Here is a 122,949-nt window from a genome sequence, read left to right on the forward strand (position 1 = left end):
ATTTAAGGCTATTTTTGAATGGTAAGACCAGCCTATAGAAGCCAGATTTGGAGCATGAATAAAAAAGTAAATATGAATAACTCACTCAAATTATATCTATTATATGATATCAGTGTTGTGTTTTGGGCGGTCCTGGAACACAACAGCTCAATCACCATTAACTAACATGGTATTTATTAGGCTAATATATAATATACGCTCATGACTTTTACCAATTTTATGACACATTTTCACACTGTCTGTAGTAGGATGATTTGATCTATGTTTTAGAAGTCTACTAGCAATGATCACAAATGAACTGTACCTTAATCCAAATGAACCCAAACATAAGTAACTTAACTATTTAGCATAACCTTTGTAGTCTATGTGAATGTGCATCTGTTGTTACGTTTAAAAACAATCTTTTTTGCTCGTTTAAGGTGAAAGCCCAGTTACCCTTTGAGGCACAGGGTTAGCCTACTCTACTGGGTGGATCAGATGAAAATTAGAATAATATTATTCATTGTTGATTCAATTGTAGTAGGCCTAGTAGCCGGCAGGTTTGTTGGACCCCAAACCACAAGGAAAGTTGATATTACCACACAAAGGTTAAAAAAAATGAAAATGTTGTCCAATGACGTATTCTTAATCATTTAATACAGTAGCGTGATGGAGAAGTTTAGTGCTTTGCTCCAGAGCAGTCAGTCTCTGCCTCTGTTCTTCTCAAACACAGGACCCAACCAGAGGCTTGAATTAGTTGATATTTTTGTATTAGGCTACCCCAGCGACATGCAAATCTGAAGGAGTTCTCCTATTACTTCAAAGGACTGATTCGGAGGACTGGTTATTTGGTTGTAGCCTATATTGTGTCTTCAACTCAGGTCAAATTAAGTGATGAAAACAAATGAGAACATAGAATAATAATATAATCCCATTCCCTTACCAAAGAGATCCTGCCATTAGTGTAGATCAGTCATTGATACTCAGTAGAGTATAGCCTATATCCAGCCTGGACCTACAGCACACACAGTTCCTCTTTTCTTCTCTGAGTGATTAACTATACTCAACCAGGATCAAACATAAGAAAACGGTTCATGAATCAAAACATTATAAAGGTAGAGTTTATGAGTAAAGGTGATGCACATTGTTTGGTTGGTCTGCACCCACAAACAGTTCAAATAGCCTACAATTGAGCTAGTAACATTTCTCATTAATGCACAAAGCAGCCTAAAATATGTGTAAAAAAAATAAATTGGTGATATATGTATGTTTCATTTTTCAGCTTTATGACCGGCATTGATTTGAATATTAGAAAATACAGAAGAGGTTTTAAAACAGTAGGAAATGCAAGTCAGATAATGTGATGGTAAAATGCATGTTGTCATTCCTAAGAAAAATAAAGTATGGTACTTCTTGACCATGGGTCAACAATATTTCAGCTGTCTTTCTTCATATCTATTTTGGAGAACAGTGACCATCAATGGTATAGTTCACTGTTTGAATTTGCATTCGCTATTAAAATACTGGTAATAAAGTAGCATAGAAAAATAGCATTAGGGGAAAGTTGAGATATTAGGGTTTACCAATAAAAGGAAACCGAAGCTTGAAGAAAACAAGTAGCCACAGGGGGCAGTGTCCTCTATGTTTTGTGACTCACTGCTGTCCAGCAGTATATTTCTATGGTGCAGAGCTGTGAAAAAAGATGACTTGAAAACAGGTATTTAAAAAAAAAAAAAACAGCTCCCCCTTTAAAAAAAAATTATATTCAAGAAATGAATAAATAAATGAGCAAATACAATTTTAAAAATAAAATAGCAGAACAGAAAGGGTATTGTAGTTTATTGATTGAGAAAGTCTAATGCAGATCAATATATATATATATATATATATATATATATATATATATATAATTATATATAATAATATAAAATTATATAATAATATAAACTATATATACACCCTAACACACATATAGGCTACTGTTTATATATATAGATTATATTTCTGGCAAAGTAACTTAGTTTAAACTACAATCTTCACACTTTTTTTAACACGTTGTAGGTACTAAACAATGTTCCCGGCTTAAAAAGTGCATATCAGAATGTATGCACTATTTAATGGTCTGTTCATGAACTCTATAGAATTGTGTGTATGAAGAAACACATATTATTAATTAAGCAACCTCACGAAACAAGAGATATACAATTATGCTATATATTTTTCTGTTGTTATTGTACAACTATTCCTGTAGGAGTGGGCTGGCAGGTATACATTGCAGAACATATTGTACCTACGGTACCTACTGAGAAAGGGAGAGAGTTGATGCCTTAAAGTGCCCCCTAATAAAGTCGGATGTTAATCGTTAAAAGGACAAACTTGATGATTAGTCAGAGAAACAACAGAATAGCTCGATTAAATGCATGTTTAAGAGTGATAAATCTTTACATGGTGGTGTGTAATAACAGTATCAAAGCGTGTTAACAATTTTATCCCGATACCATGTGTTTGCTTGGTAAGTATAATTTTTCCGAAGGTCCCCTGAAGGCAGCACAGGGGAGGGATTCACAAAGGTCTCGTACGTACCTACTTACACCATGGACAGTGCGCAAGTTGTACCTACCCACGATGCAGCGCGGTTACATACAACATAGCCATCTTGTCAAGAGTGAGGGAGGGAGGTAACTGTATGCGCTGTTTAGCTTCTCATTTGTTTTAAAGCGTGAAATTTAACAGCGTTTAATTTTTTTCTCGACCGTAAAGTAAGTGGCGCTACCGACGGACTGCATGCTGGCGTAAAGAGTGGATATAAAGGACTGTTTTTATCGGGAAGATGTCTCACATACTTGTTCCGACGTAGGGGGAGTGTGCAGCAGCCAGTTGGCTTGACTTGCTAGCTAGCTCAGTGAGTGGAGGGCTGCGGGCCCTCCTCAGCCTAAAGTAGCTCCTGCAGCTGGGCAACACACTCTGCGACAACCGCCGTTTGACAACTGCAGAAGCGAGACACTAGCAGGCCGGTCCGGACTGACCTGAAGCTGTGGATCAATCCTCGCAAGGGCTACTAGTGTCAAGCTGAAGCATTGCTGGACTGGACTAGACGAAGAAGAATAAGTGTGGCGTTGCGTTATGAACTCATGAAACGCAACAGGAGACCGAGAGAGGAAGAGGGATGGCGTAGATTCATCTTGATCACAGTTAGCTAAGCTAAGTCAAATAGCTTCAATTTGTGCTGTTTTGATATGATCTAAGCTTTTAGGCTACTAGCTGCGACCTGCTCGTCCCCTCTCTGACGGAGGATACACATTAGACACACAGGACTTGGGAATCAGGCTGTCAATATGTCGAAAATGCCGGCGAAGAAAAAGAGCTGTTTTCAGATTACAAGTGTGACTCAGGCCCAGGTGGCGGGTTTGGGTGCCGCGGACGACACGGAGAGTCTGGACGACCCGGACGAGTCACGGACTGAAGATGTGTCGTCAGAGATATATGACATGTCACGGGCCGAATACGATCCCGCGTGCGACATAAGTTCATCCGAAGAAGCCTTGAATAATGTCGGAGAGCCAGAAGCAATCAGCAGTGTTATGGCACCGTCACACATACCTCTAGCCGTTCAGTCGTCAAATAATCCCGTCGGGGAGTTTCGGAAAGTGGGAGTGTCTGGCTCAACTCATGGTGGTCAGCAGCAGCCGCCGCCAGGGATAGGCCTCGGCAGCAGCCAGCCTGGGGCAGCGCACCAACAGGCTGCACCGGCAACCGGTTTGTCAGTGAACGCATCCCAACCTGCTGCAGTGGTCAGTCCAGCTCCTCCTCCCGCCACCTCCACGGTGAGTTGCACTTCACGCTTCAGGGTCATCAAGCTCGATCACGGTACTGGAGAACCCTTTCGAAGAGGCCGATGGACTTGTACAGAGTTTTATGAGAAAGACTCCGACGGCAATAGGACTGTAGATAGCATTAGGCATGCCGGTGGTGCAACAACACTGGACCCTGCTGCAGACAGAGACAGTGGCCTCGGGCACACAGGAGGAGGAGCTGCCCCAGCCACACACTCAGGTCAGGGTCTGGGCTCAACGGCAGCGGATGCTTCTCTCGCAGCAGCGTCCCGCGTGCATTCAGCAGAGACACAGCAGCCGCAACAGATCCTCCATCAGAACTACATGGCCCGGCCCCACAGCGGCTCGACCACACAGAGCTCCACAGCTGTCCCAGTTCAGCCCACGGTGGCAGGAAGTCTCCAGCCTCCACAGAGCGGGCTGCTGCCTGTGGGACTAAACGGCCTGCCTCAGTCCGGTGTCCATCTACAGAAGTCCCCCGTCATGCCTCCTTCGGCCCAGCTCATCGCCTACCCTCCTCAGCAGCTTGCTGTGGGCCAACACCTGAGCGGACAGACACACAACCAGACGGAGTACTATCAGCAGCCTCTGCCCTCTTCCATGCAGCCAGGCTTTCCCACTGGCCAGGTCCTCCCCGTGGGACAAGGACCAGGACCGGCCGTGCCTCTGACTTCTGGAGTGTCTTCTGTGCCCAGTCAGATTGGGGATGTTGCCGTGGCAGCACTTACAGGACCGCAGCCTGCAGGCCTGGTGCAGCAGCAGACTGGGGGAATGGGAGGTGTTGGAGGCTCCATGCTGCTCGCTGGATCCACTTTGCAGCAACAAGCCTTGGGTCCTTACGCCACAGCTCCCACCGGACCACCTCAACCCCAGGGCCTCCACCTGACATCCTCCGGGGTTCAAAACGTGCCTGTCATGGCAGCTGGCTCCACTGTGCCCGCTGCTGTGCCCAGTGCCTCCTCCAGTGGAGCCATGCCAAATGTGAGCACCTCCAGTTTGCCTAACCTGGGTCAGATAGCCCACCACAGCATGACTCCAGTAGTGGCTTTGGGGGTGCAGGGCCTCCCAGCAGCTGGATTTGGACATGTGGAAGGCGGTTTTGGTGGTGTAGGGAGGCTGGAGGGTCTCTTCAACGTACAGTCTCCTCCTGTGGGCTCCGGGAGGGAACCGCTGAAGCCCCTCATGCCAGAGAGCCTGCAGCTGGCCACTCCCACCGTCAACAGCCTGTTTGGAATCCACATACCTGTCGACGGGGATGTGGACAGGTAACCATTTCAAGACCTTAATGTTAAAGGTGCACTTTGTAGTTTCAGTGGAGAGGGATTTGTTTTCATTTGCAGTTCCTGTATTTAGTTTACAAAACGTATTTTCTCTACATTCTTAGCATTGAATCATTTTCTCATCAAAATAACATAAATAACATTCAAAAAATTATCTTGAGGCACCTGGAACCAAACGTACAACTAGAATACGTTTGTCAACAAAACTGTGGGCCCTGCTGCCTTAAACAGCAACTGGGAAATAGTAACTTTTAAAGATGCTTTCTAACTTTAAACAGTTCCAGGGATCTAATTTCTCCCTGAGGGAAGTTTCTATTTTCAGTTATTAGAATATACCTTTAGAAAATGTCCACTTCTCTGATACACCCAAAGTTACATAGTGCACCTTTTTAATTGATCATGTTAAGCATTTTCTCTGCCTGTTGAACAGTATTTATGATACACTCAATTAGAATAATCACATACAAATACTTCTAAGGCTGTGGCTATTTCCTTGTACAGCCGGGGGGAAGCTTGTTACAGCAGCTATATTTGGCCTTTTGCAGGGATCTCAACGTCCATGGCAAAGGCAATGAGTAGAAGGAAGAGAGTAGGAGCACACAGGAAGGAAATGTAATGTTTGTTGTGTCTCATTAGGGCCTAAAGAGAGGAGTAATTGGACTGTACCAGCAGTAGCATACTTGAAAACACCCATGGCTTCCACTGTACACAGGCAACAACTTGTTAAACCTACACATGACTCCTGTAATACTGTCAATCCTTGTGTGTGGAAGCGTTTTGTTGCAGGGCTAATGCCCCACAACCTCCCCCTTTAGCTTTCCCCCACCATGACAGTGTCTGAGGTGATGGCCTTGGCTGCAAACATCAAAGATGTGTTGCTAGCTGCTGCTGCTGTGCATAGAGTTAGCTCGGCTTACTGTTAGCCTCAGGGTACTCCACTTGGTGAACGAGCTACTTGTCTGACCTCTCCATAAGTGGGTTCCTGATCCAGGGGGGGGGGGGAAACTTTATAATACAAACACAAGTGAAAAGTGTTTGATTTTATGTTGCCAACATTATGATATCATGTTTTCCACTCACAGCCCCATCAGGCTCCCCTCAGGAATGTGTTTACAGAGGATTTTTAGACTGTTAGCGGAAATAAAGGCTTTAGCTTTGTACTGAAAATATTATCTTTTCTGAATGAGCCTTTATGTTGCACAGACTGCGTGCTATCCTCAAAGTGTATGCCCACTGGAGTCTACAGATATAGTCAACCTACAGCAGACATCAAGGTAGAGGTCTAATCATTGAAATGTGGGCCTTTTTTTCTTTAAAGATAATTAAGTGACTATTTCCAAACAGCCACATATGACTACATTTGTGTATCTGTGACTCATGAGACATGGCGTTATGAGTTTCAATGGGTCATGGCATTTGCTTCCTTTCCTAAACTTATCTTTCTGTGCAATCCTGACTCGTAGTTTGTTTGACTTGTAGTAGATTGCACGCACGAGCGGAAATGATACAGTGCCTGAAATCTCTCAGTGGTTTCATTTACAGTGTCGCAGGCTGCAGAACACCGCCACTTCTTTTTCTGTTCACGTGGGCGGACAAGCTCTTAAATAAGGTCATGAAGTGTTTGAGTAAATCCTTCACTTTAGTAAAGGTCATCAATCTCTCATCATACTTTTAATGTGTTTTTTTTCTTCTTCTTTTGTTGTGCCATGGACCCTGCAGACCTATTATTTGTTTGCAGGTGAGGCATTTAAAAAGCATTGTCAGTGTGGGAAGCAACTTTGACAACGGGATGGGGACTTTCTCTTTCAGACCTGGGGGCTTTTCATAGCCTGACAAGTAAATTGCTTCCACAAACGTTTTGTCACACAAAATGCGCAGCAGATTACTGTGCCATTTTTGTACTCTAAAGTCATATTGTTATTTTTAGAACACAGACATACACCTGTACCTTCCACCTTGCGTAGTATCTTTGCCTCACATCTCTCCCTCTACGCCCACTCCGCTCTCCTGTGCCTCACGCAGTTTACAAGACAAACTATGTAATATGTTAATTTAGTCCTCAAAAACTTTCAAAGTTCTTCTTTTGTCAGTATTTATAATAATGCACCACTATTGTAGCACATGTTTCTCCTGCTTTTGGCTCAGACAATTCAAACTTTTAAAAATTTGGTACGATTCCTCACATTATTTGTAACAACAACAGACCAATTTGGATTAGATTCACTTTTTGTACCTGTGGTACCATTTTAGAAACATGATGAATGTGTGTGACAGTGCAACTGAGTTGAGGTGGTGGTGTGTTAAGTTGCAGCACCTATGCTCTGCGAGTGGGCCCAGCTCCCAGGCTGATAAGAGCAGGGTTCTCTTACGAAAGCCCCAGCACTATCAGACAGTGAGCAGTAGTCTTTCCACTGTGCCCCTGTTCTGCCGATAAGAGAGCTGACAGTGGGGTGTGTCCACCAACTGTGCTTGTTGTCACGTCCAGGCCCCTCTTTTCTTTTTGCAATGCAACAATACATTACTGTATATTCTCTATAGGGCCTATGGACTTGGTTAAACACACACACACACACACACACACACACACACACACACACACACACACACACACACACACAGGTGTGTAGTAGGCATTGTGTACTCTCCCCCCTGTAAGAGCTGAACATGTTGAACTCTGAACACTGGTGTTTTCTGCTGCTGCCTTATAGTTTTTTCCCCCAGTGCAGCATCAGTGCGGCTGGTGCTTTGTACCTATCGTCATACATACTATCATATATAGTCACTGACAGACTTACTGACAGATGAGGCTTGACAGTTGTTCATGTACGGGTGAAGTGTTGAATGACATTCCTTTGCTGCAGCCACTGTGGTATGTTTTCAAAGAGGTGGAGGAAGCTGCAGAGCAAAACTTGTTGTGCCTCACTTCGGCAGCAGGCATTCTAGCTATGCTCCATCCACCCCCACCTCTCCCCCAAGCCTTTCCTTGCCTCTTGCTTAATTGCTACATTTCCACCGCACTGTTTATTTAGCCTCCCACTGCCCCACACAAACAAAAAACACTTCCATTTCCAACACATCAAAACGGATGATTCCAGGAGCTAATATCTAAGTTAAGTTGCTTTATTTGTCAATTAACTCAAGGCTTCATTGAAATTTTTCTTTTTTGCATATCCCCTCTCTAGACACCACACTCCAGAGGGGGTCAGAGCGCAGGGTCAGCCATAGTACAATGCCCCTGGAGCAGTTTTTGGGTAAAGTGCCTTGCTCAAGGTCACAGTAATAGAGTTAGTGAGCAATGTAGATTTAATACCAGCGACCACTAGTTTTACTAATTAAAAGTCTGTACAACAGCAAAATATATCAAGTGCACATGCATGCACCCACACATGCACACAATCTGGACTGTATGTTACAGAAGGTTGTAGACTAGTGTCGACTGCTTGCACAACCTGGAAAAACCCTCTCTTGGCCGTTTGGTAATGTTTTGTCCATATCTTCCTCCACCCAGTAGTTTTTTTCCCCCCCCCCCCACACACGTAGTTAAAGCAAAACAGTGAGAGATGGAAGATGTTGCTCTCATTCTTTAGAATATGATTCGCTCAGCCTAATGTTTCCCACATGGCTTCATCAACCATAGTCATAAAAATGAACAACATTGGCCGATTGTCATAATGTCTCTGTTGCGCTCACAGAGGATTTGATTCTAAGTTGCGGCGTGAACTTTCGCAGAAATGTTTTGCGCCTGTAGTCTGTTGATAATTAGGGTTACGCCGGGGAGGGGAGGCGGGGGGGGGGGGGGGGGGTATTGTCCTCATGTACAGAGAGCTTATGTAAAATTGGACTCCTTAGGGGGTGGTAGGGGGGAGTAGTTGTGGAGCGGTTAGCGCCACTGTGAATCGAGAGACTGTGTCCGTGTGGGCCCGACAAGGGGTGTGTTTTTAAAAAGGGGATGGGTCGACTGTGTGCACACAAGTATCCATGTTGGGGGTTGGGGCCGAGTAGTCGAGGCTCCATTCCTTTTGGAGCAATTCACCGTCGACATTATCACTAATCAGCTCCTTTTTTTCTTGCTTTTTTAAAAAAAAGTCATAGTGGAAGTGGTGGCTGGTGCCAGGGAGTGACACAGCGACACAGCACAGGGTCTTTCCCTGTGTGACCTCTGGTACACTTCTGTATCCTGTTTTCAGCCAGAGGGCCCCTCGCACCACCCTCCCCACCTTCTATTCATTTAATATTCCTCTGCCCCGCTTCCGCACTGGGGCTCTCTGCTCCTATCATATGACATTTGGTGCATGGGCACATTTTTACTCCGTGAGTTCCTCACAGTAAACACATTTTTTCCTCAACCTGGCTATACCACTTTTCATGCTGTTACACTATTGTAACACTCAAACTACTTGTGCATCTGTTCAGCTCCTCCATCATGTAGTATCTGTAAGTGCTAGTGAGCAGTTTATTAAGTGCAGAGCTAATACTAATGCAGTCCAATAAAGCAGCCCTGTAATAAATCCCTGCCTTCGTGAAAGGATGTAATGTTTGTTTTCAATTAAAACTGAACATTAAAATCTTTGTAAAGGTAGGATTTATTGCTCTGCTGTTCCGTTACACTGCATCAGTTTGAGGTGTGTATGTCATAAAGTGGAGAGTGTTGTTTAGCAATAGCGTAATAAGTCATCTGCTCCTGTTATGAACTCTTTAACCACTGACTTTAGTGTGTTTTGTGTTTCTGTGTACACTTTAGTCAAGTTGTTCATCCTCCGTGACCCTTGCGTGATCTCAGCCTTAAAGCTATTTAAAAAAAAAAGAAAGAAAAGAAAGAAAGATATATTGTTTTGGTTGGACTGGTCTGTATGTCTGCAGGCTTTACTTCAACCATCGCCTCAAGCCCAGGTAAGAAGGCCCTCCATTGACGAGCAGGAGAGGTTTTAACAGCCTTGTATGAATGTGGATGTGCTGCACTGTGCTGCAGATAAGCTGAGCTGAGAATATGCCCGTTATCTTGTTTTTGGGAAGTGGTGCTCGAGTGACTCGAAGCATTACCAAGACTCAATGTATTAGCTCTTTTGTACTGCGGGCTGTGAAGGAACTAGTAACAATTATTTTAGATTGTTTTTTAAATCATTTTTATTTCAAGCTATTTTGTTGAAAATAATTAGTATTATACCACAAATGGCTTTTTCCACATATGCCATAGTACATCCTAAATCCTGTAGGCTAAACAGACTGATATGTCAAATTGGTGGAGATCCCCTTTAACACTTTATGGAAATGAAAGAAGTTTCACTTTACTTTCAATTAATTTCTTTCTCAGTTTATTTTTCTTTTTTTAGGAAGTTGGCTGCACAACTGATGTATGTTCTTTGATTTCACTTGCCTTAATGCGCTCTGTACATAATAGCAGCTTGTGTGTGACCAGTTTGTAACTCAATAGTTCTTGGAATTACCCTGGAAGAAGGGACTTTTGGGGGGGAACTATAGCCCAGACACGAAAAGTTAAATGAGGATTCTGGTGCTAACCAATGCTAGCGGTAATGTTAGCAGTCTCCTCGGGTGGCCTGGCCATGCTTTAATGGTACTTGGGGCTCCTAGTCCTCCCTGCACTCCATCAACTCCCTCGTCTACAACCCATAACCCGCTGAAAGAGAGTCCCGTAGGGTGGCTGAAATCTAAATAGTTTTGACCTACTTTCTGCTCAGTGGCAGACGGATGGATGGATGGTGTCAAGAAACCTGGAGCCACACGAGCTCAAACAGCGAAAGAGCTTTCAGCGGCCTTCTTTATTAACCTCTCCCTGGACTACCAATTACTCTACCTGGGCAATGTGCTGCCACTTTGTCAGATATCCCTCAGTCCTTTTTTCCTGCCTGGGCCCCAACACAACAAAGCCATCACTTGTCATACATAGAGTAGAATGGGAAGTTATGCACTGGAAATGGCTTTGCTATCTCACTATGAACTAAGTCCTCTGGCAAACATGCAGCCCAAGCTTGCATAGGCTCAACCTGTAGTTAACGTGCCAGGATTGGTGGGACGTCCGGTGGAGCCAACGCACGGCGATCTCCTCAACACCTTTAGCGCAGAAGTAGAAACATCTATTTTGACACTTGTGAGTCCTGTGTACTTTCCGCTCACTCTCTCCCGTTGTCTCCTCTTGCACTTTCACTCACACTTCCTTCCTCATCATGTTAGGCTACTGTGGGGGTTTTTCTTGTGCTCAGCAAGTTAGCAGAGTTATTGAAAAAAGCTTCAACATGGTGAAAGGGAACTCTTGGAAAACCCACGTTTGGTGTGGTGCAGTATCGGGCAATGCTGTTTGTTTCTGTGCTCTGAGAAGGAGGTATAGAAACACAAAAAAGGGGCTTTTGACTTGCTTGCTTGTCCCCCTTTTTTTTTTGTCCTCTTAACACATTACGTTCTGGGTTTTTACGGGTTGGACAGCACTCTCACCACCACCACTGCTGAAAACATTGACTATTAGGGTCTACAAAGACGGGCTTTCATAGATTGACATGTTTCATTTTAGAGTTACAAAGAGAGCCATTTAGAGTCGGGGTGTTTGCTACTTGAGACCAGGGGCATGATGACTCCTCCAGTTCTTACCTCATTCATGATGAGGCTGCCGGACAGTCATCTGACCTCGACGACTTCAGCCGATAGGTCGATTTGGTCACAGCTCTGAATTTCAGCTGTATGAAAAAGAAGAGGGTTTTATTTATTTTTTTGCTGTGGTGGTGGTGGTGTGTGCTTGCCACGAGTGTGTGCAGGTTTTCTCTTGCACCATTGCCCGCAAAGTAAAATTAAGCAGAGGCATAGGAGGAGGTTTGTGAGAGTGTTTAGTCATGAGGTAATGTGACAAAGGGAGGCTCTGCCAGAGATTTCTAGGAAAAGAGCCTTGGCTGCTGCTCTAATATTCACACACATGCTGTAAATCAACTCCTCATTCCTAAGTTGTGTGTGACTGACTGCGTTGGCTTGCTTCTTTGTGTGCATATATGCTCATGTCAGTGTGCGTTTACATTTGTGTAAATGTGGGAGAGAAGCAAGCAGTTGCTTTTAAAAGGCACACGCCTGGATTACATTAACTGAGTGGGTGTGTGTGTGTCAGTGTGCGTAATTAGGGGTCATTGTGGGGATTTCCTCTCCCCTTCCCAGATATACATCCCTTGGCATAGAACACAGTGTTCTTGTAGTCAATCACCAGGAACATAGGTTGGTAAAGCTATAACCCTAAAATCTACAACATGACCGCATTTGAACCAAAAACCTTTCAGAGGTTTCTTTCCTTTCTACTTTCAACCAAAGCAAGAGTAATGGCCAACAAAACTGTAGGTGAATTGCCTGAGGGAGGCCCTTATAGTTTATGATCATACCCCACCTTTGAACATACCATTCCAGTGGTCAGGTCACAACCCCCCCCCCCCCCCCCCAGTTCTTTTTTACTTTACTGTGTGTGAATGTCCCACATGTCTCACTGAAAGCCAATAGCCTTCTCTTCAGCCAAGTTAACTACACGATACGAGCCAGGGCAGATGTCTTAAGGGAGTAAAGAAGTTGCTCAAGGAACCATCTCTAGGAATCAAACTTTTGCTTTCACTTGTTTCAAACTCTTCCATATCTCTGTCTACTCCCTTTCGCTCTCTCACTCTCTCTCTCTCTCTGTCTCTCTCTCTCTCTATCGCTCTCTCTCTCCCTCCCCCTCCCTCCCTCCCTCCCTCTCCCTCTCGATGTGTTTGACCCCAGGAACCCCTCCAAGGCTTTCTACCAGGCCTTCCAGTCTGGCTGCAGATTAAGGGACTCAAAGGCCCACAGTGATAGGTACAGTACACAGTACACTGGATTGGACTGGACAGGCTTGCAAAGAGGGTAACAACATGTGTGCTGTGTTTAGTAGCAGTGAGCTTTGCTTTTTTTCTCCACGTGCATGGATTTTGATGTTGGAAACAAAGCCTGGCAGCAAGCGCAGGATTGGCCAATAGACGTCTACAACAACAGCATCAGTCTCTCGCTGTAAGCTTTCTCTGGACTCCTGCGTCTGTTGGTTCCTTTGAAACGCTCTCTTCCTCTAACTGTATACATCATCTGTAACGCTTCAAAATCCTGCTTTTTTTTCTACTGCCTAGTTGTTACTGCCACAAGTTGTGCCAGCCTCTTAATGGTCTTATGACGACACGAACAGTCAGACGGTTAAAATGCTGGTAACATGTTAGACTGAATTATGGCTGCTGCCAATGATTAATCTGAGATTTTTTTTTTTTTTTCAATTAATCAAATCGCCATTATGAAAATATTGAACTATGTTCCATCCATTTCCATGGTGAAGTTTTTTAATGTCTTATTTTTTCTGACCAAAGGTATTCAGTGTTCAATAATATAAAAAGGAGCAGGACCCATAAATAGCAAATGCATTAAATGTATAAGAGAAAACAAAAAAACATTCCCACAACGAATTTACTGTTGCATTTAAAAACAGCAGAGATGGTCAAAGCTGAAGCAGGAAGTCGAGCAGCAGTCGTAAGAGAAATGTTTCAAGTGGCTGGTTTGGTAATGACTTTGATCATTCACAAGAATGTTCACTTCCCAGTAGGGCTGGCCAGAATTATTCGAATATTCGAATACTCGTTCGGAAAATTAGTATTCGGAGCTTAAATTAGTATTCGGAGCTTCGTCTTTTTTTTTTTTTTTTTTTTTTTCCCAACATTTTTTTTTGCAAGAAGCTAGTACTGCAATATAATGTCATCAAATAATTTTATATTTGGATATAAAAGTTAGTAATATTGTAGTAGTAGTAGTAGTATTGCTCATTTAGGAGGATATTACATCACTAAGTGTCATAGCGCATCCATTACTTCACCTCCGAGCGCGTAAATCTTCAACAAAATATGCAGATACTGTCAAAATCGGTTCCAGGGAGTATATAGGGATTATTAACGTTTATTTTTTTTTTATTTTTTATTTTTTTATGTTGTTTTTGATGGTGTGTTTTTCTGGAACGAATATTCGAATATTCGCTCGGAAAAACCAACGAATATTCGAAGCCTGAAAAATGGCATTCGGGCCAGCCCTACTTCCCAGTAAGTAATCTAGTGAAACTTTTTGTTTTACAAGCCGTCAGATCATCTGACTGTGCAATGTTGCCGTCAGTATTTGACTCCCGTCTTAGTCTCGACGTCACAGAGAACTCATAGGTGATTTTCTTCAGTCACATGTTTTCCTGCTTTTAGAGAAAATGGCCAACTCTTGGAAAATATTTACTGTTGTTAGAAATGGATGAAGTAGCGTGAAAAGTGTGTGCATGCTATCAGCCTAACAACCCTGATAGTAGGCTTCTAGCGAAACGTGACCCTGGTTCACTCTTTCTGTCAAATGACTTGCATTTTCAATTCATCAGTGAGCTATTACATTGATGAACAATAAGCTAGTATACGCACTCTTGCAGTCATACAAAAACTGCAAAGAGTTAGAGGGTGCCTGCAGCATTTTTATGATGCCTTGATACTAAGAAAGATGAAAAGGGAAGCACATGAAACCATATGTGAGTGACAGGAAATGAAACTGTTTATATAGATATACCGATGATGACACACCATCACCAGTCACTGAGGGACTGCACCAACACACACTATCATTTCAGTCCATTTGCTACCTTGCCTTTATAGATGCAAATCAACATTGTAATGTCATGTGTAATGTTAATACACAAAGGCCTGAATATCAGTTTTCCTTGTACCCTCAATGTTTTGCTGGCTACGATTGCCAAATTTAAAGTAGTAAAATGCCAAAAATAGTAGTGTTACGAGCCACTTGCTTCACTTTTTTTTTCTTTTTTTTTGGCTGAGCTGTTGATACAGTGTTCTGCCAAGGGCTGCTTTTGTTTCCATGGGAGCAAAGATAACGGGGGCTTTGTTTGAGGCCCTGTGTTTGGCCTTTGGCATTGACCCTTAATTGCCCTCTTTTAATCAGGTTCATTTGGTATCTTGTCCCAATGATGTCATAAAACAGGAGCATAGAAGAGGGATTGTTTATAAGTCCGTATATGGATTTTTTTGTTGAGCCCAACGGACAGCTGTATAATTGCACCTCCCCTGCAGTGTAGAGAAAAGTATGTATGTGAAGAAAGAAACATCTCATAATTCAACTACATTCCCCTAAGCTATATTACTGTAACTTTACTGTAACCTGTTTTTAGAGCCTGAGCAGCTGCACAGTAGAACTGTCAGATGCTCTGCAGAAGACTGCCTTGTCAAAATAAAGGTTCCCCATATGGGCATTCTCGTGGCTCACTTGGCACATATTCCTGGCAGAGGAAATATTTGAGTACATCTCTTTGTTTTGTTACTATGATTATTCACTTCTTACCAATATATGATTTATATTTAAAACGAAAAGCAGTTTATAAAAGCTTGAGCATCAAAACAACAGTTTTTTTGACTTTCTTCAAAATGTCCATATTGCTGATATTAAAGTGGCCGAGGCGAGTACTGAACTCAATATAACCTCCAATCAAGTTGCTTGAGTTTTTCTGTTCATTAATAATAATTGTCATCTACCCTACAATCATCTTGGTCTCGCAGTTAACCCTAAGGATTTTTTTGGGGGGTGTTTCTACGTTGGTGACTGTTTATCCAATGCACCATCAGGTCAAAGTTACATCCTGCAAATACCTTCAAAACGTTTGTGTTTAGTTTAAACAAAACCCGCTCTGTAAATATTGGTGTAGATTGTATTGTCAGCCGGTATGTCTGCATTACAAAGCCACATAACTTGAGATAAGAAAAATGAGGATGAGACGAACAAAGACCAAAATCTACACTTTAAAATGAGAGGAATCTGTCCGTCACATGTTTCTAGGTAAGACAGACTTGTGCTGCACCTGTTGTCCTTGGGCATATGATCAGGCCTCGCCTCTTAAGCTCTGAACAGGTCTTATCATGTCTCTGGCCGAGATAAATAGACTTAGCTTTGTTGTTACTGTGTTGCTCAAGTAACCTACTCTTCCTGAACGCCTCTGGCAGTTCTACCAGAGGTTCAGATTCAGAATGACAGCTATTCGACAATCCGATGATTTATTCACCGTAGCTGCCCCGCTCCGTGTGAGTCTACATTGTTTGGTTGCTAATGGTCTTTTTATGAGATTCCTGTTTTACGACCAACACTGTATGGGGAACCTCAAACTCTAACCACAGCTCAGTCTTGTTAATGTAGAAGGTGACGTTTACAGACGTGATGGTAACACAATGCGGGGCGCGACCTTACTTAGTTGATTAGTTATACGGTTTGCTTTGTAACGCTGGAAAAACAGAGGAGGAGGCTTCATCGCGCATTTAACATGTTTTGTATTGAAGTCAGGCGCTCAAACAAGTTATTTGGCTTTGACAAAGAGATCTAGAGGCTTAAACAAGATCATGTGTGTGTCGGGAGCGGTGCTTTAACCAGCCACACTGGCTCTGTAGCCCCATAACACAACTCATGTTGTGGTATCCAAAATCCCCACCACCCCCCTCAGTGCCTGTTGTTGTTCTTGGAAGTTCTACTAGGGCCACCAGATGGTGTCCTAATATGGGTTTGACTTGACTGTTTTTCCCTCCTCGCTTCAATGCAACTAGCGCATTTGCAGCTGAAGTAATGTGTAGCTGTCCCAAAGCCATCATGACATAACCAAATCATCGTGATCTTACCCACTTGGACGCCAGCTAGCAAAACTACAGTTCATCATCCAAGCCTTGGCTCTGGGCACTGTGCAAATCTATCTCAGACCTTTGAGAAGTGTTATTGCCATTGTTGATGTTTTCCTGTCTCCATAGCTACAAACCGCGGATCACTAGTCAGTCACATGTCCCAGAACACATGGCTGTTTTTAAAGTTTTCCTCTCTGTTTATTCCCTGGTTTGATCTCAGCAGCCAGTCAGCCCGATCTCATTGTTGCCTCCCCTGAAGCAAGCTGGAGGAAAAGCTTAGGAGAGAAAATGCTTCATATCCACTCACTGCCGTAATGGTTCTGAGGTCATCCGCTCAGTCACTAGGACAAGAAACTATAACGCAGTATCTATGTCAAGCTTATGAGACAAAAGAGCTGAAATGATTAGTTGATTAGTCAACGAGCACAATACAACAACTTTTTGTTGTAGGAAGTAGAATATCTCAGGTCACACAAAAAAAGTGACATATTTTGGGAGTCCACATTACCCTCCCCTGGATGTACTTCTATCAACAAAATTGCAACTTTGGCCCCTTTCTCCTATAATCCTTGGAGTGTCTGCCCTTGGTTGTCAACATCCAGAAATGTGTGAGTCTCCATAGACTTTTCTGCCTTGAGAACAGCTGCCTTTTCAACGTCTTAACTACTGCGCTCATTCTTAATTTCTCCCACGTCTCACCTCTGGTCCTGGTTTGCTTTTGTTTGTCTTTCCAGCCGTCAACCTTTAAATCAGTTGAACCACACACTGTCATCGCTTAATGTCCCTGACGTCCGAATGCAGTGTTAAGAAATGTTGCTAGTTTTGCCACACTGTACTTCGTTCTCTCACAGTGTGCACTCTTGCAAACAATAGACCGCGACAACATTTTCAAATGACTTGAAAGAAAATATGTCTCCCAGCTAATAAACACATTCTGTGTCTGTATGCCCTCATTTTACCTTAAGGGAAAACAAATAAAATATTTAGGAGAGAACTGTGCATTGACATTAAAGATTTTAGCAATTTCAGGAGGTTAAAATACAGTGCAATGACCATCTGTAGCGATAGGTTTGACTGCTAAACATTGTTATTCTGTTGAAAGTCGAGCGCGTTTTTGTCTGTACTGTCTGAGGCCACTGGTGAAGCAACAAGGGTGTAGCCCGGAGAAGTCCATTCAGGACTCTGTATTTTATAGAGTGAGAGATTCCTCTGGGCACAGGCCTATTGAAAACTCTCCTACAAGTGAGGAAAACTAGGGAGAGCCTGTGTGTGTGACGCCTCCCCTTGATTAAACACACACTTGATGGAGGGTGAAGCTGGGGTTTATGGGGGTTTCTTGGAAATAAGAGTTATGCAACCACTTGTGGGGGGTCACATAATGTGGTCTACAAGGGCAAGAAATAAATACTAATGAGTGAGCACTGAAAGGTTTGCATCTTTTTTATTTAATGAGGTTTGTGTCTGTATATATAGGCCGAGGGACACCATATGTATCTTAGTCGACACATGGCAGCTTTGTTTTTCTTATGGTGATTTATTTGCGTGAAAGACGTTGTCAAATCTGGCAGAAATCAAAGGCAGTAGTGTAGAGGATGTGAGTGACAGGGATTTGCGGTATGGGGAACATTCCATCCCTTGGTGTATCCCGCTGATAACCTACTGTGCTTCCTCTGGCCTCACACAAAAGAGGCATGGATGGTGAGGAACAGAACATTTTGTCCTCTGTGGCAGACCTGACATCAACCTGATGTCAACATCTAGGCATTTTGAGCACACCTATTGATCAATTTTTCACTGTTGGAAAAATAGGCTTGACAATGCCCTCTGGTGGAGAAGCTGTGTAATGGTGACACTGTTTCTAAATGACCTAAAACATTTCTTCGGTATTTTTCGACCGTAATTTCTTGTTAATTTCACTTAATAATGCCACTGTCAATATATGCTTTTAAAAGTTCTACTGATCTACTGCTACTTTTTAGCCTTGGTAGAAGTTTGACTTGGGACGGTGGGGATTCAGTCCAAATATGTGTTCCAGTTTAGAGGTGGGGGATATGACCTTAAAATTGATTTGGACAGTGATGGTATTTATATCAAGTGCTGTGCACACACCATATGTTCATGAGCATTCATTACACACATGTAAACTTTACATGATTGTGATATTGAGTATACATTCCAGGTACTCCAATAATCCCTGACTTCTACTTTAATTCATTATCAATAAAAAAAAAGATTTTTTAATCTTCAACTACCAGCTAAAGAGGAACGTGGGACAATTAGTTACTATAAGGTTGCTGGTTTGATCCCCTGCACCAGACAGTGGGTGTTATTTGTAACACTAGGCGTGGCTGGTTTTACATGTACGGTGCCCACCATCTCTACTATTGTGTCCTTGAGCAAGGCACTTGCCCCAAACTGCTCCAGGGGCGCAGCCCCGCTGCAGACCCTGAGCGAGGACCCCTTCTGTTCAACTGCGTGTGTGTGTGTGTGTGTGTGTGTGTGTGTGTGTGTGTGTGTGTGTGTGTGTGTGTGTGTGCGTTAGAGGTTTAGGAGGGGTAAGCGAAAATGGAATTTTGATTTCTGTCTGTGACTCACCATGCATCCTCTGTGCTTACCCAGCAGCCTCTGCTGTGCTAAGCATATGTTGGAAAGCCAATGTGCTGAGCTAAGATGGATATCACTCTAATGGCTGCTAAACATTAGCACCATTAAATTGTTGGCATTAAGCTGTTAGCCTTGTTATTGCTGCTTTTAAGCCTGACCGCAAGCATGTTTGAACTGTTTTAAACCATCACCTCTGTAATGAGGAGTTTAGTAGACTAATCTTTAAAAACAGCCTCTGTAACATGGCTGTTGCCTCCTAGCAGTTTGGATCCCACTGTCAAAGGAACAAATTCAAACAAATAAATGTAATCGATTTATGTCTTGTTGGTATTTTAAGTATTTTTCCACAAATGGCTTCATTTAAATCTACATGATTTTGTTCATGTATTTGATACCTTCTGCTGTACGTCCATTTTTTTCTTGTAGAATCAACAACTGAAACATTTCTTTGTCTCTTCTTGGGATTCTTCTGAGCTCTTGCACCTGTGTCAGGGGATGACACCAGTGTGTAAACGCTGCCGTACTGAGAAATACAGAGAGAGTTTTGTGAAGCCAATAGGCTTAATCGACTTTGTGTCAACTCGTTTGGCGTTGGCTTGAATCATGTAACCGACACTCAATTGTATGAAAAAGTTACGCAGTAGACTTTAATCTTTTACTTGAGTTGCCTAATAGGCCTACTTGGCACGTGTTGGCCTCCATATGTTAATACCCTACCCTTCCAGTCACATACAGCGGGTGGAGCAGAGATGTCACAGATGCCTCTCCGCCTCCTGTCAGCCCCTTTGACGGTTCATGTTTCATTATTCTAAATGTGGTCACAGTAAGCGCTCTAAACTGCCTCGGGTGCTATACAGTGCTCTCCTTTTTCCCAATGGTAGCAGCAGCAGCAGTCATGCCGTGCACATTCTCCTACAAACCTCCGTGCTGCTCCGGAGAGCCGCGCCGGCATGCTGCTGCTGCTGCCTGTCCGCCCCTGCTCTACTACCGCAAACCCTGCTACAGGTAACGCAGCAGCCAAACTTACCAGACAGACATAGTAGGGCTGAGCTAATCATTTCAAGGGAAAGTATTCTACTGTTTAAAAAAATGATATGAACTTCTTTGTCGGGCTCGTGACCTTCACTCCATTGTTTATGGAGGTGTAGAGTCCTAATTGTTTTATCAGACTCAGGAGAAGAAGCATGTCCTCGATATGATTGGTCTGAATGTAGGCCTGCATGCTTTTTTCTCTTTGAATATTTCTAAAGGCAAACTTTTTGGAGTTCTTTGGAAATATGTGTTTAAAAAATAGCATTTCATACGGTTGTACTAAAGTTCATTAAATACATTGGATGTAGAGATGTGTGTGTGTGTGTGTGTGTGTGTGTGTGTGTGTGTGTGTGTGTGTGTGTGTGTGTGTGTGTGTGTGTGTGTGTGTGTGTGTGTGTGTGTGAATGAACCTGTTGCTGTGTCTATAAAGTGCACCAGAGATACAGCTCATTAATAATGGATTGAGAAGGAGTCAGAAACTCGGTCACCATACCATATGCAGCTATTATTAATCCCAGTATTGTATGTAGCTGGCAGTCATTGGACACATTAGCACACCTACATTGAATATAGCAGTTTGACAAAACAGTGCCTGCTTATCTCATTCTCCTGTAGCCTCAGCGACTTGACCTACTTTGGAGCCTTTATGTGTGCACATGTCATGTATGTACATGGCATGACCGCGTGAGTGATGACAGGTCCTTATCTCTTCTAGATACCTGCGGCAAACCTATGGCGGCTGCTTTGATTACTCTACAACCAACTTGTCTCTTTACTTTTTTTTCTTTCCCCTCTAGCTTTTTTTATTATTATCTCATTTATTGTGTTTCCAGTTGTGATTCTCATTTACTGAAATGGATTCCAGTATGTTCTGTTTTACACCATCATATGTCAGGGAACTGAGCAGAAACTTTGGTGCTTCGATTTGAAAAAATTAACCTCTCCATGAGTTTTTCAAATCCAAAAAGAAATTCCCTAAACCTGCAAGCTTAATTCTAACATGAACCTATCCCTCTTCTTCACAGGGCCTCGGGAACCAATGTTGCTGCCATTGATAATAAAATAGAACAGGCAATGGTGAGTAAACCATCTAACATTGAGCTTACACTTTTTATTTTACCTTGAAGTACGTATTCAGTTACTTGGAAAGACAGGACATGTATCTTGCTGCATTCAAGTTATAGAAGTTTGATTTATTTCCCTACATGTAGTTTTCAAACCAGTCATGCTTTTCATAACCATGGGTCTTCTTCATAATTGAGATTGCCTTTTGCCTTTAAGCATAACAATCACAAATGTAGCCTTGAGCTTAACTCTGATGTCCTTGTCTGACCTTGATAAATCAGCCTTGGTTCATAATCTACATGTTGTTGACCCAGTGCCACATGCTCTCCTCGCTCCTTACAGGACCTGGTGAAGAGCCATCTAATGTACGCGGTGCGCGAGGAGGTGGAGGTCTTAAAGGAGCAGATCAAGGAGCTGTACGAGAGGAACTCTGTGCTGGAGAGGGAGAACGCTGTGTTGAAATCTCTGGCCAACAGCGAGCAGCTGTCTCAGCTGCCCTCCCAGCCAGCCACCACGCCCCCACAGCCAGGACAGAGCAGCCAGCCACAGATACAGGCCCCGGCCCAGCCACAGATACAGGCCCCGGCCCAGCTACAGACCCAGGCCCAGATACAGACCCTCCCTAAACCCCAGCAGCTCCAGACTCAGCCTCAGCTCGATCCCACCCAACAACAGCAACAGCAGCAACTGCAACCCAACGTCACCTCCGCTTGAAGTGCATCTGCTATCGCATAGGGCAGGGGAAAAAAGAAACGTATTACACTTAGTTCTATGTGAAATTAAAAAGAAGAAGAAAACAATAAACGTTGTCTTCTTAGCCACCAGCTTGACCACAAAGTACAGTCTGTGTATGTGTGGGTCTGACTTAAGTCACTTTCAGGGACACACACTAGACTTAAAAGCAGTTGATTGGGGACGATTGTACATTTGGGGACAAAAATTCACTAATTGGTGAAATTCTTGATTATTGGGTGAGTGGTTCAGTTTAGGGTAATGCCTAAGCAAGTTATGGCTAGGGTAAGTCTCCAGAAAATGATGTTAAGTCTAATGTGCATACCACCAAAAGTGACATAGGTAATATTTGTGTGTGTGTGTGTGTGTGTGTGTGTGTGTTTCCGGGTGCATTAGCAAGTAAGTGTGACTGTGAAACTTAAGTGTGTATGCATCTGTACGGTGGGCCTTTTCCAGTGTTAATGCAATCATTGAGAGAGAGAGAGAGAGAGAGAGAGAGAGAGAGAGAGACAAAAGAAGTATGTGTGTGGAGACAGAGTGTCAGGGAAGGTGCGGGTGTTGTTGTTTTATTTCCATCTCGGCTATGTTCCCGGACTGCTTGACTGCTGGGTTGAAGCTCGTGGACAGGATGTCTTCTTTTTGGAGCAGAGCCACGAGCCCAGACCGGCCTGCAAACCTGCTCAAAACCCGTGGGCGTTTGAAAGGGGAGGGGCTGCACCCCACATAAGGGACAAAACGGGAGTGATTGTCAAAAAGAGAGCGATTATTTTTTTTAAAGGAGTTGGGTAAAGGGGGTGGGGGGGTATTTTTAGCCTTGCTGTCTCACGTAAAGAAAAGAAGTGGGGGAGAGAGAGATAAAGAGAGAGAGAGAGTCTGTCTGTTCAGAGCGCCACACCGCTTAATTTACTTTTACATCAAAGTCCAACCCTTGCATCAGTCTTCTTTGAGTTCTACTGTTTAGTGTTTTTATTTATTACAGGGCTGCTATTCTCATAAAATGAACAATCCAATGGAACCCGTTTAACAATAGCCCGGTAACTCATTTCCTTTTTTTCTTTTAACTGTGTTTCAGCAGATTTAGCCATACTTCCAGGGGAGCAACGCTTTATATTTCATATTGTTAGAAAATGTAGGCAAATAAATAAAAAATTAACCCATTCTGACAAATGTTAAACACTAAACTCAAATTCTTACTCTGCAATTGCCAATTCATAGCTGAAGTCAAGATCCAGTATGAATGTACATTTTTGTTGTATAGTGTAAAGTATTACGAGCCTTCATGGGTGACTCTTCACCTGCTGACATCAAAACCTTAAACGTGAGCCTGCAGAAGGCCTCCATTGAAGATTCAACTGTTGCTAGTTTAATCTATAAAAGTGAATTAGTGTTGCCATACCCCCCCCCTCCTTCATGGTTTGGTTTTCCTCCAATGTCTTTCCTAAGGGGGGGACAGGTGGAGGGGGGAAAGCTGTGAAAATCATTCAACCTACTTTGTAACCAAAGATGCAAAGCTGTGTAAATTGATTATTTTTAAATGCACACATTTTTTTTTTTTTTGTTACTTCCTCCTTCACAAAATATTTGTTTTGTTGCTGTTCAGCATGTTCTGCATGATCTGTAATCTTCAAACCACTTTCTTACCTCATTTTTATTCAGCACTCTTATTGTAAGAGTCTGTGAACAGTGTACATTTTGGGGGAGGGAGGGGGGAATGAGGCAGAGACGGCTGAGAGAAAAAAAATTGACCTAGTGTTACTGACACTAGTCACAGAAAAATGAAGTGAGCCATGTTTTGTTCATTTAAATGGTGTTTGAATTTCATATGCCAATAGTTTTGTTACATTGCAAATTTTAATGTATTTAAATAAAGCAATATTCAGATTCCAGAAATGACTTTTTGTTGTAACCAAGTTTCAGATTTATCTTCTATTTCCTATTTCTGTGGACATCAGTTTCAAGCCTTGTACTGCACCCTGGAAAACAAGCTGAAATGTGTTCCAACTTCAGGAACCTCAATCCACTATTCATCAACCTAAACGCCCACACCAGGATACTATGGTTGCGTTCCGAATCGCATACTTTCTACTATATAGTATGTAGAAAAAAGATTTAGGATGTCCCGATTCTTATGGCCAGATTTAGGATGGTTAGAAGTACCCGGATGTCCTACTTCATGCGGCCAAGATTGTTAGTGTTGAAAAGTGCATCCTATTTGGGCGATTCTGACCCACAATCCAGTGCGCACGTGAAGTGATTTAACATCGACGAAGCCTCCATATGAAAACAAACGGGGATGCGACGGATATAAAAGCAAGAGGCAAGCTCAAGGCGCAATGTTATGATGAAATAAGAGAGTAAAGTATGTCCCAATACTATGCCTACTGCATCCTAACTAGATTATTTTTATCGTATAGTATGTAGAATAGAAAAAAGAAAGAGTATGCGATTCGGACCGCAACCTATGTTGCAGATGCAAATGAGAGAACTTTCTGCTTCATTACAAAGTACTTAACATTGAAATATTGCTTTCAGACAGATGGTACCATTTCATTACAAAAGACACATCCAGTGTTGGTTTGCATTCAACTGAAATTGAAGCTTCACAGGCAATTCATATATTTTATTGGAATAAACATTACAAAACAATTCATAAAAATGTCAAAAAAGGTATTTTATAACGTGCCAACCTTGCAAATTCATAGCGGTCCTCTGAAAAGAAATACATCTTGTACTACTGTCAACAGTTCATAGTGCGGCAAACAGTGATATGAACAATGAATAGGAACATTATTTTAAACAAACTCTTCCATTGACACTTGCACACTTGAGTTCACACAGTTGAGCACATTGTACTCATTTGTCACACGCCCTCCCTCCCGTTAGTAAAGTCAGTCGGTGAGTCGGGACGTTGCATCCATCAGAGAGATGGGGTGGGGGGCGGGGATCACTGTGAACAGGGGGAAAAGGGTCTTCTGAGCATTATTTGTCACAGTCTTCTTGCCGGCTAACCCACGGTAACAAATCTGCTGCCTTTGCCGCTCTGTGCTGTGGCCACACGCTTATCTTTCATGATGCGGAATCGCTCGTTCAAGGTGATTGCCGTTTGCTGTGGAGAGAAGAATACACCAGACAGACACACGTTGAAACACTTTGTTTGGGCAATGTTTAAGGAGACAATGTCGGGTTAGTAAGGGGGGGAGGGGGCATTTATAAAAGTCTGAGGCCTGTGCATTGAAGCATAGAGAAATCTAAAGTGTGTGTGTGTGTGTGTGTGTGCTCACCGGCTTCCCAACACTGTTGATGTCAAATTGCAGAGGCACTCCCTTTGGGATTTTCTTCTCCACCGTTTCCACCTTGATGGGAGCTGGGACTGCAGCTGGGGGATGCAGGGTCCAAGCAGTGGGAGGCCTATAGAGGATTCACACAGTCACTTTGAGGGAAGTGTCATGATGCCTGCTGTGAAGGTCATAACCAACATGTATATGTCCTTGTGTATGTTATATAATACACCACTTCATCTACTACTAAAAATGACCATGGAATGCATCTCCTAAATGGTGTTTAAAACCGCAGTGTGTAAAGATTATGCTGGGATTGTGATACTTACTCTGGCTGAGTCCTGGCTGTGGGATTGTCAATTGAAACAGTCAAGAGCCCATTGCTGGTTGTTGGTGTGCGCCACCTAGTGGATACACAGAGATATTGCATTGTGTTACACAAAAACAAACCACACTGCCCTAAAAAAGGGAAACAATGGTCTTTTTTTGACCCCACCAAATAATGAATGATATCTGTCAGTCTAGGCATTTAAACAACTAAAGCTAAAATAGAGACCGAGGTCTAAGAATACTCACTGTCGGGTTCTGACTGGGGGAGTGCGAAGATTTGACTTTTGCACCTGGGCCTGTACCTGTAATATGGAACAATGGACATGATTATAAAGTGTCCCAATAACAAACGTTATAGTTAATATGTCAACATCAAATCCATGACACGTTCAGGTTAACATACACGGAAAATACATTGAAGATTTCCCAATGCCTATACCTTGAGTCCTCTGCGAAACAGAAACGTGGCCTGGCGCGCTTCCCTCTGGTACTGCCGAGCGGGCGGCAGTGGTCTGTGTGGGTGCGACACAAAAGAGGTTTTGAAATGCAGCTGTGCATTCAGTGCAAGTCTAGCAAAGTAGCCACATAAAACATCACATTTAGATTATTGTTGACTCCTCTAAACTAGGTTGAAAACTAACTAAAAACTAGATTATGCCTCTGTGAAACTATGTGTATCGAAAATCCCCCAAAACAGCCAGCCTCTAGGTTTTAACACCCCTTTCCCACAATCCTCCTTGTTAACGTTCACTAGTTGTTATGAAAGGTGTTCTCACCGTCTCTGCAAGTGAACCGGCCTCCTGACCGCTGATGTGTTGGGGCCTCTCTGTTGGTCGGGCTGTCTGTACTGCCGTCTCTGGACCTCTGGCTTCCTGTACTGGGCTTCAGGGCGCTGAATGAACGGCTTTGTCTTCTGTCTTGTTTTCTAGAAAGGGAAGTGCAGTGGAGGAGAGAAACAGTGTAACCAAACTAACACAGTGTACAAAATCAGACAGCAAAAGAGCTGGAGGAAAATCAGTATATAAACAGTAGAGGGATTAGTTTAAAAATCAGAAAGAAAATCCATTTGAGATTCCATTTATTTATTTTTTTAATTAACATAAAATCACCAACAGCATCCACATTTTAATGGTTAATAAATACTAGGTTTAATCTATGAAGTCATTTCTGTCATTTAGTGTGATACTAAAAACCTTAAAGTAACGGGAGACAGATGCTATCAGTTGCTTCATTGTTAAACAGTTGAAGGATGGTTAAGCTCAGTGAGCAGGTACTACCCAGAACCCTATTTGTAGAATTCAGTGTGTAAGATTACATTCTTTTTAAGCAATTGCACCCCCTAAGTGGGACGACATAACTGTATATTAAGTATGTAAAACGTCACTTCAATGGGAACTGAAATTTGACAGAAAGCAAGAAAAACAAGTTAAGGATGCTACAGTAAGTTCCTTTCACATCGGCTGAGATCAGGCTTCGAAAAGATATATAAACTCTGGGATGACTGTGAAGAAAATGGAGAATTTCTAAAGGTTGTCTAAATCAGACACCGGGCTTTGTCTTTTTCCAGTCTTTGTTTGCGAGCTAGTGCAGACGAAGAATCTGATCAAAGCTTCAGTGTAAAACAAGTACCACATAGATAATCTGTCAACTGATGGACAGTTAGTTCACTACCTAATGCAATGTTGGACACATTTTATTAGGAAGTTGTAATACAGTAGCATTGTTTACATGTTTCAATGTGGCACAAAGGATTGGCTAACAGCTTGAAGGCCTTTGTTAGTTCTATGTTGGGGTTCTCAACATGTTTGCCCTTTGGTACAGACGCCTTACATCAATACAGAGACACAGTCTAAAAGGGAAGCATATCCATGATTTCTACATTCTGCTCTTTAACGGTGGAGTCAGTCTAGGCTCTGCAAACGTCATGTTGCCAGCTATATTGGGCCCCCCTTTTTACATAACAGTTTTCAGAACCTAGGCTTTGTATTAACACTGGACAGATAGCAGATCATGAGGAGATATTCGCTGATTTGGGCAAAAATGTGATTTTGACATCAAGCAGTGAAACATGCACAGACAGACACGCCAGTGATGGCTGCAGTCTACACAATCAGTTGTCAGGCCATCTAACAGTGACCATGGCCCAGTGTGTTCTCCATTACCTGGTTGAATGCTGCTCTGTTTAGTGTGCCGACTCGTTTAATCAGGGCAGCTGGACGCCTGGCTGCCAGTCCTGTGATAACCCCCTGACCCCGTCGTCGAACCGGCATGGGAGGGACCCTTCTATTTCTTAATTTAGGCGCTCCTCTTTGGGGCACGCCATCTCCTGGTAAAGATAATATTAACGGTATTAAACATTTAGTACCGAGCAGTTTTCTACAGCAAAAAAAAACTCAAGGATTACTACAAGTCAAGCACATATCAAGCAAGAAATCGTTAACAAACCTCTTTGGACAGGTCCAGCAGTCCGTGTCTGAAGTCCCTTTCCTTGTGTTAGACGGCCTTTCTTCTTGACCGGTCGGCGGTTCAAACTGGTCTGACTCCTTTTGAACTGTTGCTCTTTTTTGTTCAACCGAATGATGTCATCTGTTGAATTTATTAACACGAGCAATTATAAACAAGGGTATCTGATGCTAAACAGATTCAAGCTAGCTACTAGCACCCTCCCACCACTTCGTAGCTAACATTAGCTGGTAATTGGTAGTAGTATTTTAGTAACGTGTTTAGTACCTTACCTAATGACATGTCCACTTTATCGGGAACCGCTGCTTTTCTCCCCCGACCTCCTGTAAAACCACCTCTGCTCATACTTTAAAGCGACAGACAATCCCAAGTGCAAGGAAGAAAACAATAAAAAGTGAAGGGCCGTGCTAACTGTTATGCCACCTTCTGCGCCTCTGACGAACTACAACAGTCACGAACACGATCCTCCTCCACACATATAGACGACGCGCATGCCCAGAAGAGTCGTACCAGTGGTATTGTGGGAAATGTAGTTCAACTCGACAAAAACAGTGTCCTACCCATTGACATATTAAATTATGTCTATGGTCCTACCAAACCCACACACTAGCGTGCTCATGGAACTGGTTGTATGAACTTGCCAGGTTGGCATGTACATTGGCTTTTACAATTTTCCACATTTTGCCATAAAACCACACACGTACATTTATTTTACTGGGATTTCATGTGATAGAGAGACCAACATAAAGTGGTGCATCATTGTGAAGTGGAATGAAAATTAAATATGGTTTTAATTTTATCTTAGAAATAAAAAACTGAAAAGCGTGGCGTGCAAAAGTATTCAGCCCCCCTGAGTCAATACATTGTAGAACCACCTATCGCTGCAATAACAGCTGCAAGTCTATTGGGGTATGTCTCCGCCAGCTTTGCCCATCTAGAGACTGATATTTTTGCCCATTCTTCTTTGCAAAATAGCTCAAGCTTCAGATTCAGCATCAGATTGGATGGAGAGTGTCTGTCAACAGCAATTTTGAAGTCATTCAAGATATTCTCAATTGTATTGAGGTCTGGACTTTGACTGGGCCATTCTAACACATGACTATGCTTTGATTTGAATACAATACAATTGAGAATCTCTGGAAAGACTTAAATTGCTGTTCACAGACGCTCTCCATCCAATCTGATGCTAAATCTGAAGCTCAAGCTATTTTGCAAAGAAGAATGGGCAAAAATGTCAGTCTGTAGATGGGCAAAGATGGTAGAGACATACCCAAATAGATTTGCAGGTGTAATTGCAGCAATAGGTGGTTCTACAAAGCATTGACTCAGGGGGCTGAATACTTTTGCACGCCACACTTTTCAGTTTTTTATTTATAATTTTTTTTTAAAAACCACGTTTCATTTTCATTCCAGTTCACAATTATGCACCACTGTGTGTTGGTCTATCACATAAAATCCTAATAAAATAAATGTACCTGTGTGGTTATAACGTGACTAAATGTCGAAAATGTCAAGGGGTATGAATACTTTTGCAAGGCACTGTAGGTTCGCAATACATTTGATGACATTTTGATGAATTGTTTTGCAATGTTTCTTCCAATTTTTTTTTTTTGATTTGATTATTTTGAATGTCACAGATATCAGCTTGTGATTAACAATACTGCAATAGGTTGCTATACTGAACTTTCATTCAATTTAAAATGAAATTAATAAAAACTGTAGCTGGATGTATGCATTTGAGTGAATAATATAAGCCGTATGGGGGGAGAAAATTTAAATTAATAAAGAAAACTGCTGCTTTAACTTGTATTGTTTCACTCATAACAAACATAGAACAATTAATATTTTTTTGTGAAAACAGATATGTTTAAAACAAGTAAAAAAATGCACAACAGTGGCAAAAAACAATCACCTTAAAAGAAAATATATACAAATAAAGTTGGTTCTGTTTAGGCAACGCACATCATGATCTCATGTTGAGTAAAGCAACAGAGCACTGTACATTAAGCATTTAAACGTCCATAAAAATGTTCAGTAAAAGGCAGAGCCAAAGCCCATGTTTTCAACAAGACAAGCAGTAGAACAACAAAAAAAGAAAAGAAAAATCCACTTCAAGAAATCCAGCTGTAGAAATGCTCCCTGAGGTAAAGGTGAATACAGCAGAGGCTGCGAGGCATTTGATTCAACCTCAACGTTTTTTTGGACAGTACCGTTTCTCAAACTGTGCAACGTCAAACTTCCGGAGGCAGCCTTTGTAGTTCATGTAACGGATCTTTCCAAAAATGGGTCTCTCTCCCCAGGCACGGTCATGAATGCCACACATGGACCACATACAACCTGCAGGAGAGGATCGCAGTGTAAATAAATGTATATAAACATGTTTCACACTTGCCCAAAATGAGAATTTTAATCCATGACTTACCGACAAAGCCATTGGGGTCCTGGCCATCCAGCTCAAAGCGATCGTTTAGGTACAGAGCGATTGAGAGCGCCTCCTCTGGTGAAGAAGTCCACTCCAGAATCTTTTTGGCCCAGTACATCCTCAAGAAACCATGCATCTTCCCCTCAGTGACCACCTGGTACTGAAGAAGGCATTCAACAAACAGCAGTAAGAAGCAACGCCCAACACGCACTAGACAGCAGGTACATTTACATTGAAAGGCATTTGAATAATAACTTGTGTTTTAGACTAAACGTTGTACCTGGGCTGCGTTCCAGAGTTTGTCGTGTGTCTTTGATTGCTCCAGCTGCTCGCGTGTGTAGAGATATGGCCTCTCGTCTTTGGCATGAGCTTTTAGCGTCTTCTGAGCCCACTCATTGGCACCTGAGTACACACACAGATACACAATACAGCAACATTCAAAAGAAAACATCAAAAACCAAAGGCCACTTTTGAATCATTTTAAATGTTCACTCCACTTTTTAGTTTCAGACATATCAATCCATATTTGAATCATGTAATATAAAAAAGGAAAACTTCCCACAACAGTCAACAAGATGCTATTGAATGAGATCTCCACTGACCCTCCACGCTGTCATATTTCTTGTTGTAGAAGCAGAAGTTGTCGGTCAGCTCCCTGCGTACCACCAGCTCCTCGATGAAGGAGGAAACGGCCTGACCTGCTTTCTTCCCACTGCACTGAACTTGCATCGCCACACGCTGGGCCGACAGGTGGCCTGATGGGAGAGAAAGAAGACATAAAAAGAGGTAGATAAAGACGGACAGAGTGACAAGGAAGCAAGGGCGTATTGTTAGGAACTTTCTGTGATTTAGTGTCATGGTCATTTGTTGTGAAGTTAACAGAGGATGTTAACTCTGCAACTAAAAAGGCAGATTAAGAAAAAAAATTTAAAAGCAAAATGAGCTTTTTCAGTTAAAAGCAAGTTTGTAATTTATAAGAGAGGTCTGGGTGTCCTCAAAAGTTGACCTGAAACCTAGTTGTGGTAGCCTGGCTCCGCCCGCCTACCTACTTCCGCTCAATTTTCATTTCACTTCAGTAGTCAGTCTGGGGGTGGGGTGTGTTAGTGGGATTCCAAATTTTTGGCGGTCCAATCAGCGATCAGAGCGAGTGGCTGAGCACGATGACGTCGAAGTCGAGCTCCAGTTTCAGTTGAATGCTGCGTTCCTTTAGACTCTGAACTCGGAAATTTCCGACTTGGTAGTTCCGAGTTCCGACCTGTCTGTGTTCCAGTGCATCTGCTCGGGAAAGTATGGACACCTACAACCTTTCTTGTCCAAATAACTAAAAGTTAGGCTCTAGCAAGTTACCGTTGCCAGGTACCGGTAGATCCATAATATAGTGAAGTCGGAAATTTCCTATTTCCCTGTACAACTGAAACGCACCGTGAGAAGCCGGCTCATGGGCTCATGACATACGTCTGACCAAACGTGATGTGATTGGTTGGCTAATCCAGAGTGGCACTGGGCAGATCCAATAGTTTTAAACTTCAACAGACACCCGCCTCCAAGTGAGTGAACGTTTGCCAATTACAGCACTTCCAGACCTTCTGTACAAATGAAATGAAGTACGATGGTCTGGTTGGACCAGGCTATAGTTGTGGTAGAGCTATGACATACACAATTGTGTCATCAGCCTAAAAACAGACATTGCTATGTCCATATAAAGTATTGAGTTAAAGAGGACCTATGATGCTTTTTGACTTTTATGACCTATAAACGTTGTTATGATGATTCATAGTCATGCTTAACCATACTAAATTATCAAATAATGACTTACATGCATTTCGACGTATTCCCTGCTGACCGTCTGGGGTGTCTGTGCAGAGCACTAAACACTATTCTAGCCAGTCGAGAAGTCACGTCTTCAAAGCGGTCTACCCTTTCATAATTTGTGACATCGCATAAAAATTTGTGACGTGACCACGCGGATGTTTCCATGTATGGTAATGCTGTCACTTCCCTGTTCGCGTCTGCCTCGCGCCCTTATAGGTCCATGCTCGCGCTTCCCGCCACTGAAAGTGTTCCGGAAGGAAGGTAACCAATCACAACGGAGTGGGGATTGCAGGAGGGGGGGAGGGTAGCGGAGATGGCCGATGCACAGGCGGAGGGAGCGGAGATTGCCGAAGCACACACACTCAAGTGTTGACAGGATGTGCTGGATCGCCAAAATAAGAGAAAGAGCTTCCCGAAAATCTACATCGTTTTTTGTGATGTGATTCGTGTCAGGTTGCTCTATAGCAGTGTAAAACAAGAAATTAAGACCAGAAAAGTAGTATAATAGGTCCTCTTTAATATAGAAACACTGGGATGGATCATTGTGGGACACCTTTATCATCCATTGTGGGACTTAATGTAAACTGTTGCCAACAACAGCTGACCTCCACCAAACAATGTGTTGCAGGTATTGTACTAGGGTCAAAGCTTGACTGCTGTGGAAGTAAGACTTTGTAGACTCCCACTATCTTGTGCATTGTACTACTGACCGAAGCGGATCCAGGGGGAGAGCTGGCTGAGGGCTGTGGCGTTTGGGTCGTTGCGTTTGGTTTCAAACTGTTTGAGACGTACATCGATGAAAGACTCCAACATGGCCACCCCTGCCTTGGTGCCTGGCTTAGCCCACTCCGTCTCTCCGACCGCTCTGTCCACCTGCAGGGAGGCTAGGGTTTTACCCCAGTCTACTGGCTGTGGGAGGGAAGGTGGGAGAAGAGAGAAACATTCAGCAGAGGTCACAGCACACAGTTAAGAGCTAAAATTAACACTCTGGTCTCATAGGGAACTGCATACTTCAAACGTTAAGCAGGTTCTGAGTCATTCCCCTAGTTTAAGCATAGGAAACTCAACCCAGTAACGTTAAAATGAAGGGCTTTTGCAGCAGTCTGGTTTCAAACCCCCCCTCCCCATCAATTGGCTCACTGACATCTAACTTTCCCTTGTATTGATCTAACAAACACTTCCAAAGCAAAGAACATTTTAGGAGAACTATGGTTTCGTTTTCTTAACCAATCCAAAATGTGACATAAAAACAGTGTTTTCCTTATAATAGCAGGGTGACTTCTTTCTGACTGCTGCACTTACTTTGGCTGTCTTTGTAGCTGTGTGGGGGTGTTTCTCTACCGGAGGAAAATCAGTGTGGAACTCTGGCAGAAGCTTGGTGATTTTTCCTCTGATTGTCCTGGCAGCGTACTCAAGTTTAGGTGATGCTACCCAGCAGGGAACAACATTGTGGGCATCAACCTATACAAACAGATCATGAAGAAATACTGATGATGGCACATGTGGGCACAAATACAGACAATACATACAGAATGAGAGGAAGGTCTATGACAATGTTTCTCATGTTTATTCTTTTGTGTACTATAATGAGTAAACATAATGGTTTTCACCTGTATGACGGGAATGTCCTTTGGAAGGCCCTTTTTGACATCCTCCAACCACTGCAGTGGCTCTCTGAGGGGGGAGAAGTCTGTCACCACAGCACCCAGTCCGTAGTCTGACACAAACCCAGGGAGAAGTTCCCCCGCTGAACCATGCAGCAAGTGGAACTGGATGTCTAAGGTTTTACATTCCTGTTTGGAAGGAGCAGAAGAACAGTGTTAAGCCTCATAGTTAGACCTGGTTGAGTGTGCAAGTACCTGAAGCACAAACTAATCCAAAATTGATTTTTTTAAGTACAAAGAATGTACCTACTACCTTCTGACCGCCCCAAACATTCAGTGCGTTTACATGCAGACTCATAATCGGGGTAACTAAACGAATAAGACTTCAACAGGACTTTTAAACTGCATGTAAACACCTTTATCCGATCTACTTCGGACAAGAGAAGTCTGATAAGAACACCTAGCATAGTGGAGACAGCCATTTATCCGATTTCCGAAAGGCCATATACTCAGACAAGTGACATGGTCCGTTCGAGTGTCTAGTCTTAATCCAATCTAGTTGTGCCATGTAGCTGCACTGATTTACTCATTCCACATCAAATCCAATGATATATATAACTACAGCTATTATTTGGTTGTATCAACATGAAAGGGAGACACCTCTTTGACTTGTGTAGGTATCATTTATATTTAAAATAATTGTCTACTTACTTAAAGCTGGGGTGGAGGATTTGGGGAGAAAATGGCAGTTGGGATAGAGATTCGAATCCAAATACCTCAACCACTCCACTTGTTCTCTTTAGTCCCTCCCTGACATGCTCTACAGTGACAGAGTCGTGCCAAAGTGAATGGACAGTCCCAAAAGCCAATAAGAACAGAGAATCGGAGCCTCGCTCTGATTGGTCAAAGTGTACAGCTCATGTTAACTTTGACCAATCAGAAATCACATACCCCAGCTTTAACTAGGGATGCCACTTACTATTCTTTTCATATCGATGAATGTAAAATGTTTTTTGAACTTACTACTGCCAACATATCCCCGAGGCCAGAGGACGAGTCTCTAATCGCTTGTTTTGTCTGACCACTCAGATTATGGAAGTTACCAGATTTAAGCCAGTTTAAAACCCACATTCACAATATTAAGTTTAAATGCAAGTGTTTGGTGGCATTACTTGATCTCCTTGATTTTCTAAAGGAATAAATATACTGTAATAGTTTTTTTGAAATCATAAAATCAATACCTCTGCAACTTCCTCCAGGCCTTTCACCATGAAACTGTAATGTCTCAGAGTGGACAGTTCTGATATGGGGACAACCAGGCAGAAGCAGACATGTAGAGGAAGGTTCTCCTTTACAGCAAGCTGCTGGGCATGGACCAGAGCCCAGTTATCTAACACACAGGGGGGGAAACACACACACAAACACAAACAAGTCACCTATGGAGATAGGCTACAGGGGTAAAAGAGATCTGTTATGGTAGACTACTGTTGGTGGCTGTTTTGGAGAGTTTACCTTGCACTCTGTGGTCTCTTGACATCCAGTACAGGACCCCCTCTGAGCCCTGCTTGATCTTCTCAGCGTCAGATATAAAACGGAGGCGCTTTTTATTCAACTTCATCTCCTTCTCCTCCGTCCTCTGCTGCTTCAGTAGGTCCTGCAGCCAGCCACCAGCTCGCTGCGTCTGCTGCTCAACCTCCTCATTCATGGGAACCTGCTTCTTCTGCTTGGCACTGGGCACTTTAGCAGCAGAGGTTCCCTTGCGTTTTCTGTCTGACATGATGGTTTGAGTGGTGAATGAGTAGGACGGCCAGACGAATACTGAGACTGGCCTCAAGAAGTGCCTTGGTGCAGGGGAAAGAAATGAGCTGCAGGGGTAAACCACAGTGGAACTGGTTAAAGACTCCAAGACACGTTGTAACATAGTAAGAGAAAAGACGAACACAAGCTTATGTTGGAATGCATTTAGGGCAAATTGCATTAAGAAAGGCAAGCTAGGTGTGCAATTAAAATAAATAAGCTAACAACACAGCTACGCAGAGAAACTACTTAATTTAGCATTGAAGACGTAACTTACCCGAGTACAAGGAAACAATACAATAAATAGTAAGCGGCTGTGCTAACTGTTGTTGGCTCTTCTGCCTCTGAAGAACAACGATTACAACAATCACTAACAAAAATGACAAGATCCTCCCCCACACGTAGACGGCGACGCGCATGCCCAGTAAAGTGGCATTGTGGGAAATGTCGTTCCACCCGTCAAAAACAGTGCGTTACAAAACCCAAAACATAGGCTACGCACCAGTGTCCTCGTGGAGTTTGTTGTATAAAGGTAGGTCATCAGAATAAAAAAAGCAGCTTGGTGTGCCTTTTGTTTCGGATTAATTCTCACGGACTCGCATATACTATTAATTTGTAGTAGTTGTATGTTGCACTGCATTTGGAGGAGGTAAGTTAAATCTTCAATGGCCAATTGAATGAGTAGCTTTCTGCGTAGCTGCATGTGTTGGTAGCGTATTTATTTTTAATTAAACAGCTAGCTTGCATTTCTCAATGGATTTTCTTGCTTGTGTTCGTCATTTCTGTTATTTTGTGATGTTTTGCCAACCGACAAAGTGTGCGTCGTTTACCCCTGCAGCTCATCTCTTTGTCCTGCACCAAGGCACTTCTTGAGGCTTGTTTCACGGAGATATCAGAGGCCGTCCCAGACCTTCACCACTCAAACCATCATGTCAGACAAAAAACGCAAGGGAACATCTGCTGCTAAAGCGCCCAGTGCCAAGCAGAAGAAGCAGGTTCCCATGAATGAGGAGGTTGAGGAGGTTGAGCAGCAGACGCAGCGAGCTGGTGGCTGGCTGCAGGACCTACTGAAGGAGCAGAGGACGGAGGAAAAGGACTTGGAGTTGAATAAACAGCGCCTCCGTTTTATATCTGACGCTGAGAAGATCAAGCAGGGCTCAGAGGGGGTCCTGTACTGGATGTCAAGAGACCACAGAGTGCAAGGTAAACTCTCCAAAACAGCCACCAACAGTAGTCTACCATAACAGATCTATTTTACCCCTGTAGCCTATCTCCATAGGTGACGTGTTTGTGTGTGTGTTTCCCCCCCTGTGTGTTAGATAACTGGGCTCTGGTCCATGCCCAGCAGCTTGCTGTAAAGGAGAAACTTCCTCTACATGTCTGCTTCTGCCTGGTTGTCCCCATATCAGAACTGTCCACTCTGAGACATTACAGTTTCATGGTGAAAGGCCTGGAGGAAATTGCAGAGGTATTGATTTTATGATTTCACACCTGTATTACAGTATATTTATTCCTTCAAATCAAGGAGATCCAAGTAATGCCACCAAACACTTGCAATTTAGTACCAAGAAAATCTGGAAACTTCCATAATCTGGACTGGATCATGCTGTTGGTCAGACAAAACAAGCAATTTGGAGAGACATCCTCTGCCCCCGGGGTAATTGTTGCAGAATAATATAGGGGAGAGTGGGGTGAGATGTGCCACTTTTTACTCAAAGTGACTTTAAAGTGAGGCCTTGACAGTAAAGTCTCCAACTCAAATATGTACATATATTTCAGGGTGTTGTGCATCCCCTGCAACAATAACTTTGGATCTGAATTAAACTGTTTAAGAAATATAGCTTTCGGGAAAAAAAGTTGTCTTGTGGCACAACTTGCCCCCGGTGTGGTGTAAGTTGTGCCACAAGAGATAATACCATGGGGTAAATTGTGCCATTGATATATATCTCATAAACTGTAATGCAAGACAAATCCATTAGACAATCACTTATTTTAGGTTTATTTAAAGTAAATATTTTAAAAAGATTAAATAATAATAATAATAATAATTTGAATTTATATAGCGCCTTTCAAGGTACCCAAGGTCGCTTCACAAAAAAGGGGGGGAAGTACAGTGTTTGTGTACTCAGGGGGATGGGGGCGGGTTAGAGGTCATAGGCCTCTGAGAAGAGGTGTGCCTTCCTGAGCTTCTTGAAGGACTCCACTGAAGTGGCACAGCGGATATGGAGGGGGAGCAGATTCCACAGAGTGGGGGCAGACGCACAAAAGGCCCTGTCCCCAGCAGACCTAATGGTTTTACCTGCAAAGCTCACAATGACAAAGTCACCATCATCATCTTTCTGGCCATCTGAACTCTCATCAGTGTGTGTCGTTAAGTGGAATGGAGATGTCAGTCTCTTCTGAGCTACTGTAGACTATCACTTTCTTTTGGGGACCAGCGTATACAGCCATGCCAATGGCACAACTCTCAGAAATGTACTTTGTACTAGCTGCTCCGCCCTTGTAGAACCAACTGCCACCTGGCATATGCGATTCCCTTACTACTATCTTTGTTTACATGTGGATGTCTGAGCTTTATGTCTTTTATTTTTGTTATTGTTATTTTACCCTAATTTTTTACCTACTGAATGCACTATGTACAGCACTTTGGACAGTGCAAACTTTTATAAATGTGCTTTTATAAATACATTTTACTTACTTACTTACTTATAACTCACCCTAGGCCCTCTGGCACAAATCACCCAAACCCAAGAATTTTGGATAATAAGCATGATGCAGCAGTTTAGGGCTGACATCGTGCTAATTATATAGACACAAAGTGTAGCATACTAAAGCACTAAAACATGTATCAAATGTTTTCAAATGTGTCTATAATTGTTCAGACACAATAATCAAAAACATGATAATGGAAATTTTACTTTGAAAGGCAAAAAAAACAGTTTTTTGAGCTTAAATGTTGTGCTTATATCTTATTCCTTGTGTCTCCCTTCTTTACAGGATGAGTCAAATGGATGGCTCTTCTTAAATATGTGGTCACATTTCCAATTTCTTCTATGGTTTTCTAGAAACAAGGGGTGGCACAACTTCCCCACTGGCACATCTCACCCCACTCTCCCCTATAATAGGAAAACCTCACAAACACTTTCTGATAAGTGAGAAAAGAATTACATTCATCATAATAAAAAATAATCCGAAATTGTTCATACTTAGTAAGGTGAGTTTAAAAAATAAATAATAATAATAACTGCTATAGGTATACAGTATAACATCTGATGTGAAATGAGTAAAGGTTTGGGGCGGTCAGAAGGTAGTAGGTACATTTTTTGCACTTAGAAAAATCCATTTTGGATTAGTTTGTGCTTCAGGTACTTCAGACCTCAACCAGGTCTAACTATGAGGCTTAACACTGTTCTTCTGCTCCTTCCAAACAGGAATGTAAAACCTTAGACATCCAGTTCCACTTGCTGCATGGTTCAGCGGGGGAACTTCTCCCTGGGTTTGTGTCAGACTACGGACTGGGTGCTGTGGTGACAGACTTCTCCCCCCTCAGAGAGCCACTGCAGTGGTTGGAGGATGTCAAAAAGGATCTTCCAAAGGACATTCCCCTCATACAGGTAAAAAACACTATGTTTACTCATTATAGTACACAAAAGAATAAACATGAGAAACATTGTCATAGACCTTCCTCTCATTCTGTATGTATTGTCTGTATTTGTGCCCACATGTGCCATCATCAGTATTTCTTCATGATCTGTTTGTATAGGTTGATGCCCACAATGTTGTTCCCTGCTGGGTAGCATCACCTAAACTTGAGTACGCTGCCAGGACAATCAGAGGAAAAATCACCAAGCTTCTGCCAGAGTTCCTCACTGATTTTCCTCCGGTAGAGAAACACCCCCACACAGCTACAAAGACAGCCAAAGTAAGTGCAGCAGTCAGAAAGAAGTCACCCTGCTATTATAAGGAAAACACTGTTTTTATGTCACATTTTGGATTGGTTAAGAAAACGAAACCATAGTTCTCCTAAAATGTTCTTTGCTTTGGAAGTGTTTGTTAGATCAATACAGGTGAAGGTTAGATGTCAGTGAGCCAATTGATGGGGGGGGGGGGGGGGGTTTGAAACCAGACTGCTGCAAAAGCCCTTCATTTCAACCTTCAACAGTTCCTCTCCTATGCACATTATTTATTGACGATGAAATATAAAAGGCAGACTTTTTTTGAATGTCTAAAAGTTAAACATGTTCCTTCCCAGCTCTAGATATTAAAGCTGCACGAGGTGTAGGCTTTCACTGCAATGCCCTGATTGATATTTACTGGGCTGAGTTTCCTAATGCTTAAACTAGGGGAATGAAAGTATGCAGTTCCCTATGAGACCAGAGTGTTAATTTTAGCTCTTAACTGTGTGCTGTGACCTCTGCTGAATGTTTCTCTCTTCTCCCACCTTCCCTCCCACAGCCAGTAGACTGGGGTAAAACCCTAGCCTCCCTGCAGGTGGACAGAGCGGTCGGAGAGACGGAGTGGGCTAAGCCAGGCACCAAGGCAGGGGTGGCCATGTTGGAGTCTTTCATCGATGTACGTCTCAAACAGTTTGAAACCAAACGCAACGACCCAAACGCCACAGCCCTCAGCCAGCTCTCCCCCTGGATCCGCTTCGGTCAGTAGTACAATGCACAAGATAGTGGGAGTCTACAAAGTCTTACTTCCACAGCAGTCAAGCTTTGACCCTAGTACAATACCTGCAACACATTGTTTGGTGGAGGTCAGCTGTTGTTGGCGACAGTTTAAATCAAGTCCCAATACTTGTCTTCTTTCTCTCCCATCAGGCCACCTGTCGGCCCAGCGTGTGGCGATGCAAGTTCAGTGCAGTGGGAAGAAAGCAGGTCAGGCCGTTTCCTCCTTCATCGAGGAGCTGGTGGTACGCAGGGAGCTGACCGACAACTTCTGCTTCTACAACAAGAAATATGACAGCGTGGAGGGTCAGTGGAGATCTCATTCAATAGCATCTTGTTGACTGTTGTGGGAAGTTTTCCTTTTTTATATTACATGATTCAGAAGAGTCATACGCAAAGATATGCCTGAAATAAAAAATTGGAGTGAACATTTCAAATGATTCAAAGGTTGCCATTGGTGTGTGTGTGTGTTACCTAGGTGCCAGTGAGTGGGCTCAGAAGACATTAGAAGATCATGCCAAAGACGAGAGGCCATATCTCTACACACGTGAGCAGCTGGAGCAATCAAAGACACACGACAAACTCTGGAACGCAGCCCAGGTACAACGTTTAGTCTAAAACACAAGTTATTATTCAAGTGCTTTCAATGTAAATGTACCTGCTGTCTAGTGTGTGTTGGGCGTTGCTTCTTACTGCTGTTTGTTGAATGCCTTCTTCAGTACCAGGTGGTCACTGAGGGGAAGATGCATGGTTTCTTGAGGATGTACTGGGCCAAAAAGATTCTGGAGTGGACTTCTTCACCAGAGGAGGCGCTCTCAATCGCTCTGTACCTGAACGATCGCTTTGAGCTGGATGGCCAGGACCCCAATGGCTTTGTCGGTAAGTCATGGATTAAAATTCTCATTTTGGGCAAGTGTGAAACATGTTTATATACATTTATTTACACTGCGATCCTCTCCTGCAGGTTGTATGTGGTCTATTTGTGGCGTCCATGACCAGGGCTGGGCAGAGAGACCCATTTTTGGAAAGATCCGGTACATGAACTACAAAGGCTGCCTCCGGAAGTTTGACGTTGCAAAGTTTGAGGAACAGTACTGTCCAAAAAAACTTTGAGGTAAAATACTGTCTTGAAATAATCAAATGCCTGACACCTTACCTTACCTCAGGGAGCATTTGTAATGCTGGCTTCCTTGCAGTGGATTTTCTTTTTTGTGGTTTTGTTCAAAACAGCTGTTACATTTACTTAACATTGACATGTATATTTACTTCAAGACTGTCAGCCGTTTTCTAGTGGGTTACTGTACAGTTCGCTGGTGCTTTACTCAACAAGTTATCATGATCTGTGTTGCCTCCTTATTAAACAGAAACAACTTTTACTGTATTTGTTATTCTCTATTTTGTCATTTTATTCTATTTTTGTTTTTACTAAAAAAAATGTTTACACAAAAAATGCATTGTTTTCCGTTTGTTATGGGGTAAACATAATAAAAGTTAAAGTATCAAACTTTTTATTTTCTTTTTTCGCACTTTCCCTATTATTATCAGTTAGGGTTAGCAAAATTGCCTTAAACAGACCTGATTATGGTGCGCTCCGGTGGCGTAGTTGATAGAGCGCGTACCACATTGGCTCCAGCCTTCGTTGCAGTGGTCGCGCGTTCAAATCCGACCCGTGAACCTTTACTGCAGGTCATCCCCCTTCTCTGTCTCCCAATTTCAACTCTGTACTATCTAATAAAGCTTAAAAATTACACAAAAAAAATCTTAAAAAAAAACAGACCTGATTATTCGCTCAAAAGCATACAGCCAGCCACACTTTGATTTCATTTAAAATAGAATTTAAAAATTCAGTATAGGAACACATTAAAGTATTATTAGTTACTATGATACATAATAATAATGGATTTATATCAATCCATTATTATTTATTATATATATATATAATGGATTTACAGGGTTCCAGGTTCCATTCAGTCACACACAGTCATACTGGTGGTGGTAAACTACCATAGTAGCCACAGCTGCCCTGGGGCAGACTGACGGAAGCGTGGCTGCCATTCAGCGCCTACGGCCCCTCCGACCACCACCTCAAACATACAGCAGTCATACACATTCACACGAGGCAAGGTGGGTGAAGTGTCTTGCCCAAGGACACAACAACCATGACACAGGTGGCAGAGCTGGGATCGAACCGCCAACCCTTGGATCATTGGCCAACCCGCTTAACCACCTGAGCCACGGTCGCCCAATGTACATAGTTAAATTCGAATCATTTAATCAAATCAGCACAAGGATGCTATTTTAAAACCATTCTTCAGCATCAACTGTACAACAAATGGATGACATAAAGAGTTGATTAGATCAACTCATTATTCTGTAATCCACAATAGGAAACATAATGGATTATTACTAGCTCCAGGGAGCGGCTTACATCAAAGATGCAAATATGGTTTTATGAATCACTGAAGTTGTTATTAAGGATGGGAACAGAGACCACATTAACACCATCTAATTAACTGCACCCCCTTCAGGTAATGTACACTGAACACTGTCTCACAAATTACAACACCAAACCTCTGTGCTATCGGCTTTTTAGTTAGTTCATATTTGTCTCGCAACACTTTGTTTTCGTGTTCAAATTGGCTGAGACCAATTTTGCATAGTTATAGGGAATTGGAGTATTAAAGTCTAATATAATATTCTGCAATTTTCTGGTTTACGGTCCTCTGTGCTTGAAATTGTATCTCATTGGGCTATTTGCCTTCCCATGCTGTTGTAGAAGAATTGTAAATCAGTTCTTAATAAGATGGGTGCAATGAAAGGACGAGAACAGTGTTTTTTTAAACATGCATCATTGTTGGAGGAAATACGATTCTGTTGCCCAAACCCAACAATCATGATTTAGCAGTGTCTCAATTCTATTCTATTTTATCTTGTATAAAACACAAAAGACAATGCAACGTTCATTTAATTGGTGAAGATGTGTGGCTTAACTCAAAGCTACTGTTGACATATGCATCTTATTCCTTGTGCTCCCCCCATCAGCCCAACAATAAATACTTGCTTATCACAGAGAACAGTGTGGATGGCAAGGACTTCCATATTTGGAAATTCTTCTGCTACTTCTCTAAACAGATGTGCTTTACCCTGCAATAACAAGCCCACTGCAATACCAATAGTTCGCTTTTACAAGAGCAACACATCCTCACTGACTCAAAGATGAAATAGTAATCTGTACACTACTTTGTTGGCGGACAACAACAAAAGGCTGTCTTGCTTTGTCGAAGCACAGTGACGGAAAACTTGAACTTGAAGTCGCAGCTTTGTAGAGACTAGAGTGAAGTGACATGTCGGCTATTTTTAGCAAATGCCATGATTATTCAGATGATATTTGGACACTTAGGGTTTCACAGAGATTCAACAATAAATTAAGATTACTCACGGAATATTAGGTCAGCTGTCTTTGATTTGATTATACTGATCAAGTGACTCGTAAAGGCTGACGCTGCTTGTCACTTGAAAGCTGTTCATAGCCTTGTTTGACATTCACCAGAGGTAGCAACTTACAAAGTTCAGGGACAAATTGCTAAAAAGGATGCACCCAGTCATCGTAGGAAATAACATACGACACCCTGTTCAGTGTCTAGGGGGACCATCAACACCTTAGCAGTTTTTTAATCCTGATATTTGAATTTATTTGCGCAAGAACCCAATAGTGTACTATGAGATCATATAATATCAGATTACATTATTAAAATGGACTTTTTGGTAAAACTGAAACCGTGTGCCTGCTAGCATGATCCTTTCACACATGCACTGTTACTAAAAGTGACCCGAGTGAGCTGTATGTTTGAACACAAATGCCAGGGTTGTTCAACCCTGACTTTACCCGGGCTTTACCCAGGTGGCCCCCTAGGGTCAGGGGCGGGGGGCAGTGGCGTCTCCAGGAAATTGACTGTGGTGGCCAAGGTGGGCCACCGAGCTGGAGTGGGGTGGCCCGCACACCTGAATGAATAGCATGTGATATGCTGTACAACCAATTCAAAGATGATTTATAATCCCAAATGCCCAAATCATGTTAGTATGTTATGTTTGTCAGATTTTTTTGTGTTTTTAACATGTAATCTAAGCATTCTGGTGCATTCTGGCGAAGAGAATAAAGAAAAAAGTCAACATTTATTTCAGTTCAGATGAATAGTTAAATTAGCATGACAACATAACTTGCTAGCAGCCAGATGCCTAACAACTGGACAGAGGGATGGATGACCACTAGCTTTTGACCAAATATCTTGTTAAAAAAATAAACCTTTATTTATGAAATTCTGCCCTTACTAAGAACATGTTACACTTGCTAACTCCAAACTTTTATTTTTTTGTTCAGATTTCAAAAATCTGCTGGGGCATGTGCCCATACACGTGCAAGGGTGGCATGCGTGTCACAAGCACACTTATGCTGTTTTCAAGACCTTTGCTGACCAGAGACCAGTTCTAGTGGCCATAGTCCTCCTACCATTAATTTAGTTCTTGAAAATTGCAAACTGATCTCATATCAGTGGATTTGACTGTTTGTGTGATGAACGTGGCAACTCCCTATCAAAAAAAAGTTAAAGTTAAGAGAAAAAATTAATACATATCATCTCTGAACTAGGCTACATATCAGGAAAAAAAATATATATATAAAAAAAAAAAGAGAGAATCGCCACTGGCAGCGGGATGGGCGTAACATATTTGAATGTGATCCACCCCCACAATTGCCTACTGTGTGCTGCATCTGTGGCATGGTAGTTCCCAAAAATTCTCCCGGTTAGATTCTCTGGATAATTTCCAGAGTTTATGTGAGAAAGGAGCTCACGATTGCGATCAGACAGCTCTGCTCGAGGCTGTCTGATGATGGCGATAATGAAGAGACTGAAGTAGATGAAAAGATGAAGGATAAATAGGGCTAACGCAGACACTTACTAAAAAGCCCAAACCCCAAGAATTAGCACACAATGGGTCTAAATGAAGGAAGAGACCAAAAGAACCGAAAGATGGATCCAAAGATCAAACATTTAAAAATATTTGAATAACGCATGGAAACCAATTCAACAGCAGTAAAAGTGAAAATAGGAGGACATTGCTGGTGATCTGCTGGAAGAAAACAACAGATGAAGATACTGCCCAGTGCTCAGCCTGAAAAGAAAGGGCAGCACCCCCATCAGATTAAATGAGGCCTCGAGCGCAGATGAAAGTCAAGCAACATTTATAAAGGCTTGGAACATACGGAACCATTAACCATTTCAGACTGATATTCAATTTGCTTTATTATCGAGACTTAATTCATATCAATAGCTTTGTGTTATTCGTTCATTTTCATGAGAAATCTGATACCATTGAACATTCATTAGGGGCTAAGCAGCAAGGCTGCAAATAGGCCTACCTTTTGTTCTTCCCAGTATTATTATTATGAGTATTATTATGCAAGGAATGGGTTACATCTGTTGCAATTGAGCACTGATGCAATATAAAAGTAAAAAAGTCTTCCCAAAAGAATTAATTGCGCCCTCAATAGTGGATAAGAACAATTCCTTAAGGTACCAATGCACTTTACAGTATGGGCCTTTCTTGTTGTATTAGTTCATTTCAGGGAAAGAGATATGTGTCTCCCAACTTAGACTGTGCTTTGCTGTGCTAATTAGCTGAAACCACTCAGAGTGTTCACAGGGAATAAAGACAGTGCAGTGTAAATGTTATACAACCACACTCTTGCTGGTATGAGAGGAAAAGTCAGGCGATTGGAAAAAAATCATAGGGTTATATTATATTCACTGTGGAGCACAAGTATTTCTACACAATTACATGGCCAATAAATCTAATATTTCAGTTTCTCCCTCAAGACTTTGCAGGTGTGTAAGAGTCTTTTTAGCATGAGCAAGAGCATCAGACTTATAACCATAAGGAAGATGCAATTCCTACAGAAATCCTGTGTGATGGGATTATCTTTTGTGAAATAGCTTGTGTGTAAATTGCATTTTGGTGCTAATCTCACTCTCCGTCATAACGAGGAAAATTCGAAACCTTTGAAGAATATAATCAATGTTATGTTGGTATCCTTTTTTTCCTTTTCCCCTTTCATTTACCAATATTAAATATCTCCGGGTCACCTTTTAGCTTGCACCGATATTCTCCGTAGCACATTTTCCTGCAAAAATGTGAGCTTGTTGTGCCAGTTACCCAACTGAATAAGGTAGTGGCGCAACGTTGACAGATACGTAGGTCGGTATGCGGTAGCCTACGAGCAAATTACAGGAGGAAGGGAGAGAGAATGCCTTCAGTTTGTGTTTTGTATATTATTATTATGTGGGCCAGGGGCCTCATTTATAAAGCTTTGCGTGGGATTCACGTGGAAGCTGGCGTACGGAAGAAATGTAGGATGTACGTGCGAACAAAAATATTCGGATTTATAAAACAGTGCGCACTCACGTCCTACGCCTGTTTCCCTTTGTAAATCACAATCAACTCTAAATGTGGCGCAGCCTTTGCGGGCTTCACGTACCGCCCATATTTACCCATACATAGTCATCGACACGCCCGAATTAATATCATTTACTGAGTGCATGAAGGCGGTAGTGGCAATCGCCGACTGAAAGGGAAATGGAAAAATAAACTCCACACGGTGTGGATCACTGCGGTCACCCCGAAGTACCCGTTGGAGAAGTGGCGAACAGGGAAAATATAGTTTGGTGGCAGTGTGAGCGTAAAGGCGATAGAGTGCAGCCTGTGGCGATCTCTGTGAACGCTGTGGCCGAAATAAAAAGAAGTGATCCGACATAAAAGTGGACGCAAACAAGTGCATATCCTCACACAACAGTGTTTGTGCCACGAGCGGGTGGCACTGAGACCCCCCATGAGATACAGATTCGGAGAATTCATCCCGGGGCAGTGACGGGCGGCGGAGGGTTAATAATAAACTTCACAGTCCCTTTCAAAACACAATTGCGACGTGCTTAAACACAAAGAAAAACACATAGATAAAACGGACTAAAAGCCGTGAAAAAATCACAGTAGCCTATGTGATGTACAGTAGGCTTATCATTAGTGTATGAAAAGGTGCACTCCTGTCTGCCTGACTGAGGCATCGAGAACAGCGTCAGTATAAAAGTAATAGGCTGTATTCCACCTCAATATTATCAGAATTAATTCCACAACATGCAGATAGGTTATTCTTTAATAACTGCAGAGCTTATTCGAACGTTGCTATTTTGTTTTTATTTGCACTCATATGTCTCCGTTTGTAGGCTATTTAAGATCCTAATTCGTTTTGTTTTTGTTGGTATCACTCCATGGAAAAATCCGTGGAGGCATTTGTTCATTAGTTGTAAGAATGGCTTCATCCGTTTTGCAAAGGAACTCCCAATATATGATAGACCTACATGGCTTATAATAGGCCTATCTGGATAAATTTTACACAAACACATTCGTTCTCGCACTTCATACATGTGCCGACGGAGTCGCCGTTTCTCCTTTCTCCACTTTCTGTGCGTACGCATGGGTCAGAGTTTGCGTGGAGGACCGCACATCTCCCGTCAAGTTTGGTTTTTATAAATCCCAATATTTGCTTAGAAATTGGCGTGCGCCCTCTTCTGGGCGTACGCAACGTTTATAAATGAGGCCCCGGGGGCCTCATTTATAAAGCTTTGCGTGGGATTCACGTGGAAGCTGGCGTACGGAAGAAATGTAGGATGTACGTGCGAACAAAAATATTCGGATTTATAAAACAGTGCGCACTCACGTCCTACGCCTGTTTCCCTTTATAAATCACAATCTACTCTAAATGTGGCGCAGCCTTTGCGGGCTTCACGTACCGCCCATATTTACCCATACATAGTCATCGACACGCCCGAATTAATATCATTTACTGAGTGCATGAAGGCGGTAGTGGCAATCGCCGACTGAAAGGGAAATGGAAAAATAAACTCCACACGGTGTGGATCACTGCGGTCACCCCGAAGTACCCGTTGGAGAAGTGGCGAACAGGGAAAATATAGTTTGGTGGCAGTGTGAGCGTAAAGGCGATAGAGTGCAGCCTGTGGCGATCTCTGTGAACGCTGTGGCCGAAATAAAAAGAAGTGATCCGACATAAAAGTGGACGCAAACAAGTGCATATCCTCACACAACAGTGTTTGTGCCACGAGCGGGGGGCACTGAGACCCCCCATGAGATACAGATTCGGAGAATTCATCCCGGGGCAGTGACGGGCGGCGGAGGGTTAATAATAAACTTCACAGTCCCTTTCAAAACACAATTGCGACGTGCTTAAACACAAAGAAAAACACATAGATAAAACGGACTAAAAGCCGTGAAAAAATCACAGTAGCCTATGTGATGTACAGTAGGCTTATCATTAGTGTATGAAAAGGTGCACTCCTGTCTGCCTGACTGAGGCATCGAGAACAGCGTCAGTGTAAAAGTAATAGGCTGTATTCCACCTCAATATTATCAGAATTAATTCCACAACATGCAGATAGGTTATTCTTTAATAACTGCAGAGCTTATTCGAACGTTGCTATTTTGTTTTTATTTGCACTCATATGTCTCCGTTTGTAGGCTATTTAAGATCCTAATTCGTTTTGTTTTTGTTGGTATCACTCCATGGAAAAATCCGTGGAGGCATTTGTTCATTAGTTGTAAGAATGGCTTCATCCGTTTTGCAAAGGAACTCCCAATATATGATAGACCTACATGGCTTATAATAGGCCTATCTGGATACATTTTACACAAACACATTCGTTCTCGCACTTCATACATGTGCCGACGGAGTCGCCGTTTCTCCTTTCTCCACTTTCTGTGCGTACGCATGGGTCAGAGTTTGCGTGGAGGACCGCACATCTCCCGTCAAGTTTGGTTTTTATAAATCCCAATATTTGCTTAGAAATTGGCGTGCGCCCTCTTCTGGGCGTACGCAACGTTTATAAATGAGGCCCCAGGTCTCTTTACAAGAAAATATATTCTACTCATGTCCACGTTCACCCTCTGCATCTGTGGACAAGGCATTAGTATTCAGACTTTATTTTTCCAATTACATTCCATCCATTCATTCTCTACACCAACTTACCCTGTTCAGGGTCACTGTAGGAAGTACGCACTTCACACCGTGTCACTGCATTGTACTCTCTATGTTGAGGGTTTTTAATTAACCTTACAGGCACGTCTTGGACACACATGCACACTGAAAGAACATGTCAAACCTTACAGAAATAACCAGAGTTATCGTAGATTTATTCCCGCTGGGGCAAAAGTGGCAAACAGCGATATAATGTACTATTCTTTTCTTAAAGATGATATTTTGGCATTTTTCGTGCTTTATAAGATAGGATATTGAAGGTTGAAAGGAAGCAGACAAAAGAGGGAGAAGACATGCAGCAAGGAGTACAAAACCACTGATATTAAGCCGAAAAACTTAAATTAGTTAATCCCCCCTAAAAATATATATATATAACTGGGCACCACATTGACTCTTGTTTCAAAATGTGGGATTTTAAGGTTTTCACCGTCTAAAAGTTGCACCAGCTCTGATCAACTCTTTGAGAAAATAGTCATGATGAAACATATTTGGGTTGATTTGTGCTTTAATTTCACAGAACCCTTATACTGTTCCTATTATTACTATTCTGGTTGAACGATATTGTCTGCTTCATACATCATCATATCCGAATACCACGGATGGCAGTAATAACCTCATCCTTTAAAGAATAACATTGCTTTGGTGATACTGTGATGTGGCCTTTTAAACAAGTCTATTTGCAGAGATTGTGGGCAAATCAGTGTATTTTTGTGTTATGGTGATGGCAGTTGCGGGAATGTTGCTGTCCATGACTGAAGGTGTGGCACACAAACAAGGGATTGGTCAGTATCCATCAGTTATAGCTCATCTTTGGCTTCTTTCCTCCCCCTGATTATTAGTTCATTTCTTTCCCCATATTATTGATCTGGTGACAACATCTTCCCCCGTACAGCCTCTACCCCTCATTGTCATCATCTCCATTTGTACACATTTTTATTTAACCTTTATTTATACTCGATATTTCATTGAGGGGTGACCCTCATTTACAATGATGTTGAGAAACAAAAAACTAAAATACGAACACAATATACAATACAAATACACAACAAGCTGGTAAAGAGAAACATCCCAGACAGAGATGTAGAGTGACTAGGAACAGAATTAAGTTGGTAAGTACAACATAGTCTAATTAAAACAGTTACAGCCAGAGTTTGGCAGATTCAAGACAGCATGTTTAAATTCGCTAAAGGATATCATGGTATTCATTTTAATTTGTTGCTGTAAGCTGTTCCAGGAGTCAGGGGCACTGAAGCTAAAAGCTGTCTTTCCCAGCTCAGACCGGGCTTGTGGAACATGAAGCATAAGCATGTCAGTGGAGCAGGTCTGATAAAGCCCATCTAAAATTTGCAGCATTTCTGTTAAATAACGGGGAAGCTTCCCGGTCAAGGCTTTTTAAATAAAAATGTGCCTATGTGCATCACGTCTTGCTTTAAAAGAGGACCAGCCAACCTTTTCATATAAAAGACAATGGTGTGTGTCATAAGCATCTCCTGTGATGAATCTTAAAGCAGAGTGAAAAACAGAGTCTAGGAGTAAGACATCAATGTGATGCATGCCGATAAACCACATCACCGTAATCAAGGACAGACATGAAAACTGCCTCAATAATCCTTTTCCTACTAAATAAAGGGAAGGAGGTTTTGTTCCTATAAAAATAGCCAATTTTTGTCGTAGTCGAAAAACAAGATTTTTTTATATGAAAATTAAAAGTGAGTTTATCATCTAACCAGATGCTGAGATATTTGTACTCTGTGACTATTTCAATTAAAAATCCATTCTTTGTAAAAATATTAAAATCATTAAAATTTGTAGTTCTTGCTCTGGAGAAACACATACATTTGGTTTTGTCTGTATTAAGAACAAGCCTGAGGTCCACTAGACAGTCCTGCAGGGTGTTAAAAGAGCTTTGAAGGTTCTGAATAGATTGGCGCACCGAATCATAAATGCAATACAGCACTGTGTCGTCAGCATACAAATGGGCGTGACAGTTTTTTAGCAATGAAACAATGTTATTTATATAAATTGTGAAAAGAACTGGTCCTAAAATTGAGCCCTGTGGGACACCATTTGTAACAGTTAAAAACTCAGATTGGCATCTTCCGAGTTTAACTGACTGCTGTCAGAGAGATAGTCCCTTAACCAGCTACATGCAGAATGATCAAAGCCAATTTCATGCAGCCTCTGCAAATGGTGGTCAACAGTATCAAAGGCCTTTGAAAGATCAGTGCTGCACAGTGCTTTTTCTTGTCTAAGGCTATAACTATGTTGTTTATAACCAAAGTCACAGCAGAGACAGATCCCAAGGTCAAAGACACTAGCTGAGACTATTTTATTTATTTTATTTGATAAGATTAAATCGATTAAAGTTGATTTTGCTGGGTTTTTTGGGTTGGGTCTTGTGGGCTGAGTTATTAATTGTGTAAGATTAACGTTGCTACAGATTTCTTTGAAAGATTCAGAGGTACCAGAAAGCCAGTCAACATTAAAATCACCCATCACAAATACCTCTCTATTTACATAACAGGAGAGCATATGTGCTAGATCGTTTAAGGAGCTAGTAACAGCTGAAGGGGGCCTGTATACACCAATTACAACAATACAATCATTTGATGATAAAGATAATTCTAGCGCGATACGATAAATTCAAAACAATTTGGAACAGAGACAGCATGTAAAATTATTACAGAATAACAGGATTGAAATTTGTTTTTCCAGTGTGTGTGTCACCCATAGTTGAGATGAGGCAGGTGAGTAGAAAGGTTTGGTGTGGCTCCTGGTAGACCTGGTTACTCATAAATAACATGTATTGTCTGAGCAGCACTTTATCCATGCTGGTAACACACAAGCCATTTCTCGGTTGCCCCGTAGTAGCCCGAACATGAAAAGTGTTTCCCAGTCAAACCAGTAATGAGAACAATACCTCTATTGGTAGGTCTTATGTCCAAAATCAGGTCATGGAAACACATGTATTCTGCAATATGTCAAGGGTACACACAAAGAAAAATATGCACGCTTACATTAAAAAGCAGATACTATTGCATCAGATCATGCGCATTAATAAAATACCTTATAAATATTCACATGCTCTTTATACAGGCAATGTCTTGAATGCAATTTGCAATATGTTCAAGCAAATTAATACACAAAACAACAAAAACATTTACATGTAACACATCAAACCTGGCAGAAACCTTTTCTAAATTCATAAAAGTAATTGTAAAGATTTAAACAATATATACAATAACTTATATTGTACTCTGATGAGTTGTACGAATATTAATCAATAACAATTAGAGAAACGTGTGGAAATGTTGCCTTTGAAATAATTATGCTTCAGTATATAGCTGAAATAATTGTAAAGTAAATGACTAATCTGCTTTGTCCCTGGTCATAAATACCACAGAATAGATAGTCCATCTTGTATTTTTCCCCATCTTCTCTCTGTTGACTTTCATTTTCACCTCCGGTTCCTTTCAAGACAAATGCTTTTGCTTTTTAAACAGGAGCCGTGTGTGTGTTATCATTCTTGGCCGTGAAAGCCTGTTAAAGTTGGCACTTGGCGCTGTACAATAGTAAATGAGCAAGCCTGGAAATGTTATGCATAACATTATACAATATTGTTTACACAATAAATTCATTCTCCCGATAACAAATAGAAATGCTTTGGAGACAGCTAATGGCATTTCCAATGCATAAAATGCCGTTGTACCATTTATATGATAATTCCATTGTTCAACCGAAACATTACCTCAAACGAGTCGATCTCATCACCTTTTGCTTCATCCAGTGGAATGTTTTGTTGGTCCTTTCTTAAAATGGAATTTGAGTTCCTGTTGATATTTTTGCAGTCTGGAAGGGTTCCAGATACAGTTGCAGAATGTGCAGCATTTAAGTATGTTTACTTTTCTCTAAGTACGTCTCTTAAGGCTTGTCACGTAGCCTTTGGTCACATGGTTCTGTCCATACAGGACAACGACATTCCCTGCAACTTAACGATAATATCTTTCCATTCGTGGTGAAGACCTTCCCATCTGAAGTTCAAATGGGCTACATACTGTATATGTACAGACGAGGGACAATGTAAAGGAAAAGCAAACACAAAGTCTCCTAACAAGGTGTCGTTGGGCTATCACAATCCTCTGGCACATCTTCAGCGCTCCTTGGCATATACTCTTCATTTCTTTGAGTTCTACAGAGGAGCTCATTCTCTTTATGAGTTGCATTTCTCTCCTCATGTATGACATTTTCCTTGAGCTTGTCACCCATCTGTCTAGTAGGAAGTTCCTGGACATCCTTTGGCCCAGCGGTCCCTTTCACACTGTTGGACATTTTGTCTCTCAAGGTGCTGCGTTGGGTCATCTGTAAGCTGGAGTGTTGTCGGGGCCAGCTTTTGGAATAGCAAGTGATGTGACTGAACATTTCTCTGAACCTGGTGGACATGAGGCTGTAGAGGATGGGATTGATGGCAGAGCTCAGGTAGAAGCAGACTCCAGAGATGATGTGGACCAGCTCGAAGACCTGGTGGTGCTGTGTGGACCAGGTCTCAATGAAGCTCCACATCAAGCGGTCCACATGGAAGGGAGCCCAGCAAAGGCAAAAGACAACCACCAGCACACCTGGACAGGCCAGATGGACAGTGTAAAGGTCAATGGTACTCAACTGGGCAGATAGATTGACAACAGGCAAACAGAAGCTTTCACACAAATACATACTGTATACACCCATGATATTCCTAGACATGTTGAAATCACTTTATTCATTGACGACAGGCAACCTGACAATACTATTGCTTCTCCTTTTGAAGCAATAGTGCATAACTTCTGTTGCCCCCATTAGGAATTCTGAGGAATTACAACAACACTGACTCACCAAATCTACATGAGGTAAGCCTTTTGGTGATCGTACATGGACTTTAATCCTTCTTTTGTATGCCTAGGTTCTTTATTCTCAGTAGAATCAACAACTGAAACACTTCTTGGGTTTTTTTCTGAGAGCCTGCCCGAAAGTCTGTGGGCGACACCAGTTTGTAAACGCTGCCATACTGACCTAATAGGCTTAATCAACTTTTTGTCAGGTAATTTGGCAATGTATAGCCGCCATTCATTCATATTAAAAAGTTAAGCACTACCTAGCTTTAAGCAGCATAGAGAAAAAAACTAGACAACACCTACACAGCATTTTGGTGACTTGCAGGTTACGTTTTCTTAGCTTCTGCTTGTTGGACTTAGAAAGACTTGCAGGTCCATAGCACCTGTTGTCTATCAGGGTCAACTCCTTGTCATTGTGCAACTGCAAGCCAATGAGCAGGTAGAGAATGCTAATGATCAGCATGGGGAGCAGGAAGAAGAGCACAGTGGAAATCAGGATGATCCGGTTGTATATCCAGGTTGGCTTCACCACATCTGTGAATTGAAATGTAACAGGGGGGGAGTAGATTTGTGAGAATGACCCTGATCCCAGGTACACCATGGGAATTATAGCTTAATAGACCACTACAAAACCTCTTAGCTCTTTTAGGCCTCACTGACAGAACAGGTAAAGGGGTGGCACTGTCAGTCAATTGGTCGGAGCACCATTTTGGTCCCACCTAAAATAAGTCAACAACTATTAAATGGATTGCCATTGAATTTTATAAAGAGTTTTATACAATTTTATATATCATGGTCCCCAGAGGTTGAGTTCACTGACTTTTGTGGTCCTGTGACTTTAGAAGGGGATCACATTGGCAGGCTGTGATTTGTTGTATTTAATACAATTATAGATCATCTTAGAATTTGGTTCAGATATTCATGGTGCTCCAGAAGATGAAATTTCCACTTACCCAGTAGGTATTTCAACATCTATATTCAATATATATATACAATGTACTATAGACATCTATGGCTACCCTAATGACTGAAGTTGTCTCTTGACTTTTCCTGTTGTATCACCTTCATGTTGGCAACTGCAATTTTGAGTGAAATGTATCAACAACTATTGGATGGACAGATATTTTTTTTGTTTATCATCGAATACTTGCTAAATTAATCCTCAACTGCAATTTGAGTTAAGTGCAATTACAAAAAGTAAACATTCCAACACACTAAACAAAGTTTCTTACCATTGGCATGTTAGCATTGTCATTGTTAAGGTGCGAACACACTGCACTCCGCTGCGCGGCGAGTTTACATACAAAGTCAATGTATTTCACGCGGCGCCGCGCGAATGGGCGGCCGGCGGCGAGCGGTTCACGCGGCGCGGCCGCCGCAGGGGTTGAGAACATTGAACTTTTTGCCGCCGTTAGCACCGGTTTGCTTGGGTAAAGCACCATCAGCACAGCAGACTGGTCCCCTCAGCACCAGTTAGCACCAGCACCAGCATATCCCCCATGGCATATCCCCAGAGTAGAGAAGGCTACTCGGTCGGGCGGCGGGCGGCGGACACAATATGACCCAATATGATCACGCGGCGCGGAACCCTGCGATTCACGCGGCCAACCGCCGCGCCGCGGAGTGCAGTGTGTTCGCACCTTTAGTCTCTAAAAATCATTTAGGATAATTTTTTTCAATTCCATACGTACTGCAGATCACTGATCGAGGAAACTGTCGCCCAAACTTTGGAGGTAGCATCTCGATCCCGTGCAGACTGGTGTTGGGCACAGCACACAACATGGACATCACCCACAGCACCAAGATGACCCTCTTGACATGGGCACGTGTGGTTAAGTGCCTGACCTTGAGCGGGTGCACCACGGCCACGTAGCGCTCCACGCTCAGCGCTGTCACGTTGAGGATGGAGGCGAAGATGACGGTCTCAAAGAGGAAGGTTTTAAAGTAGCAGCCGCCCTCCCCGAGCAGGAAAGGGTAGTTCTGCCACAAATCATAGATCTCTAGCGGCATGCCCAGCAGCAGCACCAGCAGGTCAGACACGGCCAGGCTCAGCAGGTAGTAGTTGGTGGGCGTCTGCATCACCCTGTAGTGGCAAATGACCGTACAAGTCAGAGCATTGCCCAGGACCCCCACCAAGAAGATGACGATGTAGATGAGACAGATGGGAAGGAATTTTGGGGACCTCGAAAACCCCAGAAAACTGGCCATGTAGTCCGCCTCACTCAAGCACAGGTCAGCCATCTCTTGTTCTGTAGCGTTAGCCAACACCCAGCTGATATTCATCCCACACAACACGGCAGCCTCGGGACACCCCGGCTCGATGAAATCTGTGGTACCATTTGTGAGAAGGGCGGCAAGGGAGCAGTTCGGCTCCGGCATGTTGAATTGTCAAGAAGGCTAGTCGGCTTCTAAACCTAATGGAATGAATAAAGAAGAGAGCATTTGAATTTTAAAGGCGCACTCAGTCGATTTTGACAAACTTAGTTCTGTTTAATCATTACGAGAAGTACTACTCGGTCTGTAAAAACAGTTGTTTAAGGTTTTTTATAGCTCTGGAGGGAGCTCACGGTAAGCTTAGCTTGAGGCTTGTTTTTGAGCAGTTTAAAACAAAGCCTGAGCATCAAACTGTAGGAGTGGAGTTTAAAAGATCTCGGCATTGAGCATCAAGGTAGGCTATGAAGAAAGATGCTAGCAAATGGCATCATATTTTGTGGCTTGACCCGTACTAAAGGTTTAAAGACAGGTTATCTCGCTATCTAAACTAGCTTAGATACAGGTAACACTTAAGAATAATGTTCTTTATAAGTGATTCATAATTTATATAGAAGTCATTAGATAAGGATGAACTAATCATTGATAAAACGGTAATATATATTTTGTATATATGTGTAGATGATTCATATGCTATGTTAACATGTCACAAATGTGTTGTAAGTTATGTCACAACTTCAGCCAGTATTTAGTTTGTTTTCCTGGATTCCTTTCTAACTTTCATGTCATTTCAGACCCGGCCACTCCCTCCTGCTCTGCACTCCCTGTTAATTGCATTCACCTGGCTTGCCCTTACTCACCTGCTCCCCATCTGCTAATCAGCCCCTCAGTTTATATACCAGTCCATTTCCCTCAGTCACTTGCCAGATTGTCCTAGTGTCAAACCTAGCGCTCCAGCATTCAGATATCATCCTGTGTTCCGATCCTGCCTGTTCGTGTTTCTACCTGTCTTTTGGACTTTTGCTTTGGATGACCCTTTTGCCTGCCCCAACTGGACTTGTTGCCACGCTGTTTTACTACCTGGTTTGTCATCCACTTCCTATTAAACTTTGTTGCTGCACCTGAACTGTTTTGTGTCTAGCAATTGGCTTCTTGTCCGTCTTTTTCCTGAAACCCTGACAAGTTATCTATAAAGCTTTTAGTCAATCATGAAATGCTCATCAACAAATCATTGATAAATTATTCACAAATCCTTTACAAAGCTTTCTGCATCCCCCTATACTTAAGTGTAAACCATTCATCAGGTACACATGTGCAGTAGTAGGGCTGTCCCCCAATGCATGTGATGGCAATTTTTAATGTAACTATGTACTTTTCAGATATTCACTTTAAATATAAATTATAAATGTATATGACTTTAAGGGAGGTTTTCCTGAAAACCCAGATGGTCTACGAGGAATGTTTATTGTGGGCAATAAGTTTCTTGTCCTCTGGACAAATAGTGTAAGTGGCCAACCACAATATACGTGAGATCATCTGCTCGCTCAAACAAACGGACTAGGATTAATAGTCTGTCTTTACGTTTGTTGTTCAGTGGCAGAATCACCTCTGAGGTTTGTGGTTGTCTGTCCCACGCTGAATCTTATATTCAGTGACTGTCACAAAGACAAATGTTTTGTACAAAGTTATAGATATGTCAAAATGACCACAACAATTTACATAGTGGATTTTAATTATTGAATCTTGCCTATAGTCGACTAATTGCCAAATGTTTATTATCAGCCTATTATACTGTTGTTACAAATGTAAAACCAACTCAAGCTTTTAATCAAGCTCCTGTGTGTGTGTGTGTGTGTGTGTGTGTGTGTGTGTGTGTGATAACATGAATTATTATGCCAACTCAATGTGGCAACTGAGAATATGGAACTGTTGCCAAAACTTAAAAAAAAACGCAATCATCAAATCGCTCAATCCACACTGCTCACAATTTTATTGACTATTTTGATAGTAAAATTACCAATATTAGAAACCAAATCAGTTCATTCGGTACAATGAACTGCATGATAGCTGCGTGTAAGCGGTTTACTTAATAACTTTGAGCCCGTTGCGTATGAAGAACTGACTCAAATAGTCAAACTCAAAACCAACGACCTGCCTTCTTGATCCCTTGCCTGCCAAATTGTTCAAAGAACTCTGGCAAACCCTGGGTCCTACAATACATGATGTCAACCTTTCATTAATTACTGGTGCTGTTCCCACTTCCTTTAAGGCTGCGGTGGTGAAACCCCTTCTCAAGAAACCCAATTTGGATCCTGATCTGAGTAATTGTCGCCCAGTGTCAAATTGGCCATTTTTATCAAAAATACTAGAACGTGTAGTGGTGTAGAGCTCTCGGATCAACTTTTCGAACCGTTTCAGTCTGCCTTTGGGGCACGACACTCGACCGAAACCGTGCTTACTAAAGTAGTTAATGATACTCTGTTGATGATGGACTCCAATACAGCCTCGGTGCTTCTATTGTTGGACCACAATGCAGCGTTTGACACCATCGACAATGACATACTCCTGGATCGGCTGGAAAACCTGTTTGGCGTTACAGGGCCGGCCCACGATTGGCTGAAATCATACCTATCCGGTAGAACTCAGTGCGTCTCCTACAACAACATTACATCCATATTCACTGACGTGAAATACGGAGTACCTCAAGGGTCTGTTCTCTGACCTCTGCTTTTCTCTTTGTATGTTTCTCCGATTGGTCAAATTATTCGTAGCTTCAGGGTCAATTTTCACTGCTATGCGGACGATACTCAGCTCTGTCCCGGTCAAAGTTAACGATGTTACTCAAATCGCTAATTTAGAGGCCTGCCTATCCGCTGTTAAAAGCTGGATGTCGCAAAACTTTCTGCTCTTAAATTCAGAAAAAAATTAATTGTTATTAATGGGTCCCGCACACGTTAGAAATCAGCTTGAGCAACTGACAATTAATTCCGACAATTGCGTTATCTCTCAAAGCTTAACAGCAAGAAATCTTGGTGTTAAGTTCGACTCCAACCTGTCCTTTGATCAACACATCAAAGAGATTACAAAAACTGCGTTTTTTCACTTACGAAACAAATCAAAAATACGATCCAGTCTGTCCATGGCTGATGCGGAAATATTAATACACGCCTTCGTATCTTCTCGGCTTGACTATTGTAACGTACTACTGTCTGGGTTGCCCATGGCAAGTCCTCTAAGCTTACAAAAGGTACAAAATGCTGCGGCGAGGCTTTTGACCAGAACTAGAAAATACGACCACATCACCCCCGTTCTTGCGTCGCTCCACTGGCTTCCGGTTCATGTCAGATCCGAATTTAAGGTGCTGCTATTGACCTATAAGGCATTAAATGGGCTTGCACCTTCATATTTGTCTGACCTAATTGTGCGGTATACCCCATCACAGGCACTACGGTCTACGACTGCAGAGCTCCTGTCTGTCCCCAGAGTTAAAGGTCACATATTATGCTAAATGCACTTTTTAAATGTGTTCTAACATATCCATGGGTCCACGGTGTGCCTAGAGACTGCCAAAATATTTTAAAAAAAATAACACTCTCCTTTTCTCACTCTCCCCCTTTCTGAAACCACCACCCCTCCCCCACCCAATATACTCCAGTCAGAATTCTCCCCTTTTCTGACCTCACAAACTGGAAAGCCAGAAGCTTCGACTGTGCAGCCCACACCCCTATTTCTTATTGGTCCACGGCCCTGACAGACAGAGGGCGAGGCGTATCTGGCTTCGCTTCCGGACAGGGGGCGGGGGGGAGCTCAAAGATTGTATATTTACGAGGGGAGCTGCAGCTCTTTTTTTTAAAATAGGCCATTGTGAGATTAGCTGAACATCAGCATAGTACAATAAATTATCTGAAAGTTTTTTTCAGCAAACAATTAAAGAAAAACGTATTAGGGACCACTAAGACCATATAATATGGTGTATAATAGAACCGAAAAGTGTATAATATGGGAGCTTTAAGAAAACTGCCGGCAGCAGGGCTTTCTCGTATCGAGCTCCTTCGTTATGGAACACACTCCCGATTGAGATCAGACAATCTGAGTCTGTCGAGGTGTTCAAGTCTAAACTTAAGACTTATCTCTTTGAATTAACCTTTGGTTAGTGTGGTGGATTTTGAATGGTTAATACCAGAGTTTGCTGAGCAAAGGCCTTTAAATGTTAGCGGTCACTGTGAGAGACGAAAACAACCTTTTAATAGATAAACGTCATCCGTTGCTGGGACCTGTGATATGAAACCATATGCCTATTTTAGGAGAACCAGCATGCCAAGGGTTTGATATAAGACTACGCACAGGCGTGGGCTAGCTAGCTTTTGGGGGACAGCCCTCCTTGCTCATGCTACCACCAAGTCCTCTGTATTGTCTGATGGAAGCTCTGAAATAAACTTGGAACATTGAATTGTCCAGCCTCGCCTTTGTCTTTGTCAGCATGGAGAAGATTCGGTTACCACACGACATTAGCGCTCGTCCAACTCTCTACTGGCGCGGGGTTGGTGGCGGGTCACCCTGTCTGGGGTCGGTTCTCTGGTCTCTGCTGGGGGGGGAGTTTGCTCTGGGATAGGTGCCAGTCTGTGGCTGTTCCGGTGGGCTGCCTTGGCCGCTCGGGCTGGGGCAAATTGGCGTCTGATCGTGGGCGCCGCTTTTGCGGGGTGTGATCATGCCTCCGGACGTGCGGTCGCGGCGGCCTGCGGGGCTTGGCTGGGTGGGTCATGTCGGCTGATGGGGTGGGGGCGAGGTATTGGGGCGGCGGCGCTGCCTGCCGTTGGTGTGCTCTGGGCTGGGGGTGGCCGGGGGGTGGTGGTGTTGGGGTGCATGCTGGGGTAGGGGGCACTGCGATGTTTAGACGCGGGTTGCTTTTGATCGCCTCGGGAGAACTGCGGATAGATTGTCTTGGGGCGGTTAGAAGCAATCTATGCAATTTGCGTTTTAATTGTTTTTAAACTGTTTTTAATCATTTATCCCTGCCTGGCGGTCTGCTCTGTGGCGTCGCTGTTGGCGTCTGTGTTTCGCTGCCCGTCGTCTGTGCTCCTCCGGCCGGTCCTGGCTCTGGGTGTGATTTGATTATTTAATGTTTAATTTCTCGTTTCCATTATTAGTTAAAGTTAATTTGAGTTTATTTATGCTTTTGTTTAGCAATTAGTGGCCAGCTGTGGCGCACCAGGTGTCTATATATAGAGGTAGGCGGGCATGGGTAAGACGGGCACTGGGTAGGGTCATGGTTTTTTACCAGCTGTACGAGAGAGACAAAGGAGATAAAGCGGCCAGTTCCACGCTGTTGTACATGTGCTTTGTTTGCTTGTAAAGATCGGAACTTAAACCTTCAAAACGCAAATTCCCGACTGGACAGTGGACTCTTTTCCCTACCCTGCGTAAGATTCGTCCCCCTAGTGCAGGGGTGGCCAACCCGCGGCTCGCGAGCCGCATGCGGCTCTTTGCCCAGCTTCGTGCGGCTCTTCAGTTCATATCAAATTATGTGATTATAATTTTTTTTTTTTTATACTTTTTTTTTGTGTGGGCCTATGTGTGTGCATGTTCGCAAACGTTTCATGCGGCTCTTACGTTCGTTTTACATGTTGTCTATTATTTCATTTTTTATTTTATTAATGTGTAGGCCCTATGTGTATGCCTGTTCGCAACGCAACATAACGTTCGCAAACGTTTGGTGCGGACGCAACATAAAACTGCCCGCTCAGCTTGGAGGGAGGTTTTCCGTGAGTAAACTAGAGTTCATATTTTTTGTTGAACGTTATGGCAGGCCATTCTGCCTTATATGCCAGGTGTCATTTGCGCATTTCAAGGCTTCAAATCTTCGGCGCCACTTCAGCTCTCTCCATGCTAAAAGTAAGTCCCACAAAGCAACATGCATAGTAAGAGAAAAACGCTATTTTAAATTGTTATATTTTTGTTTGTGGACTTGGTTGAACTGAGAGTTTGTGTGTGAGGCAGTGCACACAATGTTCATTGTTGAAAATGACTGCCCTGTCGTCTTTAGTACTGTAGGAGTCCAGTCCTGTCATTATCACAGGGGCGGCTTTAACGATCTGGGGGCCCGTTTTAAGTCCTAGTGTGGGGCCCCCTGTTTTTTTTTTTTTTTTTTTTTTTTTTTTAATAAATAATGCTTGTGCATGCATGTGCAAGCTCCCCGCGAAAAAAAAACGCCCCCCCCCCCCCCCTTGAAATCTTAATTATTTTTTATTTTAATTTTATTTTTTTAATTACATTTTTTTCCTGATATGTATCCTAGTTCAGAGATGATGTGTATTTTTTTTCTTTCTTAACTTTTTTTGATAGGTAGTTCATCACACAAACACTCCAATCCACTGATATGAGATCAGTTTGCAATTTTCAATTACTAAATTAATGGTAGGACTGTGGCCACTAGAACTGGTCTCTGGTCAGCAAAGGTCTTGAAAACAGCATAAGTGTGCTTGTGACATGCGCGCCACCCATGCATGTGTATAGGCACAGATTTTTTAAATCTGAATACAAAAATTAAAGTTTGTAGTTAGCGAGTGTAACATGTTCTTAGCAAGGGCAGACTTTCATAAATAAAGGTTTATTTTTTTAGCAAGATATTTGGTCAAAAGCTAGTGGTCATCCGTCCCTCTGTGCAGTTGTTAGGCATCTGTCTGCTAGCAAGTTATGTTGTCTTGCTAATTTTACTATTCATCTGAGCTGAAATAAATATTGACTTTTTCCTTTATTATCTTCGCCAGAATGCACCAGAATGCTTAGATTACATGTTAAAAACACAAAAAAATCTTCTGAGGGGGATGCCCCCAGACCCCCCTTCAGGGGTTTAGTTTTCTGACAAACATTACAATGGATACTAACATGATTTGGGCATTTGGGATTATAAATCATCTTTGAATTGGTTGTACAGCATATCACATGCTATTCATTCAGGGGTGCGATGGCCACCCCACTCTAACTCTGTGGCCCACCTTGGCCACCCCCAGTCAAAATGTCCTGGAATCGCCACTGTGTGTACCCGTGTGTACGATGTGGCTCTTTGCAGTAACACAGTAAAAAATGTGGCTCTTTGTCTCTGACTGGTTGGCCACCCCTGCCCTAGTGCCTCAGTGGCTATTTTGATTACGTTGTTTTGTTTGATTTCTTTATTTTCAAGTTATTGTTTTATTGAGGACAAATGGCCACTACATAGTAAAAAACCTTCCCTCAAGTATTCCCCCCGACGATAGCCCCCTCAAAGTGGACATTGGACAGTGAAGTTTTTTGGATCGCTCACCCTTTGATGCGGAAAAGACACCTCGCAACCTGGAGCCGCTGGCCGGCGAACATCGCTCAAAACCAACTGATTGGTATGTGAAAAGATTCCCTCTCGGAGCCGTATTGGAACACAGTAACACTATTGGAGTGCTCGAGGCATTGTTTCACACTGTAGGCAAGTTGATTTGTAAATAAATTGAAAAGTTTGCAAGCCAGCAGGTTGTGCACGGTGACGCGCACTACGTCATCACCAGATACGCTCATTCAGTAGAGCAGTGGTTTGAATATGTGGGGAAAAAAAATAAAAATAAAAATAAAATTTAGTTTTAGTTTTTTATATTAAGATCACGGCATAGCTGGACAATAGTTCTTCTGCTTCGTTCCTCTCACTGCATCTAAATGCATTCATTATATTACAGAGAAATAGGTCTTGTTAAATAAAAAGAGCACCAAGCCCAACCCAGAGGACACTGCATACATTTTATTTTAAATTAATATTTTTATGGAAATTCTTCACTATTGAAGTGTCTTTCTTCAATAGCTTCTAATTCATCAGACCCAGTGTTATTTGTTCACTCACAATTCCTCATATTTAGCCTCTTAATTGTCCTCTCAAAGTGCACCAGATTCATGCATTTCACTTTAAAAAGGTGAAAAAAAAATCTCCCGGGGGGGCATACCCCCGGACCCCCCTACGAGGGTCTGGTTCTCCACTGGCTACTATTTTCCTCCAGCAGGACATTGGAGGCACTAGCAAAAAAACACTGGGTGTGTGAATGACATTTAACTAGTCAATAATTTGGGCAAGTCTGTCTGCCTATCTTTCTCACTCCGCTGCACACTCAGTCACTACTATCCATGCTTAAAGGAAGCAGGATTAAGACACTGGATTAAGATGTTAAAATGTGTTTAAAAATGCTCAATTATTTTTAGACTGTTTCAAAAATATGTTTAAATTTGTAAAATAATTAAAAGATCTTTCAAAACACACAGGGATTTAGAACATTTCTTTTGGGGGGGGGGGGCTCCACTGAAATTTGTTCTCTGAGGGGGGGCTCACTCTCTCACACTTTGAAAACCCCTGCAGTAGAGCATTTATTCATAAAAGCGCTGATGCAAACCAGATGTCTGATGTGTGACAATATTCTGTGTTGAAGAGGAAAAATAAAAGGTGTGGCAATTAAATGAGTGTAAGGCAGCGGAGTTGATAGATACGGAAATGTCCAACCCTGTGTTAAAAGCAAAAAGCGACACTATGTCCGTGTCCGCTGCATCACGAGACGTAAAGCTTTCATACAAAGGCTTGGAAAAGGTTAATGAACCCCCAGACAACCAAGGTGTTGCTTCTGATGGGATTAATCCAGAGGACAGTGTTTCAAACATTTCATATCCTAAGGGGTCTCATTCCAAAGCCAATTCTCATGTATCCAAAGCATCATCAACCACTTCCTCTGTAAGAATACAAGTTGAAGCTGATAAAGCAGCACTAACATAGCGACTGGCAGCATTAACAAGGAAACATTCTCTGGAAGCCAAGGAAGAGGAACTAAGAAGAGAAAAGGAAAGGCATGCTCTGGAAACCGAACTGGCAGCAGCCAATGCAAAACTTCATGTGCTGGAAGTAAACTCAAAGTGTGGTTCAAAAGCATCCAATGGAATGAGCTCTTATTTTGGAAGGAACGCTGCTCAAATAACAAGCCAACTTAATCCACATACACAGTTTTTTTTGTACCAAAAAATGCAAATAAAAGTGAAATGTTGGGTGAACCAGTCTCCAGGGTTGGTTGTCAGGCCTAAACACACAGCCGTGACACAAATTGACTTCAGACCTGCAACAAATATTCAAGCACAAAGCACAACAACAGTTTGGATGTGAATCCTATCTCAATATAGGAGGCAACCATAACACCCAAAATGATATTGTGAACATCATGCAGTGTCAGAATGACATCACAACATTGCTGGTTCAGCAAAATTTATCATCTGCTCTGCCAATAAGAAATATTCATGTGTTTGATGTTGATCCGCTGCAGTTTCAATCCTTCATCAGAGCTTTTGAAGTTGGCGTGGAAGGAAAAACTAATTATTGGAGTGACCGCCTGCACTTTTTGGAACAGTACACCAGGGGTCAGCCCAGAGACCTGGTGAAGAGCTGTCATCATCTCCCCCCTGCTAAGGGCTATCAAACAGCTAAATCCCTTCTCACCAAGCATTTTGGAAATGAACATAAAATTGCTTCAACATATATGGACAAAATTCACAACTGGCCACCCATTAAAACAGAACATGTGGAAGCACTGCAATCGTTTTCACTCTTTCTTCGAGGTTGTGCAAATTTAACACAGCAAATTGTGTACATGAAGGAGTTGGATATGCCATCCAACCTCAGAAACTGCAGCTAAGGGAAAGATGGAGGACGGTGGCATGTGATCTGCAGGAGCAAAGAGGACAAGTTGTGTTCACTGACCTTGTGACCTTTTTGGAGAAACTAGTCAAGATTGTTTCTCACCCCCTTTTTGGCAACATTCAAGAGTCACAACCTTCCAGCCACAATAAAGCCCCCAACACAGATTATGCTAATCAAAGGAAAGAAAGAAGCACATTTGCCACCAGCATCACTGCAGTGAATGAAGAAGATAGAAGCTATGAGGCCAATGAAAGCATATCCTCTTCTACTGAAAGTAACATCAAATGCTGTTTATTTTGCCAACAAACAACTCACTCGATGGAGAAATGCTCACTATTTAAGATGAAGATGCATCAGGACAAGATATGCTTCATAAAGGAAAAGGGAATTTGTTTTGGTTGCCTAAAGCCTGGCCACATAAGTAAAGACTGCAGGAGTCGCTTGGATTGCAATGTGTGTCAGATGAAGCATCCCTCAGTACTTCACATTGAGATAAAGGATAGAGGTACATCCTTTAAAGAAATACAAGCATCTGTGAGTTCTCCATTAAGCGTTTCACCTGGGCAGCCTCAGACATGTGGGCATATAGGGGCCGGTGATGAGGACAATACTGTATTTTCCATTGTTGCAGTCAAAGTTAAAGCCCACATGAGTAACACAATCGTGCAGACGTATGCATTTCTGGACCCGGGGAGTTCCGGTACATTCTGTACAGTCAGTTTGGCAGAGAAGTTGGGCCTGGAAGGCAAGCCAGCCAACATCCTACTAAGCACAATGGGCCAACAAAGGATTGTGAGCACCACCATATTGACTGGTTTGGAAGTGTCTGGTATGGACTTCAATGATTTTATTGAGCTGCCTAATACCTTAACTCAAAATACTATGCCTGTGTCAAGGTTGAACATTCCACATCAAGAAGATGTTGAAAGGTGGTCTTATCTGAGGAATGTAAAGCTTCACAATATTAATGCAGATGTGGATTTGCTCATCGGCACTGATGCAGCTAAAGTGATGGAACCCTGGGAACTGATCAACAGCCCAGGCGAAGGACCATATGCTGTCCGAACAAGAGTCGGCTGGGTCATTAATGGACCACTTTGTGGTGGAGATAACAACCAAGTGAAGACTGGCTGCTCTGTTGTTACAACAAACTGTATCTCTGTGACACACCTGGAGGAAATGCTCAGCAAACAATACAACCAAGACTTTAAGGAGAACGCATCAGAGGAGCAGCTAGAGTTGTCAAGAGAGGACATTACATTTATGGGGATTATGAAAAGTACAACAAAAATGAAAAAAGGTCATTACTGCAAAGACTTACCTTTCAGAGAAGAACACCCTGTGCTACCAAATAATCGCTGTGCCCAGCGGCTCCAGGGATTGAAGAAGAAATTTGAAAAAGATATAAAGTTTAAGCAGGAGTTGTGGAGAAGAAACTTGAAGTGGGATGAACCAATCCCCCCCCCCCTTTTCTTTAAACAATTGTCTGATTGGCTCAATAATCTCCAAAAAACTACTGGATTCAAAGTAGAGCAATGCATTAAACCCAAAAACTTTAGAACATCTGTGACAGCACACATTCACAATTTGTCTGATGCCAGTGAAGCTGGGTATGGCACAGCGTCCTATCTGAGACTGGAAGATGGAACAAATCTGAGGCAGATAAAAAGAGAAACAAGAGTGAATTCTAGTGTCAAATACGCAGATAATGCCACACACCACATTCATCAACAACTTGAACATGCTGGTAGAAACCACATGCTGTACAGACCTCGACAGAAATACTGGATCAGTATTGCCAGTTCTGCATGCAAGAAGGACAAAAATGGGCTTATCCAAGAAGAGACTTCTCACAAGGAAAACTTGTCAATATTGCTGATGCTACAGCCCCAAGAGGATCCTGGCTGAGTGGCAAAGTTCTGAGTACAAAGTCGGACTCCAAAGGATTGGTCTGCCCCGTCTGCATCCAAACCAAGACCAGCGTGTTGGAATGACCTGTGACCAAGATATGCCTGCTCCTGGAGGCTACGGCATAAGACTATGGACAATATTCTTTCTTTTTCTCCATCTGTCCTGTCTTCCGTCTTCATTGTTCTCTTTCAGCACAACCCATCAAGCTATCGGGAAGAAGACAATAGAATATAGTCTAAGACTTAGGGTCAGATAGAGAGAATAGCTCCCCTTATGGATTTAAGTAATTGTGTGTTTACACTTTCCCCAATTAGGGGCCAGAATGTTGGAGCTATTCAGTTGTACAATTGAATTATAAAGCATTTGTGTAGTTTGTTGGCCTGATATAAACTAATTTGATTATTTAATGTTTAATTTCTCGTTTGCATTATTGGTTAAAGTTAATTTGAGTTTATTTATGTTTTTGTTTTGCAATTAGTGGCCAGCTGTGGCGCACCAGGTGTCTATATATAGAGGTAGGCGGGCATGGGTAAGACAGGCACTGGGTAGGGTCATGGTTTTTTACCAGCTCTATGAGAGAGACAAAGAAGATGAAGCGGCCAGTTCCACGCTGTTGTACATGTGCTTTGTTTACTTGTAAAGATCGGAACATAAACCTTCAAAACGCAAATTCCCGACTGGACAGTGGACTCTTTTCCCTACCCTGCGTAAGATTCGTCCCCCTAGTGTCTCAGTGGCTATTTTGATTACGTTGTTTTGTTTGATTTCTTTATTTTCAAGTTATTGTTTTATTGAGGACAAATGGCCACTACAGACAATGTTTCTCGCATTCTGGCGATTTTATAAACTAGGGCTGTCAAGCGATTAAAAAAATGTATCTAATTAATTACAGGCTCTGTGATTAATTAATCAAAATTAATCGCATACTTATGACACTTATATGCCTGTGTATAGGCTACTCTCTCTCTCTCTCTCTCTCTCTCTCTCTCTCTCTCTCTCTCTCTCCCCCCCCCTGTCTCTCGTAACTTCTGCTTCTTGCTAAATGACGACTGTCTATCTTCCACACAACAGACAGCGCTGCACTGCCACAGGTGTGGTGCGCATAGCCTATGCCGACTCATTCACCGTCCTACTCATAGCCAAAAATATTGAGACACACACACACACAAAGGAGGAAAAAAGACAGGCATATGCCAGCTAGGAAGAGTGAGAGGGGGCGGGTGTCCGTTTGTGGGAGACGATCGCAGCAAGCAAACAGAGACACGGAGGAAGATGGAGAGATACTGTTTTGAACCTACATTGTTAATTAGGCACCCACTAAATCAATAATGCGCAGACACTGCGGAGAATAACAAAAGACGTATTCCTACTTTCATGCTTATTTGCCCGGAGCAGCCCATAACACATCCATAAAGCCCTCGGCCTCTTTCCCCTGCTTCTTTCTTTACTCTTTAATCCCATGCGGATCGTGTCAGCAAGCTACAGGTGCAGCTGCGCTATCGTCACACCTCTTTTGCCCCGGGTCAAAGGGCAATATAGAAGTGCGATTAATCTGCGTTAATTTTTTTAATCGCGTAAATGTTTCTGTGATTAATTAATCGAAATTAACGCGTCAATTTGACAGCCCTATTATAAACACAAAATTAGTTCTTCACATCATTGTGCACTTTCACATTTTAGCTAAAGAAGGAAAGGATTGCTGCCTTCATCTTTACTAACATTTAAGTAAAAAATAGACAGGTGAAAATTGCCGCTACAGTCTTTGGCCTCTGACAGCCAGATACAGAAATTTCAAGGTGGAGTTTGCCTTCATGTTGAGGACATTCCTATTGTAAAACTGTTGCCAACTAAAAAAAAAAAAAAAATCCTAATGGCACGACATAACTAAGTGATAGCCTTATTTTAAATGGTCGCTTCACATACAACATACTGCTGTTACCAAGCAGCTGTAACATACAGTAGCTCTGGACAATGGCATCCAGCAGGGGAAACTGCTCAGCAACATGCATGGAAACAAGCAGCCTAATCAAATTTGCTTTCACAATCGCCTGAATTAGTATTGATGACATGCTTGTCTCTTAGCTTTAGACATGCAATTTCTTTAAAATAGGTTTAAACACCACTTTTCAACAGCAAAAAGAAAAGAAAAAAGGTTAAGACCATTCTGTCACAATGTTGTATTATTAGTTCATTCATATTCAACAGAATAACTTCATGGAGCGATAGAAAATCACACACCTGCAGGTTCTGGTGCTCCTTGATCCTCTTCTTATTTACAAGACGAATGAACTTTGAAGAAGTGTGACAATATTTGCGACCATCGTACGTCTCTGCTCCTCGACTAAGTTCTTCTGGCACTTCATCTCAGCTGCTCTTTGGTGCTTCAGTACGTCACAGCTGCCTTGAGCTCTGGTGTTCACCCCACCTCTTTCTCTCTCTCGCTCTCTCTCTCTACCTCTCAGCAGATCATCTTTTTTGCAGCCACTTTCATTAGCGGCATTCTTCATCTTCTTTCCTCCAGTTTCATCTTTTCTTTCCCACACACACACACACACACACACACACACACACACACACACACACACACACACACACACACACACACACCTTAATTATTTTCAAGTGAATCTGTAGGCCAGTCATCATCTTTTCCCTTTGAAAATCAATATGTTTCAGCAAAGATGACAATTAAGGTTGAGATTTCTTTGACCCTGGTACCCATGGCCCATAATGTGAGCATGGCTGTTAGAAAAAAGAAAGAAATATAGAAGATAGGTTAAGGTCAAGTGATTTGTGTTATTCAGTGCCTTATTTTCCTGCATCAAACGTGCTGCATGTCAGTTGCAGGTTTGTTAAAGTGCTTAAACATGTGAAAGTAGTGTATTTGAATCCTTAAAGGTGGAGTCATTGATTCATAAACTACCTGTCCATACTTTTTGTGCACTGAAAACGTGTTAATACACAGCCTAGGCTCTGTAAATGGGCATGTCGCTAGCTAAGGTGGGCACCCTTTGTTTACATCCCCCTTTTTTTACATAGCCTACCAGTTAACAGAGCCTAGGCTGCATTTTTATTAAGACCAGATTGTTTTTCTCAGTGTGCACACACACACACACACACACACACACACACACACACACACACACACACAGGTAGCGAATCATGAGAAGAAATTCACTGATTTTGACCAAAAGTGATTTTTTACAACAACAAGCATTCTCCAGAATCGCTGAGTCCACCTTCAAGGCTCAGATGGGTATTTTCCCCACAGCAAACCTAAAGCCGTATTAATAAAAAGACACTTTTTTTATATGTATGGATGTGTGAGAGCTCAGGGTTGATTAACTGATAGATCAGCCCAATGAGAAACATCCTACGCAGGCAGTAGCTACAATCATTTACAGTAGGCTACAATCAAGCGCGGTACCAAGGAATTCTCTGTGTAATTAATCATCAACAGGGCTTCTGTCAATGGGCAGACATTTCAGTTTAGTCTAGCTGCACACGCCTGTATGACTGTGTCCTGTGTACCCCTGCACATCTCTCCTCCTCCCTCTGCACGGGGTGTCTAATTCAATCAGAGCTTTTAATCCCAGTGCTCCAATACTTTCCGGGGTCATTCTCACCGGTGCCTCCATTTAGTCAAGCTTTAATTACTCTTCTGTCTGTGACTGGCTCATACTAAAAGGTTTGATTGCGACGAAACCCACTCACCATCATGCCGGGTCAACTCTTTTGATTTTGTCCTTTTTTCCCTCTGGCCATTATTTTCAACCTATTTTCCACTCAGCATGTTGTCTAACCATGCAGATACTTTGCTGAATGGTTTTATTAGTCTTTTTAGTGTGTCTTACGAGACACCGTGTCCCTGTTACTCCTGATAATACACAGACCTCACTGTCAACAGTTTTCATTGGAGCTATACTTTCTGCTGGATAAAGAGGGATTGTACAATGCTGGGAACTTGTAAAACAGTCATTTATTTAGCCTCCATTGTATTTGGATCGTGGCCTAAATCTTAGAGTAAAGTACCTGACCAAATAAAATTCCAAAAATAACTTGGCGGAGAGCTACATAGGTAGCCAGAGCCATAGGTTTCAGGACCCTCCATTATAGGGTAAGTTTATTGACAAGGTAGAAAATAAAGAAGAAAGAAACAACACAAAACTGTGTTGATTTTTTATTATTTTTTTGCAAATATATTTATGCAAAGGGTCATGAGTCGGCAGGAATGCTAAGAAAATATGTTTTGGATAAATTAAATCAAGATGTATCTGAATACAGAAAACATACACATGAGCTCAGCTCCAACACAACTATCAGTAGTGTGATGGACCACACTTTTCAGACCCAACTCTTAAAAGCAAAAACAAAAGTACTATGGGACATCATACAGTAATTGATGTCAATGATATACTTGCAGAGGTCAAAGAACATTACAATATCAACTAAATCATTTAACCAAATTTAGAGAACAGGAAATTAAATGGAGGGTGAATGCGGTGGAAAAAAACACACTCAGTCACTCACTTCAGTGGAAATTTCTTAATCACCAGTGGGAAGTTCTGTGTAAACAGAGGGAGTGTACTGGAGATTAAACAGAAAGAAAGGAGGGGGTAGTAACGCTTCTACTTTGCCTTTTTTTTTACAATGGTAGGATTATGATAATATGGTGTATGTTAGTTTGTTTATTTTAACAGAAAGAATCAATTTCCTCTGGGCAGGCCTCAGGTGTATAAGCCTATCTACACATCTAACACATGCAGCTTTGGGCCCTCTACAGAATACACAGCTTGGAGAGGGTTGTTCAACTCATTCTAGATTCTGACATATTCACCTTCACTGTCTTTCTACAGAAACCCCTGCCCTGTGTGGTTTAAGGAGTGCAAAATAAATTTAAAAAGCTAAAGTCAATGTTGAGAGAAAAAAGGCTTCCCAAAACACTATGATGCTCTTGGGCAAAAGTCACCCGTTTAGGCACGACGCAGCTCACCATAGGGCATTTCCTCTGTGCATCAACATTCTGTCCGCAGCCTCATTTTAGAACTGATAGCGAGAATGGGTTTATGTCAGAGGGATTTTTATTTGAATTGTAAGTGCATGGAGTAGTCATGTCTCCCATTCTGGACTCAGTATGTACCTGTTCTCTTTTTATATTTTAATGGATCGTAACTCACTTGGCTTTTCAATTATCTTAACTGTGAAATCCGTCCAAATCAAACAAGGTGAGCTGCGTATAGCTCATGTGCAATGACTGGCTCCTAACAGCTCACAATGAGATAATTGTTTCCGTGTCAAATGGAGCCCTTTTAATTAAACAGCAACGCTTGCTATTGAAACGGCTACCTTGGAAACGCGAATGAATTATTGTCTTCAAAAGAAGGAGATAGAAGGTAGTAAGTGACATTTTTTTAATGAAGGGTCTTAATTTATATACTGATTGCATGGTACTTAGTTGTAGTGAATGCCTCAACGTTCATATGACATTTAAGAGCACCCCTTAATGCACATTTACGAGCCGATGTGTGTGCATGCTTGTTAGTGTTGTTGTCTGTTTAATGAGTCAATCCATCAAAATGACCAGTGGAGAGCTTTTTCTTCCCACGCCCCCCCTGTGAGTTTGTCCATTCGGAGCAGCACGCTTCTCTCACTGTGTCCATTATGGAGGGAGATGGAGCTGGAGAGAATGCTGCAGGGTGTCCTGCATCACACTGCGACTATTGACTCCTCAGAGTAGCAGCTGCTGCATGGACAGTGGACAATACACATTAAACAGCTTCACACATGTTGAAATGATGAGAATGAGTAAATAGAGAGACATGAAAATGAATATGAGTGCAATTTTTATTTATTTTTTCAAATTAGGTGATACATATTTAAACAGTGTTATCACAGTGGATCAAGGAATGACTTTGGTGTGTTCAAAGTACTTCATTTTAGAATTGCTCGAGGACTGTGTGGATTAATCAGATTTGATAGATGGTGGCCCTATAATTTAAAAGTATGATTGGTGAGCGGAAGTAGGTGCATCGCGTTCAACCAATTACTGACAGTTCCGCCTTCAAACGAGAGAGAATATATTATACTAACATTTTATAATAATCCAATTATTCATATCCTTCAAGTCTCATGCCCTGTCTTAGGTAACCATCATGGCATCCAGAGCCATAATATTCACAGGGTTTCTCTTTGTGTCTTTTATGGAAATCTTTATTCACACACCATTGTTTACACACAATCCCCATGACACTGTTGCAATGTGTAATCAAATAGAAGTGAAGAAAAACATCCTCAGTGAGCTGAGTGTTTGGTCCCTCTCACAAATATTAGTGGTTTATAATTTTTCCTGCCAATATAATCTTTGTTGTATATGTTCTCCTGAAGGACCACTTACTTGTGGTTACATGGGAAAATAAAATGACCCCTGCAATTATGTTGACCCCTAAAAACTTAATGTGAACCTAAACACTACTTATGATTATCAAGCTTAAAAAAACATTACTGCTGTCATGATTGACTCCACAGCGGGAACATGTATGTTAAAGCTACAGTGCGTAACTTAACTTCTATCACCCAATGAGGAATTCTGAGGAAATTAAAACAACACTGGCGGTGCAACATGAGTTGTGTGAAAGTGCATGGATTTTATTCCTTCTGCTGTACGTCCAGGTTTTTTCTTAGCAGTAGAATCAACGACTGAAACATTTTGTGGTGGGTGCTTCTTGGGATTTTGCTGAGCTCCTGCGCCAGGGGGCTACACCAGTATGTGAACATTGCCATACATAGGGGAGAGTGGGGTGAGTTGTGCCAGTGGGGAAGTTGTGCCACCCCTTGTTTCAAGAGAACCATAGAAGAAATTGGAAATGTGACCACATATTTAAGAAGAGCCATCCATTTGACTCATCCTGTAAAGAAGGGAGAAACATGGAATACAGTCCCGGACAAAAGTCTTATCAGTCACTTATCAATTTTGTAGAAACAACAGCTTATAAACTGACTTTTAATTAATCCATTGGTTTAAAAAAAATGGCTCATATGAAAGCTAAAACCCTCCCAAATTATGTTTAATATACTAAAATAAATTTGCTTCATTGATTTACTTGCATAACATCAGTGAATTAAGTAGTGGTGCGATCCATATTAAATATCTTGTATGACTTCAATGAGCTTGAAGGACTGCATCCATGTGTTCGACAATGATTCATACAATGTATTGACGAAGTCATCAGGAATAGCAAAGAAAGCAGTCTAACATACCTCCCAGAGTTCATCAAGATTCTTTGGTTTGGTCTTCCATGTTTCCTCTTTCATTCTACCCCAGACATGCTCAATGATGTTCATGTCTGGTGACTGGGCTGGCCAATCCTGCAGCACCTTGATCTTCTTCGCCTTGAGGAACTTTGATGTAGAGATGGAAGTGTGCGATGGAGCACCACCCTGCTGCAAAATTTGACCCCTTTTATGGTTGGGAATGTAAGAGGTAGCTAATTCTTCTTGATATTTTAGGCTATTATATTGCCTTCCACCCTGCAAATCTCTTGCACACCCCCATACTGGATGTAACCCCAGACCATGATTTTTCCGCCACCAAACTTAACTGTTTTCTGGGTGAATCTCGGATCCATGCAGGCTCCAGTAGGTCTCCTGCAATATTTGCGGCGGCTGTGATGGAATTCAACCGAAGATTCATCTGAGAAATCCACCTTCTACCACTTTTCCAGCGTCCATGCCTTTAACAGGCTGTGGGCCTTAGAAAATGCCACAGGTTTTTTTTAATTGCCTTTTGTTTAGTTCTGGTTTCTGGGCACTGATTCGACCTGGAAGGTTGATTTCTCAGATGAATCTTCGGTTGAATTACATCACATGGTTGCTCCATCGCATCTACATCAAAGTTCCTCAAGGCAAAGAAGATCAAGGTGCTCCAGGACTGGCCAGCCCAGTCACCAGACATGAACATCATTGAGCATGTCTGGGGTAGAATGAAAGAGGAAGCATGGAAGACCAAACCAAAGAATCTTGATGAACTCTGGGAGGCATGTAATGCTGGGGTTACACTAGACGACTTTTAAAATACTTTGAAAAGACTGAAGACTGAAACCCTCTTACATCTGAAGACAATCAACTCACACCTGAAGACAACTAGTCATTAGTTTTCAGTCACAGAGTGAGATTTTGAAAAAACAGGGGGTCTCATATTGCAAGACTACAACTAGATTCCTTTTGAAATTAATATCATTTCCGCAAAAGCGATTGTGATTATTTAATTAAAAACAAGTTAATTCAATATTCCGAGCGGGGGACTTCCTTTAGTTATTTGACCAGCTTTATTTGCTGATCTCATACCCCAATAACTTTAACTCCTAACCCTGTATTTGACGGTAGAGTGTTCAGGTTGCGCGGATGTCAGCCTGGTTCTCCACCGAGGCTTGTATGAAAAAGTATCCGAAATAAGTGCCTCACCAGGCGGACACAGGTCGCGACTAATGCCGTTCCTCCTGTGTCGTGCTTGGTGCATGCGAGAGTGTGACAGTGTTTACGTAATTTCGCTTGAGCCAACCCCCTAAGACTAGCGATAATATCAAACATGTTTGACAATGTCGGAACGTCAAGACGGGAAGAAGACTGTCTGAAATCGGGTCGGAAGACCACCAAACGACTGAGATTACGTGCGCGCGCCACAACTCCAGCACGACTCCAGTGATTTCAGTCCGACATTGGAAGATTGTCTGCGACTGTCAAATCGAGTGAAAAGTCGTGTAGTGTAAGCCCAGCATAAGACTGCTTTCCTCATGACTTCATCAATAAATTATATGAATCAGGCACATTTCAGGGTGGCCTTTTATTGTGGACAGTCTAAGGCACACCCGTGCACTAATCATGATGTCAGATCAGCATCTTGATGTGGCACACCTGTGAGGTGGGATGGATTATCTCAGCAAAGCAGAAGTGCTCACTATCACACATTTAGACAGATTTGTGAACAATGTTTGAGAGAAATGGTACAATTGTGTATCTGGAATGAATTTTAGATCTTTAAGTCCATCTCATGAAAAATGGGAGCAAAAACAAAAGTGTTGCGTTTATATTTTTGTTGAGTGTATATCAATGGCACAATTTACCCCATGGTATTCTCTCTTGTGGAACAACTTACACCACACCGGGGGCAAATTGTGCCACAAGACAACTTTTTTTTCTGAAAGCTATATTTCTTAAACAGTCTAATTCAGATCCAAAGTTATTGTTGCCGGGGATGCACAACACCCTGTAATATATGTACATATTTGAGTTGGAGACTTTACTGTCAAGGCCTCACTTTAAAGTCACTTTGACTAAAATGTGGCACATCTCCCCTATAATTCAGAGAGAGTTTTGTGGAGGTGATAGGCTTACTCAACTTTGTGTCAGCTCGTTTGGCAATGGTTTGAATGTAACCGACATTTATTAATATGAAAAAGTTACGCACTGGTGCTTTAAAGTACAAGTGTTACATTTGTTTCTTGCTGACAGTCTGTTTGTCTGACACTGCACTGCAACACAGCTGGAGTTATATAAATCCATGACAGGCCAGTGGATGATTCATTAAGCAGAGAGATGTCAATGAAAACTGTGTCTGTAATGTGCCAAAAAAGAACACACAGCATGACAATGTAAGCAGGGAGATTTCAGGATGACCCAGCCAGCCTCAGGCTGTGCAGAGTATACCAAGAAGCTGCATGTCCCCCCCACCCCTTCCCCCACTACCTTGCAGAGGGTGTTAGACACTCTGTCATTGCTACTGACTTCATGGAAAGGGCAGCATTGACACTGTCGGGACTGCTGCTGCTTCTCCCAACTTAGGTATAGGCTTTTTTTAGACACCACCACAGTTTACAGAGGAGTGTGCTAGCAGCAATGGTGCCAGCAAGCCAGCGCTATATACCCGCTCACTTCAAAACACTGAGCGGGGACCGGTAATCGGGGCAGATTATTCCAAAAAGGATCTGTCTAGGATCACTCCATAAAGCCGAGTGACAATTCAGTTTAGTGTGTCGGCGCTTGGCTCCGCTCGTACAGATGTTCCCAGCTGTGGTTATACTAAATCAAACAGCACCTTATTCAAAGCAGCATGACACGCTGTATAGCCAACAATCCCCACAAGGGAAGTTATAAAGAAATGGAGACTCTGTTTTTGCGTACGTATAATACACAGAGAAGAGCTCAATCAAGTGAACATCCGGGCAGAGGAGGCAGAGATGAAGTATACAAGTCAGCTTGTTCTCAATGTGAGGATCAAGGTCTTTAAATAGACTCAATTCATGCAAGAGTGCATTGCCAGGTTGATCTGCATTGTAACAAAGGTATAACCCGGTTTCTGGCCCTTCCAAACGAGACCTTGACAACTCTTACCACATTACAGACCTGGGATCAGTCAGGGGGTGCACTAACTCCATCCTCTGTGTCCTACTACAGCCATCCCTAAATCATTGTTTACAGACCCACACCTCCTGGGACATGTAGTAGGTTTATTTTGAGCCCATTGTGTGTAGCAGTATCTCTCAATGTGTGTTCATACATCTTGTTTAAAATTGAGATAAAATGCCACTGCTATTTGCCACTGCCGTATAAACTTCACTTTGTTATCTTAAGATTTGACTCACCCTTTTACTTTAATCGTTTTATCAAAACTGCTTATAGCTCTTTCATCACCAGCCAACGCTTCCTTCAGGTGTAGTCAGCTCCCCTGTTTGTTCTATTCTATTATTCGCAGTGTTGGGAACGTACACTTTAAAAAAGTAATTAGTTATAGTTACTCACTACTTGCTCCAAAAAGTAACTGAGTTAGTAGCCTAACTGAATTACTTTATAATAGAAGTAATTAGTTACCAGGGAAAGTAACTATTTGCGTTAGCCTACTGTAAAAAAAAAAGTTGCTATGTCAACAAATTTGGATTTTTCTGAGCAGTTTTCACAAGTCAGTTGAAATGAGTAGAACAAACAGGTAGGCCTACTTGTAGGCTACATAACCTTCAATATGTATTGCACATCAACAGACAGCAAGAGGTTTATCCTGCACTTGAATGACAGCATCACGTGAACGCACGTCATAAACGATACACATTTTCACCAGTAGATGGCGGCGGCGCCACACCTATTTAGCTCTATATTCATTAATTATCACCAAAATAAAATATGCTTCTGAGACAGCTACAATAACTTATGTGTCATTTAATTGAAGTTTTTCCTATGTGAATGGTCTTCATTCAAAACCTGGGGTTCAACAACTGCACTTCACTTTTCCAACACTAGGAGATGCTCATGTCCCGTCATTGAAAGATCCTCCATCGTATGCACGAGGAATGCACCTTCCAAAGCATATAGCAGGTTGCATCATCATGTAATATTCCCTGCGTGATCTCATGCCGGATGGAATCACTGGGGTGCCCCATGCAAATTTCTGTTTGTGTTACAAGCAGACAACATCCGTAGCAGGTAAACCGAGGAGTGCAGGGCACAGAGTGGGTGCACAGTCACACACAGTCAACAACATCATCATCATCATCATCATCATCATCACTGCCTTTACATTTGGCGGTGGAGTTATTTTTTCCTTCAATCCTCCAAAGGGTTTGGTCCGGCTAACCCGCTCAAACATGGGGAAAAAATAACTTTCTCTAGGCGTTTGACTCACACACACACACACACACACACACACACACACACACACACACACACACACACACACACACACACACACACACACACACACACACACACACACACACACACACACACACACACACACACACACACACACACAGCGTCACCCTGACCTCATTACGAAAAGGTTTCACAGAGACTTCAACCTACAGATTGACTCCTTGGCGTTTTTCTTCGGGCCGAGGCGCATGAGGTCATCTTCGGTGGGGCTCCAGGAAAAAACAAATGTCTGTTTGATGCACGGCTCGTAGTGTGGAGGACGTAAGGAGTCATTTTATATGATGCCACATTTATGGAAGGCAAAATATATCATAGTATACAGGTGTGGGTTTTTTCCCACTGTATCTTCAGCCTACTCTATACACTTCAGTTACATTTCTGATTGAAATATATTTGCTTACAAAACACGTTCTGAATGGAGAAAACTAGGCTAACGAACAGACTATTACCCTAATGCGGAATTTAACACAGATTTTTTTAAACTTCCAATTAGTTGCAAAATAATCATCTCCAAACACAATTGACATTGCCATGACATATTTTTCACCATGTAAAGTAGCTATTAGCCATGTAAGCATGTTGCCTATAATCAGGCCGATAGAGAGCAACATTATAATCCCACTGGAGTCGTGTTTGTGTCAGCCTGCTGAATAGAAGTCAAATAACCACTCTTCTTTTAGCCCCTTTTCCTGCCTCTCACAACCCCTGAGGGAAATATCAGTCTCTTTAGCTGCTAAATGCTACAATATGTTCAGTAGCTAGTTTCTAACTTTGTGTGCCTGCTGTGTGTAGTATGCTGTTCCGTGCAGGTATTGTGCAGTGGGGTTGTGGGAGCTTGTTTTAGTGGAAACAGCTGCCTGCTGTTTGAAATGCTGGGACTGAAATGTGCTGGAAAACCTATAGGCTCAGAACTACCAGAGACACCTTTCACATTACATGCCGGTAATTGTTCAAATGAAAACTATGATTTAGTGCAGCTTTAACAACTAAATGCTGTTTTATATCAATAACACAATAATACAAAACTGAGCGCAGCCATTTAGTTGGTATTATTGAGAGGGTTATTTAAAGCTGGGGTGGAGGATTTGGGGAGAAAATGGCAGTTGGGATAGAGATTTGAATCCAAATACCTCAACCTCTCCACTTGTTCTCTTTGGTCCCTCCCCTATGGTCCCTCCCTGACTCGCTCTACACCAACAAAGTCGTGCCAAAGTGAATGGACAGTCCCAACAGCCAATAAGAACAGAGAATCGGAGCCTCGCTCTGATTGGTCAAAGTGTACAGCTCATGTTTATTTGGTTCAATCAGAAATCACATACCCCAGCTTTAATCTTTGATACTTTAAAGCAGCTGTAACAGTAATTGAAAATGTATCAAATGACAATGTTATAACAATGGAAGACAATGTGACACACATGTTCTGAAAAGTGTAGGCTACTCAGTTAGACAGTGGATGATGGTAAGCATAGTTGAGCGTTTAGCAGCCAAAGAGACAGATTTTTTTCCATCAGGTGACCAGAAAACACAACTTCAAATGACAGCTAATGTTGCTAAATATCTGTTTGCTTATTTACAGACCACTTTACTTCATACTACTACTTATACTTTATTACTTTATAACCTAAGCGATGATATGTCGGTGTTATGTTCACGAATTGTTTCCCCTGCCCCCAAGTGGCAAACATCTGCCCATGTATAGGGCTAAGAAAATGATACCATGTGAAAGTATGGGCATGATAAATACCATGATGATATTACCTCACAGTCTGGGGTAATTTGAGGTCGACCTGCTAATCAAATGTCTAATAGAAAATGTCACGGGAAGACATGTCTTGCACTGGTTGAATTTAGCCTGGATGGGCAACCTGGTATCACGCCGAGGCGTCACTTCCACACGCATGGACCGGCGGCTCTATTTCACGCCTTGCCTGACCAGGGCGTCTCTATTACACGTGCACCTCCCGCCGTCCAAATGAACGGAGGAATAGTCTAAATTAACGGAGGAATAGCACCAACAGGGGCCGACATGTTCTCCCAGGAATAGCACGACATGTTCTCCCAGCATTTCAATACTATCTAGCTGCAGCCCCCTCGGTGGTTAGGGTTAGGGCAAGGGGACAGGGAGTGGTTATAATATAGATAAAACATTGACGGAAAACCGCGGCCGCCATTTTGACTACGGGCGGCCGCGACAGCGGCCGCCATCTTGACTACGGAGGTGCGCGTGTAATAGAGACGCCCTGGTCAGGCAAGGCGTGAAATAGAGCCGCCGGTCCATGCGTCTGGAAGTGACGCCTCGGCGTGAGATCGGGTTGGGATGGGGGAGCGCATTAGTAGCAGCCTCTGCAGCAATCTGCTCATCCCTGCGTGATCCATTTCTGTGCTTGAGTAGAACCTGAAGTGGAGGATGCTGCTGCTGCTGCCTGACTGGAATCATTTTGCAGATTGTGCAGGGGTGAGGAGGATATGTACTCCGTTTAAAGTGTGGACATTTAGCTGGAATGACTGCCAAACCAACCTGTGACACGCCAGAGCTCCGAACTGGCAGTTTAAGACAACTGACACCCAAAAAATGTCTGACACCAATTACTCCAAGTGGTGAAGCAGACACGATACCTGGACACTTGTCGAGAAAAATCACATATGATGAGTTGGTGGAAAACAAGCGTTTAAGTTTTTTTTTCTTAGCTACTGGCTACATGTGTTAATAATAGATGTAGAATAAGCGACATGTGGTGGTGGACACAACATCTAGACATCTGTATGCATGAGACTCAGAAATGCAGCATGACCGGAAAATTAATTTCAGCACTTGCTATGAACACATTTGCATTCAGTGAGTGAACCCCTGGATGATCTGACAAACCCCCTGATGGCCTACAAGCTCGCACAGGGCACTTCCCCTCTGACCCGCTGTGGCTCTGAAAGTGAAAAGAAAAGTGTGAGAGTGAAACCATCCCCCTCCCCCCCAAGCTATTAGGGGGGAGGTCATCCATTTATGAAACAACCAGCGTTGAGCTCATAGTTAAAACCACAAACATGTTTACAAGACTTGCGAGACAGAGGCAGAAGCAGCAGGGGGAACACTGTCGTCTCTCACTCTCCGCTTTCTCTTATCTAATTTGTCTCAGTCCTGTTTGATCGTGTCCCTGCTTCGTCTCAGCTGATGAAAAACAATCGTCTGTATTCATTTTTCTGCCTCCACCAATACTCCCTCTTCCTCTCAACACAAGCCGCCTTCCTGTGGGAGCCAAGTTGGCGGCGCTCTAGGCTTATTGGTTAGGGATGTGAACACAGAAAAAAAATTAGCAAACAAGCCAGAGCCAGTAATTGTCGAATTGCAGCAAAATGGACCCCATGTGAGCCAGTCAAATACACTCCGAAAATCAACACAGCTTAGCCAGACCCCAGGTTTATCTACAGTAAATTCTAATAGTATGCTCAGTAATGGGGGAAAAAATACTGTAGAAATGCCATTTCAAATAGACCCCGATGTAATCCCCCGGCCCACTGGGGTCCGTTTAATCAATGCTACAGACATGAGCATAGAGGAGGAACAGTCTGCAAATGGAAGTGGAGTTCTGAGTCAGCTCACAGGAGATTAAAAAGTAGAGGTGGATGAATAATGGAGGAGGAGAATGGTGGGAAAATTGCAGAATGTGGCGAATCATCAATAACGCCTCCTGTGAATAATTCCGGCAAAAAGAAAAAAAGACTTCTGCCGAAACTGTCTGTGCCCCACTGAAAATGGAATTGTTCTTAATTAGTTTTTTGCTGTGTATTGCCTCACTGTCCCTCTCTCTCTCTCGGCTGAGCAGTCTTTATTTCACAAAGTAAGCCCTCTCTCATTAGATTATACAGTATACCTGCAATCCTGATATCTCCAGCTGAAATCCTCCATTATGCAAACGGATCATAAAAACCAGTGACAGTCCTCTCCACTGATTAGCCCTGAAGTTGTTTTGGGAGGGAGTGCAGTTTTGGTGTTTGGTGGAGCTTTGCGCCCCCCAACCCGAGCTGGAGCTGAGGCTGACAGCTTCATGAGAGCAGTCGATTCAGAAGTGGCTCTCTCTCTCTCTCTCTCTCTCTCTCTCAGACAAACACGTCAAGCTTCCCCCAAACTAACTCCAATTCATATTTAATCAATCAGCGGGCACACAGAACAACACTCTGACAGCAGCTTGTGAAAAGCCCAGCAGTGTTCATGCCCCCGAGGCACCAGCTAACAGCCAGCTCCTTGTCTAAAACAGGATCATGTATCATTACGTCTCCAATCAATGAACCAAAATGCCACTCCGGCACTATTTCATGTTGTGATTCAGCAGTGCTCATGATGAGGACTGTGTGAGCTTTTTTATTTGGGCCTTGTTAGCAAACAGGGAACTCATGGTTGGACAATGACAGATACTCAGATACGTGGACAAAAGTCTTTCACTGATTGTTTTCCCCCTCATTATCGGTCGGTGTTGTCCCCCCATTAATTTGGACTCCCGGTGTTTTGTTGACAGATCATTTTCTGGTTTTGGTAACACTTTAACTACTCTTTTTTGTGTAGGCTACCTTATTGTAAAGTGTTATCCTGGTTTCCCCTCACTCTAACGAAGATACGTAATCTCTTGTTTTGAAAAGAGTGAATGCTGTTGGGGCTTTTGCCAGTAGCTTTGCCATGTCATTTAGGCTACAAGCTTAAGCCACTATGTCATTGTGACATAGCCTATAGAGAGGCTTACAGTATGCCTATTAATCAAATGTTTTATTAAAGGAGCACTATATGTTACTTTGGGTGTGTCAGAGATGTGAACATTTTCTAAGGCACATTCTCATAACGAAATGAACAAGCTTTCCTCACAGGAAAATTGGATCCCTGGAACACTGTTTGAAGTTAGAAAGCTTCCTAAAAAGGTACTGTTTCACTGTTGTTGTTTACAGCAGGACCCACAGTTTTGTGTAGAAACACATTCCAGTCTTATGTTTGATGAGATAATTATTTAATGCTAAGGATGACATATACAGTAGAGAGCTCTGCATATGAAAACAAATCCTCATCCCCTGAAACGGCATAGTGCACCTATAACATTGATAGTTCAACATTTCAAGAAATACACTTATTTGTGTTTTTGCTTCGAGTTATGCTGGGCTTACACTAGAGGACTTTTAAAATACTTTGAAAAGACTGAAGACTGAAACCCTCTTACATCTGAAGACAATCAACTCACACCTGAAGACAACTAGTCATTAGTTTTCAGTCACAGAGTGATATTTTGAAAAGACAGGGGGTCTCATATTGCAAGACTACTACTAGATTCCTTTTGAGATTAATATTATTTCCGCAAACGCGATAGTGATTATTTAATTAAAAAAAGGTTAATTCAATATTCCGAGCGGGGGACTTCCTTTAGTTATTTGCCCAGCTTTATTTGCTGATCTCGTCCCCCAATAACTTTAACTCCTAACCCTGTATTTGACGGTAAAGTGTTAAAGGTCCCATATTATGCTAAATGCACTTTTTAAATGTGTTCCAACATATCCATGCGTCCACGGTGTGCCTAGAGACTGCCAAAATATCAATAAAAATAACAATCTCTCCTTTTCTCACTCTCCCCTTTTCTGAAACCCCCACCCCTCCCCCCAAAAACACTCCAGTCAGAATTATCCCCTTTTCTGACCTCACAAACCGTAAAGCCAGAAGCTTCCACTGTGCAGCCCACACCCCTATTTCTTATTGGTCCACGGCCCTGACAGACAGAGGGCGAGGCGTATCTGGCTTCGCTTCCGGACAAGGGGCGGGGGGAGCTCAAAGATTGTATATTTACGAGGGGACCTGCAACTCTTTTTTTAAAAATAGGCCATTGTGAGATTAGCTGAACATCAGCATAGTACAATAAATTATCTGAAAGTTTTTTTCAGCAAACAATTAAAGAAAAACGTATTAGGGACCACTAAGACCATATAATATGGTGTATAATAGAACCGAAAAGTGTATAATATGGGTGCCGCTCCTCCTGCGTCGTGCTTGGTTCATGCAAGAGTGGGACAGTGTTTACGTAATTTCGCTTGAGCCAACCCCTTGACACTAACGATAATATCAAACATGTTTGACAATGTCGGAACATCAAGACGGGAAGAAGACTGGCTGAAATCGGGTCGGAAGACCACCATACACCAAACGACTGAGATTACGTGCGTGCGCCTCAACTCCAGCACGACTTCTGTGATTTCAGTCCGACATAGGAAGATTGTTTACGACTGTCAAATCGCGTGAAAAGTCGTGTAGTGTAAGCCCGGCATTAGATGAAAAGATTGATAACATCCTCACATGTTTGAACAGGACATATTAAGCCTGAGGCCAATCCCTACCAGAACCATTAAAGCAACGCAATTCATTTGTTATAGCTTGTCTATTTTATTCTTTCCAAAATGTGTAAAAATCACTTTTTGTGATTGTAAGGTTAGGCTAGGCCTATATGTGAGACCATTATTTGGTAAGCTAAGATACGCTTACTGCTGGCTGTAGCTTCATTTACCATACAGACAAGATGGTTTGTATTAGCAAGAAAGCTTATCTCCCCAAATGTCAAATTATTCCTCAAAGCTGTAGGTTGTGTTCAATTGACTTGGCAAGAATATTTTCTTCGACTGTGGTTCGGAGTCATTCCTGGAGCTTCTGATCAACTGATCTCCATCGGAACACTGAGTTTGCCCAGCTGTCATTGAAGTGTGTAGACAATCAAATATATATGAAGAAGAAGACGAGAAATCCTTCGAAAACTATTGGTTTTCCCTTGTCCCTTGCAAACTTGAAGATCATACTCCGGATATTGTTTTAAATTATGCATGTATGTAGGAAGGATGTGAACCTTGCGTATGAATAATAATAGTCAGTGGTTTAGCTTTTTGTGCTCTACATTTTTGTATTGAAAAGATCAATGTTTTTAGGTGCAGCAAAGAGAAAGACAATAAGCCTTAAACATGAATAGGCATATTTTCATATAAAATCAATAGAAACATAAAATCAATAGAAAGGCAGCAGGATGTGTCTAATATAAATATACATAGAACATGCACACGCACACACACACACACGCACACGCACACACACACACACACACACACACACACTGGACTGGACTGACTCTATAACTCACAAGTAGTTTTCAGGAGATGGCCTTGGAGATGTGCTGTCACACCCTCTTCTTAACCCTGCCGTGCCACAGAGCTTGTTTTCACTCCTTCTACCTGCTCCTCTGCTCCTCATGTCTCCTCTTCATGTTCTGTAAAATGTGTATTTTCCCCCCTGAGCCCAACAACTGCTTTTGTCATCTGCAGGTGGACAGGAAAGACTTCTCTAGGGAAAAAATGCGTTATTCCACCTGTCGCGGCAACAAACTGAAACATGCACACAGCCCAGTCCCACAGCAGTCAGTCAGCAACTTGAAATCTTGGGTATTTGAGTGCGAGTGTGTCATGTCTAAAAGGGGTTGAAGGGTCGGGGTGAAAGGTTGCACTGGAACTACACCTGAAGATTAGGTATGGATGCTCTTGAAATTAGGACCCATCAGTCAAAATGTGGCTCGTCTAGATATTTCAAAATAAGAAGGGGAAAAAAACGAAAATGTACTTCACTGTGTGTGTGTGTGTGTGTGTGTGTGTACTCTATATACTGTGGGAATTCAAGGACCGTAAGCAAAGCTGAATTCATTAGCAGATTTGTAAATCTTGTCCAAAAACACTCTCTCGGTCTCTCAGGAGCCTTTTTAAAAACACAAACCCAAACTAGCAAGCTATGAGGGGATTTGAACAAATTAGAACCCACACAGCAGATTTTTCACTGTCACATTGGCTATCGCGTTATTTACACGGCCCCGTTCATTACGACTGTACTGGTGCTGCCATGAAGGACAATGTTTGCCCCCCCCCCCCCTCCCCTTAAAGAGAGCTGTCCATCACTGGTTTCAGTAGTGGAGGCTGACCCAAGCCTGCTGGGAACTGAACTGTAGTTAATTAGTGCACAAAGCCCGGGGGACAAAAGAAACTTTGGGGTGGAGGTGATGGGGGAGCTCCTTGGAAGTAGGGGGTAAAGATTTGGGAGAGGGGGGGGATAATGCGGGGGATCTTAAGTTTGTAGCACAGAGGGACTTACTTGTGTGTGTGTGTGTGTGTGTGTGTGTGTGTGTGTTTGTGTTTGTGTGTGTGTGTGTGTGTGTGTGTTGGAGGGCGGGGGGGCTTTGTATGTGTGTGTTCCAGTGTCGGGGTTCAGCAGGAGGTGGGAGGGGTTGAAGCAGTGGGAGTTTGGGGCTCACGGAGGGATGGATTAGCAGTGTGAAGGGGAGCCTTGTCCCTGAGCTGCGAGCTGGGCCTTCTACGAGCCAGCACACACACACACACACACACACACTCTCTCTCTCTCGCTCCGCTGGAACCCACCAAGGGACAAAAGACCGGGTGGGTCTGGTGGAAATGGACCTAAAAAGGAGAGACAGCATGACTGCAAAAAGGTCAAAGTATGACATGAGCTAATCAGGGCAGACAGTTAGGATAGGCTACAACTTTGCAGTGAAGATATCTCTTTGATGAGTAGGCCTAGGCCTATTAAAACTGTACCTTCTTTCAGAACCCCCTGGACCGTCCAAAGAGAAACCTAATGTTCCTGTGGGGCGTCAGTGTGTCTGTGTGCCCAGCAATGAGTTTTCACTTGGCTATAGCCTTCATAACCTAATTTTGTTTGGTATATAAGTTTGTTTTAGTCTAATTTTAAATTGTATTTGATGTTGTAATGTCAGGGCCCTGGACAGGGGCTAAGGACAGTGGCTTTTGACCCTTGTCAGGCTGCCTCTGTAAACAAGACTTGCCTGTATATTAAAAAAAAGTGAAATAAAAAAAAAGTTAAAATAAATTGAGTTGTCAAATAGCCTATGCCTGGGCCTAACATCTTCACTGTCTAATTATCCATCTGCATGATTCTGTTGATTGGAAAATGTGTGGATTTGCATTTGTTAAACGATTCAAATCACAGGTGGTTAATATGCAGTAGCCGCCTCCAAGGCCAGTAACCCGAGGGAGGCGCTGTCTGTCCATCGTTCATATCGACATTCTCCGCCAATGCGACCAGTCGACCACTGTCCATTTGATGCCACGATTGATCGACATTTAGCGGCGGTGAGTGAAGCGTCCAGGCCGATGTTACCTGCTGCCAAGACGGACACACACTGCGGGCAAGCGGAAGCTTCAGCCTGCTGCTCAGCCAACCAGTCTAACCAACATACCCCTCCTCCTCCTCCCACCTATTCAACCCTTCATCCTCCGAGCCCCAATATCTGCGTCAAGCGAAGCGAAGAATTCCAAAAGAAACCCGGAAGTGTTGGCCATTTGATATCAAAATAAAAGCTTCAAATGAGATTTTCATAAAAAAATAAATCATTTAAAAGAATAGGCATACATTAGACATGGATTTGGTATTAAGCTCATCACCAAATCCAGTGAAGGCCAAACTGCGTGGTTTGACAGCTGACGAAAGGAAAACAGTGGTCATTTGTTTTGATGAGGTCATCTTCTGACCTCATAGCTAACAGCTGCCGTTTTGTACCTGGTGTGACTCACCTTTTTATTACACATACAGGAATATTGGCATGAGGTCTGAAGGGAATCAATGTGAACAAAGCAATAATATAAACAATGTATAGGCTAGTGCTTTGGCTTCCTCTGACTCCTTTTCAAATGCATACGATTCATTTAATTATAGCCTAAATAGTGTAAAGGGCGCTTTATAAATATTGTTTTTTTTTTGCTGTTTCAAACTCATTGTTTTTTTTATTCTGTTTGAAATAAAGAATAAATTAAATGTTATGAAATATGGTATTGTGACCACAGACCATATAATAGACAAAGTGCATAATGGATGGACAAACATGCAGAGCTCAAATATTTGCTCATTGGAACTGAAATAATCCAAAATAAAATGACCAATATAGGTTCTACATATATGAATATACTTACAGCTAAGTTCACTAATGTGCTACTGGAGAATAACACAATTTATAAACATAATAGAGTATCTAGGCCTACATCAGAGAAAGTAGATAATAATCAACTAAGCAAAACAGTTAATGGTAGGCCTACATGGGATCTAATTCTACAGTTTACAAAAGCACCAATTCTTCTTTGGCTTTTCCTTTAAAATAAGAAAGACTGTGTTGATCCAAGGCAGGGGGTTGATGTGTCACAGCAGCAGCAGATGTAGTAGCCACAAGAACAGATGATCGCAGAAAAGTAATCCTCATCCAACTGACATATGAGAGATAGGCTAATCATTATTGGAAGAAGCCACCATCAAAGAAAAGTAACAAATATTTTTCCTTAATTTTGTAAACATTATTACCAATATAAATAATGCCACCTGAGAGGAAAAACAGCAGATTATTATCATTTTTAAAATGGTTTAAATTGATTTTCTCATTGCAACAAAAATAAAATAGTAATTCTGACACATTAACATCGTGTAGGCTAGATACTCAAATAAAATTAATAAACCAAGTAGGCTAATTAATAATGTTTACTCTTAATTTGGAAACCTCGACCGGAAGCTCGACGCTCCTTGTGTCTGCCTTGACTGCTGCCTGAGCCCCCCAACCCCCAGCCCCCTCTGTGTCTCCGTCCCGGTGTTGTCATTCCGACGCACTCCCCTTCGCAGACGCGCAACAGCTACACGGAGTTGGCTGAAGTGGACTACACTGAACCAGGTATCCCTCGGACACCGCGTCACTTCACTTCGTTCGTACCCCGTTTTCCATTCTCTGCGCGGGGAGGGCAGCAGCGGTTGGATGCGCCCCTGGACCTGGACAGAGGTTCGGTGTGGGTAAAGTCAGTAAAAGAGAATGAGACTGGGAGAGGGCGCAGTGTGTTGCAGCATCGCATCCACAACTCCGGAGGAATAACGGGAACCCGAATGATTGCATAAAAAAAAATTAAAAAAGGAGGCTGCTGGTTTTTTGTTGCTGTTTTTGTTGGGGGGTATAATGGGGCGGCGAGAGCCTGAAGAAATGAGAATCAGGAGAGGAACAAAAAGCTCGGCTGCAGCGCTCTGCGTTTGAGTCTCCATTTATCCATCCATCCATCCTTTCCATCCGACGGCTCCAGTCTATAGGCTATAAACACCTCTCCCTTCATGTTGCAAAAACCTGGTTTATGACAATGGATTACATGCTGTGGGTGTGCAGCCTCATTGTCCACGCGGTGCTGGCTGTAGAAGGTACGTGTATTAATTTTTATTTTCTATCACTATACTCTTGTGTCCCGTGGATGAACAATGGGGCTGTTTGGGTGCGTTCGAATTCGGCATAAAAACACCTTATTGTCACCATGAAAAAAAAACAAAAAAAAAACGTGTCAATATGTATGCAATATGTTTTTCTGACCATTTGGATCACACTGGGTCAGTCCATCCCATCAGTTATACCAGAGCATATCAGTCATTTATGCTGTCTCCATATGGTGGAATCACATCTAAGCAAGATTCCATTCATATTTTGGTTTATCAGACCTGTTAATATGGTGCGGACCTGCTCTGATACACAACACGGGCAATTCCTTTGAGTATCAATTTGGCTCTCTGGTTGTAATCCCTGTACACATGTATCAGCACGCCCCATTCCCTCCCTGTGTGTGGTGAATTTGGTGTGATTTAGTGTGTGTGTGTTTTTGTAGCCTATGTGAGATGGCATCCAAGTGTTTCCTTTGCGGCTGACAAGGACTGTTGCTATTGTCCCCCTGTTGTTGTCACACCCACGATACTGAGTGAGGATGCCCACACCTGCCCCACCTTTAGAATTCCATCACCGACACAGTACCTATCACAGAGGGGCGTCCCTCTACACTGACAATGTGAAATATAAATACAGTACAGTACTTATGATGAATGCTGTTCGTGTTCACATAGCAATCAGTACGCAGACCCAGAGCTGGATCAATCCCCCTTGGAAGCACCGCAGGGACCCGCACGTGAAACGCATTAGATGACAAGTGGGAATTAAAGGTCAATGGCTTAACAAGTATGCTGCATCCCCCGGAGCTCTCTCCATCACTGGGCAGAGTCAGTGGTGTCGCTCCAGGGAGAAGCCCACCCTTCGCCTTCCCCTGCTGCTGTTATAGCCTACCCCATGGGCGTAGGATTCATTTCAACATTTGTGGTGGGGCTCACATTTTGGAGTGTCAAACATTTCCTGCATTCTGGTGAATTTATTATCCACCAATTTCTGCATCAATTTTATGGTGTGAATTTCTTCATTTACGTAAAGGACAACGTTCAGGTACCTAGCGTTGAAACAAATATAATGGAATATCATGCAGTAAGGCATGGCTAAGGTATTCTGTATTGTGAAGTGTATTTGTTCTTAAACATTTGGGGGGTTCACATTTTGGAGTGTCAAAGGTTAAGATGGTATGGTCCATTTTAGGGGTGTCTGAAATAGTTGGGAAATATAAAGTTACAGGTAAGAACTAAGAAGGATACATAAATGCCTTCGACCCCCAACTGTTATTGTGAACCTTTTCTGGGGAGAAGGGGGTGGTCTTTCAAATTTGTTTTGAGGGGGACAATTTGACCTCTTCTAAATATTGAAGGGGACACATCCCCTGCAGAGAAATCTACGCCTATTGCCTACCCAAGCGACTGGATCCTCTCCTGAGCTGTAGCTACATTTCTCTGCCTTGCCTTCTCCCTCTTTCCCCCCTCCTTGTCCAATCTGCCTCTCCTGGAGCGTGGCCAGCCTGATCCCTCATCAATTCTGGTGTCAGCAAGTAAATCAATGCAGCGGCAGCAGCCCTCCATGTCCCAGTGGGCTCTCTCACAGCGCGATGATCAGGCCCCCTGTTTCCCCCCCAGACCAGACCACTAACTGTTACTCACAGCTCAGGGGTTAACTAATGTTTGTCCTCTGAGGGTAAACACCAAGGAGCAGACCATCGCATGTGTTTAAAGGTGGAGTCAGCCATTCTGGAGCACGCTTGTTGTCAAAATCACTTTTTTTTGTCAAAATCAGTGAATATCTCCTCACGATTCGCTGCCTGTACGTAAAATAAATCTGTGTTAAAACACAGCCTGGGCTCTGTAAACAGGCATGTTGCTTTAGCTACCATGGGCCCCTTTGTTTATATACCAGTTTATGTACTCCACCTTTAAATGAGTAGGGTTGGTGGGTGGGGTTGGGGAAAGGGAGGCCCCCATTTTTTTTCGTTGCATGTCGTTTGCTTACTCAGTGGGTTTCAACACATGGCTTGAATCTGTGAATTTGTTTAGTTTTTTCGGATTGGCAAGTGTTTGCGCTTGGATTGATGATGCAGGCTGGACTGCATCTTGAAGTGTATTTGTGTGTGTGTGTGTGTGTGCGTGTGTGTGTGTGTGTGTGTGTGTGTGTGTGTGTGTGTGTGTGTGTGTGTGTGTGTGTGTGTTTATTTACACATAAAGCTACAGTGGAGAGACTTCATCTCCAACTCGCACCCACGGACTGCAGTAAAAGCCTCAGCAAATGTGACATTTTTATGTTGTATTACTCTCATTTACAGTCGGCGTTTAGTGTACCCTTATTTTAGAGGCTCGTAAACTAGATGGATGACCGCTCAGAAGAGCATGTCATCTAATAATCAACAGGGAATTTTCAAATTTTTTAAGATGATTTTCCTGCTTTTCCATACGTGAGAATGCCAACGGGGAAGATTATTTATTGACCTGTAAGCGCACACGCAAACAGCCCTGAAGAGAGATTGAATTAGGTCAGCTTGATTTGTTCAGAAGGTGCTCATCAAGCTCATCACACGCGGATGTTATCACTGTGATTCTATGGAGAGAAACAGTCATTAAATGCAAACCTTTACTCGAATTGAGCTCACTAAATAGATTTTGCTTGAGCTTGAACACACGATTGTTGTCCTGCATCTATTCCTAGCCACGCATTTGATCATGCTGCGATCACAGATGAGGATGTTTGTCTGTTAATATTTCATATGTTCTTGCTTGTTGGCAGCGAGTGTCAGCATACAGTAGAAGACGAGGCCTCCCTTTCATGATGCACTGGCTCTGGCAAAGTGAATAAAACATTAGCATGTGTGCGAGCTCCCCAAGCGCAGCGACAATGCACAGCAGTGTGGCATTTTGGCTCCGACGGGTGATCAGAAAAAAAAAGCAAACTGGTAAATGCCACGGGTGGGTATGCTCCAAAGTTCCCACTGCAGCATTGTTTTCGTACCCCCGGGGGCAAAATGACTCCACCGCCGTGCAGTTTTATGGGAGGTTTTTGTATTTGAGTTATAGCAGCGAGGCGATCTCAGGGGTACTGTAAATTTGCCAAGAGGGGTGGAGAACTCTGAACAAATGGGATCCTTTTCCATCTTTAATCGGCTTCTGGGATTTAGTGAGTTGGCGATAACACACTCACTCCGGCGAGGAAAGGTGTTGGCGAACGATTACCTTTTTCACATTAAAATCTGAGTGTTTTAAAGCTATGGTGCTTAACTTTTTCATATAAATGAATGTTGGGTTTGCCAAACGAGTTGACACAAAGTTGATTAAGCCTATCAGCTCCACAAAACTCTCTCTGTATTTTTCAGTATGGCAGCGTTTCCAAACTGGTGTCACTCCCCCCCACTGACACTGACGCAGGTGCTCAGAAAAAACCTGGACGGAGAGCAGAAGGAATAAAATCCATTTACGATCACTGAAGGCTTAGCCTCAACAGATGTGTCTTTTTTCACTCCACATCAAGGCCAAAGGTCAGGTAGAGATACAGAACAGTTTATCTAGATCTTCTAGGGATTCAGTGTCTCCTCGAATGTGACAGCGGGTCGAAATCCTGCTTACCCAGCAGGGCTTGAACCCAGCTTTAGGGATGTGGAATGGTCAACTTGCCGCCCCTGCATGCGCACTGTGTGAGGTGAAGCCTGTTGAAAGGAACATCAGTTCAGACTTGTGGTTAGCAGAGGATGAGTGATTCTGCCTCAGTAGCCTCCGGGCCCCGTGAAGAGACTGGGGAGGGGGTGGGACACACACACAACGAATCAGGCACCCTAGGGACAGGCTGGATCATGTAAGTCCAGCAGTATTCACTCAGCTGTGTGCCACACAGGTCCAAGTTTACCCAAGCAGAGACAGCGGCCGCTGATTAGTTCCTCCTCTCTGTCTGAGTCGACGTGCTAATCAGTGAAACAACCTTGTTCACAGTTGTATATTTGGGCTCGACAACTGAGGTTATTAACTGCTGTCGCTCACGTCCCCATGCACACACAAGTAGAGAAGACACAGAGTGCTTTTAGAAATGAGTAACAGGACTTGCTTCTGTATTTAAAGTTCTGTCAGCAAACTAGGGCTGTGTCAAAAAAACGATATGGCGATAAATCGCGATATTTAGTTTTGTGATATCAGTATCGATTTTCAGCTAAAAAAAAAAGATATATACAGTAGGTATATATTTTTGGGGGGCTTTTTCAAGGCTTTATTGTCAGTGCAGAGAGACAGAGATGACATGGGGCATAGAGGGAATGAAATGCAGATAACCCGGATCTGCTGCGAGGCTTGAGCCTCTAGGATACTGACTACTGAAGTTTTATTAATTTTGTTTATAAGAATACTTAAGATTCACTGTGTCCTCATACATTTCTGTTCCGTGTATTAATTGACAATAAGGAATACTTGTTGTGCGTGCATATGTACCTTATTTACATATGTTCAGAGACACAAAAGCACACTGATGCGTTTTCATTTTAAGTGTGTCCTGTCCAGTAGTTAGTGCAAGAGTGAATTGCATTTATTATTTTGATGTTATGGCAGCAATGTTTGATAATTTGCGAAAACCAAAAAAAAATAGGAAAGGAAGTGTTGAATGAAATTGTTTTGACTCAATTTGTCCGTGCAAATTATCAATATATTGTGCTGTTATGTATGACAAGACAATGTAGAATATCTCAATATAGCTATCGTGATATATCATGATATTCAATATATCGTGATGTATTGTATCGTGACCAGTGTTTTGTGATATGTATCGTATCGCTAAGTCCTTGACGATACCCAGCCCTACAGCAAACGTACATTTGGTTTGTGCATGAATATTACATATCAATAATTATGCTGAGATGATGACCATTGTCAATAAATATGGCAACAGCCTCTTATTCCTTTGAAAAATGGAACCATTTTTGCTTTATGCAGCACTACTGGCGTTAACTGAAAGCCAGCGGCCCACTTCTCATCTCTTAAAAGACTGTGCTCTGCACATGAAAGACGTCTGGTAAAGGCTACAAATCACATGCTTAAATAATGCATGCACCATTCCTGTTGGTCACCATTAGGAGATGATCAAATGACTGTGAGTTCAAGTGATTAGTTAGTGCTAATTGATGATCACGTAATGATTGTTAATTCCAATACACTTCGTGCACTAATTTATGGGTCCCCAAATTAGCTGGAATCCAGTTACATAGGAAAGGGGCTTCTCAGAGCCACAGCACTGTATTTAGTACATACTGTATATAATACGCCATTATCATACATATTTCCCATAGAAAAATTGAGATGTTCAAACTGGTGGTCATGTAAACATTTGCTTGATGCTACATGACTTATTGATGATGCTTTAAGCATTAACTATGCACACAAACACATACCGACTAGATCTACTGCCAGTACTCCCGCATTAATTAATGCTTTAAATCATCATGAATCAGGCTGTAGGTCGGCTTTACTTAAAGTGAACATTCCACCACTTTTGGAGATCAGATATATGAAGCTGGAGCCCACATGTGGCTAACTTAGCTTAGCACAAAGACAGGAAATGTGGGCAAAAATTGGCCTATGCTGTGTTACATTGTGGGCGGCAGTGGCGAAGTGGGTAGGGAGATCGCCTCTGGAGTGCAGGGTCGGAGGTTCGATCCCCTGTCTCCCCGCCACATGTCGAAGTGTCCCTGAGCAAGACACTGAACCCCAAATTGCTCCCGATGGTTCAGAGAGCGCCTTGCATGGCAGCTTCTACCATCGGTGTATGAGTGTGTGTATGAATGGGTGAATGTGGTAAGATATGTAAAGCGCTTTGGGGCTGAGAAAATCGGCTAGAAGGCGCTATATAAGTCAAGTCCATTTACCATTTACATTAACATTGGAAGTTTAATGTTGGAACTGGGAGTGACGTCACAGTAGCACAAGTTGAAAAACTTGTGGCAAACCCAAATCACCTTGGGTTTGCCATTGTTAGGAATATTAGTTGATAACCACGCTCTATGTTGTATTTTGTACATACTGTACAAATATGGTAGTAACATATCTTAATGTAGAAAATGAGCAGCACCAGGTGTATACAGGGGATTTAATGTGACACAAATTATGCAGAAGATCTAAATGTTATATTATCAAAGTGTTCACTGCTGTTCATTAGCGAGCAACCATGTTGAATGTTGAACTTGCGTTTGCAAGGTTTCTCAGAGTTTCCAAGTAGAAATTCCGACTTCAGGAGGCAGTCCAATTACAACTGTAATGCAGCATTAGATAGTCTGCCTGTAGTTTTAACACAATTTTAAAACAGTCGTAATGTTAATGAGTGAGCTTTAGAGGTCCAGCACCTCTAAAGCTCACTCATTAAGACTGTGTAGATTAAGACTGTGTAGATTTTGTTAGCTGGCTAGCGGTTTCCCCCCATTTTCAGTGTTTGTTCTAAAATTTGTTTCATATTATGCAGAAGGACATGAGAGTGGAAACAATCACCTCAACTAAGGGGCACTTTACACGACAACACGAAACGGTGCATACGCGTAAATATTTTCGCGGTTGCACTATATCATTTACATGAAAACAGCAAACGCAAGCATGAAACCGCAAGTTTTTGAGATCTACTCCCAGGGAGGATTTTTTGGAAAACACAACGGTTTTGGTTTCTTGTAAACACCGAAACCATTTTTCCTGGTAACGCTGACGTCACGGCTCCACTTCACGTATGCGTAGTCTATAACATTTGCTGTCAAAATACCCACACGCGAGTTATAAAGTTAGAAGACAACATAACATGAAAGGTGTCTCCGCGGCACCATCACTGTGATCAGCGGAGAGTGTCGTGGAGGGCTCAAATATAACACTCGCCAATTTAGTCTAAGCGAATAGTATGTTATTGAGACCACCCGCCACTTTTTCTGGGGAAAGATTTGTGCTCTGCCGGTTTTTCTAGCAAAATAAACGTGTGTAGCTTCTATATGCCAGGGACACGGCTCTCTCTACATTAAAAAACACTATCCATAGTTCAGCGCGCAGCGGTTAAGTTGCTGTTCAACAAAAGGAGCAATAAGGCTACGGCTTCACAGTAAAAGCATTTCACTGGCTAAACATTAATAGCATTTCACTGGACAAACGTGAGTCGACTTTTATTTTGAAGTGCGCCTAACAAGAAAGTAGCCGCTCACAAAGCCCCTTCACTATCAGCATGTCTTCTGTTTTCACGAGTTCAATGCGGTGAAATAAGAAGACAGAAAGCTTGTAATTTACAATACTTGTAACCCCAAGCTTACACCAACCGCTTTATGAACGTTAATGGCATTAATTTTCGGTTACAGTAAGGTTTTATGCATCAAATTTCCTCTGAAAACATGTGTCCGAGTGAAGATGTCAGATAAATTGTGTCTGAACGGGGTTTTTTTTAAACCAAAAACGGGAAAACTGTCACGTTTTCACCGTGTGAAGTGCCCCTAACTCTTGGCAAGAAAGCAAATCTCTCCTTTAAGCATGTATTTTATACCCTGGCCCTGTTATAAAGTATTACTGATTTTTGTCTCACAGCCTCTGACCATGGTGGGCCGTGATCCGTCAGACATGTCATTGTTCTGCAGGAGATCAAAACATCTTGTATGTACTGTAGTTTATCAGCACACATCAAACACCAGTCGACACCTCTTGTCAGCTTGCTTCCATTTACACACACAGCCCAGCTCATTTGCATAGAAACAAAGAACCAGGTAGGACTAAGGGGCCACTCACACTAGGGCCGCGGCCCCGTGCCCGAGCTCATTTGCATACTAAAGTCTAGAATGTTTGGCTAGTGTGACCACGCCATCCGTATTCCAGCACGGAACAGCCCCTTGGCCACGGCACACTTGGGAGAGGTGTGCCGTGGCCAAAGTACAGATGCTAATGAGATGACACGCACACAAGCAAGCGCACAGGCAGCGTTCCTGACGTGAATTTATTAAGGATGCATAGTCCGTTAACGTCCGCTGCCTTACTAGTCGGCACCAGAATTGACCACCACTTGGACTTGTAGCTACATAAAATGTGTGAGAATTAACGTGTGTGTAGGCCTAGGTGTGGGCTAATAAAAGAGGGAGAGAGCTAAATAGGTGAGCGCAGAAAGCAAAGGAAAAAGGTTTTCGTGTTTACTCACGTTTGTCAGATGATTTTTTTCTTTTTCCTCCCGTCAGCTGTCATAATACTGCCTCTACGCATGGCGGTTGAGACGCACCCAAAACAACACACTCGTATAGCCTACAAGTAGACTACGCTCCAAATCCTAAACGCGCACGGTGACGTAGGCAAGGTGCAATCGTGCCCAGGCCACGAGCAGTGTGACCACGAGCCGGCGGGGGGAGTGGGGAGGGGGGGAATCGTGCTGATTCTTCCTGCAGCACGGAACAGGCAAACGGCACTAGTGTGAGTGGGCCCTTACAAGTCTTGTTACCTTCTTTCTTTTGGTCTGGTCTGTTGTCACAGTGTAAACGTGGCCCCACGTGAGGCACTCAAAAAAGGAGAGATAAATGTATTCAGACCTAGCATGATCTGGTCCTTTTCTTGCAGTTCTTTGGTTACTACAAAAAACGGCACACAGTTGAACAGCAGAGATGCAATCTATCCTATTATTGGGTGTAGAGATCACTATTCATTAGCTGTCGTCCTCTGAAGAGAAGACAAGCCACTGTGGGTTTCTCTCTAATGAACACACACACAGCACAGACTGTAAACACTGCACACATATATCTGGCTGAGCAGCTATCACAGATGGACCAGTGATCCACTCTCTCTCTCCCTCTCCATTAAAACAACTTCTATTATTGACACACAAAAGCCAAGGACACTCTGTACTGTAATTGTTCTGTCTTTAAAAGCAAAGGGGAAAAAACAACATTATTTTAGTTATTGCTATTATTATACTACGGCATTATGACAACAGAACAAAGCCAGCGTCTTTTGGAAAAGAGTGCTGCTGTTGTTCTGCACAGGAGGGACATGCCAATTTGTTGACCCTCTCTCTCCACACCTCCTTTGGGTTATCAACGACTCGCGAGCAAATGGTGCCCAGCAGGCATTGTGACACCGAGTCTCTGCAAAGAAAGCGTAATTGTTTTCAGTAATTATTGTAGCTAACAAGTGACAGAGCTATGGGAGACCGGCCGTTGTGTATTGGGGGGGGGGGGGGGGGGGGACCCAGAAAGAGGGGGTCCATCCTTCTGAGGTGTAAAATTAACTCCCTGGACCACCACTGAGGTGTCGACTGATGTGACAACAATGCTCATTGATTCTGCTGTTTTAATGCTTTGATTTGTCTGTCCAGCTCTCGCCTCCTCGCTTATAGTCATAAAAAAGGGCCAAGTGGAGAAAAACAACTGCTTAGTTCACCTATTAAAGTTGCACCATGCAGTTCCGGGGGAGGGTCATTTGTTTACATTTGCGGGGCCTGCAGTTAGTTTACAAAATATAGTTTCTGGTCATGTTATTCTTATTATTGAATAATTACATCATCATACCTTAAAACTAAATTATTTTGAGGAACCTGGAACCAAACATGAGACTAGAATTGCTTTGTAAACCTAACTGTGGGCCCTGCTGCTGTAAACAACAACAGTGAAACAGTAACTTTCTTGGTAGCTTTATAACTTCAAACAGTGTTCCAAGGATCCAATTTTCCTCAGTGAGTAAAGTTTATTTGTTCAGTTATGAAAATATACCTGAACAAAATAAAAATCACTTCTTTGACACATCAAACGCTACATAGTGCATCTTTAAGTCAGATTCGGTCACACTTGTGGCACGGTTGTGTTCCTCCCTCCCTCCCCCCCACAAATGTGATATATTACATTTCCCTGTGCCTATATGACCTCTGTGAGACACCGCTGCTATAGATAATGAAACGCTTCCCACCGAAGGCATCTTTGCTTTGGAATGGATGCTTTGTTCTTAGTTCCACAAATGGATATTGAAAGGAGCGGCATTTGCGAGTGCCAAGCACACAGAGAGAGAGAGAGAGAGTGAAAGAGAGTGAGAGAGAAAGCCTTAATTAAACGGCATCACAGATATGCCATGATTTGTCAGTGCTTTCAAAAAACAGATTGCATGTGGGTGCAGGTAATGAAAGAGAAGAAGGTTTTTACCTGGATCCTTTGTCAAAATGGAGGGAACTTGTGCCCCTTAAATGCTGTGCTTTCCTCCTCACACCTTTTTATTTAATTTTCTTTTTTTTTTTTTTACAGAAACCCTTATGGACAGTCGGTGGGCCACCACAGAGCTGTCTTGGACCACGTTCCCAGAGAGTGGGGTGAGTAATTAGTTAGTGTGTGTGCATGTGATTAGTCTGTTTTTGAGCCCCCCCCCTTTCCTGCCCACCATTTAACAACATTTGTTCCATTTGCTTGTTAATAGAGCCCAGTGTGCCTTGAACTGCCCACCTCCTACTGTTTTATATCTCTGTTTTCTGGAGTGTATGTTTGCTTTCTTGGGATACTAAAAGGCAAATGAGAAACACACTGTGGGACATTGTGTGGAGAGAAAGCAATAAAAAAAATGTTGAAAAATGTTGAAAGCCATAGTGTTTTTAACCAAAAAATAAGCAAAGATGTAGATAAACAAAGCACATCCCCACAGTGTGTGAGGAGCACTATTAGGTAGGCTGTATCTGGCGTGTCTCCCAGGGGTTACATAGCCTGATAATTGAAAGCATGTGTCTGTTTCTTTTGGAATACGGGCCCAAGAGCACGTTACAGACAGAAATTAAGGTCTTCAGTTGATACCCCCCCCCCCCCCCCCCCCCCTATAGGAATGGTGAGAAAAATAAAACAACATGAATTTGACCCCGGGGCTAACAGCCTGACAGACCTCCCCCTACTCCCGGCCCAATGTAATTTGTCTTTGCTACGTGAGCGCAAAGAAGTCAGTCAATGGAAATGGTGGGTTTCCATGGAAACGATCTTCGGGCAGCCCTCTTTCCTTCCCCCTTACAAGGGCCGGGCTTCTGAATGTCCTGGCATCCATGAAGTCATATGTCAGGACTGGTGATGCCCCCCCCCCCCCCTACCATGACAAGCCCATACGTTCGGGGCCCGCACAATTATCATATTTGTCAGGTAGTGCATCAACGTGTTGCCGGTGATTTACGACGTCTAATGCCGACTCTTGGGCTCATCGTTTGGGAATAAATTGCACAGGAGGCTGGTAAAACGTGAGATGAGTTATGCATTATTTTCTCCCAGTTGAAATAATCAATTTCTGTGAGGCTCATTTGTTATGGAAACGAAGCATCTCAGACCAATAGGGGAATTAAGGAATAAAATCAAAAAAAATATATAAAGATTGACTTCTCACAAGGTTATTTCCTGATGCACTACATTTATTAACCAATGAAGCCATTTATCATATTCTGAGGGAGATTAGTTATCACGTTGAGAGACGACAGTTATAAACAAACAAAGCCATACATTGACATTGTTCTGATTTTCGGTTACAATGGCACGCAGACACGAGTCCTTTTATTTAATGGTTCTTTTTAAAGCTAAGTGATGTAAAAAAAGACATCAGTCCACCTGGTTTATTAACCACTACAGATGCAAATGTCTGCTCTCAGATGCAAATATGTGCTCTCAGTTCTGTAAATGTGTGGGCATGAGAAGATGTACGTACATGTAATATATTCTGCTTAACCTGGAGTGCTGCCAGAGTGCAATCACACTGACAGTATTGCATTTAGATGGCCATTTTAATAAATAACTCACTCTTTGCATTATAGATAAATGGGGAAAGTTCCCATTTTAAATGTTATACTTTTTCATGCTCTCATCTCTCTAAGCACAGATAACAAATTGATATGTTATGGAAACCAAATCTCCTCTTGAGGCTCTCTCGATTGCACTGCAGCAGCAGTTCCAGATATGATCGCATGCTTCCTATGAGTGTGTCTGCAGTGTGTGTGTGTGTGTGTGTGTGTGTGTGTGTGTGTGTGTGTGTGTGTGTGTGTGTGTGTGTGTGTGTGTGTGTGTGTGTGTGTGTGTGTGTGTGTGTGTGTGTAATGGCCACTGTAGGCGGATTTGGTATTAAAGGCCTGACCAACGCATCTGTGATGATTCTAGCTGCAAAGAAAGCACCCTTACACACCCCACCACTATCTTTCTCCCCACCCTACGGCACACTATCAGTCAAATAGGCATAACGCGTGAAATGTGTTTTCATGGGAAAATGTTTTCTATTAATAGTCTGTAATGACTGGGATTTTCTGAATGATTCATGCAATTAGAAGCGTTTTAGTTGCAAATTATTCCTTGCGGGCCACGTGTACACAACACAACGTGGGAATGTGTGTGCTAGACTAGTGTGCATGTGTTTATCTGGTTTGTATCCCTTTCACTGTTGTGAAGACCCTCTGTGCTTCAGCGGTTTGCATTAGGATGGACCGCATTTGAGATAACTCAAAAGTATTAATCAACAATATTGGATAAGTGAGTTAGCTGTCTGTAGCTCAGTTGCTGCTGAATGAGAAATGGAACTGTTGTGGCATTAGGTAAAAAGCATTAGACAGTCAATTCAATTTGGGGCCTGTTTTATTCTCACAGCTATATTCTACTCTCCCTAGCGTTGTCTTCATCAGTCTTCTAAAGCGCTCACAGCATTAAGTGTTCCTTAAGAGTTCCTGGTTGTCATCTCCTCCTTTGTCACACTCTCTCTCTCTCTTTCTCTTGTTATTATTGTTGTGTCCACAGTGGGAGGAGGTCAGTGGCTACGATGACTCTATGAGCCCCATCAGAACCTACCAGGTGTGTAACGTCAAACAGCCCAACCAGAACAACTGGCTCCGGACCGACTTCATCCCCCGCAAGGGCGTGCTGCGCGTCTACGTGGAGCTCAAGTTCTCCGTGCGTGACTGCGCCAGCATCCCAAACATCCCCGGCTCCTGCAAAGAGACCTTCAACCTGTTCTACTATGAGTCGGACGGGGACACGGCCTCGGACAGCAGCCCTCTGTGGAGGGAGAACCCCTATGTGAAGGTGGACACCATTGCCCCGGATGAGAGCTTCTCTCTTCTGGAGGCCGGCAGGATCAACACCAAAGTGCGTAGCTTCGGCCCCCTCTCCAAGGCCGGCTTCTACCTGGCCTTTCAGGACCTGGGCGCCTGCATGTCTCTCATCTCCGTCAGGGTTTTCTTCAGAAAGTGCTCCACCACCATCGCCAACTACGCCGTCTTCCCCGAGACGGCCACAGGGGCAGAAGCCACTTCCCTGGTCATCGCTCCGGGGCAGTGCGTCCCCAATGCCATGGAGGTGTCCGTCCCTCTCAAGCTCTACTGCAACGGGGACGGAGAGTGGATGGTTCCCGTGGGCTCCTGCACCTGCGTGGCCGGCTTTGAACCTTCGGCGGATGGAACCCAGTGCCAGGGTATGTGTAATGTACTTAACAGACGGTTGGACTTTTTACTTACTTGAACCACAGCCTCCTTTATATGCTCAGTGCAAGTCACCTCGCTCCGTGCCCTCTTCTCCGCATTTATTGTGTGGCTCCCTGAAAAGCGGGTGAAGGAGGGTGGAGGAGAGGATGAATTAATGAGGTGTTGCAGAGAGGAGCAGCATACAAATATTGTGTGAGCAGCAGGACGGGGAGAGAGAGAGAGAGAGATAGCAGGGGAAAGGCACAAAATGGGAAAATGCAGATAATAGAAGGGAAAGGCGTCCCAAGTCTATAGAGAAGAGAGATATTAACAGAGACAGAGAGATAGTGTGAGTGAAAATGTGTTCTCTTTATATACGGTCTACGGTTAAAAGGTGTGAATTGACAAAAAGATGGCAAGGAAACAGCGGCCAAAAGGAGGAGAATGAAGAGGAAATTGGGTGAGGAGGTGTGGGGGGGAGGGGGCTGCAGGAAGTCAAAGACAGACAAGCGTAGCCCGGTCTCACCTGGGCGTGAGAAATAGTGTCTAACACGCGGGCGACAGAGCTCATTCGTTGCCATTTGGCGGCTCAAGGTTAAAAGCTTTTGTTGCCAACGTGTGATTCGTTGCCATTTGGCGGCTCAAGGTTAAAAGCTTTTGTTGCCAACGTGTGATGAAACGCTCTCCTGGGGGAAGCATGCAAGCGGTTGCGACGAGGAAGTGTAATTTCCTTGGCGGCCTCCCGTTAGTTAATCTACAGGCGGCCACACTCATTAACACCATTCAAACCCAACGTGAGCCAACACCGCCGCGCTCACATTAATCACTCAAGACATTTCATTTCGTACCTCGGTCGAGCCGCTCTCTCGCTCGCAGCCGAAAGAGAGATGGAGAGAAAAGGCGAAGAAGAGGGGGAAGGAAGTGAGGAAGAGGAAAGACAACAGAGGGTGTGTGTGTGTGTGTGTGTGTGTGTGTGTGTGCGTGCGTGCGTGTGTGTGTGTGTGTGTGTGTGTCTGTGTCTGTGTATGGTGAGGGGGTTAGTGTATCAGAAACAGGATAATCATCGTGCCCTTCCAAAGAGGTTTATGGATTTAGGGCAAGTGATACGGACGCCACTCGAAAATGAAGCAAGAAAAACAAACAAGTAAGAGAAAATGATGATGCACTGTGTAGTAGAAAGAAAAATAAATCAGATCAGAGAGTGTAGAGCCTAAAGGTCTGTGTGAATGATGAGATGGGGTGTTTGTGTGTGTGTGTGTGTGTGTGTGTGTGTGTGTGTGTGTGTGTGTGTGTGTGTGTGTATATGTGTGGGGTTCGGTACATTTTCCTCTTATCTCCTTTGGCTTTTTATTGCACTACTTTATTAGAGCCACAATGCTGGGGCCATTAGCTGTTCTGATTTCCCCTAAAAGTTTGGAATTAGGGAGGAACTTTGAGTTCAGACTGAACGAGCACTTAGCTTAACTAGTTAATCACACTCTCCCGCTCTCACTGGCTGTTTTTTTTTTACAAGCACTCACGCTGTCAGGACAGATGTTTGACAGAGACCCCTGCTTTGACGCAACCACTTTGGAATGTGGCAAGTGGTATAAAACGCGGGGCTCTGAAGGGCCGCATATATCCAGACCTTTTTGCTGCTAATCCCCTTTATCTGAATCCTTTCTTTAGTTCCGGGCTTATGCCTGGTTTATCCCTAAGACTCCATATCCACCAACCTTTCGGAGTGACACTTTGAAATTCAAAAGGGATCTCTCGGACAAATCGTCTCAGGTTCCTTGGCTTTTGTTATGTTTTTTTTAATAACTTCCCTCAACTTTCGACTTCTTTAAGTCCAGTCTGACGTCCCCTTCATTTGAATTGATTTGTTTTTCGTTATAATGGAACCTGCTGCTCTGCATGCATGAGGAGGCCCTGGCGGTTTTGGAGAGCGGAGGAGCGAACAGACACTGATTGATGGGTTTGCGGGTGTATCCCTTTTTTTTCAGCAGCGTTCTATGTACATCCCTGTTTTGTCTGACAACAGCAATCTCCCGTCGGCAGTCCATCTTCATCCTTATCCTCCTTTCCCGCCTCTTCAACATGAATATTAGCTGTCATCCCCACTCTCTTTTTTGGGGGGGAGATTAATGTCACCTGGTAGCGAGAGTGAAAATGAAAAAATACAAAAAAACAGATGCAAATCCAAAGATAAGACCTCATGCTTAAGTGTTGGTCGCTTCTCACGTCTACGCATCATCAACATTTCCTACCATAAATATTGTGGAGCTCTGCGTTCTTTCAAAGGTACACTTTTTTGGTTTTCTGACAGATGTGACAGCCGCTTGTCTTCTAGATAAGAGACATCTTGGCGTGTTCTTCTTTGTTTTTTTGTTTATTTTTTTGTTCTTATTGTGTCTTTTATTTCTCTCTCTCTCTCTCTCTCCTGCTCATCCAGCTTGCGTCCCTGGGACCTTCAAGTCTAAATTCGGGGAGGGATTCTGCACTCCCTGCCCGTCCAACAGTCGCACCAGTGCACGGGGAGCCAATATTTGCCCCTGCCAGAATGGTTTCTACCGCTCTGACAGCGACCCCCCTGACTCCGGCTGTACCAGTAAGTCATCCTCCACTGAACTGACATTTAAAACACAAAACAAAGTAGAAGTAAGTTTGTCAGGTTGCAACTACCATTGGGTTTAAAGGGATAGTTTTTTTTGGAAGTTTGGTTGTTTGAAGTACTTTTGCATTGTAAGTCTGTTACCTTATGGGAATGGATATCAGCGCAGTCACTTTAAGGAGTTTGGAGGGATATGTGGCTGTAGCAGAATTTAGCGTAGCAGTGTTTCAGATGGGAACAGCAGAAAAAAAGATTCTCCACATGTATAAATGCTTACTTTTCTTCTAAAATTACATATCTTAATTGTACGCTACATGTAGGATCTTTTCACTGCTCTAATTTGCCGCCAGATAGCCGTTATGTTTGCACTTTTCCTCGAGCGTAGTTCAGCTATGTTTTACTAACTGACTTGGCTGCTGATTTGGTTGAAAATGCCATGAAGAAGAAATTCAAATCAGCTATAATCTATATTTTTATTTTAAAAAATTCAAATGACAATATGAAAACAGTAGCTCAAGGGGACAAAGCGACAGAGAATTATCATCCCAATCTGCAGTCAAGCTGAAAAACAAACATGCACAGTTTCATCCTCATTTAAAACATGATTAAATGATGCACTCTAGCTGTGGCATCGTTTCGGTTGATATGCCCTCACATTACACTGTGGGGAATTGAAGATGCAGATCCACTTTACAGTGACAAATCAAATATTGAACTGCTCCGGTCTGGCGCTGACCGCAGCCTCCGTGCTACATGCTTGTAGGTCTGGTGGAAAGGCCTCTGAGAGCAGTCCCAGCAGTCAGTGCTGATGGAGGGCGACATGTGCTGCCTCGACCGTGTAAAAGCAACCCCCCGGAGGGCTTTCACCATGTTAAATGAAACTGTCTTGCCCGGATCCTTGTCACAGGAACACTGTGGACACTGACCAGCACACACAGACAGACGGGCAGGCAGGGACACAAGCACCACCTCCGTCCAAACACACACAAACACACACAAACACACGGGTCTGTGACAGCTCTGTCCCTGCGGTCTGTCAGAGCTTGTGCCTGTGCTTTGTGGTGGAAGCGGTGTGTGTGTGTGTGTGTGTGTGTGTGTGTGTGTGTGTGTGTGTGTGTGTGCGTTGAGAGGCCCGTCAATGGCCGTCAGCTTGGGCTCGGCGTGTGTTTTAGATGGGTGTCCAATTAGAAGAGGCTCCACTCTGAACTATGTCCGCCTAATTAGAGGGGACAGGACGAGTGAAGCCGAGCCCATGGGCAAGCTGAACTCTTAGGGCGGCCAGTTTTGGCGGAAAAAGAGCTGACGACCTGAGAGCCCCTTCTCTTTCTCTCTCTTTCTCTCTCTCTCTCTCTCTCTCTCTCTCTCTCTCTCTCTCTCTCTCTCTCTCTCTCTCTCTCTCTCTCTCTGTGAAGGTAGGTTACACTTTCTTGGCCCCAAAGGGAGAGCCCTTCTCCTTTTCTTGTAATAGGATGAAAAGCATGTTCGCTGAACCGATCTCTGTTGCAACCCCCCCTCCCTCTGCGGTTATCACACTGTATCCAGGTTTCAAACACTCCTCACTCAAAACAGCAGCACTGCCTATTGAGACGTGGAACACTGATACAACAACAACATGAATTCAAGACAGGATTAGCCAAGTTCCACGGGCAACGCAAGGGGTCTCGCGTAGGAATGGCCTCTTTCTTTTCTACTGTGTAGAGCTGTATAGGACTGAGCTTTTCACAACAGAACATTACTTAGTGATGAGCAGCCATGTTCCGCATTGTGCATCCATCCTCCCGTTTCTGAATATGTTGATTTATTTATTCGCACCAGGAAGGATTTTTACCCCTGTTTTTATGTAATTTTTTTTTTTTACATCATGCTTTTGTGGCCCTTTTGCTCCAGCCTTAAGGATTTGTTTGGGGGCGTGTAAAGCACTCCTAAAGCATTCATTTGTGCGAGTGGTTCATGAAAAGAATAGGATTACCCTCTTGCCTATTCCTGTACATGAGACACTCAGCACCAACAGCATTGAGGGAGAATACGGAGAGCAGCACTGCATAGGAGGGACATGACTAAGGCCTGAGTTGTGTGTTTCTGCCTGCCCACCTTTCTTTAACACCTACGTTTGTGTGTGTGTGTGTTCGTGCGTGTGCGTGTGTCTGTTTGTGCAGCGATCCCCTCTGCGCCCCGCAACGTCATATCCAGCGTGAACGAGACTTCGCTTTTCCTGGAATGGGACGAGCCCGACAACAGCGGCGGGCGGAGCGACCTGGTGTTCAACGTGGTGTGTAAGAAATGCCTCCGCGACCGCAGCCCGTGCACGCGCTGCGACGACAACGTGGACATAGCGCCGCGCCGGCTGGGCCTGAGGCAAAGGAACGTGGTGGTGAGAAACCTGCAGGCACACACCCGCTACAGCTTCGAGGTGCAAGCCGTCAACGGGGTCTCCGGAAGAAACCCCACCTCACCCAGCTACTCCACGGTCAACATCACCACCAACCAAGCCGGTGAGTGTGTAAGAAAGATATGTCAAGGGACGCACGCCCAACCGCAAAAAAAAAGAATTAATTCATAGAGCCAAGTACAGATCAATACCATTTAACGTCAGGATGGAACTGAGGCTAGTTAGAGGAGCCTACTGTTCAGTCAATGTCAACGGGTGTCTTAATGAGCTGGTAGTCAGTGTCCAAAGCAGTGTTAAAGCCTCTGGGAAAACTGGTCTATAATAGTAACAAATCAATAGGCCTATATGGTATCGGAGTTGTGTGTCTCAATAAGCTTTAACAAAAATCAGATAGATTTTTTTTTTCATAAATATTATGAAGCTTAGTTAAAAAAACAGCTTTTTTACTTTTTACTATCTATGTTTTTTTACTAAAGTCTGGACTGTTTAACTGGTCTGTGTGGGCGTGTCTGTATCACATGGTCTCCATGGCAACAGTCATTGTTTTTATAGAACGGTTGGGCAGAGATGATTGGTTCAAAGTTCTTATTGTGTAATAATAATCAGAGCAAAGCGCGCCTCATCTGAACCAAATTTCTGTAAAGTTGATCAAAATTCGAAGGACAATATCTTGAATTTGGATTGATAAATATTGCTTCTCTTTTCAGGCGTTTACTCTCATGCAAAGAACTCCCTAAATTACATAGCTAGAAGGATTTAGTGGATTTGGGTTTACAGGGGCTGAACATCATTTCACAAACTCAGTGAAAGCGACAGATGGAAAAACTCTCAGCTGGAGTTCTGCTTTTTCTGTGGGGAGTCACAGGCAAGGCAGATTAAATGTTAAATACAATTTATATCCCCACTGTCAGCATTCAGCGCGCTGTCAACCAGGCGTCTCACGTTACATCGCCGACAATGTCACCTCTCAGCATCTCCAATTGATATTTGCAGCGTCATCATCAACCCAACTGCTCAGCACCTTTCGCACATTGCAATTACTCTCACAGTTAACCTGCACTAAATACACCTTACTGCAGTTTATGAACCCAAGAGAATGACAATCAAGTCAATCGAGTCACTTTCAGGCCTCACAAATCAATAAACTGCAGTAGAGTGAAGGTGAAACATGTACTGTTTTTCTTAAAACGTTCAGGTTGAAGTATTTTAGAGAAGCCATTCCCATAGCTTCAGGGATGACTTTATGCCTTAAGAAAGTGAAAGCTTGGCAACTTAGAGCCTAAAATGCCTTTTCCGGTACATTAAAGGTCACATATAATGCTCATTTTCAGCTTCAAAATTATAATTTGGTGTTCTACTAGAAACTGTTTTCATGGTGTAGTGTTCTAAAAACCCTTTATATTTCTCACAGTGCCATTGTTTAATCTCCTCTTTTTAGTCCCTCTCTCAAACGTTCCGTTTTAGCGCCTGCCTCTTTAAGCCCCCCCTTCCAAAATGCACATTCTGCTCTATTTGCATTGGAATCTAACTGCCGGTTTGAATCTAATCTTTAATTGAATTTAACCTTGTGACATCATATGGGGAAAAAAAAATCTTAACTGGTTTTGAATACAGGTTTTCGGATAGGTGAAGGTGGGGAAAAAGAGAGGGTTGTTTTTTCTCATACTGTGGGAGTCTAGTAACACCGGGAACCCATATTAATGTTGAAAAACCATTAAAAAGTGCATTTGAAGTGTTATGTAAACTGCGTCCTTTTTGATGTTTTACGGCAGCACCTTCGGCAGTTCCAACTGTCCATCTGATGCGCTCCACCTCTGACACCCTCAGCCTGTCGTGGCTGCCACCAGAGAAACCCAACGGGGTTATCCTCGACTACGAGATTAAATATCATGAGAGGGTAAGCTCAGAATTCGTAGCTGTTGCCTTAATGTAGGTCACAGTAGGCGCCTTATGGACTGTACAGAGAGAAGCATTATTTTTTATAGATGCTACAAAAAAGGTTACTTTGAAATGTGATGTGTGTGAGGGGAATTGGTCTAGAAATGCCTATTGTTGGAGAGTATGGGCTGCTCAGGCCCAGCAACCGGTGATGTAAACACTTCATCACTGGTATTGATCAAATTCCCCCAGTAAAAGCCCTGCAGCGATTACACAGCCTTTTTATAACCTTTGATAGTAAACCCCTAGAAACCTTTAGACAATCAACAACAGCCCCGCATTAAAAGAACGTATGGGGCTGCGTTGGTTCCAGTAAGGCCAGTTTACCTTTAAGATCCATTACTTTAAAGGAACTGAATAAATTAATTTGAATTAGCGAAGTGACTGGATAAATGCCAAATCCCGGGGAGGCTAAATTTGCCCTTGCAGTGCTAATGTCAGCCTGAACACGGTTTTAAACCTAGTCTTTTGACTTTTGACCAGAGTTTGGTGTTTCACAGTAAAGGGAATAATAGTTAATATTAGTGTGAATTAAATTAACACACTTACTCGTCAATGTCAGTTCGCAATAACTATCATAAGTCAGCTTACATTAGCCACAGTTAGTCAACATGAGCAAAAGTTGTGTTTTATTGCCAAGGAATTCCACTTTAATTTTTATCAGGAAGATTTTTAAATCATTTGTATTCTTTTTTTCCTCAAAAGCTTGTTAAAAATGAACAAGAACATTATTTAGCTTTCAACTTTGACGGTGCAACTTTTGACAAACAGCGCCCACTGTGGCCACGAGTAACATTTGCAGGATAATAGTAAGCGATAAAATGAACTGTAAAAAAGAAAAAAGACAAAATGTCAGCAAACTTACGCTTTCAGTTACAAGTCATTGAAGTTGACTAACATTAGCCAACACAAGCTATGTCTATCAGGCTATCGGGGAAGCCTTGACACTGGGGCTTTAATGATCCTTTTGTTTTCCTCCAGGGCCAGGCCATGTCCCACACTGTAACAGCCCAGCACAGCTCAGCCAAGGTGGAGGGGCTGAGGTCTGACACGCCCTACGTAGTGCAGGTCCGAGCTCGCACCGTCGCCGGATACGGTCGCTACAGCAACCCCATGGACTTCAGCACCAGCCTTCACAGTAAGCACAACCCCTTCTCCTGCTTTACAGTCTGTTCTTAATGATCTGCTGCTGCAGTTTTCTTAATGAGAGTTTAAGCTTAGTAGTTTTTATGGCCGCACTAATTGGTATAGCCATTACAAATGCAGTACATGCCAACCTTTAATCTCTCAAGCAGTGTTTCCACTGTTATTTACTGACTTGTGTGTGTGTGTGTGTGTGTGTGGTCTTTGGTCCAGGTGACCCTCAGAAGTCGGTACAGGACCAGCTGCCTCTCATTGTGGGCTCGGCCTCCGCGGGCCTGGTGGTCATTGTTGCCATGGTGGTTATCGCTGTTGTTTGCCTTAAGTAAGTGTTTGATATTTATTACTGACATGCTGAGCTACACGTTTCACTGTGGTAGTTAGACTATGAACAAATAGGCTCATTAAATTTTAACATGCATCAAAGGGCATATACTTAGTCTTTAGCTTCAAAAAGGAGCTCTGGTAAAAAAAAAAGCGAGAGAGAGAGAGAGAGAGAGAGAGAGAGAGAGAGAGAGAGAGAGAGAGAGAAACAGAAGGGTTCTGTGGATTTTCTCCTCTCTGTGTTTTTATCTGATAGTCGAGTTTGAATTTTTAGTTTGATTCGCTGTTCCTGGAAGCGGTTGAGACTGATGATGTGAATGTGACTTTTGTTTATCGGCTTGTTTACAGGAAGCAGCGCAGCGGCTCAGAGCTGGAGTACACTGAGAAACTGCAGCAATACGGTAAGTTCATGTGTGTTGTTGGCTGTGGTCCTTTGGTCATGCCAGAACAGTTAACCAACAGATTCAATCAATTATCCCATCACCTGATTGAGGCAGGAAACCATTTCAGGGTCCTCCTGACCGTGTCGTCTGCCTGATGCTTGGCACTATAATCCTTTTTCTATGGGAACTTAGGAAGACATGTTGATCTGTTGTACTGATATGGTACATTTTTTAAATTTGGCCCAGGGGCAACAGTTTAAAGTAGCCTTTGAGGAAAACTCGAAAAAACCATTTTTCTCTTCTGGTTATCAACCCTTGATCATTAAACTTGTATTTGTCTGTTAGATATGTAGCAAAAGCCACGACGAAATCTGTCTAACAGGACCTCTAATGCTCATAAATGAAAACCTAATATCCGGTTTCTTTAAACCAGAAAACAGTGGCCATGTGCTGTAGCTTCCTTAAATCATTACCGGGAGGCTAACCAGACAACCAGCTGGGTTTTCAGGAAGTGACACAGCAGCAAAAAACCACCAATACATTGTTGTACTTATTGTTGTTTTTTTACTTGGCAGTTTCTGTACTGAATAATTGAATAAGATTAAACCTGTTTGTAAGTAAGGTTTTGGCTAGTTTTTTTCCTCCTGCTTTACACTACATTAAGCTAAGCTAAACTAGCTAAGGTAACCGTCTCCTGGCTGTAGCTTCATACTTATATCCTACATTTATATTTTATTTTTAAGACAATGAGAGTGATATCAATATTCTTATTTCAAATTGAACATTGTGCCGTCGTCATATTGTGTTGTATATGGATATAATTCATTCTTTTTAGCATCGATTTTAGCAAAGTTACCCAGGCAACTTGTAATAGTAGGCTATAAGACCAGATGCTGACTTTTTCTTTGATGTTGTTTTCCCCGTTTAGTTTCTCCTGGGGTCAAAGTATACATCGACCCTTTCACATACGAGGACCCCAACGACGCAGTGCACGAGTTTGCCAAAGAGATAGACATCTCCTGCGTGAAAATAGAAGAAGTGATCGGTGCAGGTAAGGAAGGTCCTCTTGTTTTCTGTCCAAAGGGGACGGAGAATAATGCAGCTTTATTAATCATTTATCGGAACAGGAGTGTGCCATCAGGCCCCGAGGTCTGTTCTGTAAAAAGTGTCCTCTCTGGGACGAAAAAGGGTTAGGACTCAGAGTGTGTGCATGAGAGCTGCGGTTGGGGTGTGTGTGTGTGTGTGTGTGTGTGTGTTGGGTGGGTGGGGCGCAGATTAAAGTGAAAATCTTCTCTGTAGCTTTCCCCCCCCCCCCCCCCCCCCTCTAGTCTGTTTTTTTTCTTCTTTTTTTGTAACTCTCCAGTGGCCTGTTGTGTCCTAATGTCACCTCAAATGACAGTATGCTCTTGCTCGTTCAACTGGCCTCCCTCCCTGTCGTTTATTTCTTTCTTTCTCTCTCTCTCTCTTTTACCCTCTTCCTTTTAGACACCAGATACAAACCCCCTAAGTTCCTGGCCCGTCCTCTCTCTCCCTTCACCGCTCCCAGGTGTCACACTCGTTCGTTACAGGTCACTCCCTCTCTCCCTAACATCTTTCACCCCTGACCCATCCGCAGTGGTGTAAAGAAAGAGTACCTATAAAACCATACTTGAGTAAGTGTAGCGATACCTTACTAGAAAAATGACTCCGTTACAAGTTACAAGTCACCTATTATTACAACACAACTTGAGTAAAAAGTACAAAAGTTTCTGAATCTAAAAGTATTTAAGTGTCAAGATTATTTAGTTGTATGGGACTGCAAATACATTTTATATTCATTAAAGTATTTATGCATTTTTATACATAGATTGATTATTTGCTTCGTAAAAAAAATATAATGATTCAAAAGGAAAGCATGAGATCCTCACATTTATTTATAAGCTGGAACCATGAGATTGTTGGTATATTTCCATTAAAAATGGCTATTATCAAAATTGTCAATAGAAAAATAAAAAATAAATTCATTCAAATTATCGATTATTTGCCTGATGTTTCATCTGTGCTTGTAGGCCCACATACTGTTGGGTAATATACAATATTTTATTAACTCTTCATATGTTTTATGTGTAATCCTTATTTGTGAAGTAACTAGTAACTTACATCATCAGATAAATGTAGTGGCGGAAAAATGATTTATAGTGAAGTAGAAAGTAGCATTAAAAAAGGTATTTCAAGTAGAGTGCAAAAGCCTCAAACTTGTGCTTAGGCCTACACCTCTGGCCTTCCGTAGGCCTACCTTTTCCTCTACTCTCTCTCCAAATCCTCTCCCCACAGTCGAAGCCGACCCCTCTCGACTCTTTCAAAATCAGCTCCTTCACTCCCTTATCCTACCAGTAACGCTCCCCTTCTCCCTGCACTCTTCCTAAATCCCTCTTTCCCTCCACCCCTCTCCCCGTCACACCCACCCCCACCTCCCCTTACCCAACCCAACCCCCCCACCCTCCCTCCCTCCCTCCCTCCCTCCCTCCCTCCCTCGTTCTCTCCGTCCAGGTGAATTTGGCGAGGTGTGCCGCGGGCGTCTCAAGCAGGCGGGGCGCAGGGAGATGGTGGTGGCGATCAAGACGCTTAAAGCCGGCTACACGGAGCGACAGAGGCGGGACTTCCTGGGCGAGGCGTCAATCATGGGCCAGTTCGACCATCCCAACGTCATCCGTCTAGAGGGCGTGTTGACCCGCAGCTGCCCCGTCCTCATCATCACAGAGTTCATGGAGAACGGAGCGCTTGATTCATTCCTCAGGGTAAGCCTTGTTTGGGGGGGAGTGGTGAAATCATGTAACAATTACTCAAATACTGTTGCTTCAGTACGAGTTTGAGACTATTGTGCTGTACTTGAGAGTGTTTTTCTTACCATGCTCCTGCACACTTCTACTACACTGCAGCTCAGTGGAAAATATTTGACTTTTTTACTTTTTTTTTGCACACAAAACAAATAAAGAGTTTATAAATGGTTGTATATATTACCCATTTTACTAAATGTCATGTAGGCCTAGAAGCACCAATGAAAATGAGTCGATATATTGATGACTTCACTGTCGGAAGGTGATTTTTCTAGTGACTATTTTGATACAAGTCATTTTTAAAGTGAGTGGTTTTATAATAGGTGACTTGATACTTGTAACGGCGTGATTTTACTACTAAGGTATCCCTACTCTTACTCAAGTGTGGTTTTCAGGTAATATTTACACCTCTGCATGCACGTCGCAACACCTGTGACTGAGAAGAATGTTTTGTGTTTGTAACAAAGCTGAGAGGAACACACACACACACACACACACATACACACAAACCAACAGTCACTCACGACAGCTGTGGGTTATCGGAATGGTTTACTCTCTGTAAAACACCCCGAGGCGCTCGCTTGCCGACTGATAGAGATTAAATGTGCAATATAACGCCAGGAGACAGGCGCAGTGTCTCTGCTTGACGTGACTGACTGATGCTGACAGGCTTTTTCAAATGCTCAAACTCCTGTCACACAGCAGACCCTTTGGATAGGTTTACATTTGGCGTATTAGAAAGTCTTCATAGTCTTCGGTTCAGTCCACCACCACAACCACCTACACCAAACACTTAACAAAGGCAGGATGAGAAATGAGGTGTCACACAGTACATTTCCGGCCACGCTGGGGCTCATTACATGTCATTTACATCCAATAGAATGTGTTTTCTTGCATGGCTGCACTGTGAAGAAGGCTACTTCATGTTACTGTAGTGCTTGAGGCAGAAATGGCTGCCATGATGGTGGTCTTATGATCTGTTTATCGCCAGAAAATTTGAAGCTGATTGTTGGCATAGATGATGAGAGAGTTTGGGTAGTAATGCTGTATCAATGACACTGATCAGCTTGTTTTTTATATCTCTTTGCTTTAATGGGGTTATGTCATTTAACTGCAATGGCCTCAGATTCAGTCTTGGTTGGAAGACCTTTGCTGTATTTTGTACCTATCTATCAATCCTCATGGTTGGTTTCTGTCGAAAACTAAAAGGCACAATTTCAAAAAACCAAAGGGTAAGGTGTTTTTTATATTGTTTTGATACCTTCGTCTGAACAAGAGTTTCATGATGTGACAGAATAACCACATAGACCAAACATTCATTTTAATATATAACAAAAGCAGACAAGATAATCAAATGTTTTTGACTGTTGTCAATAGTTGGTGCTATAGACACATTCCAGCTAATACAAAACAAAAAAAAGTCATTCTAAACCCATCTCATTCTTCTAACAATTGTGGTTACTGATTCATTGTTAAAATAATGGGTCAAACATAATTGTAAACATTCCAGCTTCTTGAATGTCTGAATTTTAATCATTTTTCTAAATGGTATGGGTCTGGGTTTTGGATTGCGTTCATGGAAGAAAACAAGCAATTTGTAGGTGTCCCTTGCCACGGGCGAATGGACCTTTTTACTTCTTTCTGTCATTCTACTATAACAATTGATTGCACATAAGAAAACAACAACAACATGATCATTAATGGTGAGATGCAGCTGAGAGTCCAGCCTGAGCTTCTTTCCACCCTTTTATAGCTGAAATTATTAGTCAGTTGATCGATAGTTCAATTGACGTACCCGGACAAAGGCAAGAAAAACTATATGAAAATAGCATTCTTTGCACTGATGGTCCTACTTGCTGTTACATGTAATTTATGATCATCAGAGGAAAAATTAGACAGTTTCAGAAATATTCAAAAGTTCCTCGTAGCACATGTTTTTGTGTAAAATCCTTAAATATATAGCACTTATAACTAATATTTACTTCTTCCTAAATGTTAAATGCTAAAACTTAAGATAAGTTAATGAATGTATACATAAAGAAGAATCTGCTTTGGTGTGTAGGCCTATAGCAGAAAAAAATATAGAGAATGGAGGCAAGGTCCATCATTCATTCAATTCAAATGTAATAAATTGACGACAATGTTGGTGATCAAAATTGCTTTCGCTTCTACCGGCTTTTGAAAATGTGTGAGTTTGCGTCTTTTCTTTGTTTTTCATCCTCTCGAACTGAATATCTTTTGTAACCGACAAAACAAGCAATTAAAAATGAAATAGCCTCAGTAAATGATTATTTTCATTCAAATCTGCTAATTATTTTGTCAAATAATCGACTGCTTTTTGAGATGCCAGAAAATAGTGAAGCGCCCAAACTGGCGTCTTCAGATTGCTTGTTTTGTCCAACAATCAGTTGACTATCATATCACTGAAGAAGTAAGTCCTCACATTTGAGAAGCCGCAAATATTTAGCACTTCTTCATGAAAAATGACTCGAATGATAAATCAATCATCACATAATTGCCAATTAGTTTTTCTGTTGGAAACATCACCGTGGGATCTCGCACATGGATGGATGGATGATGGTTTACGTAATGGCCGCTATTTACTATTTTCTGACGATTTATAATACAGACAAATCCATCTGTTATTTGAAGAAGGACTGATTGATCGATAATGAGAAGAACAAGCATTAGCTGCCGACCTACATCTGAGAGTCCAGCCCGAGCCGCTTTCCTCCTTTTCACACACACACACACACACACATACACCCCGCAGCATTCCCGCCAATGTCACACTGCCCGTGACTCAAGAGGAACTCGGAGTTCTGCTCTAACGAGGAGACTGTGGAGTTAACTCACACACACTCACACCGCAAAGACTGTCCGAGTGTGTCTGCAGCTCCCTGGGGACATGGGCACACTCGCAAACACACAGGACATATGCACATATGTCAGAAGCATTTGAAATGTACAGAAATAACACACACACACACACTCATACGTAAATGCCACCCCGGGTAAGAAGGCCTGCTATGAATCACGGATGTTTACACATCCATCCATCGCGGCCTGTTTTGCTGTCAGCCTTCATTGGAGTGTGCAGACTTCAAAGCAGAATGTTTATGGTTTTGTCATGTCACGTCTTGAGTTTCTCTGCTTTCTCATTGTGGAGTCGGAGAAGGGATTGATTATGTTGAAAATTGTTTTTTTTTCTTCCCCCTTCCAAATTTCCCTGATTTAATATTCAGGTCATGGAAGAAAAAGCTCCCAGCGTCTAGTTTAGGTCTGCAGAACTTCTCTTTGTTTTGCTATCAGTGAAATGTGTATTGACATTCCATTGATTAGTTTCAATTTACCCAGTTCGGCTTTCGTGAGCGCTGATTTATTACCATCTCGAGTTCATCCCACCTTGTCACGCTACGCAAACGAGGAGAATTGTGAATTAAACCCTGAAAGGCCTAATCTCAAATTTGTTTCATGCCTTTCAAACGCTAACATAAAAGGGCAACATTTTGCATATCAAGGACTTTGGAATGGGGGAAAGGGCTCGGCTTTCAGCAACATGCCATTCTAATTCAGTTGAGGGAGAAAAAATTGCAAACAAAGCTTTGTTTTTAACAACTGAGCGCTGTGTGTACCTGCAACTAGTTTGTGTCAGTGAAATAAATACCTGCAATCGCCTGGTTTTGATTACTCTGTTGCAGCTCCATTTCTTATGCCTCCGTGCCTGCGATAGCCGATGGCCGGAGGCATTCATTTTTCAGGTTGTAGGTAGGTACGTACATCTCCTTAATGGCCATTCTTGTAGGAGCAATATCTCAAGAACACTTTAAGGGATTTTCTTCAAAGTTCGACTCTGACTTAAAGATGAAATTAATGGATTTTGTTGGTCAAAGGTTACTGCAAACTTACATATTGTGAGGTCGCAGTGACCTTGTACCACATTGTAGCTGCTATGGACCATTACCTTCTTTAAAACATTGCCTACCGCCACTATTCTTTCGCCATTCTGCAATTGTATGCCTGGCAGAGGCCTATAACCACCAAGCAGTATTTCTAGTTTGTTGTTATTTTTTACTAGGAGTCAGAATTGAGCACTAATGGGTTTTAGTACGACAGTAAAGAGTCTAATTAATCAGCTAATTGGACAGCGTACGTGGAAAGGTCAGCTGTCACTGCCTGTCAGGAGCAGCGGAGGAGCATTATGACAGATGTCATGTTTACGAGGTGGCCTCGGTGACTGACTGGCTCTCTCTGTTGCTTCTCTCCCTATCTCCTTTACACTTCCCCTATCCTCTCTTTCTCCATATTGTTTTCTGTTTTGTCATTCCCTCACCTTCCTCCTCCTCGTCCATTGACCTCCACTCTATCTCTGGCTGTGTGTTTGTGTAGCTGAACGACGGGCGCTTCACCATGACACAGCTGGTGGGGATGCTGCGTGGCATCGCCGCGGGGATGAAGTACCTGTCAGATATGAACTATGTCCACCGAGACCTCGCCGCCCGCAATATCCTGGTCAACAGCAACTTGGTCTGCAAGGTGTCTGACTTTGGCCTGTCACGTTTCCTGGACGACACCTCAGCCGACCCGACTTACACAAGCTCCCTGGTCAGTATATCCAATCCATACTGTATATCTATCCAGTCTCCCTCTGCGTTTGATGCGCTGCTGTGTTTGTGCATGTTTAATTGAGCTCGTTAATGTGATCCCCTCAGCTCGTTTCACACATGCATATGGAGGGTGCATGTGTGAGCCGCGTTGGTGTGTGCCAATGTTTGAGTAAGCGTGCGAGGCCGTCTGTGGAATCCGCATTAAGCTCCAGCGCATGTGTCTGAGGCAGTGTCACCCTCTGTGTGTTGGTGTTGTAGGACTGTAGTGTCTCCCACGGTGGTCAAGCCTCTGGAAACATGGTCTAAAAAAGTAAAAATCCATATATGTTATCAAAGTCGGGTGCCTGAATAGGCTTTTACAAAAATCTGATCGAAAATAAATGTTTAATTTAGTTTAAAATAAGGCTTTTTAACCGTCTAGGCCGTCTCCAGGGCAACAGACATTGTTTTTATAGAACGTTCGGGCAGAGAACTGCTGTGATTGGTGCAAAATACTCATTGTGTAATTATAAACAGAGCATAGCCCGCCTTATCTTAACCAAATGTTTGTATAGTTTATCAAACTTAAATGACAATTCTTTAATTTGGATTGATAAATACCATCCCCCTCTTGTGTGTGTGTGTGTGTGTGTGTGTGTGTGTGTGTGTGTGTGTGTGTGTGTGTGTGTGTGTGTGTGTGTGTGTGTGTGTGTGTGTGTGTGTGTGTGTGTGTGTGTGTGTGACCAGGGAGGAAAGATTCCCATCAGGTGGACAGCGCCAGAGGCCATAGCCTTCAGGAAGTTCACCTGTGCCAGCGACGTGTGGAGCTACGGCATTGTCATGTGGGAGGTGGTGTCCTATGGAGAACGGCCGTACTGGGACATGAGCAACCAGGATGTGAGTTAGCTACACACACACACACACACACACACACACATCGACCGAGACAGAATGTGCAATCTGGGAGTCCTTGTGTCTAAGTGCAAAGCTGTCTGAGAGTTTTTCTGAGTCGCTGCGGCTTTGATTTCCAGCGTGACATGTTTGGACCCGGGCCCGCTCTGCTGTCTTTATCTCCTCATTGCAGATGCTGGTGTAGAATTAGGCCTGTGTTCTACTTTTTACCACCTAATTTATAGCCATCCCTGTCCTTCCAAACCCTCTACAAATCCATACTGCAAAGGCTCCCTCCACACACACACACACACAACCACAACCACACACACACACACACACACACACACACACACACACACACACACACACACACACACACACACACACACACACACACACACACACACACACACACACACACACACACACACACACACACACACACACACACACACACACACACAAAGGCATACTCAGGGGGAAAAAGGCCCTTTTTATTTTACAGGCGTTGTTACCTGTAGGCTATCTGCACTGCACAGACATCGTATAACTACAGCAGTGAGCTCCCGGGATGAAAAGCTCCCGGTTCCTCCTCCATTAACAAAGTAGCGAAGCAATGCGCGCACCTCCACTTAATTCTCTGAGGAATATTGTGCTTCAAAAAGAGAGTTGTAACGCCGACGGCAATAAAGCAATAAAAAAATAAAATAAAGGAGCCGGGATGAAACGTTCCTGTTATGTATGTGTAACTTTCATTACAAAGGCCCACATGCAGTAATGAAAGCATCAAAGTAGACGCCCCTCCATTGTTCCCAATAGCCTTTGTGCCACAGTCACCGCTCAATAAGCAACACAGTCAACAAAGGCGAGATATAAACAGGTGCTCGCCTCCTAGAAGCGCGACATAAAAATTCAAAAGACATGCAGCAGGAGAAGAGGAGCGCTGCAGAAATGTTTTTATTGTTCCCTTATGGCATGTTTTTTATAATATTGTTGCGGGGAGTTAAAACCCATACTGAGCTTATGGAGAGACGCGCAGTTGCTAGGCGAAATCAAATCAATGAGCGAACATTTTCATTGTCTCTGCTCATTGTCTCTCCCGTCAATCACGCCGGTTTGGAAGGGGACAGCTTTGAGAATAACTGTTTTTATAGTTTTGTGAAGATACTGAAAGAGAAGATTGGAGGTTGTGAC

The 122,949-nt window shown here is 42.8% G+C and overlaps 6 protein-coding genes across 8 annotated transcripts in view; 3 read left to right on the plus strand and 3 right to left on the minus strand.

Moving 5' to 3' along the window:
- Nucleotides 1-2,660: 2,660 nt before the first annotated feature.
- On the plus strand, nt 2,661-24,075 carry LOC307255026 (TSC22 domain family protein 2-like). Its single transcript, XM_080033623.1, has 3 exons — nt 2,661-5,077; nt 21,429-21,480; nt 21,811-24,075. Exons 1-3 carry the CDS (start codon nt 3,315-3,317, stop codon nt 22,180-22,182), a joined length of 2,187 nt encoding a protein of 728 aa, XP_079889749.1. The 5' UTR covers nt 2,661-3,314; the 3' UTR covers nt 22,183-24,075.
- Nucleotides 24,076-24,805: 730 nt separating this feature from the next.
- LOC307255613 (UAP56-interacting factor-like) lies at nt 24,806-29,034 on the minus strand. The gene is made up of 9 exons (XM_080034332.1): nt 28,544-29,034; nt 28,254-28,394; nt 27,971-28,134; nt 26,585-26,733; nt 26,248-26,320; nt 26,055-26,110; nt 25,808-25,882; nt 25,482-25,608; nt 24,806-25,306 (listed from the first exon to the last, which is right to left on the minus strand). Exons 1-9 carry the CDS (start codon nt 28,614-28,616, stop codon nt 25,205-25,207), a joined length of 960 nt encoding a protein of 319 aa, XP_079890458.1. The 5' UTR covers nt 28,617-29,034; the 3' UTR covers nt 24,806-25,204.
- Nucleotides 29,035-29,432: 398 nt separating this feature from the next.
- LOC307255032 (deoxyribodipyrimidine photo-lyase-like) lies at nt 29,433-36,254 on the minus strand. Its single transcript, XM_080033631.1, has 10 exons — nt 36,184-36,254; nt 35,622-35,950; nt 35,351-35,499; nt 34,116-34,298; nt 33,808-33,966; nt 33,216-33,414; nt 31,296-31,448; nt 30,974-31,095; nt 30,694-30,853; nt 29,433-30,608 (listed from the first exon to the last, which is right to left on the minus strand). The coding sequence occupies exons 2-10, from the start codon at nt 35,884-35,886 to the stop codon at nt 30,460-30,462; spliced, it is 1,539 nt and encodes a 512-aa protein (XP_079889757.1). The 5' UTR covers nt 35,887-35,950; nt 36,184-36,254; the 3' UTR covers nt 29,433-30,459.
- A 97-nt stretch (nt 36,255-36,351) lies between these two features.
- LOC307255821 (deoxyribodipyrimidine photo-lyase-like) lies at nt 36,352-42,061 on the plus strand. 3 transcript variants are annotated; one of them, XM_080034622.1, is made up of 10 exons: nt 36,352-36,438; nt 36,745-37,109; nt 37,226-37,374; nt 39,338-39,520; nt 39,670-39,828; nt 40,362-40,560; nt 40,730-40,882; nt 41,055-41,176; nt 41,296-41,455; nt 41,541-42,061. In XM_080034622.1, exons 2-10 carry the CDS (start codon nt 36,836-36,838, stop codon nt 41,687-41,689), a joined length of 1,548 nt encoding a protein of 515 aa, XP_079890748.1. In that variant the 5' UTR covers nt 36,352-36,438; nt 36,745-36,835; the 3' UTR covers nt 41,690-42,061. The 3 variants fall into 3 exon arrangements, with proteins under 3 accessions (XP_079890748.1, XP_079890749.1, XP_079890747.1); XM_080034623.1 differs by having other exon boundaries at nt 36,394-36,438; nt 36,769-37,109; XM_080034621.1 differs by having other exon boundaries at nt 36,421-36,555.
- Nucleotides 42,062-53,783: 11,722 nt separating this feature from the next.
- Nucleotides 53,784-56,923, minus strand: LOC307255430 (neuromedin-U receptor 1-like; the record flags this gene model as incomplete). Its single annotated transcript, XM_080034112.1, has 3 exons — nt 53,784-54,292; nt 54,848-55,078; nt 56,236-56,923. 3 exons carry the CDS (start codon nt 56,921-56,923, stop codon nt 53,784-53,786), a joined length of 1,428 nt encoding a protein of 475 aa, XP_079890238.1.
- Nucleotides 56,924-90,741: 33,818 nt separating this feature from the next.
- The window catches only part of ephb3a (eph receptor B3a), a 37,383-nt gene continuing 5,175 nt past the window's right edge, over nt 90,742-122,949 (plus strand). Inside the window, exons 1-13 of the mRNA XM_080033915.1 lie at nt 90,742-91,296; nt 101,535-101,599; nt 104,031-104,703; nt 107,127-107,282; nt 109,442-109,777; nt 111,447-111,571; nt 112,594-112,750; nt 112,969-113,077; nt 113,425-113,477; nt 114,388-114,510; nt 115,989-116,236; nt 120,665-120,880; nt 121,609-121,758. Coding sequence (XP_079890041.1) covers nt 91,233-91,296; nt 101,535-101,599; nt 104,031-104,703; nt 107,127-107,282; nt 109,442-109,777; nt 111,447-111,571; nt 112,594-112,750; nt 112,969-113,077; nt 113,425-113,477; nt 114,388-114,510; nt 115,989-116,236; nt 120,665-120,880; nt 121,609-121,758 — 2,475 coding nt within the window. The 5' untranslated portion in view covers nt 90,742-91,232. The remainder of the gene's footprint in view (nt 91,297-101,534; nt 101,600-104,030; nt 104,704-107,126; nt 107,283-109,441; nt 109,778-111,446; nt 111,572-112,593; nt 112,751-112,968; nt 113,078-113,424; nt 113,478-114,387; nt 114,511-115,988; nt 116,237-120,664; nt 120,881-121,608; nt 121,759-122,949) is intronic.

The sequence above is a fragment of the Ammodytes marinus genome (genome assembly GCF_949987685.1).
Source record: "Ammodytes marinus genome assembly, chromosome: 9".
Classification (NCBI taxonomy): domain Eukaryota; kingdom Metazoa; phylum Chordata; class Actinopteri; order Uranoscopiformes; family Ammodytidae; genus Ammodytes; species Ammodytes marinus.

Bases quoted from the DNA above. Each gene is read 5' to 3' on its own strand.
- LOC307255613 (XM_080034332.1), bottom strand. From the start codon at position 28,616: ATGAGCAGAGGTGGTTTTACAGGAGGTCGGGGGAGAAAAGCAGCGGTT. The intron at 28,135-28,253 runs GTTTGTTAACGA...TATCTTTACCAG, and splicing joins TGCTGGACCTGTCCAAAGAG to GAGATGGCGTGCCCCAAAGA. The intron at 25,883-26,054 runs GTGAGTATTCTT...TGTATCCACTAG, and splicing joins CCCCCAGTCAGAACCCGACA to GTGGCGCACACCAACAACCA.
- LOC307255821 (XM_080034621.1), top strand. From the start codon at position 36,533: ATGTTGCACTGCATTTGGAGGAG. The intron at 39,521-39,669 runs GTAAAAAACACT...CTGTTTGTATAG, and splicing joins AGGACATTCCCCTCATACAG to GTTGATGCCCACAATGTTGT. The intron at 41,456-41,540 runs GTAAGTCATGGA...CCTCTCCTGCAG, and splicing joins GGACCCCAATGGCTTTGTCG to GTTGTATGTGGTCTATTTGT.
- LOC307255032 (XM_080033631.1), bottom strand. From the start codon at position 35,886: ATGTCAGACAGAAAACGCAAGGGAACCTCTGCTGCTAAAGTGCCCAGT. The intron at 33,967-34,115 runs GTGAAAACCATT...CTGTTTGTATAG, and splicing joins AGGACATTCCCGTCATACAG to GTTGATGCCCACAATGTTGT. The intron at 30,609-30,693 runs GTAAGTCATGGA...CCTCTCCTGCAG, and splicing joins GGACCCCAATGGCTTTGTCG to GTTGTATGTGGTCCATGTGT.
- LOC307255026 (XM_080033623.1), top strand. From the start codon at position 3,315: ATGTCGAAAATGCCGGCGAAGAAAAAGAGCTGTTTTCAGATTACAAGT. The intron at 5,078-21,428 runs GTAACCATTTCA...TCTTCTTCACAG, and splicing joins GTCGACGGGGATGTGGACAG to GGCCTCGGGAACCAATGTTG. The intron at 21,481-21,810 runs GTGAGTAAACCA...CGCTCCTTACAG, and splicing joins ATAAAATAGAACAGGCAATG to GACCTGGTGAAGAGCCATCT.